Here is a 144,179-nt window from a genome sequence, read left to right as displayed (position 1 = left end):
GCTATTGGGTGCATCAGGTCCTTGACCCCCTGTCTTTGGGAGATGACTGCCCCAATAGCGACTTCTGAGGCATCTACCTCAAGGAGGTAGGGTAAGGTGGGATCTGGATGGCTCAGGATAGGAGCAGATGTAAAGAGCTTCTTTAAAATCATGAAAGCGGACTGGCCCTCAGGAGTCCAAGAATAACGGACATCTTTCTTGGTGAGCTGGGTGATAGGGGAGATGATGTTGGAGAATCCCCTTATGAACCTCCTATAAAAATTGGCAAAGCCGACAAAGCGCTGCACTCCTTTCTTATCAGATGGCGGAGGCCAATCCAGAATAGCAGAAACTTTCTGTGGGTCCATTTTTATTCCTTCCGTGGAAATTATTAGCCCCAAAAATGAAATGCTGCTTTGCTCGAAGTCGCATTTTTCAGCCTTGGCATATAGACCATGCTGGCGGAGGCGGCTGAGAACATTTCGGACATGCTCGCGGTGTTGTTCCAGGGATGCGGAAAATATCAAAATGTCATCCAGGTATACAATGACAAAGATGTCCAACCAATCCCTGAAGATGTCGTTCACGAAATGTTGGAACGTAGCTGGAGCATTACAGAGGCCGAACGGCATCACTAGATACTCAAAATGTCCGAACCGGGTGCGGAAAGCCGTCTTCCACTCATCCCCCTCTCGGATGCGGACTAGGTTATAGGCCCCACGAAGGTCCAATTTTGTGAACAGGGCAGCGGACCTGAGTCTCTGAAAAAGCTCGGGAACCAGAGGAAGGGGGTAGCGGTTCTTAATAGTGATCTTGTTTAGATCCCTGTAGTCAATACAAGGTCGGAGAGAGTGATCTTTTTTTTCCACGAAGAAAATACCTACTCCCGCCGGAGAAGTGGATGGGCGGATGAACCCTTTCTTTAGGTTTTCGTCCACATAATCCTTCAGCACGTCCAGTTCCCGTTCAGATAAGGGATAGATCCGGCCGAACGGAATCGCAGCCCCAGGCAGCAATTCGATGGGACAGTCATACGGACGATGCGGGGGCAAGGTCTCGGCGCCCCGTTTACTGAACACATCCAGAAAGTCGTGGTAGGCCTGGGGCACGACGGAGCATAGGTCAGGCTCAGACTCGAGACAGAGTAGGGCTTTGGAAGCTTGGAGTGGCATGGGTAGGCAGGAGTTTCTGCAATATGATGACGGGAATTGGATGGCTCCTGTGGTCCAATCGATCTGCGGGTTGTGGGCCTGCAACCACGGCAACCCCAGGATAACGGGAAATAAGGGAGATGCAATAATGTCCAGACTTATCATCTCCTTGTGGCCAGACGAGGAGACCATGGGAAGAGGAGGGGTTTCCTGGGTCACAGGTCCGGATTTAATGTGGGATCCGTCAGCCAGAAAGATGGTGAGGCCTTGGGTCTTCGGCTGGAGAGGTATGCCATGTTGAGCAGCGAAGGTGCGATCAATAAAGCAGCTGCAGGCTCCTGAATCAATGATCGCTGTAACTGGGACGGGACCTTCCGAGAGCTGCAATGACACAGGGAAAGCTAGGTGAGAGGTATTGGTAACAGATGCCACACAACTGGGTGGAGGAACAGAACGAAACTTGCAGAGTTTTGCAGGGCAGGAACGCACATAATGGCCGGCTTCTCCACAATAGAGACAGAGGTTACCCATTTGCCGACGACACCTCTCTTCTGGAGACAGGGCTGGTCGCATGATCCCGAGTTGCATGGGTTCAGACATATCTGGAGTGGCACCGGTAGGAGCAGGACAGACAGGGACTGGTCCAGTCGGGGAAAAACGTGCGGGAGTAGTCACCCGTGGCAGCATCCAGGTTGGCCGAAACTGTTGTGGAGGCCGCTCTGCCCGGCGCTCCCGGAGCCGGCGGTCGATCCGAATGACCTGGGAAATCAGATCTTCCAGGGTGTCAGGTATACCCACTCGGGCTATTTCATCCTTCAGTCCTTCAGATAAGCCCAGGCGGAACTGGTAGCGCAGTGCCGCCTCGTTCCAGGAGGTATCGGAACTCAGGCAGCGGAAGTCGGTGACGTAGTCCTCGACGGGCCTGCGACCCTGCTGGAGAACGTGAAGTGCAGCTTCTGCGGTGGAGGACCGCTGCGGACAGACTTGTATAAAGTACTTGAAAGTTCTACTTGAGTAAAAGTACAAGTGCTCGATCAAAAAGTGACTTGAGTAGAAGTGGAAGTGCTCGCAGAAAAAGTTACTTAAGTAGAAGTACTAAAGTATTCAACATTTTTTTTACTTAAGTATTGCAAGTAGTTTTTTAAAAAAATTTGCTACTTAAGTACTAAAAGTAAAAAGTACCAGTAGTTTTGAAAAAAAAATTCTACTCAAGTACTGAAAGTAGAAGTACAAGTACTGTGTTATGTAGTTATTAAAGAAAGAAGTCAAACGTTTGAACATCATATTGTTTTTTATTAATTCAAATGATTAACTTGTGTTTGTTAGTAGTTTCTTGATGCACTTTAAGCGCTGTAGCACCATTTATTTGTTTGTTTCATATTTTCTTTTTATTGGAAAGATTTGGTATAGCAGCTTTTATTATACACAGCCTTTATTTCCGTATGCGCTGATTTACAAATGACATTATACACATTTTTTTGAGCTTTATGCAACCTGCCATCTACTGTTCTGGCAGTGGTAATTTTTTTTAAAGTAACGAGTAACTATGCAGCACAAAAAAAAAATACTTGAGTAGAAGTATCGAAATCATCGAAAAAATGTAGTGAAGTAAAAGTAGAAGTAGGAGAAAAAAATTCTACTCTAGGAAAGTACAGATACCGCATTTCGGTACTTAAGTACAGTACTTAAGTAGTTCTACTTCGTTACTATACATCTCTGGCTGCGGATCATCATAAAGTTGAGCCATGGCCGTAAAAAATGATGATAATGAGTCCAGATGGGGACTGCTCTCCTCTAGAAGCCGATGGGCCCAGGATTGAGGCTCGCCTAGGAGCAAAGAAACGACAAACCCCACCTTGGTGACCTCCAGGGAAAACGTCCGGGGCTGCAAGGAGAAGTACAATTGGCAAGCATTACGGAAGGCTCGGAATTTACCCCGGTCTCCGGAGAATTTTTCGGGGTTCGGAACACGGGGTTCCGGTGGCAACATCACTACCGTGGGACTAGGAGCAGATCCTGTGGACACTGCAGAGGTGGGCGGAGCTGATAACACTGGAGGGTTCCCCCGGGAGAGTGGCGGATTGTAATCGTCCCTCTAGCTGTGTGTAACCATCCTGGAGGGTCTTCACGGCTTGTGACAGGGCTGCGAGGTGCTGGCAAATTTCCTCCAACGGTGAGGCCTCTCTTGCAGGCTCCGACATGGCTGTGTTGTACTGTTATGAGGCAGGTGGAAGCCTGTCGTGCAAAGAAGGCTTACCGTTGCCGGTGGGCGGAGCTTGGTTGGAAACCCGAGGTGAGTAGCACAGGCTAACCTGAGGTGCGGGGTCTAAGCATCCACCGGTCTTCACCAGGGCCTCTGAAGGTGAGGATGGGTTTGGCTGCAGGTGGATACCAGGTCGCAGTCCCCAGGGTCGCCCCACCAGGGGGTAACCGGTCAAGGTCCGAAGGTGGATGAGCCGACAAGGAGAATCCAGAAGAGTAGTCAAAACGAGCCGGGATCAGGACAGGCAGCAAAAAAGCGAAGTCAGGGACGAGCCAAAGGTCAACAGGTATCAGACAGGAAATCAACAGGAAGCAGGTTCAGAACACAGGAAGCTGAAGACAACACAGCAATGTGCAGTGCTGTTGAGCTGTTTAAATAAGGCAGCCTGTTTGCCAATTATTGCAATTAGTCTGCTCTGGATTAACCCTTTAGGTTGCAGACAGCACATCATGACACACATCAGTGTGCTCAGGAAGCGTTCCTAACATAACCAATTTATCACCACCAATCCAAATTCATCCCTTGCCAGAGAATTCAGCTAGAAACCTATAACGGTTTCTGAATTTAAGACCTTTCTGGGCTTATCCTTCAACATGGGCATCACAAAAAAGTGTGAGTTGCGGTCTTATTGGTCCACTGACCCAATTCACCAAATGCGCGTGTTCTCTGCTGCTTTGTCCTGGGTTCCACGAAAAATATTTTGGATCATGCATTTCATGCACCCCAAAATACATTTTGCTGCTTCTCCTGAATATGGGGATACCCCATGTGTGAGATTGAAAACTAATCACCGCCTTTAGGCTTTCTAAGGGCGTAAATTGTTGATTTCACTCCTAGCTACCTATATGTGAGATTGAAAACTAATCACCGCCTTTAGGCTTTCTAAGGGCGTAAATTGTTGATTTCACTCCTAGCTACCTATCACAGTTTTGAAGGCCATGAAATGCCAAGATAGCACAATCCCCACCCCCCATATCACCCCTTTTCGAAAAGTAGACACCCAAGGGTATTTGCCAAGATGCATGGTGAGTGTTTTGCAGCTCTCATTTATTTTGAAAAATGAAGAAAAAAAAGGAAAATGCATTTTTTTTTCCTCTTTTTTCAATTTTCAAAACTTTTTGACAAAAAGTGAGATCTGCAAAAGACTCAACATGCCTCTCAGCAAATAGTTTAGGGTGTCTACTTTCAAAAAAGTGGTCATTGGGGGTGGGGGTTTGTTGTGCTGTATTGGCATTTCATGGCCTCCAAAACTGTGATAGGTTGTGAGGAGTGAAATCAACAATTTATGCCCTTGGAAAGCCTGAAGGCGGTGATTGGATTTCGGGGTCCTGTACACGGCTAGACTTCCAATAAATCTCACACATGGGCAGGGCCGGACTGGGGATAAAAACCAGCCCTGGAAATAATTTCATACCAGCCCCGGAAATAATTTCATACCAGCCCCATAACATTATTATACCAGCCCAACAGCATAACGTCACCTCACCCTGTTTTCAGGTGATCATAGATTGCATTACATCTCCATCTATAAAAGAGATATGGAGCGCATACCGCTCCTCACGAAGATTCCCAATATACCCTCTGTATCCCCTTCCAGTAAACGTTCATACTAGTGATCGACCGATATCGGTTTTTCGTTGCCGATACCGATCTTTTAGCCAATGCATATCGGTATCAGACGATATTTTTGTACAATTAAAGTGTTTTTTTTTTTTTTAAAGTACTTTTGTGGAGGGATCTGGGAGAGGAGGAACCCCTCCTCTGCACTTAAAAGCATTCAAAACGCCAAGTTTGGCTGTTTTGAATGCTGTCATTTTTTTTTTAATCTGGCACCAGACAGTACCCAGAAGTGATATTACTCATGACATCACTTCCGGGTTTTTGCATGGAGATCCAATCAGAGCCAAATGCAGCTTTGATCGGGTATTCGGCGGCCATGCAGGCTGGTTGCCCAGGTCTCCCGGTGGGACGGGAGACCCGGACGAGCCGCGGAAGGCTCCCCTCCAGCTCCTTGTAACGACAGCCGAGTGGCTTCTCAGCATCGGTTGTCATAATAAACAGCTGACCGTCGGCTATGGACGCCGGTACCGGGGTGACGCCTCTAGCTGCAGCCATCACTCCGGTACAAGCACTTTCCCGAAATATCGGCAATATTGGCCACCTTGGTGGCCAATTCTGATATATCGGGGAAAGTGCATATCCCTCTAAAATGGTTGTCCCTGTATCCTGTGTCTGGGCTGCAGCATAGGCACAGTGGCCCTCTCACTTTAAATGCTCCCACAACACCAATAGGAGCCACTACTGGACCCACAATGGGGCCACAGTGGTGATGCCAGACCGTCGTATGCATGCTGCTGCTGCGCATAGGTGCACGGTGGTTGCAATGGAAAAGATCTGGCATCACAAACCCGCCCCATCCACCCATTAGGGAGGAGAGACCGGGCTGACGCCGCACAGTCATCCAATCAGGGGCCACCTCCCGCAAGGGGAGGGGGAGATGGAAAGAGCCCCAGCCTGAAGAACACATCCCCGTCAACCAGATGGGCAGAGTGTGGCATGCCCACAAGACCAGCATCCACATTCCCTCTATAGCTATCAACACAAAAGCGTACAACAGGTCAACTCTATATAGGGCATATACATTACACCCAAATATGGGCCATATAAAAAAATACCACAAAGGTGTCTAACGTAGCACTGAGTCTCTAAAGCAGGGGTAGGCAACCTATAAAAGATGGAGATCTACCTGAACAACATTGAAGAGATCACCGGGGTGCAGAGCTACCTTTTTTAGCATCCCCTTTTATCATTTTTTTTTTTTTTTTCAATTTAACTAGCAAATCCATAATAAAAATTAAAGATGGCATAAAGAAAACCCTGAAAAAAACTACTAAAACTAATGTCACTGTAAAAATATAAACTTAGCCTACCTTAAAAGTTAGCTTCAGTGAGAATCTCGTCATTCACTTTCATTCACATTTTTTTTGTCTTGTCTGGGGGGGCAATTACAAGTCAGATGCCGGAGTCCATCATGAAGGCAGAAAATCTGGTACTGCAAGCTGATTTTCTTGATTAGTTTCAAGCCTGGCTATCTGCTCTGATTTCTGGCCTGTGTCAGTAGTATGTAGGGCAGTGTACAGGGGTCAGTAGTATGTAGGGTAGTGTACAGAGGTCAGTAGTATGTAGGGCAGTGTACAGAGGTCAGTAGTATGTAGAGCAGTGTACAGAGGTCAGTAGTATGTAGGGCAGTGTACAGAGGTCAGTAGTATGTAGGGCAATGTACAGAGGTCAGTAGTATGTAGAGCAATGTACAGAGGTCAGTAGTATGTAGAGCAGTGTACAGAGGTCAGTAGTATGTAGAGCAGTGTACAGAGGTCAGTAGTATGTAGAGCAATATACAGAGGTTAGTAGTATGTAGGGCAGTGTACAGAGGTCAGTAGTATGTAGAGCAGTGTACAGAGGTCAGTAGTATGTAGGGCAGTGTACAGGGGTCAGTAGTATGTAGGGCAATGTACAGGGGTCAGTAGTATGTAGGGCAGTGTACAGGGGTCAGTAGTATGTAGGGCAGTGTACAGGGGTCAGTAGTATTTAGGGCAGTGTACAGGGGTCAGTAGTATGTAGAGCAGTGTACAGGGGTCAGTAGTATGTAGGGCAGTGTACAGAGGTCAGTAGTATGTAGGGCAGTGTACAGGGGTCAGTAGTATGTAGGGCAGTGTACAGAGGCCAGTAATATGTAGGGCAGTGTACAGAGGTCAGTAGTATGTAGAGCAGTGTACAGAGGTCAGTAGTATGTAGGGCAGTGTACAGAGGTCAGTAGTATGTAGGGCAGTGTACAGGGGTCAGTAGTATGTAGGGCAGTGTACAGAGGTCAGTAGTATGTAGGGCAGTGTACAGAGGTCAGTAGTATGTAGAGCAGTGTACAGAGGTCAGTAGTATGTAGGGCAGTGTACAGAGGTCAGTAGTATGTAGGGCAGTGTACAGAGGTCAGTAGTATGTAGGGCAGTGTACAGGGGTCAGTAGTATGTAGGGCAGTGTACAGGGGTCAGTAGTATGTAGGGCAGTGTACAGGGGTCAGTAGTATGTAGGGCAGTGTACAGAGGCCAGTAATATGTAGGGCAGTGTACAGAGGTCAGTAGTATGTAGAGCAGTGTACAGAGGTCAGTAGTATGTAGGGCAGTGTACAGAGGTCAGTAGTATGTAGGGCAGTGTACAGGGGTCAGTAGTATGTAGGGCAGTGTACAGAGGTCAGTAGTATGTAGGGCAGTGTACAGAGGTCAGTAGTATGTAGAGCAGTGTACAGAGGTCAGTAGTATGTAGGGCAGTGTACAGAGGTCAGTAGTATGTAGGGCAGTGTACAGAGGTCAGTAGTATGTAGGGCAGTGTACAGAGGTCAGTAGTATGTAGGGCAGTGTACAGGGGTCAGTAGTATGTAGGGCAGTGTACAGGGGTCAGTAGTATGTAGGGCAGTGTACAGGGGTCAGTAGTATGTAGGGCAGTGTACAGGGGTCAGTAGTATGTAGAGCAGTGTACAGAGGTCAGTAGTATGTAGGGCAGTGTACAGAGGTCAGTAGTATGTAGGGCAGTGTACAGGGGTCAGTAGTATGTAGGGCAGTGTACAGGGGTCAGTAGTATGTAGGGCAGTGTACAGAGGTCAGTAGTATGTAGGGCAGTGTACAGAGGTCAGTAGTATGTAGGGCTGGGGTCAGGAGGACAAAGTATAGGGGGTAAGGGGGCACACTACTAGGGGATCAGAAGGGCACGGTGCAGGGGGGGGGGTCAGGAGGGCAGGGTATTGGGGGGGGTCAGGGTGGCTGGAGTGTCAAGAGGGCATGGCACCGGGGGGACAGGAGGAATATGGTATTGGGGGGATCAGGAGGGCTGGGGTGTCAGGAAAACTGGGGTGTCAAAAGGGCATGGTGCTATGGTGTCAGAAGGCCATGGGGCTGGGGGTCAGGAGAGCATGGCACTGGGGTTCAGGAGGGCATTGTGCTGGGTGTTCAGGAGGGCATGGCGTTGGGTGGGTAAGGAGGGCATGGCACTGAGAGTTCAGAAGGGCATGGCGCTGGGGGTAAGGAGAGCATGGCACTTGGGCTCAGGAGAGCATTGCGCTGGGGTTCAGGAGGGCATAGCGCTGGGGGTTCAAGAGGGCATGGTGCTGAGGGTCAGGAGGGCATGGCGCTGGGAGTTCAGGAGGGCATGGCGTTGGGGTTCAGCAGGGCATGGCGCTGGGGTTCAGCAGGGCATGGCGCTGGGGTTCAGGAGAGCATGAGGCTGGGGTTCAGGAGAGCATGAGGCTGGGGGTCAGGAAGGCATGGTGCTGGGGGTCAGGAGGGCATGGCGCTGGGAGTTCAGAAGAGCATGGCCCTGGGGGTCAGGAGGGCAGGTCGCTGGGGGTCAGGAGGGCAGGTCACTGGGGGTCAGGAGGGCATGGTGCTGGGGGTCTGGAGGGCATGGTGCTGGGGGTCAGGAGGGCAGGTTGCTGGGGGTCAGGAGGGCAGGTTGCTGGGGGTCAGGAGAGCAGGTCGCTGGGGGTCAGGAGGGCAGGTCGCTGGGGGTTCAGGTGGGGCATGGTGCCGGGGGTCTGGAGGGGATGGTCGCTGGGGGTCAGGAGGGCATGGTTGCTGGGGGTCAGGAGGGCAGGTCGCTGGGGGTCAGGAGGGCATGTCGCTGGGGGTCAGGAGAGCAAGACGCTGGGGGTTCAGGTGGGGCATGGAGCTGGTGGTTCAGGTGGGGCATGGCGCCGGGGGTCTGGAGGGGATGGCACTGGGTATTCAGGAGGGCTGGGGTGGGCTAAAGAAGGTGCCCACATGTCTTTGCTCTGATTCCTGGCAACAATCCTGTGTTGCCTTCCCACCTGGCAACGCTGGCATCACCCAAAGACCCCTTGGATCGGGGAGGAGGGACTGTGGGGTTGAGTGCGGAGGGAGGAATCATCATCGGCGTCAGCGCCCGTGATAGTCACCAGTCGCAGCCTCGCTTGCTTGCTCAGCCAACCTCTCTCCACTCAGCCATCCAGTCGGTTTCTCAATTTCAGGAGAGCATGGCACTGGGGTTCAAGAGTAGGGATGATCGAACTTTTGAAAAGTTCGGTTCGGCCAGAACATCCGAAATTCCCGAAAGTTCGGCCCGGATTTCAGAACCCCATTGAAATCAATGGGACCCGAACTTCGGTAATCAAAAAAAAAAACATTTTTAAGCCCTAAAACCCAATAAATGCCCCTAAAAAGTGCCTAGGGCTCTGGGTCATGCCCCATTAACTATTAATCACACAAAAAAAGTTCTTAAAAATTGTCATTTTTGATAAAAAAGCCAATTATTGAAAAAAAAAGAGAGATTTTTTTATTTTGACTTTGGATTTCGTATCTGGGGGGTCTAAAAAGTGTACATGTGAAGTTTCAGCTCTGTAGCATGTCCAGAACCATAAAAAAAAGATTGTTTGTATTAGAAAACTTTCAGCACAGGAGGTTGGCTTCGCTGCTGTAACACCTTGCCGGTTTAATAGCAGGCATTTTTTTGGGTTCTTTGCAGTCAGGAAAAACATCTGAACTTGTGTATAGTGGTACTGTGCACAAGTTCTGATGTTTTGCCTGCCTCCAAAAACCCCCAAAAAATGCCAGCAAAAACACACCTGGGCATTTTTTTTTGACGCTAGCGTTTTTTTTGGCATTTTTTGGGGTTCTTTTGAGGCAGGCAAAACATCTGAACTTGTGTATAGTGGTGTATATACACACATACATATATTTATATACACACCTAGACATATATAGGTGTGATAGTAGCAGAAATATATGCTTGCGCTAATGAAATCATTTACAGTAATATATTTCTGCTACTATCACACCTATATATGGCTAGGTGTCTATATACATATAATTATGTGTGTATATATACCACTATACACAAGTTCAGATGTTTTGCCTGCCTCAAAAGAACCCCAAAAAATGCCAAAAAAAACGCTAGCGTCAAAAAAAAAAAAAATGCCCAGGTGTGTTTTTGCTGGCATTTTTTGGGAGTTTTTGGAGGCAGGCAAAACATCAGAACTTGTGCACAGTACCACTATACACAAGTTCAGATGTTTTTCCTGACTGCAAAGAACCCAAAAAAATGCCTGCTTTGAAACCGGCAAGGTGTGAAAACCGAGGAGAGAAGCTAACCCCCTGAGCTGAAAGTTTTCTAATACAAACAATCTTTTTTTTATGGTTCTGGACATGCTACAGCGCTGGAACTTCACATGTACACTTTTTAGACCCCCCAGATCTGAAATCCAAAGTAAAAAATCAAAAAATCTCTTTTTTTTTTTTTTTAATTTTTCAATAATTGGCTTTTTTATCAAAAATGACAATTTTTAAGAACTTTTTTTGTGTGATTTTGTGTCTGGGGGGTCTAAAAGGTGTACCTGTGAAGTTTCAGCCCTGTTGCATGTCCAGAACCATAAAACAAAAGGATTGTTTGTATTAGAAAACTTTCAGCTCAGGGGGTTAGCTTCTCTCCTCGGTTTTCACACCTTGCCGGTTTCAAAGCAGGCATTTTTTTGGGTTCTTTGCAGTCAGGAAAAACATCTGAACTTGTGTATAGTGGTACTGTGCACAAGTTCAGATGTTTTGCCTGCCTCCAAAAACTCCCAAAAATGCCAGCAAAAACACACCTGGGCATTTTTTTTTTGACGCTAGCGTTTTTTTTGGCATTTTTTTGGGTTCTTTTGAGGCAGGCAAAACATCTGAACTTGTGTATAGTGGTATATATACACACATAATTATATGTATATAGACACCTAGCCATATATAGGTGTGATAGTAGCAGAAATATATTACTGTAAATGATTTCATTAGCGCAAGCATATATTTCTGCTCCTATCACACCTATATATGTCTAGGGGTATATATACAGACATATATGTGTATATATACCCCCTATACACATGTTCAGATGTCATGTCTGACATCAAACATGTCCTCAAAAAAGCACTGGCAGTGGCAGCCCCTGCAGCATGAAAAATGCTTGGCTGGTGAGAAGCCATATTCCTGTCCCGAATTGGCATGAGCGTACAAAGTGTCCAGCCTCTCCGCAGTACAGGCAGAGATTGTTTTGTTGTTGCCATAAGCGTTCTTCTGCCGTTAAAGAGGGTCGCATAAGCTCAATTTGCATTGGTTCGGAAGTATCCGGTACTGGGGTAACCGGAGTTGTGCTGCTTGGACGGGGACCAGAGGAGAAGACTTGAACAGGGTTAGGAACCCGCAGCATCATCCAGACTGGACGGGTCTGCTGAGTGGACCTCTCTGCTCTGCATTCACAGAGCTGGCGGTCTATCTGAATGGCCAGAGGGATTAATGCCTCCAGAGTTTTGCCAACTCGGCTAGTTCATCTTTTAGGCCTTCTGAAAGGCCAAGGCAGAACTGATGTCGCAGAACTGCATCGTTCCAGTGAGTGTCCGTACTCCAACGTCTAAAATCGGTGACATAATCTTCCACGGCCCTCTGGCCTTGCTGAAGTGTAGTGAGTGCGGTTTCTGCGGTGGCAGTGTGTTGCGGGTCCTCGTATAACTGTGCCATTGCGTCAAGGAATGCTGACATGGTGTCCAACTGATTGCTGCATTCCTCAAGCAGGCTGTGAGCCCAGGACTGAGGTTCACCTTGAAGCAGGGCTATGATGAACCCTACTTTAGTGGCTTCCAAGTAGAAGGTTTGGGGTTGTAGCGAGAAGTATAACTCGCAAGCATTGCGGAAGGCTCTAAACTTGCTTCGATCCCCTGAAAACCTTTCCGGCATAGGGACCCTTGGCTCAGGAGGCAGCATCACTACCGTAGGTCTGGAGGTGTTCCCGGTGGAAGCCATGGGAGCAGAGGAAGCTGTAGGGTCCATGGCGGAGGTTAGGGATTGCACACAACCTTCCAACTGGGTGTAGCCCTCTTGCAGAGACTTGACAGCTTGAGTGAGGGCCGCAAGATGCTGGCAGATCTCATCCATAGGAGAAGTTCCTCTTGCAGGCTCAGTCATGGCTGTGTGATACTGTCAGGGGTGTCGTGTCAGAGCCTGACGTAAGAGGAATGTCTCACCGGATGTCTGGCGTGACACAGGTTCACCAGAGGCACGAAGTGTTAGCCTGTTTTCACCAGGACCCCAGATGGTGGGGATGGACTTGGCTTCGTGCTAACACCAGGTCGCGGTCCTCCAGATTCCCTGGATGAGCCAGGAGCAGGTCCAGGACCAATAGCCGGTAACAGGTAAGCAGATCAGGATGAGGCAGGAGAATAGTCAAGACAAGCCGAGGTCAGGGCGGGCAGCCGGTAATCAGAGTCCAAAGGCAAGCTGGGTCAGATAAACAGGAACAGCAGACAATATCAGATACAGGAAACAGGAGAGGTGAAGATCACACAGCAAAGATTCAGTGTGATTACAGGCTTTAAATAGGACGCTTGGCGCCAAAGAGGATTGAGTGCGCATGCGCGTTCGCGCGAACATGGAATAGCCACAAACTATTCAGTGGTAGCCTCAGCGAAGCATAGGCGTTTGCCAGTTGGCAGCGCCAGTGCGCCTGCGCATGTTAGTGAATCCCTGACATATACCCATGGCATGTGTGAGAAACATATAATTTAGTGACAACTTTGTGTTACAAAAATAAAAAAAAAATTTAATATTCTCAAAACCTGTGGCAAAATATAAAATATTTAATGGACTCAACATGTCTCTCAGCAAATAGCTTGGGGTCTCTACTTTCCAAAATGGGGTCATTTGGGAGGGTTTTATGCTATATTGAAATTTCAGGGCCTCTGAAACTGTGACAGGAAGTAAAATGCACAATTTACGCCATTAGAAAACCTGAAGGTGGTGATTGGTTTTCGGGGTCCCGTACACAGCTAGGCTCCCAAAAAGTCTCACATATGTGGTATCCCTTTACTCAGGAGAAGCAGCAGAATGTATTTTGGGATGTCATTCCACATATACCCATGTCATGTGTGAGCTATTTATCTTTTAGTGACAACTTTGTGTTTAAAAAAAAAAAAAATTAAAAAAATTTAATTTTCCCAAAACTTGTGGCAAAATATAAAATATTCCATGGACTCACCATGCCTCTAAGCAAATAGCTTGGGGTGTATACTTTCCAAAATGGGGTCATTTGAGGGGGGGGGGTGGTGCTATCTTGACATTTCAGGGCCTCCGAAATCATGATAGGCGGTGAGAAAGTGCAATGAGAAATTTACGCCCTTTAAAATTCTGAAGGTGTGGATTGGTTTTCGGGGTCCCGTACACAGCTAGGCTCCCAAAAAGTCTCACACATGTGGTATCTCTGTACTCAGGAGAAGCAGCAGAATATATTTTGGGGTGTAATTATACATATGCCCATGGCATGCGTGAGGAATATATAATTTCAATGACAACTTTTTGTAAAAAAAAAAAAAAATTTCAAACACCTGTGACAAAAAAATTAAATATTCAATGAGCTCAGCATGCCTCTTAGGACATTCCTTTGGATGTCTACTTTCAAAAAAGTAGTAATATGGGGGGGTTTTATACTGCCCTGCCATTTTAGCACTTCAAGAATTGAGATAGGCAGTCAGAAATTAAAGCTGCGTAAATTCCAGCATTTGCACCATAGTTTGTAGACGCTATAAATTTTGCGCAAATGAATAAAAATACGCTCATTGAGAATTTTTTTGTCAAAGACATGTAGCTAAATATATGACAAAAATTTTATATATTGGATAGTTTTTCAAAGTAGAAAATGTAAATTTTTCGTAAAATTTTTGCTCTTTTTTATTAATATCGCAAAAAATAAAAAGCGCAGAGGTGATGAAAAAAGGACGTACATTTTGTTTGGGTACAGCATTGCATGACCGTGCAATTGTCAGTTAAAGTCACGCAGTGCCAAGTTGAAAAAAGTGGCCTGGTCATTAAGCAGGATAATCCTCTGGTCTTAAAGTAGTTAAATAGGTAAGGGGCGGGTGATGTCACCTGATAGCAATGCCTCTTGTGATATCATTGGCCAATGCATGCTGGGTCTGTGATGTCATAAATTGTCAAAATGTGCCTCCTGTCTTTATTTTTGACACTTATTTGGGGTGAATGGGTAGGGATAAAATGTACCCCATACTCAATCACATGGGGGGGGGGCTGGTATCTGGGGGCCCCCTTGTTAAAGGGGGCTTCCAGATTCTGATAAGCTCCCGGCCTGCAGACCCCCACAACCATCTCCTAGGGTTGTCAGGAAGAGGTTCTTGTCCCCATTAACAAGGGGACAAGGTGCTTTGGGTTGGGGGGGGCAGGGCATGTGGCCTGGTATAGTTCAGGAGGGAGGGTGCTCGCTCGCCCCCCCCCCTTCTTTCCTGCCCTGCCAGGCTGCATGCTCTGATAAGGGTCTGGTATGGTACACCTTTTTTTTTTTTTACATTTTTGGCATGGGGTTCTCCTTTAAATCCATACCAGACATGAAGGTCTGGTATGGATTGGGGGATTGGGGGACCCTCACGCCATTTTTTTTCCACTATTTTCTATTGCTGACAATGCTTTTTTTTTCATTCAGCTGTCAATGTGGAAGCTTGTTGAGAGCTGATGACTCATCTGTGGTTAAGGACGCATCGGCCGACTTCTCGGCCCGCTCCTTACCCAGCTATTTACTGTGCCCTGATTGGACAAAGCTTAGAATGCACTGTGCAACACACAGTGCATTGTGGAGAGCTTGTTAGGCAAACATTCTGCTGAGCACCTCGCAAATTTGGGTGTTCGCCAAACGGGCGAACAGGCGACGTTCAGACCAAACTTCTGTTCGGCTCAAACTGTTAGCCCAACTCAACTGCTGGAGAAGAAATAGCCAATGATCATGGGTTGATCATCCCAAGTGGAGGAAGGCTGGCTAACCAGAGTTCACACATGGCTGGAAAGATCTCCTGGGTATCTGTTCAAACGCAGGGCCTACTGACATTGATGGAAGGAGTCTAAAGAAAAAAAAGGGTGCAAATGGTTATCCAGCTTCCTTCTCGTAAACAACATTATAAACTGGACCATCCAGGAATGGTTGTTTGCTCTAACTATATGACCTTGATTCGAACTTGGCTTTCAGTTTATGGCATGCAGTCCCTTCTTATTAGCCAGGAGCAAAGTGTCACCTCTCTCAAGGGCTGTGACTTGTTCTTTTAGATCAGGGATCTCCAAACGATGGCCCTCCAGCTGTTATGGAACTACACGTCCCATGAGGCACTGTAAAACTCTGACATTTGCAGACATGACTAGGCATGATGGGAATTGTAGTTCCTGAACAACTGGAGGGCCATAGTTTGGAGACTTTACTGTAGATCATCAAGGTGTTGAAGAAAGTTAGATTTGCAAGTCCTTTATCTGGAATTGCAGATGAAAGACCTTTCTATGAGACTTTGCAGCTTTCCTAAAGACTCAGTAAGTTAGTGCAACGCAACCTGCAGTGATTAATCAGTGAATCACATTGAATATATTAGGATCCTATGATAAAAAAAAACTCTTATTATAATAAAGTCCACAACATATACTCTTATGATAAAGACAAAAATAGTTAATCACCTCAGTGATCAAAATATAAAGGGCAATCTTGCTTGGAAATAAAAATGCCACTTGTGTCCCCATCACCAGTGAACAATGGCTGCTCACCTTAGAGATTGGACCCCTGCATTACCAGTAAGGTCATACAGCGCTTTCCCCCTTAAAGGGTTAAATCACCTGGTGTTTAGGGATGATCAAATGGTTCGGGTCGACCATCGGTTCGACCCGAACATTGGCTGTTTGAGGTTCGACCGAATTTAGAACTTTTTGCCCAAAAAGTTCGGAATTCGGCAACCAGAACCGACCAAAATGCAATGGGACAGGAAATGGGCTTTAAAAGCCCATGATTGGACCAGAACCATTAGCAAAAGCCAATTGAGGGGGCAGGAGAATGCTAGGAATGTGATTGGAGTGACTAGGGGGTCCATAGGCCAATCATTAGTGAATAGGCCCCCCAGTATATAAGATAGCCCCCACCAAATTCCTAGCATTGTTATACAGGGACAGGGAAGAGAGTGGAAGCAGTTCTGTGACTTCTGCTACAAAGTGTCATTTAGCATTTATTAGTGTGAGGAAAGGGATATCTAGTGTAGTTAGGGTGCTCTTTTATACTTTAGTTAGATGCAAAAATTTAGTTTCTGTAGGGAAAGTGTTAAGTGCCAGGGTGACCGTAGTGTAGTGTAGGGTGAACTGACAGTGACTGCTATGGCAGGGTGACCAAGCCCTTCCATAACAGGGTGACCGCTATAGAGAAAAGCTAGTTTCTCTGAAGTCACTTTCGCTGCAGTAATATGGCTTCGCCCCTGTCAGCTTGCTTTTTGGCTGCAGGCATCTATAGGGATTTTTTGAGCACGTTTGGAGTCAGGCATGACATCTGAACATGTGTATAGGGGGTATATATACACACCCATGTATGTATATATACACCTGCACATATACAGGTGTGAAAGGAGCAGAAAACACTACTTGCGCTAATGAAATAATTAACACCAATATAGTTACGCTCCTATCACACCTATATATGTGTATGTGTAAAATACATACAAGTATGTGTGTATATATACCACTATATACAAGTTCAGATGTTTTGCCTGCCTCCAAAGAACCCAAAGAAATGCCCAAAAAAACGCTAGCGGAAAAAAAAAAACGCCCAGGTGTGTTGTTGCAGGCATTTTCTTGGGGTTTTTGGAGGCAGGCAAAACATCTGAACTTGTGTATAGTGGTATATATACACACATACTTATATGTATTTTACACATAGACATATACAGGTGTTATAGGAGCGGAGCCATATTAGTGTAAATGATTTCATTAGCGCAAGCATATATTTCTGCTACTATCACACCTATATATGTCTAGGTGTATATATACATATAAGTATGTGTGTATATATACCCGTATACACAAGTTCAGATGTTTTGCCTGCCTCCAAAGAACCCAAAAAAATGCCCAAAAAAACGCTAGCGCCAAAAAAAAAACTACCAGGTGTGTTGTTGCAGGCATTTTTTGGGGGTTTTTGGAGGCAGGCAAAACATCTGAACTTGTGTATACGGGTATATATACACACATACTTATATGTATATCTACACCTAGACATATATAGGTGTGATGGTAGCAGAAATATATGCTTGCGCTAATGAAATCATTTACACTAATATGGCTCCGCTCCTATAACACCTGTATATGTCTATGTGTAAAATACATATAAGTATGTGTGTATATATACCACTATACACAAGTTCAGATGTTTTGCCTGCCTCCAAAAACCCCCAAAATATGCCTGCAACAACACACCTCGGCGTTTTTTTTGGCATTTTTTTGGGCATTTTTTTGGGTGTGTGTGTGTGTGTGGCAACTGAATATAATTTTAGTAATCCTCTGGTTAGTAAACATAAATTCACATACTTTTTCCATCAATAAACTTGACTGTAAGGGCCTTTCTCAAATGCTTTTGCTTGCATCAGTCTGCTTCTCTCTCGATAGGAATAGAAAATCAGTTTGAAGCAGGTCAAATGCAGATCAGAAGCAGGTCAAATGCAGATCAGAGCAGATCAACTGGAGGTCAGATGGACCATTCAATGCCTTCTGAATAATCTCAGAAGCATCTTGAACTGAAAGCATGCTGCATTTATCCATTGACACAAGCCTAAAGCCCACTGGCCGCCAAAATAATTTTTATGAATGATATTGCTATTCTGCACGCAAACAGAAATAATTTCATGGCACAATCTTCTGTACATCCCTAAACCACTTTGCGATCACTAATATGAAAATGCGTTCTTTGTCTCGCAGTACAACAGGAACTCCCAGTAGTGATGAAAATAAATTTAAAAAATTAGATGCTGTCACTAGGCTAAATTTGCCTGTGTCCTCGATTAATCTGATAGTTTATGATCACAGCAAAGTTGCTGTTTCTGTCACCTCAAATCCTTTGGCTTAAAATACGTCAAGCACCATCTGTTATGTCAACTAAAACTGCAGGACATCCATATGCAGAAACAGTCAGCTATTTGCATTTTCATTATGACAAGCCTCCAGTGCACACTACAGTTCTGCAGAAATTCTGGCTCTCTGAATAGATGCTAGATGTATGCATAAATTGTTTGTTCGGTGTTCCACTAGTGTATCAGGAATATATAAGTTACATAAAAACAAACTGCATTACCTTTTGAACACGACATTTGATAGAATGCTTTAGGCAAACAATGCACAAGTGGATGAGCTGGAAAACCTAAACAATTGAAGGAGAAAAATGTTTTTCACACAAATTGATATAGAAAATATCTTATTGCTCAAACTGTAAAATAATGGGGCACATACTAAAAGAAATATGCTCTGTGCTTGTATATATTTTTACCTTATTTATTGTATTTAGGAGTAAAAATTGAACACATTTAGTATGTAGTTCGTAAATATGAAATATTGTATATGAATATTTAGTATTCTTGAATACAGCTAGCTGATGGAGCACTAGTCCCCTATTTACATATTTAGCTGTTCTTCCTTATCAGCTTAGATAAAATAATCCCTTTTTTTTACTGAGTTAATTTGCTCAAGCTGCAATGTACACACAAAAGGGGGTTTTAGTTACAATGGCTCATCCCTTAGTGGATTTGTGGCATCAGTCAACAGTCAGAAGAAGTCAGCCATAAGGCAAGATGCTACTACTAAGCTGTCTCCAAAGCTAACCCATAGTGCTCTGGGAATCTTAGGTCTTTCTTGAAATGTATTTTTGTAAAACAAAAATTGGATAGATAGATAGATAGATAGATAGATAGATAGATAGATAGATAGATAGATAGATAGATAGATAGATAGATAGATTTGTTTCTATAATTTTGGGTCACCATTATTTAGTTTATAAAGTTATACGTACATTGTTGATACACCGGTCTTGTCATTTATATATACCTGTTAAACATTATAGTTATTCAAACAAGAAAGGAGAACCACCCCTTTGGTAAGGACATGTTGCTCATTTACCTCTCTTCTGCAACCGCAAGCTCCCAATGCAATGCAGGTTGTCAGAGCTTCCTTCCCTTTCTTAGCCCAAGTTTACAAGAAGCTACAACCTCAATTCTAAAAAAGTTAGTACTTTGTGTAAAATCTACAGAAAAACAGAATGCAATGATTTCCAAATCTCATAAATCCATATTTTATTGACAATAGAAATGAGAAAACATATCAAATGTTTAACCACTGCATTACCGCGCTATAGCCAGAAGACGCTCTCCTATTTCCGGAGGGGGTCCACGGACGTCCTCCAAGAACTTTACCTGCTGCGTGCCCACTCCTTTGGACACAGCTGATCACAGATCGTGGTGGCAAAGGGCCAATCACAGTGGTCCTTTACCATATAATCAGCTGTACACATCACATGTAAACAAAATTGCTGGTTATCGGCATTCCTTTCCTCACGTGCTGTCACAGCGTGAGGGGAGGAGAGATGATAATTGGCAAATGTGACAGGGGACATTTACACAGATGATCAGGGCACTGATCATCGAGGTCCTGATTATTAGTACAGCCCCATAAGTGTCCATCAGTGCTGCCTATCAGTGCCGCATATCAGTGCAGCCTCATCAGCGCTTCCTCATCAGTGCTCAACAATGCCGTCTCATCAGTGCCACATATCAGTGCCGATCAATGCAGCCTCATCAGCATACATCAGTGAAGGAAAAAAAAATACTTAATGGCAACATTTTATACAAAGAAAAATTTTTTTCCCAAAATTTTCAGTATTTTTTCATTTGTTTAGCAAAAAAAAAAAAACATTGGGTATTAAATACCACCAAAAGAAAGCTCTATTGGACTCCAAACAATTATAAAATTTTATATGGGTATGGTGTTGCATGAAAAACAGACAGATGGGGATCCGTCCAGCAGAACCATTTCCATCCGACAGCCCCATAGAGACCAGCAGGCTGTCTAATCCTGAGCTGGAGACACAGACCAAAGCAGAGTAAACGCATTGCCTGTGACAGGCAGCCTGGAAACAGCCAAGTAAGAATATACTGTAAATAAAGGAAGGCGCGATGCAAAGTATAATCGCTTAATAAAGGTGCACTATATTTGTATATCAGATAAGAAGAATATATTAACTCATTGTTTCATCTGATGATATGGCTACTCTTAGAAGGGTTACCCTTTTTATTTTTATTTCTGAAATAGGGATGAGCAGAGATTCACAAATCTGTGAAAAGCTGTATCTAATAATTGTTGAACAATTTCAGGATAATGTTCCTCGACATAAAATTCTCTTTTAGGTGCGCGGTCTGTTTTCACCCCCACCGCCCTTCCCACTCGTGTGAAAGAGTCCATAAAGATTTTTTTTTCTACAGTGTCTCTAGCAGTCTGGCCCTGTATAAAGATTCATTTTGACAGAGCCACGGAAAAGAAATTTTACTGTATATTCTACTAACCCCTAAATATACAGTATATAGAGGTTTTACCCCCTTCATAACCAGGGCATTTTTTTGCTATTCAGTGCTGTGCTACTTTAAATTAGCAATTGTTTGGTCATGCAAAACTGTATGCAAATTAAATTTTTCCATTTTTTTTTAATACAAATAGAGCTTTTGTTTGGTGGTATTTGATCACTACTGGGTTTTTAATTTTTTTATGATATAAACAAAAAAACCCTAAAAAAAATTGAAAAAAAAAAGTTATTTTCTACTTTCTTTTATAAACATATCCGATAAAATCTATTTTCTTCTTACATTTAGACCAAAATGTATTTTGCTACATGTCACATGTGCTGGCAAGGATTGGGGGCTGAGCCTGCAATCCTGTGTTTTTGGGGACACTATACTATTGAGAACACTAGTGTACTTATGATCCTGATCAAGATACTGATCCATACAGACACTATTCAAGTAATGGCCGTGATCAGTGACATATAGTGATCTGCTGACATTTGCGAGCTATGTCCAATCACAGCACAGGTCTGCAGGGGGCATGCGCATGCGCGCCTCTCAACCAGGAAGTACAGGTACATTGCAGTGACTGATTGTGCTGCGGCGGCAGGTGGTTAAGGTAAAATTAGAAATTTTCATCTGATCTAAATATTGCCAAAGTATACCTAAAGCCTAAACTTTTTTGGTAGGAGAGACTTAATGTTACATTTCAAGAAGATTTGAATGAAACAAATGAATGCAGATCTATAATTAATAATGCCTCAATAAATGCAAATATTACTAATAAATTAACTCCTGCGCAATAACTACTACAATACCAAACCACACCATCAGTTGTTAATAAGAAATCTCACTTGCAGCGCAGCCCATCTCAAACCCAGATTAACATTTCGTCACCTCTCCTTATTCTTAAGGAGTATATACACGTATTGTACCAATATACTAAAGAAAAGACAAATAAAGAAAAAAATTAAACAAACAACAGAATATAAGCAAAAAACAACCTGTGTGCTGGAAAATCTTTACAGTATACATAACTTTCCTATTCAATACCACACTGTGCAAATTTGTGTGCTTAGATGACTCATTGAAATTACAATAAAGTTCAAATTCAAAGTCCTCTTGCGTTTGTGCTTTATGCTTCACAATCTCTGTACTTTTCATATGCCAGACTCCCATGTGCTCCTCCACCGGTCACACTATGCTCTCACCTTGACCTTTGACCCATAAGTACAATAAATAAACATGCGCCTTCCCCTTTAAGGGGCAACATTTTATTCTAGGTCTCCTGTTAAGGATATGTGTTTCCACTCCTCCCTCCCTCTATTCTCGATCTCTGTTATCTCTATTGTTTTTCCAGGGATAAATCACATTTTTCATATAGGACTCATTTTGCCACAATAGATGCTCAAAAAAAATATAAAAAAGAAATCCTAGTGTTTTCTGCCTAAACTGTTATTTTTATTAAAACAAGATAAAACGCCTCTTACAATTTTAAGTGCAGAAAGTTGGTGCACTACAGTAAAAATGGTGCTCTGAACAAAACCCTTACTGGTTCACACCATGTCAGTCACACCATGCTCTCAACTTGACCATTGACAAATATGACAAATATGTACAAAGTATGTAAATAGGAGAACGCTCTGATTGGTGGAGCGAAACGCGTCAAGCCATTGCTCATACATACTACGTCATTTCCGGTTCCGGTGCACAGGGAAAGACCGGCTTCCACCACCAGGAAGAGAAGCGATACTGCACTGTGTTATTGTAAGTGTAACCTTTATTTTAAATGCAATAAATTTATTAAACATACTGCACGATGAAGATTCTCTCTTTTTAATGGCTATACCCATGGGGAGAGCTGGATCAGGTTAACCAAGTATCCCAGGAAGCTGCAATATCGCCACGCTACTGCGATTAAGTGTTGGTGTATAGTCACATTGCCCGCTTGCTACCCACCAAGTGAGTAGGGATTTGATATTACAGGCTTTCTACCCCTTTCTGTTTGGTGAGTAGGGGACTGAGAGGGCAGATCAATCTAATGGACCAAACTCTGGTTTTCGGGTTCCTTTTAGAACGATGGAATTCCCTCTATAAGATTGCTCCTCACAGCTCACACATAGGTCATAGGCAACAAACAAAAAAAACAGCCTCCAATAGTGCCCACTTCCAGTGCTGTATTTTGGCCTAGGCCGACAAGGCCCAGGCCTAGGGCGGCACTTTGCAGGGGGGCAGCAAAAAAGCCTCCCTCTCTTTCTCTCTCTCACCCCCTCTCTTTCTCTCTCTCTCATCCCCCCTCTCTCTCATCCCCCCTCTCACCCACCCACCCCCCTCTCTCTCTTATCCTCTGACCCCCCTTCTCTCTCTCTCACCCCCCCTCTCTCCCCCTCCCTCCCTTCCTCACCCACCCCCTCTCTCTCTCTCAATTCCCCCCCTCTCTCTCTCTCTCTCCCTCACCCATCCCCCCCTCTCTCTCTCCCACCCCCTCTCACCCCCCCTCTTGTGGGATCTCAGGAATTAATGCTTGCACTCTGAGTCTTTCAATTTTGGAGGGAGTCACATCCGTTAAAAAGGAAGGAGTGGGGCAAATTTACATAGGAGGGGGAAAGGGGGCACCCAATTTGCCTAGGGCAGCACAAAACCAAAATACACCACTGCCCACTTCATAAATTGCACCCACATTTATTAGGTAAAAAACAAGCATATAATAAAATCCAGCTTCTCACGTAATCCTGTGAAAACTCCCGCCGCCAGGCACAACCTCTACGCATTACGCCACCAACGCACATGGCTTCTTCTGGAGGGAACAGATCTTGATCTCCCTCCAGATGAAGCCAAGTGCATTGGTGGCATAACACGTAGAAGTTGAGCCTGGCAGTGGGGGTTTTCACAGGATTTCGTGAGAAGCTGGATTTTTTTATGCTTGCTTTTTACCTAATAAATGTGAGTGCATTTTATGAAGTGGGTTCTGTGCGGTGTATTGAGCTTAATAACCCAGGTACTGCATTATTGGAGGCTGTTTTTTTATGCTTGTTGCCTATGGCATATGTGTGAGCTGTGTGGAGCCATCTTGGAGAGGAATTCCATCTTTCTTAAAAGAAACCTGAACACCAAAGTTTGGTCCATGAGATTGATTTATGCTTTGTTGACCCTTAAAGGCCTATAATGGAGGTGAGCTTGCACTTCACCTGGTGAAAGGAGCACAAGTGGAAAATTGTGATGTCATCCCTTTGAAGCACCTTCTCAAATAGAGACTTTTTTGATTGCACAATCTATAAGTTGCTTTATTATTTATTGCATTGGCCTTTTTGCATTATATGTTTGTTTATGGATTTAATTTGCACTGGTAGTTTATATATATATGAAACACTTACCTATTTAGTCTATTTGTGTAACTTTCTAGTTATTATTTTTACCTTGATTTAGAGGCAGCGCAATCACACATTTTAGTATTGATTCCTTTCGACAGCAGTGTTGTCAATCTAGGGAGAAGGTAGTGTAATGCTGGCCATACACTATACGAACACTTGGCCATAAAAGCAAACAATTGTGCCATCTTGTAATGACCAATAAATCTTTCAATGGACATAAATGAATCAGTTTTTTGTTCATTTTTTCACATATACCTAGTGCAAACCGTTTAGACGAGAAACAAAACCTTTCAATTTATTGTTCGTTTAACAGAAAATTTCCAAACTTGTCCTTCGTTTTTTCGGCTTAAAAAACATCACAACCGATAACCGATTTGTGCCTGCCCGAAAAACAAAAGAACTGTCCAATGACAGAATTTCGGCCGATTTTTCGTATAGTGTATGACCAGCATTAGATTTAGTAGATGTTAGATTTGATGAACAAATTGAAGCTGAACTCCAGCTATGACTTTATAAGCATTTACAACTACAGTGGTTTTCCTTTTGGGATATAGATTTTACATAGATGAATAAAAGCTGACCATTATAAACATCCATGTCATGGTTAAATAGTTTGTCTGACTGCTTCTGCCTGAACAGAACTGGCCAGATCACCAAGTAAAAATAAAGGAAAAAAGCCTAAATAAAGAAAACTCATGCAGCCACCACATCTAAGATTTGGCAAGCTGCAATAAATGTAATTCTTGTTTTGGGTTTAATAATACTTTAGGGCTAATACTGGTGTGTTTTTTGGTTGTTTTTGGTTTATTCATCCTTTTGGGTATAGACAGCTTGTAGTTTGATTTTTTTTTTTTATAAATACATAAATATCTGTTTATTTTCGTTTTTTTTTTTTCTCTTTACTATACATTTTCTGCAACGTTAAATACCTACCCCTCTTAACAAAAGATAGCTTCCAATTCGTTAAGAAGCATCTATTAAAGTGTGACTGAAGACAAAACTTTTTTTTTTCATTTTGGATAAAATACGGGAAGGTTATAACCACCATTCGTTTTTTTTTTGCCAGCTGTGCCCCATTAGGGAGATTTCCTTTTACTTCCTGTCCCATACCAAAGAGGGAATCCCGTGTGTCACCAGAACAACTTTTTTTTTTCTCCCTCCTTTTCTGACACTTTTTAAACACTTAAGCCCCGTACACACGTACTGATTGTCGGCCGAACGATCGGCCGTCTTTTGTCCAGGGCTGTCGTGTCTGTTGAAAACTGCAAAAGACTGCACACGAATTTTGTCGGCCAACAACAGCCGACTGCAGAAGTGATGTCATGTGATGGTTAAATTTCCTGGTCTTTTTTCTTTTCTGAGCATGCCCAGTCTTGCAAATCTGCTGTCTGTCAGCCGAAATCTGTACTGACTGGCGAACAATCGGCCGTTCTGGTGTTGGCCAACAAAAATTTTAATGCTTGCACGACAGATTCTGTTCGGCCGAAAATGCGCTGTCGGCTGTCGGAAGCATCATACTAACAAGCCTACAATCGGCCGATCGGTCGGCGGCCGAATATTTATGGCCGACAATCAGTACGTGTGTACTGGGCTTTAAAGATATACTGCGGCAGGCTTGCTCTCCTGCGCAAACCGACGTAGGGGTACTCGTGTCTCGGGTCTCGTGAGCTGCCGGCAGCGCGTTTGTTTGCCCACTCTCCAGCCCTGCAGCTAAGCAACGGGTCCTGGCAGCCAGGATGGCCGCCGGGAATCTGGCGATCGCTGCAGGTTCTGACAAAAGGCGGCACACCGCTCATCTGTCACTGATTGAAACAGGGCTCCTGTGTTCCGGTTATTTCTGAACACAGGAGCACTGTTTAAATCCACCAATTCTGCCCCCCCACACAGTTAGAATCACCCCCTAGGTACATATTTAACCCTTTGATCGCCCCTAGTGTTAACCCCTTCCCTGCCAGTGTCATTATTACAGTAACAGATCGCCGCCATTGCTAGTAAAAAAATAAAAATAAAAATGACATAAATCTTTCCCCTAGTTTGTAGACGCGATAACTGTTGCACAAACCAATCAAAATACACTTATTGGGATTTTTTTTACCAAAAATCTGTGGCAAAATACAAATTGGCCAAAAATGATGAAAACATTTTTTTTTATTGGGAATGTTTGTGAGAAAAAAAGGATGTCAATTTTATTTGGGTACAGTATCACACGGCCGCGCAGTTGTCAGTTAAAGTAACGCAGTGCCGAATCACAAAAAAAATGGCCTGTTCATTAAGGGGGCAAATACTTCTGGTCCAGAAGTGGTTAAACAGCACTTTTTTTCCTTCAGCCCGCTAATTAGGCAGAGTGGTGTATTGTTCACAGGTGTATATAAGTTTCTGTACAGCTCATATTTGATGTTGACTTGCATATGGAATTTTGGAGTGGAGAGTTAAAAAATAAGAGTTGAAAATATAAGTTTTGGATAGAGTAGAGATGGATTTGAACACCTGTCAGTTTTTATTGCTGTCTGGGCACCAGTTAAAGAGGAAGTAAACCCTCCTCTGCAACTTTTACCTATAGGTAAGCCTATGATAAGGCTTACCTATAGGTACTGTAAATATCTCCTAAACATGTACCGTTTAGGAGATATTTACCTTACATTCAGCCAGTGACATCACTGGAGCATGCGCTCTGAAGGAATGGCTGCTGGTGCCGTTCCTTCATGCGCGGGAGTGACGTAATCGCGGGTCCGGCCAATCAGATAGCCGGATGCCGCGATCCCGGAAGACGGGCGGCTGAACATACAGGTAAGGATTTCATACTAGCTCATTATGTGTTTCTCTTTCAGGTTGGGAAAAATAAATAAAAATTTTTAATGAGTTTACAACCTCTTTAAGGAGATGCCTGCTCTCTATTTGTCCTGTTTACCATTATCATTCGAAGTGAAAGTAAACGAAAATTCCAAATTTTGGGTTGTCCTCAGAAAAGTAATAGAGGGGAAATCTTCCAATAGGGACACTAGTTCTGGTATCCCGGGGGGGGGGGGGGGGGGGTCAAGGGGTTTCTTTAACTTGCAGGCATTTCCTCTCACTTCCTGCTTGGCTATGGAACAGGAAGTGAAGGGAAATCTCTGCAATGGGACACAGATACTGACAAAAAATCTGACAGGGCTATGACACTTCCTTGCTCTCTCCAAAATGAAAACAAGTTTTGCTTATAGTTCTACTTTAAGTAAATTTGTTGTAAATGGGATAGTAAGTGCTAGTAAGGTTGAAGGTTTTTCTCAAAGCACAGTGTGCCACATGTATGCCAAAATGGTGTAACAGCTCCAGGATACATACTGTGACAGATGTAAGCAGGTTGCTATTCTGGAAACTCACACTAGAGATCTGGAGGAGCAAATTGCAACACTGAAAAGAAAGGAAAACCTTAAAAGGAGCCTTCTGGTCACTGAGCAGATGGTAATGGAGGGGCTCACAGAAAAGGATGGAAAGTCCTGTGTTTGAGCACCAAATCTATTTTGCCAAGATTTGGAGGTGGCAAACTTAGAGGTGGCAGCCCTGGATGTCACTGATATCCCTAACAGCCAAGGCAACAGCCCATCTAAAAGGGTTGGCGAGGGCAGTACAGGTAGGCCTAGAGAGTTAGTGGGAATATGGGATTCTATAATAAAAAGGACTGAAAGAATAATTTAATGATAGGATTGCCTCAATCAAATGGTTTGCTGTCTCCCTGGTACCAGGGTTTGGAATGTGGTGGACCAGGTTTATAAATTACTGGGAGGGCATGACCCAGCTGTCTTGGTCCATGTTGGAACCAATGACAGAATACATGAAAGGTGGAGGCTCCTTAAGAATCAATTTAAAGAAGGTTGAAGGGAAGGACCTCCAATGTTATATTTTCTGAAATATGCCCTGTGCCATGCACAACACAGGAAGGGCAGAGGGAGATTGAAGAACCAAATGCATTGTTAAAGACCTTGTGTAAGAGGGAAGGATCTGGGTTTCTAGTGCACTGGGCTGACTTTTCATTGGGATACAACCTATATACTAAAGATGGTTTGCACCTAAATGGAAGGGGGTCTACTGTGTATGGAAGGGGGTCTACTGTGTATAGGGAGAGGTTTATGGGAAGGCTGGGGGAGTATTTAAACTAGGATTGAGGGCGAGGGTGAACTTTAATTCAATGGGGCAGACAAGTCAATCAAGAGTGAGACATTAACCACTTCTGAACCGGAAGGTTTTACCCCCCATAATGACCAGGCCATTTTTTGATATGCGGCACTGTGTTATTTTAACTGACAATTGCGTGGTTATGCGACGCTGTACCCAGTTAAAATTTAAGTTCTTTTTTCCCACAAATAGAGCTTTCTTTTGGTGGTATTTGATCAATGTGTAATTTTTATTTTTTGCGCTATAAACAAAAAAAGAGTGACAATTCTGAAAAAAAAAAAAATGTTTATATATTTTTTACTTTCTGCTATAAATAATTCCCAATAAAAAAATATAAAAATCAATTTTTTTCATCATTTTAGGCCAATTTATATTCTGCTACATATTTTTGGTAAAAAAGATCCCAATAGCTGTATATTGAATGGTTTGCGCAAATGTTATCGCATCTGCAAACTAGGGGAAAGATTTATGTCATTTTTATTTATTTATTTTTTCACTAGTAATGGTGGCGATCTGCGATTTTTAGCAGGACTGCCACATTGTGGCAGACAGATCGGACAACTAACTGACATTTTTGACAATTTTGGGGGGACCAGTGGCATTACTACAGTAATCAGTGCTAAAAATACGCACTGTTACTGTACTAATGACACTGGCAGGGAAGGGGTTAACACCAGGGGCGATCAAAGGGTTAAGTGTGCTCCTGGGGAGTGCTTTCTAACTGTGTGGGGGTTGTACTCACTGGATGAACACAGAGACCTGTGTTCCTAAACAGGATCCCTCTGTTCATCTATGACAGAGGAGCAGTCTGCCTTTTGGGGGGACCAGTGGCATTACTACAGTAATCAGTGCTAAAAATATGCACTGTTACTGTACTAATGACACTGGCAGGGAAGGGGTTAACACCAGGGGCGATTAAAGGGTTAAGTGTGCTCCTGGGGAGTGCTTTCTAACTGTGTGGGGGTTGTACTTGTACTGGATGAACACAGAGACCTGTGTTCCTAAACAGGATCCCTCTGTTCATCTCTGACAGAGGAGCAGTCTGCCTTGTTTACACAGGCAGACCTCCGTTCCGACTCCATGGAGAGCGATCATGGGTGGCCGGCGGACATTGCGTCCACCAGGGGCAATCAAAGGGTTAAATGTGTCCCTAGAGGGTGCTTTCTAACTGTTTGGGGGATATACTTGCTGGATGAACACAGAGACCTGTGTTCCTATATAGGAGGAACACAGGATCCCTGTGTTCATCACTGACAGAACAGCATTCTGTCTCCATGGGTGGCCTGAGGACATCCCGTCCGCCGGACCCACTGATTGGCTCCTCCTGTGGTCAATTGGCGCATGCACGCGTCTTTGCCACTAGCTGTCCTGCGAAACGATGGACAGGTACATAGTTTAGCGGGACAGAGCCGACCTGCAGCAGTACAAGTACGGCGGCTGGTGGGCAAGTGGTTAATGGAGGGTGGATTAGAAATAGATGGGGGGAGGATTATGGCAAGTAATAAGAAGGTTCCTATGTTACAAACAACAATTGGAAACTATAGTACTATTTGTGCTAATAAAAAAGATATGCAAAACACAAGAGCAAAATGTGACAATGAAATAAAGTGTTTGTTTACTAATGCCAGAATGGCAAGCAAATTACGAAAGTTGGAAGCTTTGGTGCACAAAGAAAATTATGATTTAATTAGTATTGCTAAATCTTGGCTTTAGTCTTTATATGATTGAGCTATTAATATTTCTTGCTATGCTCTCTTTTGGAGTGACAGGATAAAACGAAAAGGTGACAGTGCCTGTCTCTCTGTGAGAAGCAATCTCAAAGGGAGTGTAAAAGAGGACCTAGTTGGAGAGTGTGATGAGTCTGAAGCATTATGGGGGGGGGGGGGGGGGAGCTGCATATAGGTGTCCGTAGTTTAAAGTTGATAACTGGAGTTTGTTACAGGCCTCCCAGTGTTAAATGGGGAGGTGGAAAACATTTAATTTTAAAAGAGCAACTTTTCCAAAGCTTAGGGCCTAGACTGGGAGAGAAAGTTGTCATTGAATAACACAAAACACAAATGGGAGTGTTTCAGATTGCCTGAATGCAAACACTGAAAAATATATTACCATGGGCTATACGTTTAAATGGCTACAGCTATAACCTATGTGGCTCTTATCCAAAGTTAGAATAGTTATAAATAATAAGATATTCTATATTATCACCAGCGCTGGGATATTATGTGCAGATGAAGAAGCTATATACCAACACCCTACTGGGTATTACCAAATCACTCAATATTATACAGTGCTGATCTGCTTGCTTTTTTCTTTACCAATATAATCAATTAAGTTACTGAACATTGTGCATAATATAAATATAAAAAAGAAAAATATAAATATAAAACACCACTATGTAAAGCATGGGTGTCCAACCTTTTGGCTTCTCTGGGCCACATTGAGTGTAGAGAAATTTTCTCGGGCCGCATATTAAATATACTATAGTTAAGGTATATAAGTAATAAAACGCTGCTGCGCCCTTCCCGCCCTTCCCGCCCCCCAGCACTAATTTAACACAACTAGTGGATGATCCCCTCCGAGGCAGCCTCTGCCTACAGTTAGTTGGAAACCTCTGTGGCCATGCCCCTGACTCGACTTCCTTCCTCCCCAGCAAAAAAAAATAATTGTCAGGGGGCAGTGGGCCACATTTCCTGTGGTTCTGGGCCACATGTAAATACTTACCTTAGAACGAGCCACCGCCGTGCCGTCCGCTTACCTGTATGACGGGCGACATGTATAGTCGCCCGTCTTCCGGGATCGCGGCATCCGGCCATCTGATTGGCCGGAGCCGCGGTGACGTCACTCCCGCGCACGGGCGCGGGAGCCGACGGTCACGGCACGGGGCTCTGAAGGAACGGCACGATCTGCCGTTCCTTCAGAGCGCATGCGCCAGTGACGTCACTGGCTGCATTAAAGGTAAATATCTCCTAAACGGTACATGTTTAGGAGATATTTACAGTACCTATAGGTAAGCCTTAATATAGGCTTACCTATAGGTACAACTTCCTGAGGAGGGTTTACTTCCTCTTTAATAGGGATAATACTGACATAGCCCCAAGTGATCCACAATGGCACAAAATTGACATGGTTCGGTGACATTTAGACAAAATAAAGGTGAAGAAAGCATCTGCATCAGATGGCTTATACCCAAAGGTCCTCAAAGAGATGAGCTCTGTTAAATCTAAGCCATTGTTTCTAATTTTCATAGACTCCCTAAAGACTGGCATGGTACCACTGGATTGGCGTAAGTCCAATTTGGTGCCTATATTTAAAAAGAGATCAAAGTCTTTACCAAGTAACCTTTAGACCTGTTAGTTTAACTTCTTTAGTTGGGAAGATACTTGAGAGTTTAATAAAAGATCACATATAAGAGTTTTTGCTAGAAAATAATATTTTAAACAATAGTCGGCATGGATTCATGTAAAACCAAAGTTGTCAAACAAATCTGATTTCTTTTTATGAGGATGTAAGCAAAAACTTAGACAAAGGAGTACCTGTGGATGTAGTATACTTGGATTTTGTCAAAGCAAAAAAAAAAAAAAAAAAAAAAAAAAGTTTGTAAATGGGTAGAAAACTAGCTAAAAGACTTTATTCAGAAAGTAGAAAATAATGATTCTTACTCTGAATGGTCTAGGGTTGTTAGTGGTGTACCCCAAGGTTCAGTGTTGGGACCCTAACTTTTTAATACATTTTTAAATGATATAGGGTCTGGGATTAAAAGTATCATTTCAGTGTTTGTAGATAATGCAAAGCTATTCAGTAGAATAACGTCCTTACAGGATGTCTCCAATTTACAAGTCGACCTCCATGCACTGTTTAATTGGGCAACTATGTGGCAACTGAGGTTTAATATTGTTTATTGAAAAGTTATGCACTTGGGGGCTAAAATATGCATGCATCAATTATACTAGGGGGAGAATAGCTGGGGGAATCAATGGCCGAGAAGGATTTGGGTTTTCTGGTATATCATAGACGTTATAATAGCATGCAATGCCAAGCTGCAGTTTCAAAAGCTAGCAAAATCATTTATTTTAATAAAAAAGGTAGGCCAATCACACAAGCAAGAAATTATGTTTCTGGGGTGTGGTCAGTATACAATCTGTGTACAGAACAGCTCCAGGTAGCCATATTGCCATTGCATTTTCAGAAAATTACATCAGCTGCAGATTGAAAAGGAAAGGTAATTTTTAGTAACATTCAATTACAATATGATTTGTATCGCAATTGCGCTATATTATTTTTTCTTTATTTGCTGTTTTTTCCCCACGAAAGGGGAGTTACCCTTTAAGCTTGAAGAAATAAAGAAAATGAAAGATATAAACTGATTGGGTGCCATGTAGATTTTGTCTGCTCTAGTTTTGATAGATTTCCCTCTTTATGTCTAAGGCATCCTTATTGTAGAAGAGTAGTGTATTTGTGGGTTAGAATATCCTAAAGCAACCAAGAATATTTATTTTATTGAACTATTGTGAAATCCATAACTACTATTCTGCTTGCAGCTTCCAGCTCTAGCCACTAGAGGGCACTGTCTACAAGGACATTTTTCTTTCTTTTAGCTATCATGAAAAAAATGTATCTGTGATGCTTTCACATCTCAGGAAGTACAATAGCTGAGCTGAAAAGCTTCTATAATGAACAAAAGAATTAATGTAACATCCCTTTCCTTGTAATGCAAACAGGTTTTATGAAACTGAATACAGTGTGACTTTATCTACAGAGCTGAATGCTTTGTATAGCAGTTGGTGTCTCCTTAGTACAGAAGATGGAGCTCTGAGCCCAGTGAAGCTCACACCCATAGGACAGAACATGGTCAGCCTAGGCAGAGTAAAATATAATACTAAGTAGGATTACCTTGGTGTAACAATAAAGTCCTTCAAGATGTAAATATAGTATACGTTCTGTTGCAAATATCCATACAGGATGATTCTAGCTTCTTTATGCAAAGGCGTATCTTAAGAATCTGCACAGTCTACTACCAGGTTATCCTATGTAGGCACAATGGACAGTCTGGGGACTAGAACTAGCACAATTTATTTCACCCCAGATGAAAAGCTCTTATCAGAATAGACTGTGTGTGATCTAAACAAAAGCCCACAAGGATAAATGTCCAAGCAGTTTATTTAGTATCAAGTTAAATGAAAGTGGTGTTTCAGCTGGGGGAAAAAAATGAAAAAGTCAGCAGCTACAAATACTGTAGCTGCTGACTTTTAATATATATAGACACTTACCTATCCAGGGAGCCCTGCGATGTCGGCACTCCAGCCACATTTCGGATTAGCTGGCCGGTGCTGCCGCCGCCATTCGTTGTAAGGGAAACAGGCAGTGAAGCCTTTCGGCTTCACAGCCGGTCACCTACTGCGCATGTGCGAAGCACGCTATGCTTTTTTATTGGCCCGGAGGTAGGGGAATGATGAGGGGGGTAGAACCTCCGAGGGACAGCGCAGCGGCACTGTCACCCAGTAGTGGGGAAAGGTACCTGTCAAAAATGTGGCACGGGGGGGGGGGGGGGGACAGATCAGCAGAAGTTCCACTTTTGGGTGGAACTTAGCTTTAAGCCAATAGTCAATAATTAATATTTGGATTATGTTATACCCTGTTTTGTAGAGAGCAGGGTTAACCACTTTGATACCAGGCACTTTCACCCCCTTCCTGCCCAGGCCAGTTTTCCACACAAATAGAGCTTTCTTTTGGTGGTATTTAATCACCACTGGGTTTTTTAATTTTTTTGCTAGAAAAAAGCAAAAAGACCAAAAATTTTGAAAAAAAAAAAAAAGTTTTTCTTAGTTTCTGTCAGAAAATGTTGTAAATAGGTCATTTTTCTCCTACACTGATGTGCGCTGATGAGGCTACACTGATGGGCACTGATGAGACGGTACTGATGGGCACTGAGGTGGCACTGATGGTGTGGCGCTGATGAGGTGGCACTGAAGGGCACTGATGGGGTGGAACTGTTTGCCAAGATCGGAGTCACGCCATGTCCCAGGAACATGGTGTGCTTGCAATCACCGCACTGCACGCCCCCTTGGGTGCACAATTGCGGCTTGACTGGGCGCCATCATATGTCGTTGAACAGAGGGGATTCCCTTCCTGGGAAATTAACCAGCAATTTAATCAAAGTAGTTGGGAGCAGAGGAACTACTGCACCCAGCATAAACCAATAACTGTGAGTATATAGAATCGCAACAGTATGGAAGTAATGCCAACTTTACATGATAAAAGCTTAGTATTCGCACGCACATTCACTGTACAAACATATAACATCAGCAAATTTACCCATTAGGAGTCCTGGAGCTGGAGTTGTGCACATACACCGGGATATATACAGTTATTGGGAAAATAAACCTATAGAGGGGTAGTAGCGGTTAGTACCTCCTCCATGTTCCCCTCCTCATTGAGCAAGTTTGGGTCACATGAGAGGCCTACCCCGGGGTGGGTTCTTCTGAGCTATGCTAGGCACCTTAAACAGGGTCACTGCTCTACACATGGGGTACCTTTACCTAAACAGATGACTGAACTCTAGTAAACCCTCTTCATATTAGCATACATTACCATGGTCACTGTTGAGCCAATGACCTCTCCACACCTGTCCAGCATATCACCGCTACCTCACTCATAGTAACGGAATGGGGTCCCGCCGTGTATCTAGCAGGAATTCCATGCATTCACTCACTTAACTCTTCCTCTTTTGTACGAGTGCAAAGGCTGAGGACCTCTGCCCATTGCTATGGGAGACAGCTCACCAAGAGAGTGCCAACAACGACGTCTCCTGCAAGAGGCTATCCCATCTGCCACAGACATACACTTATGACAGGCTGCTTGAGAGACCTCCATTACGCTTGGTAACCATTTGTGTCTTCATATCCCAATGTGCTTAACTGACCTGAGCTCTAGACTAAGTGTGCTGGTTACTTGCATTGCACCCCTTTAGTAGCTTCAGACCAGGTAAAGGCAAAGTTTCAAAAACTTTACTTGGCATAACAGTCAAACTAATGCAACTGTCTATCCCAAAACGAATCCCTACTTTAGGCTTGTGGCTGCCCCAGCTTACCTGCACAGGAAAGAGTCCATAACTGGTTGAGTCCATGATTGTAGTTTTCAGGATTGGCACATTGCGGGTCTCAGCATTCCCGAATGCTGTCGAAGGTTCCTGAAGCAAGATGTACATTAGCAGGCACTAGTGGCGGACGGTGTAATGAGGGCGCAGGGGCGCCGCCCCCCCCATCCATGCGTCCGGTCCCCTAATCTGCATGCAGGGGCGCCGGATGCATGGAGCTTAATGGGTTTTTTTTTAATCACCTGATTAGAGCCAGAGGCTCTAATAGGGTGATGCAAAGGGTGGAGCCGGGGCGCAGAGCAAGGAATTCGCTATTGTCACACCAATCCTCCTCCGTCCTATACGCGCTTCCTGATTGGCCGCAAGGCAAGCCCCATGCCATTGGCCGAGGAGGAGGCGGGAGCGGGAGGACTCAGAGATGGGCCGCCGGGACTGTGGAGAAGCCGACGCCGGGACACTGATGAGAAGCCGCCCGCCGCTACTGCTGCCCCAGGTAAGTCAGGGGGCATGCACGCTGATCTCTGCATTGGGGGAATGTATGCTGGTCACTGCATTGAAAGGGGCACGCAAGCTAATCTCTGCATTGGGGGCATGTATGATGGTCACTGCATTGAAGGGGGCATGTACGCTGGTCACTGCATTGAAAGGGGGCATGCATGCTGGTCACTGCATTGAAGGGGGCATGTATGCTGGTCACTGCATTGAAAGGGGGCGTGCATGCTGGTCACTGCATTGAAGGGGGCATGTATGCTGGTCACTGCATTGAAAGGGGGCATGTATGCTGGTCACTGCATTGAAGGGGGCATGTACGCTGGTCACTGCATTGAAAGGGGCATGCACGCTGGTCACTGCATTGAAAGGGGCATGTACGCTGGTCACTGCATTGAAAGGGGGCATGTATGCTGGTCCCTGCATTGAAAGGGGGCATGTATGCTGGTCACTGCATTGAAGGCGGCATGTATGCTGGTCACTGCATTGAAAGGGGCATGTATGCTGGTCACTGCATTGAAAGGGGGCATGTATGCTGGTCACTGCATTGAAAGGGGGCATGTACGCTGGTCACTGCATTGAAAGGAGGCATGTACGCTGGTCACTGCATTGAAAGGGGGCATGTATGCTGGTCACTGCATTGAAGGCGGCATGTACGCTGGTCACTGCATTGAAGGGGGCATGTATGCTGGTCACTGCATTGAAAGGGGCATGTATGCTGGTCACTGCATTGAAAGGGGGCATGTATGCTGGTCACTGCATTGAAAGGGGGCATGTACGCTGGTCACTGCATTGAAAGGGGGCATGTACGCTGGTCACTGCATTGAAAGGGGGCATGTATGCTGGTCACTGCATTGAAGGCGGCATGTACGCTGGTCACTGCATTGAAAGGGGGCATGCTGGTCACTGCATTGAAAGGGGGCATGTACACTGGTCACTGCATTGAAAGGGGGCATGTACGCTGGTCACTGCATTGAAAGGGGGCATGTATGCTGGTCACTGCATAGAAGGGGGCATGAATGCTGGTCACTGCATTGAAAGGGGCATGTATGCTGGTCACTGCATTGAAAGGGAGCATGTACGCTGGTCACTGCATTGAAAGGGGGCATGTATGCTGGTCACTACATTGAAGGCGGCATGTACGCTGGTCACTGCATTGAAGGGGGCATGTATGCTGGTCACTGCATTGAAAGGGGCATGTATGCTGGTCACTGTATTGAAAGGGGGCATGTATGCTGATCACTGCATTGAAAGGGGGCATGTACGCTGGTCACTGCATTGAAAGGGGGCATGTACGCTGGTCACTGCATTGAAAGGGGGCATGTATGCTGGTCACTGCATTGAAAGGGGGCATGTACGCTGGTCACTGCATTGAAAGGGGGCATGCTGGTCACTGCATTGAAAGGGGGCATGTACGCTGGTCACTGCATTGAAAGGGGGCATGTACGCTGATCACTGCATTGAAAGGGGGCATGTATGCTGGTCACTGCATTGAAGGCGGCATGTACGCTGGTCACTGCATTGAAGGGGGCATGTATGCTGGTCACTGCATTGAAAGGGGGCATGTATGCTGGTAACTGCATTGAAAGGGGGCATGTACGCTGGTCACTGCATTGAAAGGGGGCATGCTGGTCACTGCATTGAAGGGGGTATGTACGCTGGTCACTGCATTGAAAGGGGGCATGTATGCTGGTCACTGAATAGAAGCGGGCATGTACGCTGGTCACTGCATTGAAAGGGGGCATGTATGCTGGTCACTGCATTGAAAGGGGGCATGTACGCTGGTCACTGCATTGAAAGGGGGCATGTACGCTGGTCATTGCATTGAAAGGGGGCATGTATGCTGGTCACTGCATTGAAAGGGGGCATGTATGCTGGTCACTGCATTGAAAGGGGCATGTACGCTGGTCACTGCATTGAAAGGGGGCATGTACGCTGGTCACTGCATTGAAAGGGGGCATGTATGCTGGTCACTGCATTGAAAGGGGGAATGTACGCTGGTCACTGCATTGAAAGGGGGCATGCTGGTCACTGTGCATTGAAAGGGGGCACACTGGTCACTGTGAATTGAAAGGGGGAACGCTGGTCACTGTGCATTGAAAGGGGGCACGCTGGTCACTGTGCATTGAAAGGGGGCACGCTGGTCACTGTGTATTGAAAGGGGGCATGCTGGTCTCTCTGCATTGAAAGGGGGCAACCTGGTCTCTCTGCATTGAAAGGGGGCACGCTGGTCTCTCTGCATTGAAAGGGGGCATTTTGGTCACTCTGCATTGAAAGGGGGCTTATGTACCTTATTTACTGAAGGCCCCTTTCACACTTTTGCGACCTCAAAGTCACGCAATTTTTTACAGCGTTTTTTGCCACAAAGCAATGCTTATTACATTTTTCTGTTTGCGCCCCCCCCCCCCCCCCAACAATTTTGAGCACCAGCCGCCACTGGCAGGCACTTCGGATTTGGCAGCCTAGCAAGATGGACTCTGGCAGCAGTGACCACAAAATGGTAAGCAGCAGTGACGTCCCTAGGGTCCAGGCCCCTGTCCCTTTTATAAAACACAAAACTAGTGGGTCAGACTCAAAAACCTGCCAAGAAAGACCCCAGGAGACATAATTAACCCTGACCCTTCCAGCTGGGGCAGCTTAACTAGGCTGAAATAGGCAACCTTCCTATTCCTGATGTCTCTGAATAGATGAATGCTTAATCAGTGATGAGGTGGAGGTCCTGCAACTGACACATGACCAACCTAAAATGTAGCTTTCAACAAAGCTGTAGATGTAGCTTTCATACCACAACAAAGTCTGTGGTACGACAACAAAAACTGTTTCAGAGTATCAATCTCACTTTCTTAAGGCCCGTACACACGTAGCGATTGTCGGCCGTAAATATTCGGCCACTGACCGATCGGCCGATTGTCGGCTTGTTAGTATGATGCTTCCGACAGCGAATTTTCGGCCGAACAGAATCTGGCGTGCAGACTTTAAAATTTTTGTTGGCCGTCACCAGAACGGCCGATTGTTCGCCAGTCAGTACAGAATTTGGCCGACAAACAGCAGATTAGCAAGACTGGGCATGCTCAGAGAAGAAAAAACACACGGAAAGTTAACCATCACATGGCATCACTTCTGCAGTCGGCTGTTGTTGACCGACAAAATTCGTGTGCAGTCTTTAGCACTTTTCAACCGACAGGACAGCACCGGACAAAAGACGGCTGATCGTTCGGCCGACATTCGGTACGTGTGTACGGGGCTTTAGTCCCTTACAGTCTATAATCTGACATGCAATCTGACCTCTACCATCCTATGGGCTGTTGGATGCCTCACCTGGCTCCATGCTGTGCTGGTTATTAAGCCCTGAGCTAGAGCTAGCTAGAGAATCTCAGACCAAAAGGGTCAACAATTAACTAAGGTAACAGGAACTGCAAATAAACTCAATTTTAATAATGAGTTTCCTACAATAATATACTGCATGGCGACCTTTACACTCATAAAGTCACATGTAAATTGTACATTTAAAATAATAACAATAGAACAGAGATACTTCTGTCATCAATATCCAATATCCAGATATATACACGAGAAGCTATGGGCAGCAATGATTAAACTATTGAAAAACTTGCCTATTTTTTTTTTCAATATCTTGGAGTTCAGCTTTAAAGAGGTAGTAAACCGCTGAAAAAAAAAACGCTGCAAGACAAAAGCATAATGTGCTAGTATGCAGCACATACTATCACATTATGAAATACTTATCTTAGAACGAAGAACCCACAGCGGCAGGTCACTGCTGAGGACCTAGCATGTTCCCTCTGCGTTTCTTCCGTGCTCTCGGGCTTCAGCACTGTGAGTTGCCAGAGTCGCGATGACGTCGCTCCCGCGTGTGTGCGCGGGAGCCCTCTGTTCCGATAAGGAGCTCTGATGTTCCGGCACGATACGCCAGATCTTCAGAGCACATGCGCCACTGATGTAAGTGGCTGCATGCAGGTTTAGGAGATATTCATTTTACCTAGAGGTAAGCCTTATTATAGGCTTACCTGTAGGTAAAAATCACCAAGCGGGGTTTACAACCACTTTAAGTGTTAGATGAAAAATATATTAAGCCCCGGTTCACACTTGTGCGTGTGCCGGGTTCGCATGTAATGTCGGAGCGCACTGCTCTGACATTACATGCGATCGGCTGTGCGGTGCGAGTTTAGCCATACAAACTGTATGGCTAAATTCGCATCGCACCCGCAGCAAACACACACAGGAGGCATTTTTGCAGCCGCATCAGGATCGGATCGCACAGCGGTTCACACTTGTGCGATCCGATCCTGTGCGAACTGCACGATCGCACTGCGATATGCTAACAAACTGGGGGTGTCGTTAAGATTACATTGACACCCCCAGCGGATCGCATATGGCAGTGTGAACTGCCGGGGGTGCGTGTGCGATGCGGCAACAGGCTGCGAGTTCGCCTTCCCGCATCGCATCAGTGTGAACCGGACCTGAAGCTTTGTTTTTTTTTTGTTTTTTAATAACAAACATGTTACACTTACCTGCTCTGTGCAGTGGATTTGCACAGAGCAGCTCCAACCCTTTTCTCTTTGGGTTCCCCGCTTCCTCCCCCTGGAGCAGTGCCCCTAGAGAAAGCCTCTTGTCCTGGAGGCACCACTGTGTGCTCGCTCCCGAGCTGCTGCTCTGTGCGTCCATAAGACACATAGAGCCATGACTCGGCCCCGCCCCCCTACTCTCTCCTTTTTGACTGTGATTAACAGCAGTGGGAGCCAATGGGGAGGGAGAGTCCCGGGACAGCCAAGGCTATCATGAACATTGCTGGATGGGTGGGAGCTCAGGTAAGGATGGGGGGCTGGAGGGGGCACTGCACGCAGAAGGTTTTTTTACCTTCGTGCATACAATGCATGAAGGTGAAAAACCTTCAGCCTGTAGAACCACTTTAATCACTTGATGACTGACATGCTAATCCCATTATTCAGTTTTCAGCCCTGTCATACTTTGAATACCAATTACTGAGTCTAGCAACACTGTAGCAAAACTAATTTTTAAGACAGATAGGGCTTTTTTGGTTGTGTCACAGTTTTTTTATTTTTTACTTTATACAGGAAATGACCAAAAGCTTAAAAAAAAAACACGTTATTCTTAGTTTCTAATATAAAGCTTTGCAAATAATCTTTCTTCGTGAATTTAGGCCAAAAAATGACCCAAATGAAAATGGTTGATGGCTACATTGGTATGGTATAGAGGTTATAAAGCCCCGTACACACGTACCGATCGTCGGCATACTAACGTTCGTCTTTTCTCCCCGGGATGTCGGTGTCTGTTGAAAAGTGCAAAGACTGCCCAAGAATTTTGTCCGCCGACTACAGCCGACTGCAGAAGTGATGTCATGTAATGGTTAACTTTCCCTGTGTTTTTTCTTTTCTGAGCATGCCCAGTCTTGCAAATCTGCGGTCCGTCTGCAGAATTCTGTACTGACTGGCGAACAATCGTCCGTTCTGGTGTCGGCATACAAAAATTTAAATGCTTGCAAGAAAGACTCTTGTCCGCAGAATGTGCGCAGACAGCTGTCGGAGGCACCATACTAACAAGCGTACAATCGGCAGATCTTTCGTCCGCCGACGTTTGTATGCCGACGATCGGTACGTGTGTACGGGCCTTTAGGAACACTGTTTTTGGCTACACTGATCTGGTAACATTGTGATTGTTGTGAGGGTGATTAGCGACACTGTGACTGGCTGCATTGGTATGGTGACATATGGTATACTGGTGTGGCGGTGATCAGGGACACACTGACTGACCGGTGTGGTGACATTGTAATGTGGTGACTAGTGATGGGAGACACTGATTGACTGCACTGGCATACAGTGGCAATAATGCGGTAACCAGTGCCTCTGATGACTAGCCACAGCAACACAATGCAACCATAAGAGAAAAGGAGAAAAAAGGCGGCATACACTACACAAATATGCTGCAATACTTGTAACCACAAACTACTCTTTGATTACTGTACCACAATTGAGAGCTTCACAGACACATAAACCTAAAGGATCACAAAAAAAATAAAATAAAACAGCAAATGGACCAAGAACTAACACTTTGTTTGAAACTACCCTAAAGAAGACCTCCTATAAAATAGTCAGAAACTAGCTAGCAACCAGCAACAGTTGAGATGATAAAAGCTTTGGTCAGTAGTATGTAATGCACAGTGGTATGAAACCTATTCTATTGCTTTTGACACAGCTTAATCACCTGAGGACTGGAAGGCTTAACCCCCTTAATGACCAGGCCATTTTTTGCGATACAGCACTATGCTACTATAACAATTGCAAAGTCGTGCAACAAAATAATTAATGTCCCTTTCTTTTTGTGGTGTTTGATCACCTCTGTGGTTTTTATTTTTTGCGCTATAAACAAAAAAGAGTGACAATTCTCAAAAAAAAAAATCTATCTATCTATCTATCTATCTATATATCTATATATATATATATATCTATATATATATATATCTATATATATATCTATATATCTATATCTATCTATCTATCTATCTATCTATCTATCTATCTATCTATATATATATATATATATATATATATATATATATATATATATATATATATATATATATATATATGTTTTACTTTCTGCTATAAAACATTCCCAATAAAAAAATCTAATTTTTTTATCAATTTACGCCAATAGGTATTCTTCTACATATTTTTGGTAAAAAAAAAAAACTCAACCAGTGTATTTCGATAGGTTTGGCAAAAGTTATCATGTCTACAAACTAGGGGATAGATTTATGGCATTTTTATTTATTTATTTATTTATTTTTTTACTAGTAATGGCGGCGATCAGTGATTTTTAGCAGAACTGCGACATTGCGGCTGACAGATTGAACACCTTAATGACATTTTTGACACTTTTGAGGGGACCAGTGACACTAATAAAGTAATCAGTGCTAAAAATATGCACTGTTACTGTACTAATGACACTGGCAGGGAAGGGGTTAACACCAGAGGTGATCAAAGTGTTAAGTGTGCTCCTGGGTAGTGCTTTCTAACTGTGTGTGGGTTGTACTCCCTGGATGAACACAGAGACCTGTGTTCCTAAACAGGATCCCTGTGTGCATCTCTGACAGAGCAGCAGTCTGCCTTGTTTACACAGGCAGACCGCCATTCCGACTCCATGGGGAGCGATCATGGGGGGCCGGCAGACATCGCGTCGGCCAGACCCGCTGATTGGCTCTCCCTCTGGCCAATCAGCACTTGTGCGCACCTCCAGCAGCCTGCGTGCCCCCCCCCCCCCACTATCTGTTATACGAAGCGACGTACAGGTATGTCATTTTGCGTAATAGAGCCAACCTGCCGCAGTAAATTTACAGCCGCTGGTCGGCAAGTGGTTAAAGTAGACATGAAAGCCTATCCCTGTGTCCCAGAGCATGGGGGGCAGGCTTGTCCTCAGGGCCGCTGATAAGGCAGTACAACCAGCCCGGGCTCTATCAGTCCAGCAGGGGGTCCAAGCAGCTTTATAGTTATTTTTGCCTAAATAAATAAAAAGGTTTTTCTAAACCATACCTTCTTCAACTTGTTTATCAGAGGGTAAATTCTTGGGCCCCATCGGGTTAACATTAGGGGCCCAGGAGATGTCCGCACTGAGCAGAGGAGGGACTTTTTTTCCTTTTTCGGGGCGCAGGCAGACAAGCCCATGCGCTGCTCATATCATAGTTCCGGTCACGGCCATCCACTGCCTATGTTTTCACTGGCGGAGTGATTTTTTTCTACACTGCTCCTGTACACTGCTCCCTCAGTAAGTTCTGTGGACAGACGGAGAGACTGATGTGAGGCGGGCTGGAGGCTGAGAGGGCACAGCAGGCTTAATCCGATGGTGGGTGGCGGTGCACAGCCTCACACAATGACACTGACTACTAAGGAAGGAGGTTACACTTCCCACCTCCCTTCTGTGTGCCTACCATCATTATGACGATCGGATCACAGCAGCTCCTCTGTCACAGTGTCACATTGCTGTCGGGTGCTGATTTTGGGAACTTTACCAATTTGACCAATTTGATGCAGTGTGCAGCCAATGGCCCGAGCACTGACAAGCTGACCCCCCACCCCTTCAACCATTGCAGCAATGCCGGCAGCACTCTAACATGTCTATTTCTTAAAGACAACCTCTGGATATGATGCTAAACATGTGCACTCAGCTTCTTTGGTCGACCATGAAGAGGCCTGTTCTGAGTGGAACCTGTCCTGTTAGGTATGGTCTTGGCCATCGTGCTGCAGCTTAGTTTCAGGGTCTTGGCAATCTTGGAATCGTTTCATGCCATGTTGAACTACCAGTGACCAGTGTGAGAGAGTGAGAGCGATAACACCAAATTTAACAAACCTGCTCACCATTCACACCTAAAACCTTGTAACACTAACGAGTCACATAACACCGGGGAGGGAAAATGACCAATTGGGCCAAAATTGGACATTTTCACGTAGGGGTGTACTCACTTTTGTTGCCAGCGGTTTAGACAATAATGGCTGTGTGTTGAGTTATTTTGAGGGGAAAGCAAATGTACACTGTTATACAAGCTGTACACTCACTACTTTACATTGTAGCAAAGTGTCATTTCTTCAGTGTTGTCACATGAAAATATATAATAAAATATTAATAAAAATGTGAGGGGTGTACTCACTTTTTTGAGATTTAGGTGGTCAGTAGGAGGAAAAATACCTTATCTTGGTGGTTAATGGTAGGAACAAATACCCAGAGTCAGTGGTCAAGTTTCTGTTCTTTAGTACAAACTAATAAATTAATTTGGACTCTTTTATCTTTTGTTTTGGCACTTTTTTCTGGTTACCTACTGGGGTACCCACTGAAGGGGTAGCCTTGTCTGTTGTGAGCAGCCTAACCTGAGCCAGTGAGCTCTTCAAATATTTCTTGTCCTCTCACTACCTTGTATGAACCTGCTTCAAAGTCCCTGCACCTCTTGGATGCTTTGCTTTTCATTAAAGTACACCTATGTCCCCTTCTAAAGCCCCGTACACACGCGTCGATAATTGGCCGTGAATTTTCGGCCAACGTCCGATCGGCCGATTTTCGGCTTGTTAGTATGATGCTTCCGACAACCGACTCCGACTTTTCGTCCGAAAAAAAATCTGGTGTGCAGGCTATAAAATTTTTGTTGGCTGTCAACACAACCGATTTTCCGTCAGTCAGTACAGATTTCGGCAGACAAAAATCTGATGAGCAAGACTGGGCATGCTCAGAGAAGAAAAAACACATGGAAAGTAAACCAGCACATGACATCACTTCTGAAGTAGATTTTTGTTGGCCGAGAAAATTTGTGTGCAGTCTAGGCACATTCCAACCAACAAAACACCACTCTGGACAAAAGTCGGACGATCGGTCGGCCGGTAATCGTTGCGTGTGTACGAGGCATAACAGTGTTTATTGAAAGCTCAGCATGAACTCAGAAGATGCAATAGTCCTGCCCATGGACTGGCCTATACTGTTGGATTTCACCCCCTCACTCGTCTTTAGAAACACTGTGGCACTACAATCTATACACTTTAACACTTTTATTTAGAAAGACTAGCAGCCTTACGAATTTAGAGCACTTCCACAGCTACAGGCTAGTTATAAAATTATTTTTTTACAGTGAGACCTTGGTCAATGTGTCTGTCCTGAACTACTGTCATGTAATGTGTTTATGGTGTTTGGTAATAATTTACCTGTTTTTAAACCAATCTGTGCTAGGTGCTGATTTGTAGAAACATATTATCAGAGATAACCTAAGGCCTCTGACAGAAAGCCACAATCTCAGAGCTCTACGTTATCAGGTCATTAGAGAAAGCAGTGCCAGCAGCTATGTCCTCCTGTGGATAATCACCTTCACACTTATTTCTTGTCCTCAGGTTTAGTCCAAAATCTTCTCTGACACTTGCAGCCAGACAAGAACATTGCCACAGCAAAAAAGCATAGCATAATCGAATGCTGCAAACTGCTTAGTATACTTCATTGATTTTTGAGGCTGTGATGGAAAAGATGCATTCTATAGTCTTTCTAAATGAAAGTGTTAAAACATAGATGGTAGTACCACATTGATTCTAATAAAGTGCAAAAGAATGCCACGTGGGGTTTTATATGCTTAGGCCTCATTCAGGGGTCACGTACAATCACAGTAATAAGTCTTTATTTTTCTAGCATACATTTTCCAGCACATGGGGAGTCACACATGCCCCATGCACCTTGCCTTTCAAGTGAATGGGTGTATGAAGCTGTACACTTGTACACAGCAATACTTCTTTGCATCAGCATTTTTCTGTGCTTGCTTGTCCAATGTATTTCCCAAGTGCAGGCATTTAGCTTTCAGGAAATATTTTGGACATGCATGCACAGGTGAATGCAAAAAGAATCGGCATGTACAAGTGTAATACTAAGTACATGAGAAATGTCTATTACTGTCCGTTTTCAGGAGTTCTCACTCTGGCCCTCCTGCGTTTAGCTTTTCTAAATGCAGGAGAAGTCACCTGGGAAGAATACGTTATATACCGCTGCAAGAAAAAGTATGTAAACCCTTTGGAATGATATGGATTTCTGTACAAATTGGTCATAAAATCTGATCTGATCATCATCTACGTCACAACAATAGACAATCAAGGTCTGCTTAAACTAATAACACACAAAGAATGAAATGTTGCCATGTTTTTATTGAACACACCATGTAAACATTCACAGTGCAGGTGGAAAAAGTATGTGAACCCCTAGATCAGTGATGGCGAACCATGGCACCCCAGATGTTTTGGAACTACATTTCCCATGATGCTCAACTATACTTCAGAGTGCATGAGCATCATGGGAAATGTAGTTCCAAAACATCTGGGGTGCCAAGGTTCGCCATCACTGCCCTAGACTAATGACATCTCCAAGAGCTAATTGGAGTGAGATGTCAGTCCAATCAATGAGATGAGATTGGAGGTGTTGGTTACAGATGCCCTGCCCTATAAAAAACACACACCAGTTCTGGGTTTGCTTTTCACAAGAAGCATTGCCTGATGTGAATGATGCCTCACACAAAAGAGCTCTCAGAAGACCTACAATTGAGAATTGTTGACTTGCATAAAGCTGGAAAGGGTTATAAAAGTATCTCCAAAAGCCTTGCTGTTCATCAGTCCACAGCAAGACAAATTGTCTATAAATGGAGAAAGTTCAGCACTGCTGCTACTCTCCCTAGGAGTGGCCGTCCTGTAAAGATGACTGCAAGAGCACAGAGCAGACTGCTCAATGAGGTGAAGAAGAATCCCCGAGTGTCAGCTAAAGACTTATAAAAGTCACTGGCAAATGCTAACATCCCTGTTAGCGAATCTACAATACGTAAAACACTAAACAAGAATGGATTTCATGGGAGGATACCACAGAGGAAGCCACTGCTGTCCAAACAAAACACTGCTGCACGTTTACAGTTTGCACAAGAGCACCTGGATGTTCTACAGCAGTACTGGCAAAATATTCTGTGGACAGATGAAACCAAAGTTGAGTTGTTTGGAAGAAACACACAACACTATGTGTGGCGAAAAAGAGGCACAGCACACCAACATCAAAACATCATCCCAACTGTGAAGTATGGTTGTGGGGGCATCATGGTTTGGGGCTGCTTTGCTGCGTCAGGGCCTGGATGGATTGCTATCATCGAAGGAAAAATGAATTCCCAAGTTTATCAAGACATTTTGCAGGAGAAGTGAAGGCCATCTGTCTACCAGCTGAAGCTCAACAGAAGATGGGTGTTGCAACAGGACAATGACCCAAAGCATAGAAGTAAATCAACAACAGAATGGCTTAAACAGAATAAAATACACCTTCTGAAGTGGCCCAGTCAGAGTCCTGACCTCAACCTGATTGAGATGCTGTGGCATGACCTCAAGAAAGCGTTCCACACCAGAAAGCCCAATAATATTGCTGAATTGAAACAGTTCTGTAAAAAGGAATGGTCAAGAATTACTCCTGACTGTTGTGCACGTCTGATTTGCAACTACAGGAAACGTTTGGTTGAAGTTATTGCTGCCAAAGGAGGTTCAACCAGTTATTAAATCCAAAGGTTCACATACTTTTTCCCACTGCACTGTGAATGTTTACATGGTGTGTTCAATAAAAACATGGCAACATTTCATTCTTTGTGTGTTATTAGTTTAAGCAGACTGTGATTGTCTATTGTTGTGACTTAGATGATGATCAGATCACATTTTATAACCAGTTTGTGCAGAAATCCATATCATTCCAAAGGGTTCACATACTTTTTCTTGCAGCTGTAACTCCCAGATCACTTTTTCCTGCTTTAAAGCAGGTTAACCACATTTACAGTAGGTGCATTTAGATGTGTTTAGATGTGTTTAGCCACATTAAGGCTGGGTTCATATATATATACAGTGGGTACGGAAAGTATTCAGACCCCCTTAAATTTTTCACTCTTTGTTATATTGCAGCCATTTGCTAAAATCATTTAAGTTCATTCTGTCATGGTCTTACCTTCTTGCTGTTCTCCTTCGTTTGACATGTGCTGGCGGCCATCTTGGTTTCTGGGTTTCTTGTAGCCTCCCACCCTGCGGCTCCTCCTTCCCACTGGGAGGAGCTGGATGCCTAGCTCATATATATAGGAGGTCTGTGGCTTCAGTTCCCTGCTTGGTCCTCCTGTGTTCACATGCTTCTAAGACTGCTGCTGCTTCTGGTTCCTGTTCCTGGCTTCGTCTGACTACCCTGCTGGTTCCTGATCCTGGCTTCGTCTGACTACCCTGCTGGTTCCTGATCCTGGCTTCGTCTGACTACCCTGCTGGTTCCTGATCCTGGCTTCGTCTGACTACCCTGCTGGTTCCTGACCCCTGGCTTCGCAATAGACTCTGCATCAGTTTCGCCATCCGTTTGGACTTTTGCTTTACAGCTTGTTTTTCAATAAAGCTTTCTTATTTTCACTTATCTGTTGTTGTACGTCTGGTTCATGGTTCCGTGACATTAGGACCAAGCCATGAATTCTGACGGTACAGGGCCATCCTCGCTACCCACGCTGGTTGCCAGACTTGATCAGCAGGATCACCTGTTGGGTCGGTTCGCCGTGGCGTTGCAAACCCTGCTTGAACGCACGGTACCACAGGCCATGAATTCTGACGGTACAGGGCCATCCTCACTACCCTCGCTGGTTGCCAGACTTGATCAGCAGGATCACCTGTTGGGTCAGTTCGCCGTGGCGTTGCAAACCCTGCTTGAACGCACGGCTCATTTCGCTCCCGTTGCCGATGGGTCGGTTGTCGCTCCTGGGCCCGCTTCTACTGCCGCTCCGGTTGTTGCGCCAGAGTCTACCCCGACACCTGTTGTTGCGCCTGCGGTGTTTCGGGGTATGTCCGGTTCTGCCCCCCTTCCACAGCGCTTTGGGGGAGAGCCAACTCAGTGCCGAGGTTTCCTTAACCAGGTGGGCATTTATTTCGAGTTGCTGCCACATGCCTTTCCTACTGAGAGATCAAAGGTGGGCTTCTTAATCTCGCTGCTCTCGGACAAGGCCTTGGCCTGGGCCAGCCCTTTATGGGAGAACAACAATCCGGTGGTTGCCGAGTTTTCCGGTTTTGTTGCTTCTCTTCGGAAGGTATTCGATGTGCCGGCTCGTGCTGCCTCTGCTGCGAAGCTCCTTATGTCCATCAGACAGGGTTCACGATCCGTAGCTGAATACGCCATTGAGTTTCGTACCCTGGCAGCAGAGGTGGGCTGGAATAATGAGGCTCTGGTCGCTGCTTTCTCTCATGGTCTCTCGGATGCCTTGAAGGATGAGGTTGCAGCTAAGGACCTACCAGTGGAGCTCGAGTCTCTTATTTCTTTCCTGATTTTGATTGACACCAGACTCAGGAAGAGACCTTCCTTTAAGGAGAGTCTGCGGAGGCCTCCTAACAGATTGGCGCCTACCTTTGTTGTCCCACCCGTGCCTCCCTCTCCTCCCACGCCTCCTGGGAATGACTTGTCTGGGGGTGAACCCATGCAGCTGGGGTTTGCTCGCCTGTCCGAGGGGGAGAGGGTACTCCGGAGACGCGAGGGCCGATGCATGTACTGTGGTCTCGGTGGGCATTTTCGGTTGGCATGTCCGAACCGTCCGGGAAACGCTCGCACCTGAGATCCTGTCGGGGGCAGATCTTGGGTGGAGTCTCCTCGTCCCCGATTTCCCGTGTTGACAAACCACTGATCACTGTTGTCCTCTCCTGGGTCGGGGGCTCGGTGACGACCCAGGCGTTGGTGGACTCTGGTGCTGGTGGTTTGTTCATTGATAGTGTGTTCGCTGCCGCCAATTCCATTCCTCTGCAGGCTCGAGGTTCTCCTCTGGCTCTTGAGGCGATAGACGGCAGACCCCTTCTGCCGCCACACGTGACTCATGAGACCCTTCCAGTGGGGTTAGCCATTGGTGCCGTCCACAGAGAGTCGGTCTGCTTCCAGGTTATTTCGTCTCCACACTACTCGGTGGTCTTGGGGTACCCCTGGCTCCAGAAGCATAATCCGGTTTTCGATTGGAGATCGGCCGAGATCCTCTCGTGGTCACCACAGTGTGGGGCTAGTTGCATCCATGGGCCTGTCAAGTTGCTGTGTACTTCCTCGGACTCTCTGTTGCCCCCTGAATACGAGGAGTACCGGGATGTATTCGATAAGGTGCGCGCGGTTGCCCTACCTCCGCACCGCCCATACGATTGTGCCATCGAGTTACAATCTGGTGCCGTTCCTCCTCGTGGCAAAGTCTATCCACTGTCGGTAGCGGAGAATGAGGCCATGGAGGAGTACGTGAGGGAGGCGCTTTCACGCGGACACATTCGCAAATCCTCGTCCCCGGCAGGGGCTGGATTTTTCTTTGTGAAAAAGAAGGGCGGTGAGTTGAGGCCTTGCATCGATTACAGGGGTCTCAATCGCATCACGATCAAGAACGCTTACCCGATACCTTTGATTTCCGAGCTGTTCGATCGCCTTAAAGGGGCCACGGTCTTTACCAAACTCGACCTGAGGGCGGCATATAACCTCGTAAGGATCAAGGCGGGCTGTCAGGAACGCTCCCTGTGCACACTAAAGTGCTGTCATGAATCTGCCCCCTAAGGGTTAACCTAGCTCAGACTAATTTCATTAATTGGCAATAGGCTGCCTTATTTAAGCACCTCAGAAGCACAGTGTCTTTGCTGTCTGACCTGAAGCTTCTCCTGTGTTCCTGAACCTGAAACCTTTTGTATCCAGTTTGATTCCTGTTTGACCTCCTGGCTTGTCCCTCACCTCGCTTGTCTGCTGCCCGCCCTGACCTCGGCTTGTTTGTGACCACTCTTTTGTCTTATCCTTGTCTGTTTATCTGCCACCAGATCCGGACCTGTTCACCTCCTGGCAGGGCAACCCCGAGGACCGCGACCTGGTGCTATACACGCAGCAAAATCCAACCTCACCATCTGAGGCTCTGGTGAAGACCGGTTGGCACTTAGATTCCGCACCTCGGGTTAGCCTGCGTCTACTGCCTGGGTGACTCATCTGTGCTCCATCCCTCGGTGAGCTAGAGGCTACCCTCTGCACGTCAGCCTCGCCTCCAGAGTCCTGACAGTATCAGACAGCCATGTCGCAGCCTGCAAGAGGGGCCTCACCATTGGATGAGATCTGCCAGCATCTCACAACTTTATCTCAAACCGTAAAGACACTTCAGGAGGGCTACATGCATCTGGAGGAACGGATGCGTTCTGCACCTGGGAACCCCCCTGTGATGACAGATTCTTCTTCCTCGGTACCAGCAGAACCTACTCAAGGGTCCCACAGTAGTGATGTTGCCACCTGAACCCCGGGTCCCTACACCCGAAAAGTTCTCAGGGGACAGAGGCAAGTTCAGGGCGTTTCGCAACGCATGTGAATTATATTTTTCTCTGCAACCTCAGACTTTTTCCTTGGAGGCTACCAAAGTGGGCTTTGTCATCTCCCTGCTCCTGGATGAACCAGTCTTGGGCTCATCGGCTTATTGAAGAGCGCAGTCCTCATCTAAAGTACTTATTGTCTTTCTTCAGTGCCATGGCTCAGCTGTATGACGACCCTCAGCGAACCTCCACCGCTGAAGCTGCCCTGCATGCGCTTCAGCAGGGTCAAAGAGATGTGGAAGACTATGTAACAGACTTTAGGCGTTGGAGTTCCGACACCCAGTGGAATGACGCTGCATTACGGTATCAGTTTCGTTTAGGTCTCTCTGAAGGGCTGAAGGATGAGCTAGCCCGGGTTGGGGTTCCTGACACCCTAGAGACTCTAATAAATCTGGCTATCCAGATAGACCGCCGGCTCAGGGAACGCCGTGCAGAACGTTCCACCCAGCAGCCTCGTCCAGCCTGGATAATGCCGCGGTTCGCGGCCCCGGTAAACGTCCCTTCCTTTAATCCGATTCCTACCAGCTCTGCTTCTGCAAACCTTGCTACGGATGTCCCGGAACCCATGCAGCTTGGGGTTAAGAGACCTGCCCTGTCTACTGAAGAAAGGCATCGCAGGCGACAGAACAATCTCTGCCTGTACTGTGGAGAAGCCGGTCACTACGTGCGCTCCTGCCCTGCGAAGCTACGTAAGTGCCTTTCCATCTCCCCATCCAGTGGTCCAGCATCCGCTTCCAGTGCTTCTCACCTAGACTTTCCTGTCTCGTTTCAGCTTCCAGGAGGTAGCATATCAGTAACCGCGATTATTGACTCCTAAGCATGTAGTTGCTTTATCGACCTGTCATTCGCTGTTCAACGGGGTATTCCACTTCAACCCAAGACCCAAGGACTTACCATCTTCCTGGCTGATGGTTCCCACATCAGTTCCGGACCTGTAACCCAGGAGACTCCTCCTCTCCTCATGATCTCCTCTTGTGACCATAAGGAACTAATAAGCCTAGACGCTATTGCGTCCCCCTTGTTTCCAGTCATCTTGGGGCTACCTTGGTTGAAGGCACACAACCCCCAAATCGACTGGACCTCTGGAGTCCTCAAGTTCCCGTCTACCTACTGCTTGAATTCCTGCCTGCTTGACTCTCTCAGCTCCTCCAGAACCTTGCTGTGCCTAGAATCTGATCCAGATTTATGCTCTGTTGTGCCTGAGGCTTATCATAATTTTCTGGACGTTTTCAGCAAACGTGGGGCTGAGACCCTTCCCCCTCATCGTCCTTATGACTGCCCTATAGAGCTGCTTCCAGGGGCCGAGATTCCGTTTGGTCGTATCTACCCACTATCCGAACGGGAGTTGGAGGTTCTTAAGGAATACGTGGACGAAAGCTTAAAGAAGGGTTTCATCCGTCCATCTACTTCACCAGCAGGAGCAGGAATCTTTTTTGTAGAAAAAAAGGATCACTCTCTCCGTCCTTGTGTGGATTACCGAGAGTTGAATAAAGTCACGGTTAAAAACCGATATCCTCTCCCCTTGGTTCCAGAACTCTTTCAGAGATTAAGGGCTGCTGTCTTGTTTACCAAATTAGACTTACGTGGGGCCTACAATTTGGTTCGTATCCGCGAAGGGGACGAGTGGAAAACGGCGTTCCGTACCAGGTTTGGGCATTTCGAGTACCTGGTGATGCCCTTCGGTCTCTGCAACGCCCCGGCTACATTCCAGCATTTTGTAAACGACATCTTCAGAGACTGGCTTGACACCTTCGTAATTGTCTATTTAGACGATATTTTAATCTTTTCTGCATCTCTGGACCAGCATCGGGAGCACGTCAGGAACGTTCTCGGCCGCCTCCGCCAACATGGACTCTATGCTAAGGCCGAGAAATGTGAATTTGAACAGCAAAGCATCCAGTTTTTGGGCCTGATCATATCCACCGAAGGAGTTAGGATGGATCCTCAAAAAGTTTCAGCTATCCTGGATTGGCCGGCTCCATCTGACAAAAAGGGGGTGCAGCGCTTTGTTGGATTTGCAAATTTTTACAGGAGATTCATTAAGGGGTTCTCTACCATCATCTTCCCTATCACACAGCTTACCAAGCAGAACATTCGCTTCCATTGGTCCCCTGAAGCCCAGACCGCCTTCTCAGTCCTGAAAAAGCTGTTTACTACTGCTCCCATCCTGAGACACCCTGATCCCACCTTACCTTACCTCCTTGAGGTAGATGCCTCAGAAGTGGCTGTAGGGGCTGTTATCTCCCAAAGACAGGGAGTTAAAGACTTGGTACACCCTGTAGCCTTCTTTTCCCGCAAACTCTCCCCAGCGGAGAGAAACTATGATGTGGGCGATCGTGAACTTTTGGCCATCAAGGTGGCACTCGAGGAGTGGCGATATTTACTCGAAGGGGCAGCACATCCCATCCTTATCTTCACCGACCACAAGAACCTTGAATACTTGAGATCTGCTAAACGGCTGAGACCACGCCAGGCACGGTGGGCTCTGTTCTTTTCAAGGTTCGCGTTTCATATTACTTACCGACCTGGTTCCAAGAACGTCAAACCGGACGCACTCTCCCGCATGTTCGATGACCTGAAGGAAATTCCTGTACCTGACACCATCCTGTCTGAAGGTAACTTTCTTCTTCCATTAACTAATCTGATGGCTCATATTAAACAGGCTTCTGTGAGTATTCCTTGTCTTCCTGAAATTTCTCTGGTGCCTAAGGATGGTTTGCTATGGTTTGGGGACAAGATCTTCGTTCCAGAAGATGTCCGAATGTCGGTTCTGGGTTCTTGTCATGACCATCCCTTGGCAGGTCACTTTGGAGTCCGTAAGACCCTTGACTTGCTGCAGCGTACATTCTGGTGGCCTGACCTGGAAAAAAGTTGTAGGGACTACGTGTCTTCCTGTGCTGTGTGTTCCCGAAGCAAGCCCGCGAGAAGTAAGTCATGGGGTCTCCTTAGACCACTTCCAGTTCCTGATAGACCGTGGAGGATGATCGCCATGGATTTTATTGTGGAACTTCCTCCCTCTAAGGGATGCTCTGCCATTTTTGTTGTTGTGGATCGATTGTCTAAAATGGCCCATTTTTTGCCCCTCAGGGGTACTCCCTCTGCCAAGGAAACCGCAGAAGTCTTCATAAAAGAGATTGTTAGGCTTCACGGGGTACCTGCAAATATTGTCTCTGACAGAGGGGTGCAGTTCACCTCACGCTTCTGGAAAGCATTATGCAGTCTGTTGAAAATTGAATTATCCTTATCTTCTGCTTACCACCCACAGACTAATGGGCAGACCGAGAGGACCAACCAGACCTTGGAACAGTACATTCGGTGTTTTACCACCTTTGTTCAAGACGATTGGGTGGCCTTGCTGCCATTTTCAGAGTTTGCCTATAATAATGCTAAACATTCTGTTACTGGACAATCTCCATTCTTCTCAAACTACGGCTTCCACCCATCCTTCTTGCCCGATATTCCGTCTGACTCTGGAGTCCCTGCAGTACAGGACACTATTAATTTCTTTGCTCGCAACAGCAAATTACTGCAAGAAGCCATACTTAAGGCACAAACGGCATCTAAGAAGATCTTTGATAGAAGAAGAAGGGGAGAATTAATTCTTCAACCAGGTGACCAGGTTTGGTTGTCCACAACTAACCTCCGTTTAGCCTGTCCATCTAAAAAATTGGCTCCCAGATTTATTGGACCCTTTCCGGTCAAGAGGAAACTTAATGAAGTTTCCTATGAGTTATCTTTACCCAATTCACTCCGCATTCACCCAGTATTTCACGTCTCCTTGTTAAAGCCTGCAGTTCCCAATACCTTCCCTGGTAGGAGTTCAGAGCCACCCGAACCTGTAATCGTTGATGGAGATGTGGAGTATGAAGTAGAAGCTATTGTGGACTGCCGGAAGAGAGGAAACCTGTTACAGTACCTTGTCAAGTGGAAGGGTTATGGTCCAGAAGAAAACTCTTGGGAGCCTGAACGAAACATCCACGCTATGGAACTTATCCAGGCTTTCTTTCGCAGTCACCCACAAAAGAGAAACCTATTGGGCACCCGGAGGTTGCCCTTAAGGGGGGGCAATGTCAGGAACGCTCCCTGTGCACACTAAAGTGCTGTCATGAATCTGCCCCCTAAGGGTTAACCTAGCTCAGACTAATTTCATTAATTGGCAATAGGCTGCCTTATTTAAGCACCTCAGAAGCACAGTGTCTTTGCTGTCTGACCTGAAGCTTCTCCTGTGTTCCTGAACCTGAAACCTTTTGTATCCAGTTTGATTCCTGTTTGACCTCCTGGCTTGTCCCTCACCTCGCTTGTCTGCTGCCCGCCCTGACCTCGGCTTGTTTGTGACCACTCTTTTGTCTTATCCTTGTCTGTTTATCTGCCACCAGATCCGGACCTGTTCACCTCCTGGCAGGGCAACCCCGAGGACCGCGACCTGGTGCTATACACGCAGCAAAATCCAACCTCACCATCTGAGGCTCTGGTGAAGACAGGTTGGCACTTAGATTCCGCACCTCGGGTTAGCCTGCGTCTACTGCCTGGGTGACTCATCTGTGCTCCATCCCTCGGTGAGCTAGAGGCTACCCTCTGCACGTCAGGCTCGCCTCCAGAGTCCTGACACGGGCGATGAGTGGAAGACCGCGTTTAACACCAGGACCGGTCATTATGAATCCTTGGTTATGCCCTTTGGGCTGTGCAATGTGCCCGCAGTCTTTCAGGAATTCATCAACGATGTTTTCCGTGACCTGTTGCAGCAGTGTGTGGTGGTCTATTTGGATGACATCTTGGTATATTCTGAGTCCATGGAGACCCACATTCTGGATGTCAAACGTGTGTTGCAACGGTTACGAGAGAACAAGCTGTTCGGTAAGCTTGAGAAATGCGAATTTCACCGATCCTAGGTAACCTTCTTAGGTTACATCATTTCCGCTGAGGGGTTCTCCATGGATCCTGAGAAGGTTTCGGCTGTCTTACAGTGGCCCCAGCCCAGTGGTCTTCGCTCCCTGCAGCGCTTTTTGGGCTTCGCCAATTATTATCGGAAGTTCATCAGGGACTTTTCCATGCTCGCCAAGCCTCTCACGGATCTGACCAGGAAGGGCAGTAATTCCCAGGTCTGGCCGCCCGAGGCCATCCGAGCTTTTGAGGCTCTAAAGTCCGCCTTTGTGTCAGCTCCGATTCTGTCGCATCCCAACCCTGGGTTGCCCTTTGTCCTCGAGGTGGACGCGTCTGAGACGGGAGTAGGCGCCCTTCTGTCTCAGCGTAGAACACCTGAGGGTCCTCTGCTTCCTTGTGGGTTTTACTCCCGGAAACTGTCTTCCGCGGAGTGCAACTACCAGATTGGTGACAGGGAGTTATTGGCCATCGTGCAGGCTCTTAAAGAATGGAGGCACTTGCTCGAGGGTTCGGTGGTTCCGGTCCTCATCCTGACGGACCACAAGAATCTGACCTACCTCTCTGAGGCCAAGAGATTGACACCACGTCAGGCCAGATGGGCTCTGTTCTTGTCACGTTTTAATTACGTGGTCTCCTACCTACCCGGTTCCAAGAACATCAGGGCAGATGCCTTATCACGGCAGTACTCCGACCTGTCCAGGGAGGAGTCGATTCCGACTTCGGTCATACCTCCGAATCAGATCCTGGCCGCCATTCGCACCAGCCTGACCTCTCCCCTGGGTGAGCAGATTTTGGCGGCTCAATCTGGTGCTCCCTCTGGGAGACCCAACGGCAGATGTTTTGTGCCTGAGGAGTTGCGCACTCGGTTGTTGCGAACCTACCATAACTCCAAGACCGCGGGGCATCCTGGAAAGAATCAGCTGTCCTGGGCTGTTTCACGTCTGTTCTGGTGGCCTTCCCTACGTTCCGACATCGCCGCATATGTAGCGGCATGCTCCGTTTGTGCCCAGAGTAAGTCTCCTCGGCACCTTCCGTTGGGCCTTCTGCAACCCTTAGCCACCGGGGAGCGCCCATGGTCACACCTGGGGATGGATTTCATTGTGGACCTCCCTGCATCCCGAGGCCATACGGTCATTCTCATGATTGTGGATCGGTTTTCCAAAATGTGCCACTGTGTTCCTCTCAAGAAGTTACCCTCTGCACAGGAGTTGGCCACGATTTTTGCCAGGGAGGTCTTCCGGTTGCACGGTTTGCCCAAGGAGATTGTGTCGGATCGGGGGAGTCAGTTTGTGTCCAGGTTCTGGCGCGCCTTTTGCTCCCAGTTGGGGATTCATCTCTCCTTCTCCTCGGCCTACCACCCTCAGTCCAATGGGGCCGCAGAACGATCCAATCAGGCCTTGGAGCAATTCCTTCGTTGCTATGTCTCCGATCACCAAGACAATTGGGTTGACCTCCTGCCTTGGGCTGAGTTTGCCAGGAACACGGCGGTGAACTCTTCCTCTGGGACGTCTCCCTTCATGGCCAACTATGGGTTCCAACCTGCCGTGTTACCGGAGGTATTCTCTCCCCAGGATATTCCGGCTGTGGAGGATCACCTTTCCGTCCTACGTGCTTCTTGGGTACAGATCCAGAGGTCCCTTGAGGTCTCTGCGCAGCGCCAGAGACTCCAGGCTGATCGCAGACGAGCGCCTGCTCCTTCCTACCAGGCCGGAGACCGTGTATGGTTGTCCACCCGCAACCTCAACCTTCGAGTGCCCACTCCCAAGCTGGCGCCTCGCTTTGTTGGTCCCTTCCGAGTGCTTTGCAGGGTAAACCCGGTAGCCTATGCCCTTGCGCTTCCTCCTGGCATGCGGATCTCCAACGTGTTTCATGTCTCCCTGTTGAAGCCACTGGTGTGTAATCGTTTCACTTCCTCGGTTCCTCGGCCTCGTCCGGTCCGAGTGGGCAATCGTGAGGAGTATGAGGTGAGCAATATCCTGGACTCACGCCTGGTCCGCGGTCGGGTGCAGTTTTTGGTTCATTGGCGTGGTTATGGTCCAGAGGAGCGTTCCTGGGTTCCCTCCGCAGATGTCCATGCTCCTGCCTTGCTCCGAGCCTTCCACGCACGCTTCCCTCAGAAACCGTTCTTTACTCCGCGGAGGAGGGGCCCTTGAGGGGGAGGTACTGTCATGGTCTTACCTTCTTGCTGTTCTCCTTCGTTTGACATGTGCTGGCGGCCATCTTGGTTTCTGGGTTTCTTGTAGCCTCCCACCCTGCGGCTCCTCCTTCCCACTGGGAGGAGCTGGATGCCTAGCTCATATATATAGGAGGTCTGTGGCTTCAGTTCCCTGCTTGGTCCTCCTGTGTTCACATGCTTCTAAGACTGCTGCTGCTTCTGGTTCCTGTTCCTGGCTTCGTCTGACTACCCTGCTGGTTCCTGATCCTGGCTTCGTCTGACTACCCTGCTGGTTCCTGATCCTGGCTTCGTCTGACTACCCTGCTGGTTCCTGATCCTGGCTTCGTCTGACTACCCTGCTGGTTCCTGACCCCTGGCTTCGCAATAGACTCTGCATCAGTTTCGCCATCCGTTTGGACTTTTGCTTTACAGCTTGTTTTTCAATAAAGCTTTCTTATTTTCACTTATCTGTTGTTGTACGTCTGGTTCATGGTTCCGTGACACATTCTTCTTCCTCATGAATGTACACATAGCACCCCATACTGACAGAAAAACACAGAATTGTTGAAATTGTTGCAGATTTATTAAAAAAGAAAAACTGAAATATCACATGGTCCTAAGTATTCAGACCCTTTGCTCAGTATTTAGTAGAAGCCCCCTTTTGATCTAATACAGCCAGGAGTCTTTTTGGGAAAGATGCAACAAGTCTTTCACACCTGGATTTGGGGATCCTCTGCCATTCCTCCTTGCAGATCCTCTCCAGTTCTGTCAGGTTGGATGGTAAACGTTGGTGGACAGCCATTTTTAGGTCTCTCCAGAGATGCTCAATTGGGTTTAAGTCAGGGCTCTGGCTGGGCCATTAAAGAACAGTCACGGAGTTGTTGTGAAGCCACTCCTTCGTTATTTTAGCTGTGTGCTTAGGGTCATTGTCTTGTTGGAAGGTAAACCTTCGGCCCAGTCTGAGGTCCAGAGCACTCTGGAGAAGGTTTTTGTCCAGGATATCCCTGTACTTGGCCGCATTCATCTTTCCCTCGATTGCAACCAGTCGTCCTGTCCCTGCAGCTGAAAAACACCCCCACAGCATGATGCTGCCACCGCCATGCTTTACTGTTGGGACTGTATTGGACAGGTGATGAGCAGTGCCTGGTTTTCTCCACACATACCGCTTAGAATTAAGGCCAAAAAGTTCTATTTTGGTCTCATCAGACCAGAGAATCTTATTTCTCACCATCTTGGAGTCCTTCAGGTGTTTTTTAGCAAACTCCATGCGGGCTTTCATGTGTCTTACACTGAGGAGAGGCTTCCGTCGGGCCACTCTGCCATAAAGCCCCGACTGGTGGAGGGCTGCAGTGATGGTTGACTTTCTACAACTTTCTCCCATCTCCTGACTGCATCTCTGGAGCTCAGCCACAGTGATCTTTGGGTTCTTCTTTACCTCTCTCACCAAGGCTCTTCTCCCCCGATAGCTCAGTTTGGCCGGATGGCCAGCTCTAGGAAGGGTTCTGGTCGTCCCAAACGTCTTCCATTTGAGGATTATGGAGGCCACTGTGCTCTTAGGAACCTTAAGTGCAGCAGAAATCTTTTTGTAACCTTGGCCAGATCTGTGCCTTGCCACAATTCTGTCTCTGAGCTCTTCAGGCAGTTCCTTTGACCTCATGATTCTCATTTGCTCTGACATGCACTGTGATCTGGAAGGTCTTATATAGACAGGTGTGTGGCTTTCCTAATCAAGTCCAATCAGTATAATCAAACACAGCTGGACTCAAATGAAGGTGTAGAACCATCTCAAGGATGATCAGAAGAAATGGAAAGCACCTGAGTTAAATATATGAGTGTCACAGCAAAGGGTCTGAATACTTAGGACCATGTGATATTTCAGTTTTTCTTTTTTAATAAATCTGCAACAATGTCAACAACTCTGTGTTTTTCTGTCAGTATGGGGTGCTATGTGTACATTCATGAGGAAGAAGAATGAACTTAAATGATTTTAGCACATGGCTGCAATATAACAAAGAGTGAAAAATTTAAGGGGGTCTGAATACTTTCCGTACCCACTGTATATATATATATATATATATATATATATATGCGACAGATGCATTTTACACCGCATCCAATTTGGATACCATATGAGTGTGACCAGCTTTCAATGGAGCCGGATTACACATGTCTGGGCAGCTGCGGTGTGAATTTGAAAAGGGTCCTGTGCATTTTTGGATCTGGTTCAGGTGCTAATTCAGGGAAAAAATTGCACCAGAACCAGTGAAGGCAAACCACAGCCGGACCTGTGTGATTCCAGCGTTAAGATTTTGTTGTTTGATTTCTGTTAGATTTACCTTCAACTATGTATTGCAAGGGCTTGCCTGATTGCATACAAATTTAAAGTGTTTAGCTTTGACCTCATATTATATGGTTTTGATAAATCCAAAGGAAAAAATGTAAAGCCAATTGTATAGTATGTATGCAGCTTTAGAGTTCTAATCGGATCCTGGACACACAGAGTTAGATTTTCTCTAAATGCAGCTAAACTGACTAGACCTAAACATAGGAAAATGCTCTGTGTGGATTGCATCACTGAAAAATCATTACTGTGCTGTACTTGAGAAAACACAGTGGACCACCAGCAGATGACATGGCTACCCAAATCATCACAGAATGTGTAAAATTTTGCATTTCATTTGGAAATCAAGGTCCCAGAGTCTGGAGGAAGAGTAGCGAGGCATAAAATTCAAGTTGCATGAGGTCCATTGTGAAGTTTTCACAGTCAGTGATGATTTGGCGAGCCATGTCATCTGCTGGTGTTTGTCCACTGTGTTTTATCAAGTCCAAAGTCAGCACAGCCCTCTACCAGGAGATTCTCGAGCACTTCATGCTTCCCTCTGCTGACAAAAATTATGGAGATTCGGATTGAATTTTCCAGCAGGACTTGGCACCTGCCCACACTGCCAAAAGTACCAATACATGGTTGAATGATCATGGTATCACTGTGCTTGATTGGCCAGCAAACTCGCCTGATCCAAACCCCATAGAGAATCTGTGGGATATTGTCAAAAAGGAGATCAGAAACACCACACTCAACAATGCAGATGAGCTGAAGGCCGCTATCAAAGCAACTTGGGCTTCCATAACACCTCAGCAGTGCCCCAGGCTGATCCCCTCCATGCCACGCCACATTGATGCAGTAATTCATGCAAATGGAGCCCCGATCAAATATTGGTATAGTGTATACTATACTGTACATGAACATACTTCTCAGTAAGCCAACATTTCTGTATTAAAAATCCTTTTTTTTATTGGTCTTATGTAATATTCTAATTTTTTTGAGATACTGAATTTTGGGTTTTCACTAGCTGTAAGCCATAACCATCAAAATTAAAAGAAAGAAACGCTTGAATTATATCACTCTATGTGTGACGCATCTATGAGTTTCACTTTTTGAATTGAATTACTGAAATAAATTAATTTTGATAATATTCTAATTTTATGAGATGCACTTGTATAATTTCAGTATAATGCTAGGGAGTAGATAGAAACTTTGTTAGAAACTGGAATTTTTTTTTTTTTTTTAATTCTTTATTTTCGGTTTTACAATTTCAGATAAGAATTCACGAACAAGCCATGCAAATACAAAGAGAAAAAACAATCAGCAGTTTTCCGCTCTCCGACAGACTGAACATTCTAGCACAAAAGAAGAAATAGGACAACTACACGGTGCTAGTTACAGTATACAGCATGTCTGTCCCTTTCTCAAGAGATAAAAGTCAGTAAGACTCAGTAAAACTGGTGTATAAAACCGGCTCATGTAGCACAGCATGAATATTTCCTCGTAGGTAACCCCATTGATATATATGAGAGGAGAAACCTAAATATAGACCTATGTATTGAGACTGTAAACACAGCTATTTAATCAAAATATGGTGCAATATGGCTTTTCTATACAAGATCATGCTGTGTTTTCCTTGAGTGTTTTCAAAGAGATATGCATTTATAAAAACACAGGTTGCATTAAATCTAGTCTAGAGTACTTTCTGTCAGTTGTAGTTACATTCAATAGAGTTTAAAGTAAAGTCTTAAAATACAATCCAACTATAACAATACAGCAACATTGTTAAGACCCTTGGTACCCAACAAGTGTCCTGCTAGCAAAAAAGTGTTAGGCCTCTGTGTTTTAGACCTCTAATCAGTTCTGGACCACAGCTGACTGCATGCTGAGCGATAGTGGCTCCAGTTGTCTTTAGCATTGGAACTCTTGGCTGTCACTGACAGCCGCATTCCAGCACTAAGCCTAGAAGCTAAATCAATTAGCTTCTGGCCTTCTGCTTTAGCCACTAAATGCTCCATAGGAGCGTTGGCAGTAGCAGTGTAAACACAAAAAGAACAATGCTATTGTATTGTGTTTTCATCCCAAGTGAAATGATGTTGCAGCACTTTCTGTAGAATGTAGTCTCAGGCAGAGCTTAAGCAGCCCTGTCCATCCTCTCCCTACATCAGTAGATCACTAGAATTCTATTGCTGGCTGATTTCAGGCAGCAGTAGATCACTATTAGAAATGATCTGTTGCTGCAGAGCTGCAGGGGGGGGGGGGGGGTACTAGATCAGGTCTCCTATGACCTGATTCAGTACTCCTATTAAGAAAATAAAAATATATACAGTGGGTACGGAAAGTATTCAGACCCCCTTAAATTTTTCACTCTTTGTTATATTGCAGCCATTTGCTAAAATCATTTAAGTTCATTCTTCTTCCTCATGAATGTACACATAGCACCCCATACTGACAGAAAAACACAGAATTGCTGACATTGTTGCAGATTTATTAAGAAAGAAAAACTGAAATATCACATGGTCCTAAGTATTCAGACCCTTTGCTCAGTATTTAGTAGAAGCCCCCTTTTGATCTAATACAGCCAGGAGTCTTTTTGGGAAAGATGCAACTGTAACGCTCCTGCGTTTTATGTATAATGTGGATTTACAGCTGCAGAAATATTCCACTTCAGTAGTCATGTAAAGAAACGCTGAATCACCAATCCCAACTCCCAAGACTCATCATGTGTGGATAGTCTCAATTCAGCAAGTAGATACACACACTCAATAAGATGTTCCTAGAGTGACTTATATGTATAGTAATATAGTGATGATAGGCTGAAGAGACAGGTTGGGTAGAGATGGTAGATGACAGACACTTGAAAGGAATGTTCTTGAAAGTAAGATAGTAGCAGATGGGATGCAGATAGGTTTAGCAATCATGTATGGTAGCAGATGATAGAGTAGCAGGTGAACATACAGGATAGACCAACCCAGTGCAAGAGCAGATGGTATTAGGCTCAAGAGCTAGCAATCTTAGTTAATGCAGATATAGTAATAGTCCTTAGAATGCAGAGCTAGATAGTGTAAGCTTTAGTTTGAAGGTTATAGAGGTTTCCCCTGTGGGGTACTTATCACTAGTAGCAATGTAGTAGAGGAGAGGTTCGGCAAGAGCGGATGATCCGGTAGCGGGATACAGGGATCAGCAGCGTGGTTCCGATAGCGAGGTATGCTTGCAAGCATGAGAGCTTCAAGGCAGATTATGCGGCGTTGAACGAACATGTGAGTGAGACCGCCGGAGGTTGAAATAGCCGCTCCAGCGGCGCTCAGTGATGACAGCATCGGTCTTAAAGGTGTATGCTCACCTTACCAAAAGAGAATGGTGGGGCGCATACACTTAGGAAAAGTGGAATTAGGGTACCAAAGGTACCAGAACATTACAGTACCCCCCCCCCTTAAGGCCGGCTCCTGAAGGCCTCTGGAGCTGGTTTGTCTGGGTACTTCGCATGAAAGTTGCGGATTAATCTAGGGGCATGTATGTCAGAGGTGTTTAGCCAGGTGTCGTCTTGGGGCCCATAGTTCTTCCATCGAACTAAGTATTGAAGTTTTCTTCTGTGGATAAGAGAATCCAGAATCTCTTTTATCTCATATTCTTCTCCACCTTCAACTTGTACAGGAGGAGGAAGTGGGATAATAGGCCTTATTCCTTGGTCAGGAACATGGGGCTTCAGTAGCGACACATGGAAAATGGGATGTATTTTGAGGTCTATTGGCAATGTAAGCTGTACTGCAGCTTTTCCAATAAGTTTCTTGATTGGGAAAGGTCCCAAGAAGAGAGGTCCAAGCTTTTTGCTAGGGATTTTCAGTCTTAAATTTTTTGTTGAGAGCCAAACGAGGTCCCCAATAGCATACTGAGGAGAAGGTCTTCTGCGAAGATCATAGTACTTCTTTTGTTGACTATGAGCGTGTGCAATGGTAGTATTAAGCAAACCCAGAGAGTCCTTTATTTGGGTAAGATAGTCTGAGGCTACTGGGTTATTTGAAGGAAGGATGCGTGGTGGAAGAATAGAGGGATGAAACCCATAGTTCAAGTAGAACGGACTCTGCTTGGTCGTACTGTGGGTGGCGTTGTTGTAGGCAAATTCTGCCAGAGGGAGAAGATCCACCCAATCATCCTGTTGGTAAGAAGTGTAACAACGTAAATATTGCTCGATGCATTGGTTGACTCTTTCAGTCTGTCCGTTGGTCTGCGGATGGTAAGGAGAAGTGAGCTTCCGCTCAATTCGTAATATGTGACATAGTTCTTGCCAGAACTTGGAAATAAATTGTGATCCACGGTCAGACAGAAGAGTTTTTGGGATACCATGTAACTTAAAGACATGTTTCATCAGGAGTTCTGCCGTTTGTTTGGACGAAGGTAGTCTGCGAATAGCAATGAAATGTGCCATCTTTGTCAGATGGTCCACTGACACCAAGATGGTATTAAATCCTTTGGAAGGAGGTAGTTCTACTATAAAGTCCAAGGACACAACTTCCCATGGAGTTTGGGGTATTGGTAGACTGCATAGTAGACCGGATGGTCTCGTAGTGTCAATTTTGGACCTGGCACAGACATTGCATGAAGAATTTTTGTATAGATGTTTTCATGTCAGGCCACCAGAATTGTCTGGTAATCAGATTAAGAGTCTTTGTCATACCCATATGTCCTGCCATAGGCACATCATGCGATAATTCCAAGATCTTGGTGCGCATGGTAGGTGGTATGTAAAGTTTGTCGTTGTAGTAGAGGAAGCCTTCTGCATCGGTATTTAGTTGTGGTGGGGGTGAATCCAAACTTATACCATGCAAAACCTCTTCCTTCAAGGAACGGACAACTCCAATAATACGCTTGTGAGGTATTATAGGAACGGAAGGGATTTCGAAGTAGTTTTCTTCAGTTAGTCGTGATAGTGCATCCGCCTTTTTGTTCTTATCTGCAGGTGTGTAGGTCACTAGGAAGTTAAACCTTAGAAAGAATAGTGACCATCGTACCGGTCGGTGAGAGAGAGTTTTGTTAGTCTGAAGATATTGAAGATTTTTATGGTCCGTGTATATAAGTATTGGTAATCGGGTGCCTTCGAGTAGATGTCGCCAATTCTCCAGAGCCAATTTTATAGCAAGCAGTTCCTTTTCACCCACGGGGTAATTTACCTCTAGACTGCTTAAGGATTTAGAAAAGAAGGCGACTGGATGGAGTGGTGAAGTGTTAGTTGGTCGTTGGGAGAGTATTGCTCCTACTGCCATGTTTGACGCATCTACTTCCAGAATGTATTGGAGGGATGGGTCTGGATGGCGTAGTATGGGAGCAGAAGTAAACCTTGTCTTTAACAGGTGAAAAGCTTTATTTGCTTCATCTGACCATTTGAATGGTCTCTTAATGCTAGTGAGCTGTGTGAGGGGTCTCACAATGGCAGAGAAGTTCCTGATGAATTTCCTGTAGAAATTAGAAAATCCAAGGAATCGCTGTAGCGCCTTGCGGGTGGTTGGTGTAGGCCAATCCTGAATGCAGGATATCTTACTCATGTCCATCTTGATTCCTGTTTTGGATATGATGTAGCCTAGAAACAGTACCTCTTCTTTATGAAACAAGCATTTTTTCAGTTTCACGTATAGGTTGTGTGCAAGAAATCTCGATAATACTAGTCTTACATGTCTTATGTGTTCAGACAAGGATCGTGAATATATAAGTATATCGTCCAGATATACCACAACACAGACATCTAGTAAGTCTCTGAAAATATCGTTTATAAATCGTTGAAAGGCTGCAGGGGCGTTGCATAGCCCGAATGGCATTACAAGATATTCGAACAATCCGTATCTGGTTCTGAATGCAGTCTTCCACTCGTGTCCATCACGGATTCGAATGAGATTGTATGCCCCTTTCAGGTCCAATTTTGAAAAATAGGTAGCTCCACGCACCTGCTCAATGAGTTCAGGGATAAGCGGTAGAGGATAGCGATCTTTTATTGTAATAGCATTCAATTGCCTATAGTCGATGATAGGCCTGAGACTTGAGTCCTTATTGCGGACAAAAAAGAGTCCTGCTGCTGTGGAAGAAGTGGAAGGTCTAATAAAACCTTTTTTCAAATTTTCATCCAAATATTCTTTGAGATGGGAAAGTTCATCCTGTGAAAGAGGATAAACATGACCGAACGGCAATTTGCTATTTGGGAGTAGATCAATACTACAATCATAGTCTCGATGGGGAGGTAGTGCTTGAGCATTTTTCTCAAGAAAAACCTCAGAGAGATCCTGATAACATAGTGGTGCAATCTCATCTGTCACCACAGACAGGATCTTCCCGGAAAACGGGAGGTTACACGTACCCTTGCAATAGCAAGAGAGGAAGGCCAGGGTCCGTTCCTTCCAATCTATGGTTGGTTGATGTGTGTGTAACCAGGGAAGTCCCAAAACAATGGGAAAGTGGGGTGAAGGTATTAGATCGAAGGTAGTGGTCTCCATATGAGACCCGTTAGTAGTGACTAGGAGTGCCTGTGTCTGATCAGTGATCGGACCAGAGGATAAAGGAACACCGTTAATAAGACTCACTGAGACAGGTTTAGGTTTAGAAATAATAGGGACTTTATTTAAAGCAGCAAAACGTATGTCAATATAATTTCCACAAGATCCTGTGTCAATCATGGCCTTAGTAGTAATCCTGTTCTGGTCCCACTGTAATGTTAAGCAAACAAAAAGGTAAGGGTTAGTAATTGAAGTTGTCAATCCCCCTAGGAGGACATGTGAACACTCACCCTTCTTTTTGTAAACTAGGGGACAGACGTTTATCTTGTGATCCGGGGATGCACAGTACAAGCAGAGATTACCAGATCGTCTTCTGGCTCTTTCCATAGTTGAAAGAGGTGCGCGTATGGTTCCTACCTCCATAGGAGTGGGGTCATCGGCCGAAATCCGAGAAGAACTGGAAAATGGCATTCCCATTTTTTCAGCCTTTCTTTCTCGTAGTCTTCTATCTATGGTGATACTGAGTTGTATCAATGCATCCAGGGTTTTTGGCAGATCCGCTCGGGTGAGCTCGTCTTTAACGGCCTCTGATAGGCCAAGCCTAAATTGAGTTTTCAGAGATGCATCATTCCATTCTGAATCAAGGGTCCATCTCTTGAATTCTGCGACAAAGTCTTCCACAGGTCGCCTACCTTGTTTCAAGGACCTTAATTGAAGATCGGCAGTACTCTGCCTATTGGGATCATCATATAGGCTAGTAAGTTCTGCTAGAAATAAGGTATAGGATTTGAGAAGCTGATCGTTTTTCTCAAAAAGAGAGTCTGCCCAGGCCCGAGGATCGCCTGTTAGGTAAGAAATAATAGTACAAACCTTAATGTGATCAGTAAGGTAGGTACGGGGTTTTAGCAAGAAAAGTAACTCACATGCGTTTTTAAATTCGCGAAATGTTTTGCTATCGCCTGTAAATACCAAAGGAGGATTTATTTTGGGTTCAGGGGACTGAGCAGTGGTAAGTTGTGTCAGTCTGGTTACCTGCTGCATCAGAGCCTGATTTTCTTCTCTTAATTCAGCAAGTGCGTGTATTAACGCAGTTACTTGCTGTTTTAATTGTGTCACCTGAGTGGTTATTTCTGCTGAATCCATTTGAGGTTCGTTCAATCTGTAACGCTCCTGCGTTTTATGTATAATGTGGATTTACAGCTGCAGAAATATTCCACTTCAGTAGTCATGTAGAGAAACGCTGAGACACCAATCCCAACTCCCAAGACTCATCATGTGTGGATAGTCTCAATTCAGCAAGTAGATACACACACTCAATAAGATGTTCCTAGAGTGACTTATATGTATAGTAATATAGTGATGATAGGCTGAAGAGACAGGTTGGGTAGAGATGGTAGATGACAGACACTTGAAAGGAATGTTCTTGAAAGTAAGATAGTAGCAGATGGGATGCAGATAGGTTTAGCAATCATGTATGGTAGCAGATGATAGAGTAGCAGGTGAACATACAGGATAGACCAAACCAGTGCAAGAGCAGATGGTATTAGGCTCAAGAGCTAGCAATCTTAGTTAATGCAGATATAGTAATAGTCCTTAGAATGCAGAGCTAGATAGTGTAAGCTTTAGTATGAAGGTTATAGAGGTTTCCCCTGTGGGGTACTTATCACTAGTAGCAATGTAGTAGAGGAGAGGTTCGGCAAGAGCGGATGATCCGGTAGCGGGATACAGGGATCAGCAGCGTGGTTCCGATAGCGAGGTATGCTTGCAAGCATGAGAGCTTCAAGGCAGATTATGCGGCGTTGAACGAACATGTGAGTGAGACCGCCGGAGGTTGAAATAGCCGCTCCAGCGGCGCTCAGTGATGACAGCATCGGTCTTAAAGGTGTATGCTCACCTTACCAAAAGAGAATGGTGGGGCGCATACACTTAGGAAAAGTGGAATTAGGGTACCAAAGGTACCAGAACATTACAGCAACAAGTCTTTCACACCTGGATTTGGGGATCCTCTGCCATTCCTCCTTGCAGATCCTCTCCAGTTCTGTCAGGTTGGATGGTAAACGTTGGTGGACAGCCATTTTTAGGTCTCTCCAGAGATGCTCAATTGGGTTTAAGTCAGGGCTCTGGCTGGGCCATTCAAGAACAGTCACGGAGTTGTTGTGAAGCCACTCCTTCGTTATTTTAGCTGTGTGCTTAGGGTCATTGTCTTGTTGGAAGGTAAACCTTCGGCCCAGTCTGAGGTCCAGAGCACTCTGGAGAAGGTTTTTGTCCAGGATATCCCTGTACTTGGCCGCATTCATCTTTCCCTCGATTGCAACCAGTCGTCCTGTCCCTGCAGCTGAAAAACACCCCCACAGCATGATGCTGCCACCACCATGCTTCACTGTTGGGACTGTATTGGACAGGTGATGAGCAGTGCCTGGTTTTCTCCACACATACCCCTTAGAATTAAGGCCAAAAAGTTCTATTTTGGTCTCATAAGACCAGAGAATCTTATTTCTCACCATCTTGGAGTCCTTCAGGTGTTTTTTAGCAAACTCCATGCGGGCTTTCATGTGTCCTACACTGAGGAGAGGCTTCCGTCGGGCCACTCTGCCATAAAGCCCCGACTGGTGGAGGGCTGCAGTGATGGTTGACTTTTTACAACTTTCTCCCATCTCCTGACTGCATCTCTGGAGCTCAGCCACAGTGATCTTTGGGTTCTTCTTTACCTCTCTCACCAAGGCTCTTCTCCCCCGATAGCTCAGTTTGGCCGGACGGCCAGCTCTAGGAAGGGTTCTGGTCGTCCCAAACGTCTTCCATTTGAGGATTATGGAGGCCACTGTGCTCTTAGGAACCTTAAGTGCAGCAGAAATATTTTTGTAACCTTGGCCAGATCTGTGCCTTGCCACAATTCTGTCTCTGAGCTCTTCAGGCAGTTCCTTTGACCTCATGATTCTCATTTGCTCTGACATGCATTGTGATCTGGAAGGTCTTATATAGACAGGTGTGTGGCTTTCCTAATCAAGTCCAATCAGTATAATCAAACACAGCTGGACTCAAATGAAGGTGTAGAACCATCTCAAGGATGATCAGAAGAAATGGAAAGCACCTGAGTTAAATATATGAGTGTCACAACAAAGGGTCTGAATACTTAGGACCATGTGATATTTCAGTTTTTCTTTTTAATAAATCTGCAACAATGTCAACAATTCTGTGTTTTTCTGTCAGTATGGGGTGCTATGTGTACATTCATGAGGAAGAAGAATGAACTTAAATGATTTTAGCAAATGGCTGCAATATAACAAAGAGTGAAAAATTTAAGGGGGTCTGAATACTTTCCGTACCCACTGTATTATTTAATATATTGATTTAAAAAAAACCTCTCCACTATTTATTCTAAGGTCACTCTAAATACTTTGAATGTTTTGGGTGACATTTATGTTTACTGCACAAGCAAATGCATTGTTATTTTTTTTTTTTTTTAATGCAGCACATAAACACGTGCATTGTAGTGCACGACAGTACAGTGTGTTGCCCACTACTGAAACAGTGTATTAGGGTTTCATTCAAAATCAATGGCACTGCAACGCACACACAATGGTGCACAGATCATCATCTGTTAACATATAGCAAAACATACTGTATGTTTTATCGTACATAAATGCAGCACAAATGTATGAAAAGTAAACTGTTGGAAATATTGGGGGCCACATTTGGGGCTTCCTATATTCACTAAGGCTGGCCATACACTATACAATTTTCTTGTTCAACTTTCCTTTAGATTTACCAAAACCATGTAATATAGGGTCAAACCTAAACACTTTCAATTTGTATGCAATCAGGCAGGCCCTTGCACTACATAGTTAAAGGTAAATCTAAAGGAAATTGAATAAGAAAATTGTATAGTGTATGGCCAGCCTAAGTTAACCATGTCTCCTAAAAATCCTAGATTCCATGGCAGTGTCCCAGGATTTTGCAGATCTAGGCTGTGTCCTTCTACCAGCTGGGTGCTAAAATGCTCATTCTTGCACCAGTTTTTGGCTCTTTTGCTTCTCTGTCAGGCAGAAAGAGATCTCTTTTAGAGGTGGGCAACACCACAGGACTAATGCCCCGTACACACGTTTCCGATAATCGTACGACAAAACTCGCTTTCGACCTGATCACAAGATAATCTGATCGTTAGTACACAGCTTTCGACAGCCGATCACGACAGTTCATCCAACAAAATCCGATGGGACAAACAGGAAAACTTCTGTTGTACGACAGCCTCGTGAACGACAATCGTTTCATCAGTAAACTATGCGTCCACTAAAAATCGATCAACAAAGACCGCGTATGCTCAGAAACACTAAAATAGCACGGAAAAAGCCTGGCTGCCATTGTTTTTGTTTTGCACCATCTGATACGTAGCTAAGCAACCAGAAAGCTTTTCCAGAATCGTACAACAAAAATCATACGGTTTGTACGCGTTGTTGAATTACTAGTATCATGCAACAAAATGCGAACGATAAGTCGTCCGATTATCTGAACGTGTGTACGGGGCATTAGAGCATGGGTAGGTAAGTAATCACCTGAACACTCAATAGGGTTAATTTACTGAAACTGGAGCACACAGAATCTGGTGCAACTGTGCATGGTAGCCAATCAGCTCAATCAGCTTCTAACTTGTTAAATTAAGCTTTGACAAAATAACCTGGAAACTGATTGTTTTTTTTTTTTTTTTTTTTGCAGAGCTGCATCAGATTTTGCACTCTCCAGTTTTAGTAAATCACCCCCCCCCCCATTATATTAACACATGAGCTTTGATTTGAACCCAACCTTTTTTATTTTAGACATATGTCCATAAACATCATACATGACTTTTCTAAGAAACCATCTCATTAATGTAGAATTGTATTTTTAGAACATTAATAAACATATGATTTATGACACAGGCAGGACATGGATACTTTTAAAAGATGTAGTATTGGAAACACACATCTCCTTCTCCTCCCCCATATCTGTGTTGTTGTATTAAATAACAACAGCCTTGCAAATGTCACCTAGATTTAGGAGTGGGAAATGTGCCGTTAGCCAAGCTTGGTCTGTTTGGTTCGAGATTAACACTGTGATCGTGAAGGTCAGAAAATGTAGTTTATTAAATTGATAAACTCTCTCATGTGGGTAAAAAAGAACTTCAATCTTATCTAATGTAGATAATGGCAATTTTTGCTTTAGTTAGCAAGAATGAAAAAGCATCTGAAGATTGATACAAAATAGAGCTGTAGATATTCCACTTATGTAGAAAGATTAGGCTCTCACTTCTGTGATTAGGAAGAGTGGAACACTTCATGGTAAGTTTGCTTTGTCTGCTTTCAAGTGAATTATGATGCTTCAAAAGTATGTTTAGCAACAAGATTTGCCATCAAAAGGGCAGAAATGAAACAACTTGATTGCTTTCTAATATAGGAGGAGAACAATTATACCATACATTTGGGATTTAAATTATCGAAATCCTTGCTCACAAAGCCTGTCAAGGAAGACTTACCGATACATATTTTATAGCTTTCTTTCCAGAATCCTCATATGCCTGGTAAAACCATTCATGTAAGCATTTACTTTGTTCTTGACTTCCAGTTTATATGGGGAGGATAGAAAGTTTCACCATTGAAGAAGACCTCCAAAAAGTACAAATTTCATCTATCAAGCAAAATTCCATTGCAGTTCAAAAAACAAACCTCTTTCAGCAAACGCAAATCCTGTTACTGGGGTCCAAATAGTCAATGAGACAGAGAAGAAATCGAAAAATTACAGAATTATTGTGTAGCTCCACTGTACAGTCTTGTACAATTGATATGTTTGAGTTATTCAAATATAACCCTGCATCCATTGGCACTAGTGAGGAGAAAATTTTCTTGGGTTGAATCCGAAGCTCATTGTAAATTTCAGAAATTGCGAACTTTAATCTGAACACAACTAAAGATTCTAAAAAAACAATTCTATCCATAGGCAAGGAATTGTCAAAGAAAGGGCATGGGGAGATAGGCATTGCCCTAGGGAGGGGGTTCAATGGGAAGAGGGTCCTCCTTTTTATGTTACCTAAAGGGCAACATTGAGAAAACACCAATGCTTTCAACTACATGCTTGAGAGATGTCTTTAGGCTGTATGTCAATTGTATATAAATGGTGCGCTTATTCAAGATTGTGTGTAAACCTATTGATACCAAGCCATATAATAAAGAAAAAAATGTTGAATAAGAATATATAGTCCACACAAAAACATAAATAGTCCACATCCAGTATGTGATTTCAAAATTAAACAATCAAAAAATTGTCCAAAGAAAAAGGATTTTGTAACGATCCAGCAATTTGTATAGATACTCCATCCACAGGAACCTCTCTTCTGCTATGTCATCCTTTATTGCTGAACATATAGCTGCCACCAGCCACTGAGTGGCCACCCACCAACTGGTCAAATAATGCCCTTTTGTACACATATATATATATATATATATATATATATATATATATATAGGTCTTCAAGTTCCCTCCATCTAATTTTCTCCGTCACATTGGATTTCGCTAAGGCGTTTGATACAGTTCCCCACAAGCGCTTAATTTATAAAATAAGGTCTGCAGGTATCGACAGCAGAGTTTGCTCTTGGATGCGGAATTGGCTTAAAGGGCGTGTCCAAAGGGTGGTAATAAACAGCGCATACTCAGACTGGTCTGAGGTTGTAAGCGGGGTGCCCCAGGGCTCAGTCCTGGGACCAACCTTGTTCAATTTATTCATAAACAGCATTGAGGACGGGATCAGTAGTGCGTTATCAGTTTTTGCAGATGACACAAAATTGGCCAGGGCAATAACTGCACAGCATGAAGCAGATATCCTACAGAATGACCTGGACAAAATTACAGAGTGGGCAACGACATGGCAAATGAGGTTTAACGTGGAGAAGTGTAAGGTTTTGCACTTGGGGACTAAAAACATAAAAACACAATACACGTTAGGAGGGGAACCCTTGGGGGAATCAAAAATGGAGAAGGCTCTGGGAGTCTTGGTTGATGATAGATTAGGCAACAGCATGCAATGTCAAGCGGCAGCTGCCAAAGCCAGCAGAATATTAGCATGCATAAAGAAAGGGATGTATTCCAGAGATAAGACTATAATCCTTCCACTTTATAAAACTCTGGTCCGACCGCATCTGGAGTATTCTGTCCAGTTCTGGTCGCCAGTAATCAGGAGGGATGTGTTGGAGCTGGAGAGGGTCCAGAGAAGGGCAACTAAACTAATTAGGGGATTGGAGGACCTTGACTATGAAGAGCGTCTACAATCGCTCGATTTATTCTCCCTGGAGAAGAGACGTCTGAGGGGGGACATGATAGCAATTTATAAATATCTTAATGGGGATCCCAGCTTAGAAAAAAAGCTGTTCATTCGAAGGGATTGCATGAGGACTCGAGGGCATACAATGCGATTAGAGGAGAAGCGTTTTAACCACAGGCAACGTGGGGGGTTCTTTACTGTTAGGGCTACAAGATTGTGGAATTCTCTACCACAAGAGGTGGTTTCTGCGGGTAGTATGGTGGCTTTCAAAAGACTCTTAGACTTACATCTCAAGGATCAGAACATTCAGGGGTATGTGAGATGAGTACAGCCACACACACCTACACAGGTTGAACTGGATGGACTATTGTCTTTATTCAACCTCACCTACTATGTAACTATGTAACATCAGGGATCCCCCTACTGGGACTAATTGGATCCGCTCCCTGCGCCTCCAGTTAGACTCTTTTTCTCTGTGTCAACAACTTCTGTAACTGCTTAGCTTCTTCCTTTTTTGGTGCTTTTTCATGCCTTTTTCAGGCATCTCTTTATTTTTATTTTAAAGTTAAAATGCATATGCGCCAACGATATTATACAACCAGTATCGGGGGTCAGGAGGGCTGATCCAAAGTTTTGACGTCATCACGTACATCGATACAACGGAGCAGCCCTCGATGCCTAACAGACATGATTGCAACCAAAAAGGCAGGAACAAGGTAAAGTCTTCTCACAAAATGTCTCCTATTGGTTTAAAGGGGTATCTGAAGAACAGAAATCACCAGATTGAGTTCCCGATTTGACTCAGGGCTAGATGCTGGTCAAGACCAAAGTGAGGAAAGGCTAAAATATGAGTTTAGAGTATTTTCCAGGATTAAGCCTTTTGTTCAGGCAAAACGCAAAGTAAGCCTTCCATGTGCAATGGTAAATAGGGCTTTTTTGCAGCTGGAACTTGGTGGAAGTCAGTTTCACCACCTCTGGCTCAGGCCCTCGGCTTCCTGCTCACCACTGTTGCTTGTAAACTACTTGTGTCTAGCTAATGTGTTTACAGGTGAGTGCTTATCTCCCACTGAGTGCAGGATGGGGACAAGGGAGATACAGGTGCCCGGGGGGCAGTGCAGATGCCGATACCCCCACTGGATGATCTCCCTGCAAGTGAGAGAGCTGGAGCCACCTAGAGTGTGCTGGAAGGTACTAGAGCCAGCTGGGTTCTTCAGCTTAATACAACAACAAAAGTAAGGTGAAAGATGGTGGAGCTTTTGAGGAAGGGAAGGAGAATATGGGGGCAGTGGAGGGGGGTTGCATGCAGAGGTCAGAGCCGAAGAGGGGTAAGAGTGAGATATAGATGGGGGATGCAGGGGTAAGCAGCTGTGGAAGAAGGCTGAACTTTGCCCTGTGTGTAGCGCACCCCTGAGCTCTGCGCTCTGTACACTTGAGGAGAGTTTCTGGGAAGTCTTCTGGGATAATTGAGTACTGTCCATGATAGTTTTTTTATTTGCACTAACATACAATTTTTCAGGACAAGCTTTTCGGGGTATGTCCCCTTCATCAAGATCCAAGCAGTACTGATTCACAAAATAAAAAATGTATCACGGGCAGTACTCAATTATCTCTGTCGCAAGTGCACTAATACGGCTACAATCACTTCAAGCATGGGAAGTCTTCTCATAGACAAGTGGTCTAGCAAGCATGGACAGGAATGATACATTTACAGCACATTGGGCAAATAAGATGATGGCTGGAAGACATGCAGGGTGTGGTAAAAGGTTGTAGTTGGTGGTGCTGCCTGTGTCCTACATCTTGATGTTGGTGACAGGGTGGTCATCTTACCCCTCTTCTCTTCAATTGTCTTAGGCAGTCACTTCTCAGAACTATCAGTCCTCTTCATGTACCCCAGGGCCTATGCATCTTTCCATGCAGAAAAGAAAAAAAACAGAATAATTCCCTTTTTGGCAGCAAGTGATTTGCAGAGTTCTTCTTAACCACTTCCCTACCGGCCTATTGTGGAATGACATCCGCAAGGTGGCTCAGTTATCCTGACTGGGCATCATATGACGTCCAGCAGGATAAGCCATTAGTGTGCGCCCACGGGGGCGCGCCGAGAGGTGAGCGGTGGTGTGGTGTATCACTCTGACACACCGCATCTCCGATCTTGGTAAAGAGCTGATGACTTAGGCTCTTTACCATGTGATCAGCTATGACCAATGACAGCTGATCACAGTGGTAACCAGGAAGTGCCGGTAATCGGCTTTCCTCAGTTCATGTGAGCAGAAGAGAGCGATCAGCGGCTCTCCCAACAGGGGGGTCTGCTCTGATAATCAGCGCATTGATTATCAGCGCAGCCCCCATCAGAGGGGCCAATCACAGCAATCGATCAGTGCCCATCAGATTCCCATCAGATGTCAATCAGTGCCCATCAGTGATGTCTGTAAGTGGCCATCACAGATGCCACTCAGTGCCTATCGGTAATGCATGTCAGTGCCATCTATTAGTGCCCATCAGTGCCACCCACCAGTGCCCATTAGTGCCACCTATCAGTGCCCATCATTTCCGTCTATCAGTGGCCATGAGCGCCACCTATTAGTGCCCATGAGTGCCGCATATCAGTGCCCATCATTGCTGCCTATCAGTACCCATAAGTGCCTCCTATTAGTGCCCATGAGTGCCGCATATCAGTGCCCATCAGTGCCTCCTATCAGTGCTGCCTATCAGTGCTTCATATTAGTGCCTCCTCATCAGTGCCACCTTATCAGTGCCACCGCATCAGTGCCCATCATTGTTGCCTCATCAGTGCCCATCAGTGCCATTCAGTGTAGCCTCCTCAGTGCCCGTAGGTGAAGGAGAAAACAAAATTGTATAATAGAAACAAAAAAAACATTTTTAAATTGTTTAGCAAAAAATAAAAAAACCCAGTGGTGATTAAATACCACCAAAAGAAAGCTCTATTTGTGGGGAAAAAATTATAAAAATGTAATTTGGGTACATCGTTGCATGACTGCGCAATTGTCATTCGAAGTGTAACAGCGCTGAAAGCTGAAAATTGATCTGGGCAGGAAGGGGGTGAAAGTGCCCTGTATTGAAGTAGTTAATATGTGGTGAATAGATGAAAAAGGTTCACTTTAACCACTTGCCGACTGGTCACGTTGACCGTACTGCGGCAAAGTGGCTCGTTATTGTCCAGCGACGTAGACCTACATCGCTGGACTCCTCCCCTTGTGACTGAATACAAGTCATAATTAGGGTTGAGCGGACACCTAGATGTCCGTGTTCGACGGGTTCGGCCGAACTTTAAAAAAAAATCCGGGTCCGTGTCCCGGACTTTTACCGAACTTTTCCCGGACACCGAACCCCATTGAAGTCAATGGGGACCCGAACTTTAAGGCACTAAAATGGCTCTAAAACACCAATGGAAAGGGCTAGAGTGCTGCAAATGGCAGCAAAACGTAGTTAAGAGCATGGCAAGTGCTCTGCAAACAAATGTGGATAGGGAAATAACTTAAAACAACAACAAAAAAAAACAGAAAAATAAAACAATGTTCTTCATCTCTGAAGGACGAGGCCCATATGGAGTAGGAGGGAGGTTGTGGTGGATGTGGCGGTGTCATAGGCGTGCGCACAGGGTGTGCCGGGTGTACCTGGGCACACCCTAATCACCTAGGGCACATAGCATTATCGCTCTGTTTGCCAGTGAGGAGATGGGAAAGATCTCCCTCGGACCTGCTCTGCTCTATTTCTCTTTGCCAGCAGGGAGAGTAATGTATCGGGGGCCATGTACATGTAGGCAAACACATGCATGTGTATTTCAACTTTGGGGTGCACACCCTAATGCAATAGGCTGCGCACACCTATGGGCGGTGTAGGTGGAAGCGGCGGTGGAGGAGGACCAGGGCCGGATTAAGAGCATCATGGTCTTGGTGCTGAGGATTTTGAAGGGCCTTAAGGGCCGTGCCTTGGCATGCACCCAGAGGAGGAAGGGTGCAGCCATGCATGCCTAATTCAACATGGGATGCTGTCTCTGAAACCCATAAACACATCCATGCATCGGCAACTGTCCCTCCTTGTCAGGCCTTCGCGCTGTGTGGGGAGGTTCTGAGGGTGCTGCCTGGGGAAGCGAGCATAGAAGCCAGACTTCTGTGTTTACAAGTGACAGAAGAGCGGTCACAGTGAATATGGCCAACCCGGGGCCTATATAAAAAGGTAGGGGCCTGGAGCTGCAGCTCCAATAGCCCCTACGTTAATCTGGCCCTGAGGAGGAGGACGAGGTAGCCAACACTGCTTCTTTTCACAAATTTTAAATGAGGGTACACCCCAAAAGAATGAGAAAGAGCAAAAATGGAACAATGGGTGGGTAAGGTCGGTATCCATTGCTATTCTGCACAAGGTACGGAAAAGTCCCGTGGTATCCATGCCTGGTTCATTTTAATGAACGTGAGCTTGTCCACATTGTCTCTGGACAGGCGGCTGCGCTTGTCTGTTATAACGCCCCCAGCCGTGCGAAATACCCGTTCAGATAATACACTGGCTGCAGGGCACGCCAGCACCTCCAAGGCGTAAAGGGCAAGCTCAGGCCATGTGCCCAATTTGGAGACCCAGAAGTTGAAGGGGGCAGACCCCTCATTCACTACATGTAGGCGTGTGCACACATACTGCTCCACCATGTTGGTAAAATGCTGCCTCCTGCTAAGACGTTCCATCTGAGCTGCTGGTGCTGCTGTTTGTTGTGGCGTGCTGACAAAGCTTTTCCACATTTCGGCCATGCTAACCCTGCCTTCTGAGGTGCTGGCGGTGCCCTGGTTGCGTTGGCGACCTCCTCCTCCTCCTCCTCCTCCTCTGCCTTGTGCTTCCACTGTGGCCCCGCTGTCAGATGGGAATGCCAGCAGCATCGCATCTACCAGCGTGCGCTTGTACTCGCGCATCTTGCGATCGCGCTCCAGTGAGTGAATTAAGGACGGTACGTTGTCCTTGTAACAGGGATCCAGCAGCGTGGCCACCCAGTAATCAGCACAAGTTAGAATGTGGGCAACTCGGCGGTCGTTGTGGAGACACTGCAGCATGTAATCGCTCATGTGTGCCAGGCTGCCCAGAGGCGACGAAAGGCTGTCCTCTGTGGGAGGTGTATCGTCCGTGTCCTCTGTATCCCCCCAGCCACGCACCAGTGATGGCCATGAGCTGGCCTGGGTGCCACCCTGCTGTGAACATGGTTCCATCTCCTCCTCCAGCTCCTCCTCCTCCTCATCCTCCAGAACTGTGCCCCTGCTGGACAATTGTGTCCCTGGCATTTGTGTGTGCAGGAACCCACCCTCGGAGCCCCTTGCGAATGACTGCCCTGAAAGCCTTTGAAATGTTACCTCTTCATCCTCCTCCTCCTCCTCCTCATCCTGTGCCACATCATCTTCCATCATCGCCCGAATTGTTTTTTCAAGGAGGCATAGAAGTGGGATAGATAAGCTGAGAACGGCGTCATTGCCACTGGCCATGTTGGTGGAGTACTCAAAACAGCGCAACAAGGCACACAGGTCTCGCATGGAGGCCCAGTTATTGGTGGTGAAGTGGTGCTGTTCCGCAGAGCGACTCACGCGTGCGTGCTGCAGCTGAAACTCCACTATGGCCTGCTGCTGCTCACACAGTCTTTGCAGCATGTGCAAGGTGGAGTTCCACCTTGTGGGCACGTCACATATGAGGCGGTGAGCGGGAAGGCCGAAGTTACGCTGCAGCGCTGCCAGGCGAGCAGCAGCAGGGTGAGAACGCCGAAAGTGCGCACAGACGGCCCGCACTTTCTGCAGCAGCTCTGACATATCGGGGTAGTTTTTAAGGAACCTCTGCACCACCAAATTCAGCACATGCGCCAGGCAAGGGATGTGCGTCAAACCGGCTAGGCCCAGAGCTGCTATGAGATTTCGCCCGTTATCGCCCACCACCAGGCCGGGCTTGAGGCTCGCTGGCAGCAACCACTCATTTGTCTGCTGTTCCATGCTCCTCCACAACTCCTGCGCGGTGTGTGGTTTGTTCCCCAAACAGGCAAGTTGTAAAACTGCCTGCTGTCGTTTAGCCCTGGCCGTGCTGAAGTTGGTGGTGAAGGTATTACGCTGTCCGGATGAGGAGGCGGTAGAGGATGAGGTAGCGGAGTAGGATGAGTTAGGAACAGGAGGCAAACTGAAGCGCCCTGCAATCCTCGGTGGTGGAAGGACATGCGCCAAATTGCTATCCGCCTCAGGCCCATCCGCCACTGCATTTACCCAGTGTGCCGTTAGGGAGATATAACGCCCCTGACCGTGCTTACTGGTCCACGTATCGGTAGTTACTCACACTTGAGGAAGGTGTTTCACTTGTGTGTGTAGCTGGCACAGATCGACCACGTCCTCTCCTTGCAACAGGAGCTCTAGCAGCAGCACCACGACCCAGGCCACGGCCCCTATTTGACGCTCTCCTCATATTTCTGAAATTTAAGATCTTGCCCTAGAAAGGTCTTTATTGAATAGCAGAACAAAAGAACAACAGTATCGCACGGGTGTATCTCACAGTCAAATATGCAAACTATGCCGCAATTTAATGTTTTTTACACCAAAAGGGTGTGTATTGAATAGCGGAATAGGATAAAAAACTGTGTATCTCACACGTACAAACACAGACTAGGCCCGATTAAATTTTTTCCTACCCTAAAGGGAGGATGAGGAAGAGGAGTATGGAACAGGCAGCACCCTCAAATCTTCAGAAGTATGAGATGAACCTCAAAAACTTGGAAAGGTGGATCTCACACGTACCGACACAGACTATTCCGCAATTTAATTGATCCCCAAAGGTTTTTATTGAATATGCGGAATAGGAAATATGATCAAAAAAAGTGTATGTATCTCACACGTACAGAAGCACACTAGGCCCCAATTACTATTGTTTGTACACCTAAAAGGATGGATGAGGAGGAGGAGGAGTATGGAACAGGCAGCACCCTCAAAGCTTCAGAAGTATGAGATGAACCCCAAAAACTTGGAAAGGTGGATCTCACACGTACCGACACAGACTATCCCGCAATTTAATTGATCCCCAAAGGTTTTTATTGAATAGCGGAATAGGAAATATGATCAAAAAAAGTGTATGTATCTCACACGTACAGAAGCACACTAGGCCCCAATTACTATTGTTTGTACACCTAAAAGGATGGATGAGGAGGAGTATGGAACAGGCAGCACCCTCAAAGCTTCAGAAGTATGAGATGAACCCCAAAAACTTGGAAAGGTGGATCTCACACGTACCGACACAGACTATCCCGCAATTTAATTGATCCCCAAAGGTTTTTATTGAATAGCGGAATAGGAAATATGATCAAAAAAAGTGTATGTATCTCACACGTACAGAAGCACACTAGGCCCCAATTACTATTGTTTGTACACCTAAAAGGATGGATGAGGAGGAGGAGGAGTATGGAACAGGCAGCACCCTCAAAGCTTCAGAAGTATGAGATGAACCCCAAAAACTTGGAAAGGTGGATCTCACACGTACCGACACAGACTATCCCGCAATTTAATTGATCCCCAAAGGTTTTTATTGAATAGCGGAATAGGAAATATGATCAAAAAAAGTGTATGTATCTCACACGTACAGAAGCACACTAGGCCCCAATTACTATTGTTTGTACACCTAAAAGGATGGATGAGGAGGAGGAGGAGTATGGAACAGGCAGCACCCTCAAAGCTTCAGAAGTATGAGATGAACCCCAAAAACTTGGAAAGGTGGATCTCACACGTACCGACACAGACTATTCCGCAATTTAATTGATCCCCAAAGGTTTTTATTGAATAGCGGAATAGGAAATATGATCAAAAAAAAGTGTATGTTTTTCACAAGTACAGAAGCACACTAGGCCCCAATTACTATTGTTTGTACCCCTAAAAGGATGGATGAGGAGGAGGAGGATGAAACAGGCAGCACCCTCAAATCTTCAGAAGTATGAGATTGTGTTCACTGTACCCCACAAAGATTGTGTTCACTGCACCCCAAAAGGATTGTCTTCACTGCACCCCACAAAGATTGTGTTCACTGTACCCCACAAAGATTGTGTTCACTGCACCCCAAAAGGATTGTCTTCACTGCACCCCACAAAGATTGTGTTCACTGTACCCCACAAAGATTGTGTTCACTGTACCCCCCAAAGATTTTGTTCACTGCACCCCACAAGGATTGTCTTCACTGCACCCCACAAGGATTGTCTTCACTGCACCCCACAAAGATTGTGTTCACTGTACCCCACAAAGATTGTGTTCACTGCACCCCAAAAGGATTGTCTTCACTGCACCCCACAAAGATTGTGTTCACTGTACCCCACAAAGATTGTGTTCGCTGTACCCCCCAAAGATTTTGTTCACTGCACCCCACAAAGATTGTGTTCACTGTACCCCACAAAGATTGTGTTCACTGCACCCCAAAAGGATTGTCTTCACTGCACCCCACAAAGATTGTGTTCACTGTAATCCACAAAGATTGTGTTCACTGTACCCCCCAAAGATTTTGTTCACTGTACCCCACAAAGATTTTGTTCACTGCACCCCACAAGGATTGTCTTCACTGCACCCCACAAAGATTGTGTTCACTGTACCCCACAAAGATTGTGTTCACTGTACCCCACAAAGATTTTGTTCACTGCACCCCACAAAGATTGTGTTCACTGCACCCCAAAAGGATTGTCTTCATTGCACCCCACAAAGATTGTGTTCACTGTACCCCACAAAGATTGTGTTCACTGCACCCCAAAAGGATTGTCTTCACTGCACCCCACAAAGATTGTGTTCACTGTACCCCACAAAGATTGTGTTCACTGCAACCCACAAAGATTGTGTTCACTGTACCCCACAAAGATTGTGTTCACTGTACCCCACAAAGATTTTGTTCACTGCACCCCACAAAGATTGTGTTCACTGCACCCCAAAAGGATTGTCTTCACTGCACCCCACAAAGATTGTGTTCACTGCACCCCACAAAGATTGTGTTCACTGTACCCCACAAAGATTGTGTTCACTGTACCCCACAAATATTTTGTTCACTGTACCCCACAAAGATTGTGTTCACTGCACCCCAAAAGGATTGTCTTCACTGCACCCCACAAGGATTGTCTTCACTGCACCCCACAAAGATTGTGTTCACTGTACCCCACAAAGATTGTCTTCACTGCACCCCAAAAGGATTGTCTTCACTGCACCCCACAAAGATTGTGTTCACTGCACCCCACAAAGATTTTGTTCACTGCACCCCACAAAGATTGTGTTCACTGTACCCCACAAAGATTGTGTTCCCTGCACCCCAAAAGGATTGTCTTCACTGCACCCCACAAAGATTGTGTTCACTGTACCCCACAAAGATTGTGTTCACTGTACCCCACAAAGATTTTGTTCACTGCACCCCACAAAGATTGTGTTCACTGTACCCCACAAAGATTGTGTTCACTGCACCCCAAAAGGATTGTCTTCACTGCACCCCACAAAGATTGTGTTCACTGTACCCCACAAAGATTGTGTTCACTGTACCCCCCAAAGATTTTGTTCACTGCAACCCACAAAGATTGTGTTCACTGTACCCCACAAAGATTGTGTTCACTGTACCCCACAAAGATTGTGTTCACTGCACCCCAAAATAATTGTCTTCACTGCACCCCACAAAGATTGTGTTCACTGTACCCCACAAAGATTGTGTTCACTGTACCCCCCAAAGATTTTGTTCACTGCACCCCACAAAGATTGTGTTCACTGTACCCCACAAAGATTTTGTTCACTGCACCCCAAAAGGATTGTGTTCACTGCACCCCAAAAAGATTGTGTTCACTGCAGCCCACACACAGAAAAATGGATGTGGATCACTGACACCTGCCTATCTCCTATCCCACACCACACAGCAATATCGATTGTAGTTTGTAGAACACACTTTCTCTAAAATTCAGCAGCAGCCTCTCCCTAACAGGATTGAGAAGAGATCGTAGATCGGGACTAAGTGCAGACCCCACCCCACACAGCAATATCGATTGTAGTTTGTAGAACACACTGACCCTATAATTCAGCAGCAGCCTCTCCCTAACAGGATTGAGAAGAGATCGTAGATCAGGATTAAGTGCAGACCCCACCCCACACAGCAATATCGATTGTAGTTTGTAGAACACACTGACCCTATAATTCAGCAGACTCTATCCCTAAAATGCCTACAACTCGCCCTGCCTAAACACTCCGACCTGACCCTAAATTCTATCCGGACACCAATTTGTTTTCCCTGTCTGTCTTTCCCTAATCAGCAGCCAGCACGTATGTGTGCTCTGTCCCTGAGCTAAGCAGCAGAATGACGCCGCTGCGGCTGCCTCGAACTTATAAAGACTTGGTCACATGCTTCAGACGGCCAATCACAGCTACTCATACATTTGCAGGCATGGCTGGGATAGCTTAAGGCACACCAGTTAAACGATTGTTGATTGGCTGTTGAAAGCCCGCCATGAAAAGAGCGCCAAAACATGCAAAACCCGGAAATAAAACGACCGAACATGGATTTTTTACCCGAACATACAGTAAAGTGTCCGTGTCCGTGTTCGGGTAACAAAAATCCAATTATTCGGTACGAACACGAATAATACAGTCCGTGTTCGCTCAACACTAGTCATAATCATAATAGTCATAATAATACAAATATAAGTCGGGCCAGGGGAAGAGAAGTGGTGATCACGCCTCTCTTCCCCGATCGTCGGGGATCGAGTGTGGAAATCCACCCGCTTGTGTAAACAAAGCGGGCGGATCTCCTAAGTGACAGGCAGGGACAGATTACAGGATTCAGCATAGCTGAACCTGCGATCTGTGCCTGTGTCACTCAGTCCCCTCCCCCCACACACGTTAGTAAGCACCTGGCATACATTAACCCCTTGATCACCAATAAAAGTTAACTCCTTCCCTGCCAGTGTCATTTTTACAGTAACAGTGCATATTTATAGCACTTATTACAGTAGTAATGTCACTGGTACCCCCAAAAGTGTCAAAAATGTCAGTCAAGGGTCTGATCTGTCCGCCGCAATGTCGCAGTCCCGCAAAAAAAAATCGCAGATCGGCGCCAGATCGCCGCCATTACTAGTTTAAAAAAAAAAAAACAATAAAAATGACATAAATTTCCCGTAGTTAGTAGCTGCGATAACTTTTGCGCAAACCAATCAAAATAAGCTTATTGCCATTTTTTTTACCAAAAATATGTAGCAGAAAACAAATTGGCCTAGGATTTTAAAAAATTTAGATTTTTACATTTTTTTGGGGGGGAATTTCATATAAAAAATTTGAAAAATATTGTTATTTTTTCAAAATTGTCGCTGTTTTTTTGTTTATAGCGCAAAAAGTAAAAATCGCACAGGTGATCAAATACCACCAAAAGAAAGCTCTATTTGTGGGGAAAAAAAGGACATACATTTAATTTGGGTACAGCATCGTACAACCGCGCAATTGTCCATTAAATTAACACAGTGCCGAATCGCAAAATATGGCCTGGTCAGGAAGGGGGTAAAATCTTCCGGTCTTAAAGCGGTTAAAAATACGCTCATTGAGAATTTTTTTGTCAAAGACATGTAGCTAAATACATTTTGGCCTAAATATATGACAAAAATTGAATATATTGGATATTTTTTAACTGTCAAAGTAGAAAAGTATTGTTATTTTTTTAACATTTTCGCATTTTTTTATTAATATTGCAAAAAATAAAAAGCACAGTGGTGATCAAATACCACCAAAAGAAAGCTCTGTTTGTGAGAAAAAAAGAACGTAAATTTAGTTTGGGTACAGCGTTGCATGACCGCGCAATTGTCAGTTAAAGTCGCACAGTGCCGAATCGCAAAAAGTGGCCTGAACGTAAGACAGCAAAATCCTCTGGTGGTAAAGTGGTTAAGATATGTAATTGATAACAAGCATCACTTTAAAAGGAGGGGGAAAGGTTGTAAAACATATATGACAATAAACATTTGCATCAAGAGTAGTGTTAAGTGGGTATTGAACCCTCTCACTAGGTACTTGTGTATAGCAGGGTAAAGTGATGAGTCCAGCTGGGGGGCTCCTTTGTTCTTTGAAGATGCGGCTGTGATGATGATGATGACTTCCTCGATCCTGCAGCTAACATGTCTCCACCAGTTTGCCTCTCACAAGATACCCAGCTCCTCAGTGTCAGTTGCGGCTTTGTAGCCTAGCCAAGTTTGGTCCAAGCTCACCTGGATGCACTCGCACCCACCTCCTATCACCAGCCCAGTCTCTATCTAACTTCCCCCATGTTCCCAGGCTTTTACTTTTGTTTGCTCCCACCCCCTAACAATTTTCTATGGACTTTGTAGTTTAGTTCCACATTCACTGGAAGGAAAAAGTCTGCTTTCAGCATACAAATCCCAGCAGTCTATGTACTCCTGTTTTAAGACTATGATGAGCAGAGCTAAAAAAACACTGCCATCTTGTGGTCAAATATAAATCTGCATTACAGAAACAGTGCACAGGGTTACATTTGTGAAACTAATGACAGCTCAGCGAGCTGTTATTTGGCTTGTGTTACCAAAGGGGATTGGTTGTGAGCACCGGGAAATTGCTTTTATACAAGGACTGATAATAATGGCTAGTAAAATTTCTAAAGAGGGTCTCAACGGCATGTAATATCTACCAAATAACATGGGCTTTGCGTTCAGCCGTGTGTTTTGAAATAAGTGCAAGGTAAATCAGAAAGAAATTTCAAAAAGAGAATCACTTTCTCTGATGTTAGATTGTAAGGCAAGAATGCAAAAGCAAGGTAAGAACAAGGAAAAAGTAAAGCTGTCTTCATTAGGAGTGCTATACAAAAAGAGAAACAGAAAACTTAAAGCATTTGTTGTCCCAAAACTTTATATTTCTTTTTTTTCAATACTTTATTTTAGTAATACAGAAAGCAATGATACCCATGTCAAAAAAAAAAAAAAAAAATCACATCACTGAGAAACAAGTGAGGTGATAAACAATACACGGGTCAGGAAAATTACTTCCCGGAAGTCCTGGCACTAAAGAGTCTCTGTACCCTGCGAGGATTTTCTTTTTTTTTGTAATCCAGAAGAAAAGAAAAAGAAAGAATTGGCGTGGAAAAAAGAGAAAAAAAATGGGAGGGGGTCCAATAAAACCATCTGTTAGGAACGCTCCCTGTGCACACTGAAGTGCTGTCATGAATCTGCCACTTAAGGGTTAACCTAGTGCAGACTAATTGCAGTAATTGGCAACAGGCTGCCTTATTTAAGCACCTCAGCAGCACTGTGTCTTTGCTGTCTTGTCTGCAGCTTTACCTGTACTTCCTGATCCTGAACCTGCTGTTTCCTGTTGACTTCCTGATCGACCTCCCGGCTTGTCCACTACTTCATCTGCTTGCTGCCCACCCTGACCTTGGCTCGTTCCTGTGACCACTCTCCTGCCTTATCCTTGTCAGCTTATCTGCTTCCGATTCTGGACTTGTTCACCTCCTGGTGGGGCAACCCTGAGGACCGCGACCTGGTGTTCAGCATGCAGCAAAATCCATCCTCACCATCAGAGGCTCTGGTGAAGACCTGCTGTCACTTAGACTCCGCACCTGGGGCTAGCCTGTGTCTACCACCAGTGTGACCCGTCCGTGTTCCTGTTTTACCGGATCCCACGATGCTACCTCTGCACGTCAGGCTCAGCCACCAGCACCATTACAGTACAAGACAGCCATGTCAGAGCCTGCAAGAGGAGCCTCTTCTCTGGACGAGTTCTGCCAGCACTTGGCGGCATTGTCGCAAACAGTCAAGTCGCTCCAGGAGGGCTATGTGCACTTGGAGGAACGGTTGCGCTCTGTGACTAACCCTGGGAACCCTCCTGTTTCTTCGGTACCCCCAACTTCCACGACACCAACAGGTTCTGCCTCAGGGCCCAAAGTGGTGATGCTACCACCTGAACCCAGGGTTCCTACACCAGAGCGATTTTCAGGAGATCGGGGCAAATTTAGGGCATTCCGTAACGCATGCAAACTTTATTTCTCACTGTAGCCCTGGACTTTCTCCTTGGAAGCCACCAAGGTTGGATTTGTCATCTCCCTACTCTTGGATGAACCCCAGTCCTGGGCACACTGACTTCTTGAAGAGCGCAGCCCACACCTAGACTCCTTGTCTTCTTTTTTTGGTGCCATGGCTCAATTATACGATGATCCACAGCATACTTCCACAGCGGAAGCTGCTCTTCATGCACTCCAGCAAGGCCGTCAGGAGTACGTCATGGATTTTAGACGGTGGAGCACTGATATCCAGTGGAATGACCCAGCGCTATGTCACCAGTTCTGCTCAGGCCTATCTGAGGGTCTGAAGGACGAGCTAGCCAGAGTTGCCATTCCAGACTCCCTAGAGGCATTGATTTCCCTGGCTATCCAGATAGATCACTGGCTTTGTGAGCGCCATGCGGAACGGTCTGCCCAGCACCCCTGCCCGGTCTGGATGATTTTGCGGTTCGCAACTCTGGCTCATGTCACCTCCACCAGGCCCATTCCGGCCAACTCGGATCCTGCTAACTTCACACCAGATGCCCCAGAACCCATGCAGCTTGGAGTTATGCGGTCTACCCTAACCGCTGAAGAACGGCACCGCCGGCAAAAGAATAACCTTTGCCTATACTGTGGTGAAGCTGGCCATTACGTACGTTCTTGCCCAGCAAAGTTACGTAAGTTTCTCTCCATCTCTCTTTCAAGTTATCCAGCATCCGCTGCCAGCACTACTCACTTAGCTCTCCCTGTTTCATTTCAGCTCCCGGGAGGTACAATACTAGTCACTGCAATTATTGATTCTGGAACGTGCAGCTGTTTTATTGATCTCACGTTCACCATCCAACAACACATCCCTCTTCAAACCTAGTCATCCATCGTCCATTTACAATGAAGTGCCTTGTCTGCCAGAAACCCGCAGACCCAGATCTTGAAATTCAGGGACCCCCTGGCCAGGGCTGAAAGCAGGATTCCCCACTATAGGGGTGAGCGGCGAGGGATCAGGGGCAACGGGCAAAGAATGATAAACTCTGGTACAGACCCGCCAGGTTTCTCTCACCATGGGGTGGCTAGAAATGGAGGCAGGCAAGTCCCTCGGGCACCAATGTTATGAATCAAGCGGCACCCCCGAAAGGCTCCATTTGTACCCACTGTTTAGGTGCACAATGGCAGCACCAGTCAAGGACCCTGGTGAGGTGACACGCTGCGTGATAGAGATTAGTGTCTGGTAGAGCCATATCTCCCATCAGCTTCTGAAGTCTCAAATCGTCTGACCAAGACGCAGGTGTTTTTAGGCCCAAAGAAAATGGACAAGGGTTCGATTGACCGCCCGAAGGAAGGAACTTGAGACACCTACCGGTAGAGCCGCCTGAAGTGGAGAAAGTAAATGTGGCATGATATTCATCGTGACGATGCTACATCGTCTGAACCAGGAAAACAAGCCACAATTGGTCTTTTTTTGATCGAGAGGAGGAAAATTAAGGACAAATATATCCTCCCACCTTGCTATGTAAAAGGATGCCCAAGTATTTTAAATGGGAGAAAGCCCATTTAAAGGGGAAGACTGCTTTGAGAAGGGTAGCCTGGGAAGTCGATAAAGATACATTTAATGCCTCTGACTTTTGGTAACTAATCCGAAAAAGGATAGGCTCTCGTAGGTTTTCAATTCAGAAAGGAGGTTTGGAAGGGCCCTGAGTGGATTAGACAAAAAAAAAACAAGTCGTCGGCATACACTGCCACTTTTGGGGCCAGGTCTGAATCCAGCCGCAACCCAGTGATGTCCGGATTATTTCTGATTGTTCGCAAAAAAGGGTTAGAGGGATAGAATAAATATCAGGGGACAAATAGGACACCCCTGTCGGGTCCTATTTGGGATCCTCAAGTAGGAAGAGAGGTGACCATTCACCTTCACCTGGGCAAAAGGTCAAGAATAAATAGCATGAATCCAGTTCATCATTCGTTGGCCCAGCCCAATATGTTTGAGAGTCTCCTTCAGAAAGACCCAGTTCGCCCTATCGAATGCCTTTTGACATCTGTCAACAGGAGTAACAAAGGGATCTTCCAAACATGGGCGGCGTGAATCAGATGGACAGCCTTAATCGTGTTGTCGCAAACTTCCCTAGTAGGAACGAAACCCACCTGATCCGAGTGAACCAAGAATTTTAGTGAACAACTTAACGTCAGTGTTCAAAAGTAAAATCAGACAATAATTTTGGCAATGTAATGGGTCTTTGTCCTCCTTTGCAATCACTGTGATATGGGCCTATAGTGTATCCTCTGGGAATGCCGCACCCGTGCCCACATCATTGTACGCTGAAAGGAAATGCGGAGCTAGGGTAGACGCAAACTCTCTGTAATAAAGCAAAGAATATCCATCTGTACACAAGGCCTTACCTATCTTCCTATATGAAATGGCCAAAGCCAGCTCTTCTGCAGAGATGGGTTCCTTCAAGGAGGCCAAATCCTCCTCCGAAAGAGTCGGAAGGCCGAGCTCCACAGGTATGCCTGTATAGCATTCAGCTTTTCCAGATTGCCTTCAGAAGGCTCAGAATAGGGAAGATTATAAAGCAAAGTATAAAATCTTTGGAAAATTTCAGGTATTTTCTCTGTTGCTTGGACCTAGAGTGAGTTTCATCAAGAAGCTCTGGAATAAAGGTACAAGCTTGTTGTGCTCTGAGTGCGCGAGCCAGTAGTTTGCCGCATTTATTACTGTGTTCATAAAATGAGCATCTGGGTATAGATAGCATAGCTTTGGCTCTATCCATTGCCAATGCGCGAAGCTGGCTTCTCAGAACCGTTAGTTCTGCAAGAGTAGTTTTAGGTAGTGACTTCTTGTGAATTGCATCCCCAAAGCTCTGTAACCTGTTTTTCCTTGTCTCTCTTAAGGCGGGCCTCCCTGATGTATCCCTTATATGCCTCCCAGGCCATCATAGGTGCACTCTCTGAGTTCACATCAGCAGAGAAGAAAAGTCTCAGCTCCCGGGGGATTTCCGTAGCCACCTCTGAAGTTTGGATCAAAGAATCATTAATCTTCCGCAACCATGGCTGCGGACAATAAGTCTACAGCCACGAAAACCGGGGAATGGTCCAAAAAAGTGAATGGGCCAATGGACGCGGGGGTGATCTTCGACAAGGGTGATTGAGGCAGTGAGAAGAGATCAATTCTAGTGTACGAGTCATGCGGGTGAGAGTAAAAAGTGTAGTCTCGGCCGTTTGGATGTAGAATCCGCCAAACATCCATCAGATGAAAAGCAGGAAAGTTCTTCTTCACTCGTTTCAGCGCAGGGTAAGAAATATGGGAAGTGTTCCTTTAAGCATCCAGATCCAAAGTGAGGTTCATGCCACCCCCCCCCCCCCCCCAACTATCACCACTCTCTCTGCAAATTCACCAAATTTGGAGAGAGCTGATTCCCGAAAAGTGACCTGGTTTGAGTTGGGTAAATATAAGTTCATTGGGGTAACCAGGGATCGTAAAATGGACCCCTTACGAAGAGAGCGCAACCTTCTGCATCACACCACTGATCTCGGAAGACCCAAGGAATGGAGCTGCGGAACAGGATGCTAACTCCCTTGAATTTGAAATCAGGCAAGCAACTATGGTAGACCATCTGGAAAAAACAATCATGGAGTCTAGGGATTCTATCAGCACGAAATAGAATCTTCTGAAAAAAACTGAGAATTGCCTTCATTTTTTTTCAGATTAGAGAGTACCATGGAATGTTTTTCAGGGTTATTCAGCCCATTCACAATGAAAGAAACCAACTAGATGGACTCAGATTTACCTGTGGCCATGGCTGTGGGTGGGAGGTGAAGGGGATAGTAAGGAGAGGAAGTAAAAAAAAATGAAGGGGGGGAGGTTTGGGGTTAAAGAAACACAGAAAAGGGAAGAAACAAAGAATCAAAGAAAGTAAGCAGCAAAAATGAGGCTAGAAACTAGCAGCTACTAGCTTGTGAATACAAACATAGAACGCCAGGGTGTTAGAGAGATAAAAAAATCTCAAGGCACCCTGGGAGCCTTTCAAAATTAGGCAAAAAAAAAAAAGAAAACCACATCTAAAGGGTGCAACGCTATGTGGGGAGGAAGTTGGACACAGCAGGAAACAGAGACTCCCTATCCCAACCAAGGCCAGTGACATACAAATGGAAAATGTAATGTAGACAATCAGGCGAAATACAAACTACCAGCCGAGTCTGAGTACAAAGCAGGTAGTGTTATATGGCTCCATCATCCCGGGGGGGGGAGAGAAGAAAGGATGAAGGTAAATATACACCCCTCCATTCCTATCACTGGGGGAGGGCTGCATACATGACTGGGAGGAGCGGTAGGGACCCGCAGCCTTTAACTTAAGTATCCTGTGAACTTGAAGAGTTATGGAAAGATACCCAGAGAAGGCAACAAGAGGGAAGGGGGGGGGAAGGGGGAAGGAAGTGGAGGGGAGGGGGAGGGGAGGAGGGGGGAGGGAAGAGAGGGGGGAAGGAAGAGAGGGGGAAGGGGGAAGGAAGTGAAGGGGAGGGGGAGGGAAGGAGGGGAAGGAGGAGAAGGGGGTGGAAGGAAAAGGGGAATGAGAAGAAGATGTGGAACTACCTAGAACAAACAACTACCTAGAACAAACAAAGTTATCACATGGCATTTCAAAAATCACAGCAATGATGTAAAACAAGGTGTTGTGGGCTTAACCATATCTGCTGTCCCAGTGCATTAGCCGTAGGCTTGCACTAAGAAGAAAAAAAAAGATGAAACACCCTGCAGTAAGCCACTTCCCGCCTCCTTCCACCCCCCTCATCATTTTAACGTCACTCAAGGCCCGTCATCAGCCAAATTTAAAATCCAAATGGTGTCCTGGGAAGTCACACATCAGGTAGCAGCACCTCCCTGAAGAGGGAAAGCCATCTGTTGACAACTTGACACATAGGATTCCCTGGTTGCTGGCACTAGCAGGATGCCCATGTATTATTGTACACTGGTAGATTATGCAGAGGAGACTCTCCCCTTCTGTCTCTATCCCTCCAGCCTTCTTCCCCTCTTAGTTTCTAATAGGAGTTTCTGTCAAATTTCAGGTTCCAAATAAAAAATAGATTCTTTTCAGTAATTTTCCATGTTTTCTCTGTGTAAAAAAAAAAAAAAGTGGTAGGAGCTAAGTTGGAGCTGAACTACCTAGAGCTCCCAAAAAAAAAAATTTTTTTTCATTGGTGCACCACATTTCCTTTCCTTGCTATCGTGCACAATGCCCCATCTTTAAGCCTGGAAGTTCACAGTGGCTTTCACAAAAATAATCTGGGAACTACCATGCAGGATTTGCTGCAGTAGATATTTAAATGCCCCTTTCTATGCAGCTGAGCTGCAATATGTAGGTGGGGCTTTGTGTGGGTGTGGCTTAAATGTGGTCAGGGTCACTGGGGACAGCATGATCTCCTATTGCCCGAGGGCCCCATGGGTTTTCAGCCTGCCCCTGCTATTAACTATTTACACACATAAACATTAACCACCATCACATGTTTTAATGGAAATATGCACTGTTTGCAACATCTGCTTTAGCATTTATAAACTTTAAGAAACATCTGCTACATTCACTGCCACACCGGAAAGATGCCAAATATGGTAAATTTCTTGAAAAATGAAAACATGTTTTCATTTCTTATTTAGAGCACTCAAAGATTAAACTTAACCATGTTTAAAAACCATTTTCATGAATGAAAAGAAAAAACTGCAAGAAAATATTTACAGATAAAGAATATTAGAAAACAGAAGGCAGTAACAACAGTACAATAAATGGGGTAGAAATGAAAGGTATTTAGTTTGCCTGGTCTTTGATTCCTGTTTACAGTCCATTTAACTTCAGAGTACATGCACATGCACACTGCAGCTCAAAAAAAAAAAAAGAAGCTGCTTTGAGGTTTTAAAAATTTGAAGAAGCTTGTGCTTTTTTGTGCTCTTTTGCATGCTTTTATTGAGCTTCTTCAAGCTTCTTTGAGCTTTTTAAACATAAGCTCATTTTATCTTATTTTGTGCATTTTCAAGCTTCTTTGAGCTTTTTCATGCTTTTTCGCACATTTTTTGGCACTTATACATCTTTTCTGCTCAAAATCTCCTCTCAAAAACACAAGTTTGGTGAGTTTTGTTTTTCTTCCTGTAAGATACGTATACGTATGCCTTTAAACGCCTGAAAAAGCCATGGTGTGCATGGACACATTGGTTAACATGGAGGGGAGTCTCCAGGCAGAAAAAAATGAGAGCTCAAAAAAGCTCAATAACCTGTTGGAGCAGCTTCTTTCAGATACAGTGTGCATGAGCCCTAATTCTGATCTGACACCGAGAGTTACTGGCTCTCTAATAAATTACTCTTCCAGTATCTTTCTCTAGGTTTGGAATGTCCAGCCCCACAATCTAGCGGTTGTTGAGAAGGCACGTCCGGTGTTGCCTCTCCCTCTGGTGTGGGTCTCCCGCTGACGCTCCCCGGCACCCCCAGGCCCCCGCTTTGCATGCTGGGGCCTGTACTTTTGGTAAGCCCCTGTGCGCTCAAGGGGACTGACATGGGCTTGATGTCCCGCTTCCCCTCTTGTGATCTTTTGCGGGAATTGCCACCTTCCCCGCAGTGGCTCCCGCTTCCGTGTCGGCAGTTTTGTGATGTCGGATGCCGCTGCGATGCACGGCGGCGCTGGATGCTGCGGGACCGGGGGAATCGCTCTGGGAGGGATCCTTTTCCCTAGACACAAGCTTTTTGGCTTTTAATGGGAGCAGACAGCAGGATATGGCCAGATTTGAACATGGGGGGACACGGATGGGCTGGGCCACACAGATGCAGCCATTTTCCCTAAATAAGGTAAGCCCCCTTGCACACATATTCAGAGACAGTGTTTGTCTCTACCTTACAGCGCTGGCCACTGTCGACATGCTTACTTTTCCTGCTGTCTCTATACAGACTGAACATCTTTACTAGGTAAATTGTATGCAATCATTCCCCACATTGGTAAACATGGAGGGGAGTCTCCAGACAGAAAAAAAATAAGAGCTCAAAAAAGCTCAATAACCTGTTGGAGCAGCTTCTTTGAGATGCAGTGTGCATGAGCCCTAAATCTAATCCGACACTGAGAGTTACTGGCTTTCTAATAAATTACTCTTCCAGTATCTTTAGCAGTATGGAAGTCAAAATAGAGCTACTAAGCTGTGGATACTCTCTCAATGGCAATTTTTCTAACAATGTGAATAGATTTAAAGAACCATGTCTTACAGTCTGACAATTAACATATTCCACAATATGAAATCATGTTTTTATAGACATTAAGAGCTCATTTACACTAGCTGTATGCTAAAATGGTCTGTGTTAGGTGGTGGTAGGGAGGGAGCATTGCAATAGTACAAAGCAAAAAAAAAAAAAAAAATTGGCCCTACTGTGTATGTATGTGAATTAGGGACCTTAGATCAGTGGTTCTTAGCCTTGTTGGAGGTACTGAACCCCACCAGTTTCATATGCGCATTCACCAAACCCTTCTTAATTGGAAAAATAAAATATGATTTTTTCAAATTCAAAACATAGGTATATATTTAGGTATATATTTATACATAGGTGCACAAAATGAACAAAACCATTAAGAACAAAGAACAAAACCATTAAAACATGATTTTCACACAAAAACATAATAATGAATATTTACTGCAAATCAGTGTGACTTCTGCTGTTGTCTTTCAGAGACCAGTTCAGAAATTATTTAATTACCACCGCCGAACCTACGAGACTGACTCACCGAACCCCTGGGGTTCGATCGAACCCAGGTTAAGAACCACTGCCTTAGATTGTAAGCTCCTTGAGGGCAGGGACTGATGTGAATGTGCAATGTATATGTAAAGCGCTACGTAAATTGACAGCGCTATATAAGTACCTGAAATAATAATAATAATAACTTTATTGAAATGTCATAGCAGCATTCCCTTTATTCCTATGCACCACAGCTGTGATAAGCTGCTAAAAGTGATTGTGCAATCAGCATTTACATCATTGTATGTTTTATCAACGACAGTTATGGATTGCCCAGACCTGTTTCACAAATCAGACAGATTTACAGACAATTCTGACCTGCTTGTTTCACAATTCTCTTTGAACTTTAAAGGATATTTACAGCCAAAGCTCGTTTGGCTGTACATCTCCTATGGATCACAGAGGTGCAGTTCATTCTGCCCTGTCATTGCTCAAAGACTTGTGGGCAGGTTGAACTAGTTAGTTAGCTGCTGTCTGGGCCAGGAAAGCATGGGTTAACTCTTGTTCGACTTCCTTGGTCTTTTGGGCGCTGGGTCTGACCCATTTTCCTTGTATGTGAATTGGGGTAGCCGTCTGATGAGGATGGATTTCCCAGAGACACTTAGAGAGCCTGCCATCACAGCTTTGGGCTGTGAGGCCCGTAAGGGATGGAGACAGATGGTGAGACCCGTGGGAGCTAGTTGGAGAAGGTCGCTTACTACAGCCTTCATGTAGAGACTCTTGTCTTGGGGTTCACCCTGAAGACACAAGTGCTGAAGAAATGCTTCTGAAGGACTATGATTATTGGACTACACTGAGGCAGCACACAAGCCTATAGTAATAGTTAGAGAACTAGGAAAATATCATGTCTTGCCCGTCGAACTATGAAATGTCTATTTTTGCACTTTTGCCAAGTAAAGTATTGAAACGTTGGCCCTGCCTGGTCTGAAGTTACTAAAGAGGTGTATTGCATGTAACCAGCACACATATAGTTCACCTAGTGGGTCTTAACACATTGGGGTAATAAGATATCAGTATGGAGCAGAGTATGTGAAGACATGTAGCTTCCTGGAATAATGGAATTGTAACAAGCAGCCTTTCAATAGCGTATACCTGTTATGGGTGGCACAGCCTCTTGCAGCAAGGGAGATGTTGTCAGCACTTCTTCCACCAGTGTTCTGTGTCCAAGGGCAATGGGAGCAAATTGTGCTGCAGAGGTTCCCTATCCTATACAGAGGTACGGAAGTTAAAAATTTAAATTAAGTTGAGTGCATATGAGAAGCCCACGCAGGGTGCACAGCTGGGCCCACTCTGCTACTTGAGAGTAGTAGTGAAAGATGTTGGACAGGTGGATGTGGACATTAGCTCAGCGTGTCCCTCCAAAATGCAGGTATGGTGAAGGTGTGTATTGTCACAGGGAACCGAGAGTTAACTGGAGAACAGTTGTAGTGAAATGTACATGGTGTACATTCATCTCTGAGTATAGAGGTCCACCTTAAGGTTGAGTATTCCCCCATGGCAGCCTCAGCCTTGTCCCAGGGCATTGATAAAGACAGCAAAAAGTAAAGGTACCCTATGTGTGTGTAGTAAAGTGACTCTGCAACAAAGTGCCTAAGTAGCCCAGAAGAGTCCACCCCTGGGTAGGCCTCACATGTGACCCTTACTTGGCACCCATAGAGGAGGGAAACATGGAGGACATGGCTGATGACCACCACCTTACCCCCTGATGTACAGGCTGGCAGAGCGAATACTTAAAATGAAAAGTATAATGTATTCTATTAAGCATATATTTTGATATTTTTTTTTGCAGTTGTTCCCTTAAACAGTAACTTTAGTAACTTCATGACTTCCACGTGATTACATGCTTGATCTTCCATATTTTTGGTTTAGAGGTGGATATCTGCAGAAGAAATACTAGAGGCAGGCAGATTCACTACTGCTATTACTCTCCCTTACTAACATCTATTTAGATACAGTAAAGGCAAAAAACAGAGCACCTCTAAGTGTTATCAGTTTATTAAAAAGGGGTAAGGCAGGTACAGGAAAACTGCTCACATTTAAAACAGTATAAAATAGCTCATCTGTTAGGTGGTCTGCTGGAACACAGAGGTCCACGGCTGGATGTTGTGGCTCCAAGAGGTGGTGCAGGGGATGGTGAAGGAGGGAGACACCTGGAGGGCCAAGGGACCGTGTAGTAGGATGGCCAGCGGTTTCAGGAGGGTGTTCTGTTCCTCAGGGAGATGCCTGGTGAGCCAAGGGACAGTTTGGTAGGATGGCCAGCAGCTTCAGAAGGGCACCCTGCTCCTCAGTACATCTGGTGCCGACAGACAAGGGAGCCCAGCACGACAGGTCCAGCAGCCAATCACAACGCGTTTCTGAGCGTGCGCAGTAGCCTCATAGGGAGTGCGCGCTCCTTTCTAAATCGCAGTGGCACGACACAGAAGAGCTGAACAAGTTTATAGAAAGCCAGCACACAGGTTGGGCGGATACAAATGTCCCACTGCCGGCAACTCGTTCCCACACTATAGTAGTTTTCATCATCCCCAGTAGGTAAACAATATACCAAAAGGGCAGTTCTGTCGCCTCAGACAGAACTGCACCAGGGACGTAGATTACATAACACAGAGTGATGCCTTGAGAGTCAAGTTTAGGGATAAGGGTTGCCCTGACCAATTGGTCGATCAAGCTTTCACCACCTTCCTGCTTTGTAAACCCCCCCAAAAATACAGTTAAATATGATGAATCCACTCCGAGGTTTATCACCAGATTCCACTGCCGCTACAGGAAAATACTGGAACATTCTGCTACAGGACCCCCATCTTTTAACCAGTATAGGTCACAAACCTAGAGTTACCTATCCCTAAAAAAAAAAAAATTGCACCCAGCCGCCTCAAGACCCGTAACCCGTAAAAGCCCATAACCCATTGTGCCTTATTCCTTTGAAGGGCACGTACCGATGTAACAAGCCTCTATGCAAAACATGTGCCTTTGTACGACATGGTAAAAAATAGTTTACCCATAAAAATAAAACTTACCATCTGGAAGAATTCTACAACTGTTCTACTGATTGCGTGGTCTACTGCCTGACCTGTCCCTGTGGACTACTTTATGTTGGTCGCACCATCCCCCCACTACGGCAACGATTTGGTCACCATCGCAGGTTTGTGGAGGAGGGCTGTGATCAATATAACATACCAGGACATTTATTTGAGTTCCACAATAAGTCCACATCAGGATTGGAGGTTTGGGTAATAAAGTCTGTGACGGTACTAGCCGTCACTATGGGTGACGGATCACCCTGTCCCTGGATTGTAAACCCCTTTGTGTCATTTTCTTATGAGTTTGGGACATTGCATTTTATTTTCCCTTTATTCATCCTCTGAACAACTGACTCATGGCATTGAGTTAATGTAATGTAATGTTACAACCCCCCCCCCCCCTCCTGTTTCTGTGTCTAATTGTGTGGACAATGGTCTGAGCTGGAGACATCTCTCCGCAGGGGGTGTGTATTAAGAGACTGTTTCAATGTACAAATGTTCAGTTCCCATTGGCTTGTTCCTTGTCCCCTTCCCCCGCTGTGGCAAGGCTAAAGGGAGTTTCCCTAACTGTGTGTAAAACTGTGTCTTGGAATGTAATAAACAGTTTAAGCTCTGCATGGTTAACCCTCAACACCTGTGTGGATTGTCTCATGATTGAGGGGTTACGGGCTGGGTATGGCTTCTCCGCAGGCTGTGGGTGCGTTTGGAGGACAGGAGACACAGTTTCGGCGCATGTGCCCAGCTGGGGTACAAAGATCCGTCACATTGGTTGGCAGCGGTGGGATGTCTCCTGCAGTCCAGGACATCCAAACCACCACCAGGATTCAAGATCTGGGCAGCTGCCGAGGAGTGATACAGGGACCAGCCAGCATGAGAGCGGAGTTCGGGAGGAGGCTGCAAGGCATGCGGAAGCACCATCGGGGACCAGCGACAGAGCACACCAGGCTCGGCTGGGAGGATGTGATCCGCTGGCAACTCTGGCATGAGGCGCTAAGCCACGAGCGGCACCATCAGGGGAAGATCCTTCCCTCCTCCACAGAGATGTACCGGATGCAGTACCATACGCGAGAGGTGTTCCTGAGGGAACGACCGCAAGATGAGGGGAAGACGGAGCTCGGAAGATTGGTCCAGGAGGAAATGAGGCTGGACGCCAGCTACAGAGCCCTCCGGTGGTTCGTGGCTCAACTGTGGCCAGGTACAGCAGATGGCAGCCCGACAGAAGGCGTTGGCTATGGCGGCGTGGGGCTGCTCCATCAAAAAATGTACGGAGACCCAGACTTTGGGAGCGATGAGGAGTGGCGGCTGGAACACATTCTGGATTTCCGAGATGAGGTGCTGGACCTCCCCGACGAGGCGTGTGACCTGGAGGAATTGGAGTTCCTGGTTGAGCAGGAATGGGAGCTCGAGATTGCCTACAAGCGGCTGTTTGACGGTGATCAGCAGCCTGACATGGCTCCCGTTGCCTGGGACTGTCCGAGAGAAATAGCAGACAGTCACAAAGATGAGAAGCAAATGGGGCCAGGGGTGACCCTGCGTTTTCCCGTACTAACTGCAATGGAAGAAGCAGCGATGATACAGAGAGCACTGCGAGCGCTAGAATGCCGGAACTCACTGGAGCTCCCCCAGGCAGCGAGACAAGCTAATAGCATGAAGGTCTCAGAAGGGGGAGTTGAGACAGGCGCTGGAAGGCTGGGAAATGGTGATCAGCAGCAAGTCCAGAGTATCTCATCTGGTGCCCCAGCAGAAGCGCTGACTACAGGGCAGAGTGCCGCTGGCATCTTCCCAGCATCAGAAAAAGAGTTGGATCTGGAGAGTCTGAGAGAGGATCTGCGTAAACTGTTTTCCCAACAGCAGATATCCCCACCGGGAGTAGAGGAAGCAATTCTCCCTCCCCAACAATTGGACACTACCCCAATGTTCATCCCCCCAGCAGAAGCGCTGGCTACAGGGCAGAGTGCCGCTGGCCTCTGCCCACCCTCAGAGTTAGATCCAGGGAGTCCGAGGGATGACCTCAGTGAGCCGTTACCCCAGCACTTGGACACTACCCCAGTGGTTATCCCCCCAGCAGAAGCGCTGGCTACGGGGCAGAGTGCCGCTGGCCTCTGCCCACCCTCAGTGGTAGATCCAGGGAGTCCGAGGGGTGACCTCAGTGAGCCGTTTCCCCAGCACTTGGACACTACCCCAGTGTTTATCGCCCCAGCAGAAGCGCTGGCTACAGGGCAGAGTGCCTCTGGCATCTGCCCAGCATCAGAAAAAGAGTTGGATCCGGAGAGTTTGAGAGAGGATCTGCGTGAGCTGTTTTACCAACAGCAGATATCCCCACCGGGAGTAGAGGAAGCAATTCTCCCTCCCCAACAATTGGACACTACTCCAGTGTTTATCCCCCCGGCAGAAGCGCTGGCTACAGGAGAGAGCGCTGATGGTCTCTGCCCAGCATCAGAACCAGAGATGAAGAATCCGGGAGACAGTCCCTGCAAGATACCTTCTCAGCGGCTGGTAACTACACCAGGAGAAAAGCAAGTACCTTTTTCTCCTCAAATGCATAGCCCTACTAGTCTACATTCCCTACCAGCGGAAGCGCTGGCATCAGGGCAGAGGATTATTCAGCTCCCCCCAATATCTGCAACCCAGCCCCGGATCAGAGGAGTGCAGACAGTTGTTCCCACTCTGCAGCGGCGGTTTTTATTCATGGGAGACCCTATGTGCAATTTTGCTCCCCAGCGTCAGAGTCGTACTTTTACTTTTCCTGGTTGCCTTGGGTGAAAGTTTGTGACTAATGCAGGTCCAGACCAGTTGAGGGTCAGGAACCTCGTTAGTCTGTTTTTAAAAGGGGAGAAATGTGACAGAACCCACTGTCACTGTGTGTTTTGGAGGGGACTGTGCGCAAGCCTCCTACCGACAGACTATGGGCCAGAAGATACTGGAGTTTGGCGCTGCAGCCTTTTGACTTTACCATCCACTACTGCCCTGGTAAGCAAAACGGCAACGCCGACAAATTATCCAGGCAAACAGACATTGACTCTTTGGGACTTGTTACCGACTAACTCAGGCACAGACCAGTTGGAGGTCTAGTACCTGGATTAGTCTACCTTTGGGGGGAAGAGATGTGACGGTACTAGCCATCGCTATGGGTGACTGATCACCCTGTCCCTGGATTGTAAACCCCTTTGTGTCATTTTCTTATGAGTTTTTGACATTGCATTTTATTTTCCCTTTATTCATCCTCTGAACAACTGACTCATGGCATTGAGTTAATGTAATGTAATGTTACAACCCCCCCCCCCCTCCTGTTTCTGTGTCTAATTGTGTGGACAATGGTCTGAGCTGGAGACATCTCTCCGCAGGGGGTGTGTATTAAGAGACTGTTTCAATGTACAAATGTTCAGTTCCCATTGGCTTGTTCCTTGTCCCCTTCCCCCGCTGTGGCAAGGCTAAAGGGAGTTTCCCTAACTGTGTGTAAAACTGTGTCTTGGAATGTAATAAACAGTTTAAGCTCTGCATGGTTAACCCTCAACACCTGTGTGGATTGTCTCGTGATTGAGGGGTTACGGGCTGGGTATGGCTTCTCCGCTGGCTGTGGGTGCGTTTGGAGGACAGGAGACACAGTTTCGGCGCATGTGCCCAGCTGGGGTACAAAGATCCGTCACATTGGTTGGCAGCGGTGGGATGTCTCCTGCAGTCCAGGACATCCAAACCACCACCAGGATTCAAGATCTGGGCAGCTGCCGAGGAGTGATACAGGGACCAGCCAGCATGAGAGCGGAGTTCGGGAGGAGGCTGCAAGGCATGCGGAAGCAACATCGGGGACCAGCGACAGAGCACACCAGGCTCGGCTGGGAGGATGTGATCCGCTGGCAACTCTGGCATGAGGCGCTAAGCCACGAGCGGCACCATCAGGGGAAGATCCTTCCCTCCTCCACAGAGATGTACCGGATGCAGTACCATACGCGAGAGGTGTTCCTGAGGGAACGACCGCAAGATGAGGGGAAGACGGAGCTCGGAAGATTGGTCCAGGAGGAAATGAGGCTGGACGCCAGCTACAGAGCCCTCCGGTGGTTCGTGGCTCAACTGTGGCCAGGTACAGCAGATGGCAGCCCGACAGAAGGCGTTGGCTATGGCGGCGTGGGTCCATCCCCAAACTTTCATCTGAGGCCGAACGTTTTGCCAAATTATGCCAACGAGAGACTTTTTGGATCTATACCCTTGATACACTTTCACCCAATGGTTTAAACGAAGAGCTAGATGTTAACACCATATTATGAATAGAGTTGATGTGTGTCTTTCTACCTTGTTAATAACTATCTTCTATATGCACTTGTCCTCAGGCCCGTAGCACCATGCACTACTTTTTGATATAAGTTATATTGTTCATGATCTCATCTTATCTGTAAGTATGTTGTGTTCCGTTCCATTACTTCCTTCCCCCCTCCCCTTCTCCCTCCCTATATCCCCCCCTTTGTTTTTTTCCCCTCCTTTTCCTCTTACCTGTGCCCTCCCCTCTTTCTTATTCTGATTACTATTGCATATCCCCTCCCACTTCAGATGGTTACATGTAGTTTCCTCTTATCATTTATTCCTATCATATTAAAGTGCTTCTTTGCTTTATATGCCTATACCCATACATTTTTATAAGTTTATCTACTTTTATGTGATTTTATAATACTCTGTCTCTTATATATATATATATATATATATATATATACATGTACGCACCCCCGTGTTTGGCTGGCCCCCATATTGCCTTGTTGTTTTTTTAATATAAGAACATTCATTTATGCCTTTCTTTCTATTTCCAGCCTTAGTTTTTGTTTGGTTTTACATTTTCTTATTGCCACTCTAAGCATTGTGGTCCCACTCTTTAGCCCATTGATAATGGCCGCTTTAAGCCCATTTGTATCCGCCCAGCCTGTGTGCTGGCTTCCTATAAACTATTCTATTCTATAAGCTTCCTATAAGCTCTTCTGTGTCACGCCACTGCACTTGAGAAAGGAGCGTGCACACCCTTTGAGGCTTCTGCGTATGCTCAGAAACGCGTTGTGCGATTGGCTGCTTGACCTGTCAAACTGGGCTCCCTTTGGCTGTTGGCCCTGGATATACTGAGGAGCAGGGCACCCTTCTGAAGCCACTGGCCATCCTACCAAATGGTCCCTCGGCTCACCAGGCATCTCCCTGAGGAACAGAACACCCTCCTGAAGCCGCTGGCTATCCTACTACACGGTCCCTTGGCCCTCCAGGCGTCTCCCTCCTTCACCATCACCTGCACCACCTCTTGGAGCCACAACATCCAGCTGTGGACCTCTGTGTTCCAGCAGACCACTTAACAGATTAGCTATTTTATTCTGTTTTAAATGTGAGCGGTTTTCCTGTACTTGCCTTACCCCTTTTTTAATAAACTGATAACACTTAGAGGCGCTCTGTTTTTGCCTTTATTTCCATATTTCAGAGCGGACTTCTCTCTGCAGCTGAGCTGGCCCTGAGCGTCATACATTCCAGCCATCAAATACACCAGACTAATGATTATACATGAACTGCATACCCCTTGATGCTATATAGGTATGTATGATGGGCCAACTCCTATCCTGCTTATTTAGATACAGTAAGCTGCGAGTTTTACAGAAAGTGCTACATTTTAATGAGCTGACTAACTTATGTGGTTGATTTACTAAACACTTAGAGACTGTTCAATTTGCAAAAGCATTGTTCACTAAGCTTAGTTAATCAGATGAAGCTGTTTTCAGTTCAATCATCCAATCATCTGTAAAAAAAAAATCCTGTTTTTGTTGTTTTCCTTGCACATAATTGAGCTTTGAAAGTAAACGCAGCTTAAACATATTTTTTAGGCTCAATATAAATTCACTTTGTAAAATACTTATCCCTTTAGTTAATCAAACCCCCCAACTCTTCCTTTCTTCCCATTGTGAGAAGAAGCTGTAAGGCACAATCATTGTGCTGCACTGCACAGCAGGAATACCTGCGTTTGAAATTAGCAAATAATTTTTCCCGCTTTACATAAATTACAACCTGCATATACAGTACTAACAAGGCTCTTAAAATTAAATAACACATTAATAAGACTATTTACATCAAGCAGGGCTCTCTTAAAAACATACACTATATTACCAAAATTATTGGGACGCACATGAACTTTAATGGCATCCCAGTCTTAGTCTGTAGGGTTCAATATTGAGTTGGCCCACCCTTTGCCGCTATACCAGCTTCAACTTTTCTGGAAGGCTGTCCACAAGTTTTAGGAGTGTGTCTATGGGAATGTTTGACTATTCTTCCAGAAGCGCATTTTTGAGGTCAAGCACTGATGTGGACAAGAAGGCCTGGCTCAGAGTCTCTGTTCTAATTCATCCCAAAAGTGTTCTATCAGGTTGAGGTCAGTACTCTGTGCAGGCCAGTCAAAATGCTCCACCCCAAACTGGCTCATCCATGTCTTTTTGGACCTTGTTTGTGCACTGGTGCGCAGTCCTGTTGGAACAGGAAGGGGCCATCCCCAAACTGTTCCCACAAAGCTGGGAGCATGAAATTGTCCAAAATATCTTGGTATGCTGATGCCTTAACAGTTCCCTTCACTGGAACTAAGGGGCCAAGCCCAACCCCTGAAAAACAACCCTACACCATAATCCCCCCTCCACGAAATGATTTGGACCAGTGCACAAAGCAAGGTCCATAAAGACATGGATGAGCGAGTTTGGGGTAGAGTAACTTGACTGGCCTGCATAGAGTCCTGACCTCAACCAGATAGAACACCTTTGGGATGAATTAGAGCAGAGACTGTGAGCCAGTATTTCTCGTCCACGTACTGTAGGTACCTGACCTCACAAATGCGCTTCTGGAAGAATGGTCAAACATTCCCATAGACACACTCCTAAACCTTGTGGACAGCCTTTCTAGAAGAGTTGAAGCTTTTATAGCTGCAAAGGGTGGGCCAACTCAATATTGTACCCTACAAACTAAAACTGGGGTGCCATTAAAGTTCATGTACGTGTAAAGGCAAGTGTCACAATACTTTTGAAAATATAGTGGATAATGATATCTTCATTAAATGGCCAATCTATAGGAAAAATAAAAACATGACCCTCACAAAGAAGTGCAAAAAATGTTATATCTTATAAGAAAAAACTGACATGGGCATTATTTTGTTGGGTAATCATCTTTCTATCTCAGCTAATATTACATCTGTGGGTTCAGTATTTTTTTTACTTATAAATCAGTAATCCTTGTTTTTATCCTTCTAGAAATGAACAAAGCAAAAATGTTGATCGCCTTTCCATTTGTCATCACCTTCACCTTACTCCTGGTCAAACACAGTTCACCTCTAAAACATGAAGGGCAATGCCTTGTGTAAACATATACATATTTATATGGCCGCGTTCATGCACATGCAGTACTCTGCCTCTGTTAAAAATTCATCATTATGCGTTAGCAAAATTGCCAATTTTTCAGAGTCACTGACCAGAAAAAGGAGCAAATTATAAAATCTAGACAGGGATATTGTAAAATAGATCTATTTTCTGTTCCTTTTTTACTCTGCTAAAATCTTCAGTGGAACTGCTTGGAGTTAATGTAGTTTATGACCCCAGAAAGCCTTCAAAATAGCATAATTTAAATGCTAAAGCTTTTTAGTGAGCATTAAGCATATTCAATGCAACACTAAAAGGCTTTGCTATTATTGAAAACCAGCTCAGTCATATTTCCTTTTACTTAGAAAAGTGAGAAGTGCTTGCCTGTCTCACAGGGAATAAACTTTACTCAGAAGAACAATACCTTAACAGATTAAAGAGCCTCATAAATATGGATGTCTCCCCCTGCTTGTGTGTCTGAGCTTCCAACTTTATATAAATCAGTCTTTTTATTCTTGGACCAAGAAATTTGTGCTACTATCAGTCATTTTATCAGGTAACCCTTTGTTTACCTGGGGGAATGCAAATCATCTCATTGTCACCCCGACATGCGCAGTGTTTCGGTCACGTCTGCAAATATATATATATATATATATATATATATAACGGTGTGCACGCTTCTGAATGTGACACACATGACACAACTGAGAAATGACAAGTCTGTTGCAGCACAGTATATACGGTAAATTCTGCGTGCTTTTACCAGCATGACCTTTGTGTCAACGAGTGACCTTTAAAAAATGTAACTGGATTATCTCAATGCTGCTGCAAAGGTTTTCTATGGCATATATATGACCATACATGTAATCATGTCTGACAAACTGTCTAGATGTTGTATTTTATGTGGAAATGATTACATACTGAAAGAAATCTTGAATCTGTGAATTAGGCTGATCCAGAGCAGGTAGGGTTTACCCTTTTTAGCTCCTTTAATAAAATAGAAAAAAACACAGACTAATCAAGCATTTTAAATGTTTGCATCATTTTCCTTCTCTTAAAATATTATTGTAGCAGCCAGGGTAAGAGTAAAGGGGAATAATATAAAGTATCACTTGAGTGAAAGCTCTTAGTCTGCTGGGGCTGCTGACTAGGGATGAGGTGAATACACCTGTGTTCGGTTCAGATGGTTCAGCCAAACATATTAAAAGTTTGGATGGCGAATCCGAATCCTATTGAAGTCAATGAGCACCAAATCTGTCCAATCATTTTTCTCTATTTTTTTAGTGGTAATAGACAAGGGATTGGCAAAATGAAACTGCAAGGGAAGCTGGATACTAACCCTCGAGACATACACCAATGCAAAAAAAAAAGTTAAAAAAAAAAAGTTTTACAGAGAGCAGTGACCTTGATATTGGTTAAAGGGCGGCATTCAAACCATGCATGGTGGTCCCATAAACCTGTCTCGGAAGTGACACATCTGTAAGATTTAAATAAAAGCAGTGCAGAAAAAGTGTAATTTACAAAGCAAAAATATGCTATTAAAGAAGAATTCCAGGTATGAAATTCTTTATACATTGGTCACATTGGACAAAGTGGAGAGGCAGGTTGATGAGAACAAGCTCTCCATCTCATCCATTTAGAGAATGTTTTGCATTTAATGTGAAAATGAAAAGCATTCTCTGAATGGCTCCCATGCCCAGCAGCAGACCTCCTGTGTTCACAATGCAGCATAACAGCCATTCAACCCAGGACCCAGAAGTTAGCGGAAAGAGATCACAGGAATAGTGATACATACTTTAGTGATTCGGCAGGTATGCTATATGAATAGTTAAACTGGCCCAACCTGGACCAATGTAACTATGTAAAATATCCATACCTGAAATCAGGGTTGCCATTTGAAATCTCTGGGCTCTGTACAACCTAGCTAATGGGGCGTTTTCACTTTGCTGCCTCCCTCCTTCCCCCTGCCCCCACAACGTTGGCACCCAGATAGCAAGCAATTGTGCTGAAAATATGAAAATGACTTTCCAAGCTATTGCTAGACTTACCAGGCTTCATACATTTGCTTCATAAATTTTCAATTGCATAGCTCCAGATCAACTTTCTTTGCAAACATTCTGCAAGTCTCCTGCAAGTTCTGGTTCAGTTATGTTGTGCAATAGTCATCCCACCAAATGCGTCACTGTGGTTGAATTTTCATGCTGTAGACTTGCAGAGCTCTTGTTGTAGACTCACCACTGCAACTTTGCTCTTGGTAGAGACTTGCCACGCAAATTCCCTACAAATTGGAAAATTGTCAAATAGAACTTGTGCTTCAAGTGTTCTACAAGTGTACAAATTGCCAGTGAAAATATTCAGCAAGCTAACAGACTTACAATTCAACACTGCCACAAATTTGTAGCAAGTTATCTATGTTTTCTGGGCATCTGCTTTACAGAAACATATTACACGAGTTTGTGCAATGCAATGCAATTCATTCTGAATGGCACCCCAACACACCTTGAAAAAAATTTGTGTTGTGCTGCCAAAACATATTGCATGCAACATTCTTTGGGAGCACAACTCATGTTAGTGCAATGCAATGCACATTCATCGCAAGGTGTGTTGGGATGCCATTCAAAATCAATGACAATGCACCCAGGTATGTAATATGTGTTTCCGCAATGCCAAAGTGAAAATAGACCATAAGCCAGTGTAGACATCTGTTTGGAAGATGGGGTTGTTGGGTGACCCCAATATATGTTAAGCCCAGGTCATCCAATCAATAATTAACTAGGATAGAAAAGTTCATATGTGGCGCTTGAAGTAAGGTGTCTTCTGCAATAAAGTGCGATTCGGCAATAATATGCGATTCAATGGTAAAGTGCAATTAAGCAATAAGGTACGAATTAGCAGTAAGGTGTGATTCAAACTGCTTACCAAATCAAAGGTAGTATAAAGCCTGTCATCAGAGATGTGAAGGTATCTTGGATAGTCCAATCACCAGTGAATCGACTCCACATAAGTTGATGCATAAACAACAAAAAAGAATCTCATAGTGTAGTATTCAGGTTTAATAAAAAGACAATGAGAGCCAGAGAAACCACCACCAAGAAGCAATATAAAAGCACCCAGCACCTCAGTGTGTCTTGACAAGCCTCTTACCAGACACACTGATTCTCTGAGCATGTAATCCTAAACAGCCAAGACAGGTGAGATCTTCATTCCACTGACTGGTTTGGGCTTTCCTCCTAGACATCCACATAAGGTACATGCAGTCGGAGATGATATCAGGCAAGGTGGCAGAGACTCATCATTGGGTACATAATCAATCCAAAGATTTGAACAAATCACACACATGTTGTATCCCCATATTTGAGAGGTTTATCAGAATGTCTTTTTGGGGTGTAATTCTACGTATGACCATGCTGTGGTCATTTTATGGGTTTTTAAACTGTCCTGAAGTTTCAGGGCAGCCAAAAATGGGGTTAGTAGAGAGGAAATTAGGAGTCCAAATTATGCTCCTTGAAAACCTGAAGGTGTTTCTTGTATTTTAGGTCCCTCTGGGTGGCTAGGCACCAAAAATGTTCACATATGTGGTATTCCAGTAGTATAAACGGCTTTATTAAATTAACATATATTTATGAAGGTAAATATACTCACAAACCAATGCTTGAATCAATGCTTATCATACAAGACATCTGCTTAAGCCCATGTACAAGTGTTAGCATCTCATGAAATTGCTTGATCGGCTAACGTGTTTCGAGGTTACCCTCTTCCTCAGAGCCTACAGACTATGTCTATTCCAAATGCTTATATAGACATATGCACAAAAAACCTTAATGGTCATTTTGATGTTAAGCAGATGACTGTGATCCTAAAAGCATTCATGTACTTCTATAGCAGCAAACATAATGTTGAAATAAGGGTGAAACTAATATTAATTAAAGAGCAATTTTAAAGTATCCATAAGGTGCATAATCAAGCAACAACAGAAAATAAACAACAAATCTGCGCTCAGAACACAGCCAGCACATAATGGTAAGATTACACACCATAAGTCACATATAAAGAAAGAAGGGCAGCACCAATGCAAATATGGAAATAGCAATATTGATCATAGTTCTAATGAAAAGTCCATGATGAAAGTAAACCAGTAGAAGTAATCCACACACCAGTGAATCAGATGGAGAAAAAAATCGCCAAACACCACCTGAAAGTATGATGAACTGCTTACCAGATGGTGTTGACCCTCAAATTATAGGGAAGTCAACACCAGCAAGCATCATATAGATGTAAATTGGTTCCAAACTTGGCTAAAGAGTGTCCATCTCGCTCTATGGAAAGCAGTAGTGGTGGCACTAGGCCGTCTCACTCCCACTCAGGAAAAATGATGACTCAAAATACCTCAGGATGAGAAGAGACTACAATGGTGCAGTACGTCCAAAATCAACCAATGTTTATTGAATGAATAACACTTACAATGAGAAGAATAAATCAGCATGTCCACAATAAATTTCAAAGACCGTGGCTAGTCAGCGTGCTTATGTCCAGTAATCCCGTCCCCGCCTTACGGGTTTCATCATCCAATGATGTCTCCAGAGGCGGCATACCAACAAGACTCCTGTTATTCCCACATATTCTCATTTAAATCAAGTTTAAGCCCACAATTACAGTCCCAGTATTGGTAGGTAGTGGGGGCATTTGTAATCAGAGGTGCTTTATACACTCATCTCAAAGACACAATCCAATGGACTTACCCATTGTTTCCATTAGGAAGTGATTTTCTTGGAAGGAAGGGACCCGCTTCGGTTTTTGTATTTTTTAAATCCATACTGATCATGGACTAAATGATAGGTGGGGGCCTAATCTCCTGTCTCCGAGCCCTGGAACGCACACTTATACCGCTGGCAGTAGGTATGGTCACGTTCTGCGTTCGAAGGCAGGACTGCCCCTTCTCACTTGACTCACCCGCGATCATGTGACGTGATCATGTAATACACGCATCATAGTCACCTGATGCGTGTCACGCTGGGGAGCAATCTAACCCAATTCCTAGCGTGAGGAGGGTTCTACTCAGCTGGCTGTATCCACATGTGGCTGAGGCACCTCCCTCAGCAAATTGTGCTGACAAGTATTCGTTTTTGGATGACTAGTAGTAACACAATATAAAAAAAAAATAAAACGGGACTACAGTGCATTGCGAAAGTATTCGGCCCCCTTGAACTTTTCGACCTTTTGCCACATTTCAGGCTTCAAACATAAAGATATAAAACTGTAATTTTTTGTGAACAATCAACAAGTGGGACACAATCATGAAGTAGAACGAAATTTATTGGATATTTCAAACTTTGTTAACAAATATAAAACTGAAAAATTAGGCGTGCAAAATTATTCAGCCCCTTTACTTTCAGTGCAGCAAACTCTCTCCAGAAGTTCAGTGAGGATCTCTGAATGATCCAATGTTGACCTAAACGACTAATAATGATAAATAGAATTCACCTGTGTGTAATCAAGTCTCCGTATAAATGCACCTGCACTGTGATAGTCTCAGAGGTCCGTTTAAAGCGCAGAGAGCATCATGAAGAACAAGTAACACACCAGGCAGGTCCAATATACTGTTGTGGAGAAGTTTAAAGCCGGATTTGGATACAAAAAGATTTCCCAAGCTTTAAACATCCCAAGGAGCAAGAGATAATATTGAAATGGAAGGAGTATCAGACCACTGCAAATCTACGAAGACCTGGCCGTCCCTCTAAACTTTCAGCTCATACAAGGAGAAGACTGATCAGAGATGCCGCCAAGAGGCCCATGATCACTCTGGATGAACTGCAGAGATCTACAGCTGAGGTGGGAGACTCTGTCCATAGGACAACAATCAGTCGTATACTGCACAAATCTGGCCTTTATGGAAGAGTGGCAAAAAGAAAGCCATTTCTTAAAGATATCCATAAAAAGTGTTGTTTAAAGTTTGCCACAAGCCACCTGGGAGGCACACCAAACATGTGGAAGAAGTTGCTTTGGTCAGATGAAACCAAAATAGAACTTTTTGGCAACAATGCAAAACGTTATGTTTGCCGTAAAAGCAACACAACTCATCACCCTGAACACACTATCCCCACTTTCAAACATGGTGGTGGCAGCATCATGGTTTGGGCCTGCTTTTCTTCAGCAGGGACAGGGAAGATGGTTAAAATTGATGGGAAGATGGATGGAGCCAAATACAGGACCATTCTGGAAGAAAACCTGATGGAGTCTGCAAAAGACCTGAGACTGGGACGGAGATTTGTCTTCCAACAAGACAATGATCCAAAATATAAAGCAAAATCTACAATGGAATGGTTTACAAATAAACATATCCAGGTGTTAGAATTTCCAAGTCAAAGTCCAGAGCTGAATCCAATCGAGAATCTGTGGAAAGAACTGAAAACTGCTGTTCACAAACGCTCTCCATCCAACCTCACTGAGCTCGAGCTGTTTTGCAAGGAGGAATGGGCAACAATTTCAGTCTCTCGATGTGCAAAACTGATAGAGACATACCCCAAGCGACTTACAGCTGTAATCGCAGCAAAAGGTGGCGCTACAAAGTATTAACTTAAGGGGGCTGAATAATTATGCACGCCCAATTTTTCAGTTATTTATTTGTTAAAAAAGTTTGAAATATCCAATAAATTTCGTTCCACTTCATGATTGTGTCCCACTTGTTGTTGATTCTTCACAAAAAAATACAGTTTTATATCTTTATGTTTGAAGCCTGAAATGTGGCAAAAGGTCGAAAAGTTCAAGGGGGCCGAATACTTTCGCAATGCACTGTATGTGTGGGTCAGACTATATACCTTAGTATCCTTGTAAAATACTCGTTACTAAATAAAAATCTTAATCAAGAATTTAAATACATCCAACATGGTGCATGCGTAAATATACATATAGATACAAGTGAATATAAAAATGAATATAGAATAAAATAATATAAGATAAAATAATTCAGAGTCTTTGAAGATCTAAAAGGACTTTGAAAGCCATGTTCTAGGAATAAGTGTGAATAAAAATGTTATTGATTTAAATGGAATTCAATTAGAGGAACAATACTACATATGCCAGATGATGTTTTGATCATCTGGTATGGGTCAGAAATAGAACTGCACAATTTTTTGGAATATTGCAATACCAACCCTTTCAGTATAGCCTTTACTCATGTCATAGATGATAAGTCACTTGTGTTTCTGGATCTGGAACTGCAGATGTACTGCATTACTCTTTTAAATAAGCTTCTTCAGCAAGACACAATTGCTGAAGAACCTTATTTAGAAGTGTAACACGTACAGGTGATGGGAGCCTCTGTTCAGGATTTTCCATGTATTAGTGTTAGCTGGAAGAGCTGATGATGTGTCTTATTTCCACTGTCCTCCTCCATGCTGTCGACTCCTGATGGTGTCCAGTCCTCCTCCATGCTGCCGCCTGCTGATGGTGTCCAGTTCTCCCTCATGCTGCCGCCTGCTGATGGTGTCCAGTCCTCCTCCATGCTGCCGCCTACTGACGTGTCTGAGGCTTCTGAGGTTCCAGTGTTATGTAGCTTAAATGGGGTGTCTATGTGGGTTAAGATCCCTACTTTTGCTCGTCCTAAGTTCTTTTCGCAGCCAACCGTTCCTGGTTTTCCAAGGCAAGGAGGTCAAGATATCCACTCTGAACATGTTCCATATGAACTTTGTCCTGACCCAGGGGTCATCTCTGCAATAAACAAAATGGCCCCTGCCCCCACCTATAACTGGCCTTCAAAGCAAATAGCACATGGAAGGGCAACGCATGAGAGAAAAAAAAAATTCACCAACCAGTTTGCTTCAGTGGACACACTGGTTGCCTTTGCTGTCATTGTGCAATGAGCTGGGCGTCCACTGTGCCCCCAAGTGCCTTTAAGGAGGGTTGGGCTACCTGCAGGCTCACCTGCCCCCTATCTATCCATTAGAGTGCATGTGCTTCCACTGTGGGGACTATCATAAATATACAGGAGTTAGGACTGCAGGTAATACAGGGTGCCGTGAAGTGGCCCTGCAGCTTACACATGTGTTTGCAAATGTGTGCTAACTAAACCCCTGTTTTTAATGCACACTGTTAGATAGGTAATTTGGTTGGTAAGCAAACTGGTTGGTGAATTAAATTGGGAATTCTTTCTGTTTTTGTCTCGCATGCATTGCCCTTCCATGTGCTCGCTGCTATGAAGGCCAGTTATACAGTAGTTGGAGGCAGGGGCCATTTTGTTTATTGTTGATGTTTACTGGTGAGTGGACACACCGGATGCCATTGCTGCCATTGTGCAATAAGCTGGGCATCCACTGCGTTCCCAAGTACCTTTAAGGAGGGTTGAGCTACCTCCAGGCTCACCTGCCCCCTATCTATTCTTTAGAGTGCATGTGCTTCCACTGTGGATACTCTCATAAATTTACAGGAGTTAAAACTGCAGGTAATAAAGGGTGTCGTGAAGTGGCCCTGCAGCTAACACATGCGTTTGCAAATGTGTGCTAACTAAACTCTTGTTTTTAACGCATACTGTTAGATAGGTAATTTGGTTGGTAAGCAAACTGATTGGTGAATTGAGCTGGGAAATTTTTCTGTTTTTGTCATACCTGCGATCCCTGGCGCATTTGGCGACCCCGAGTGGAGTAACCTATGCCCTTGGTAGACCTGAGCAGCAGGTAAAATACAGAGCAGTCTCTAGCAACAGAGAGAGAAAAGGTCTAATTGTGAAGGGACACGCTGGCGCCAGGGTACCTGCACGGACCAGAGACTCTGGCATTAGGCGTTCAGTTATCTTTCAGTGTCTCAACATTGGGATACAGGCTGCTTTTAAGAATGGTAAGCCTCCAAAACCCAGCCAGTTTTGGGACCCCGGTGGCGAGGTTCTCAGCCAGCCTTTTGACTTTGTCGGTCGGGTACCCAGTCGGCTTGCAGACCCCACTGGTGGTGCCCTATGGAGAGTCCAAAGAATCTGTTAGGATTGAGTTCACCTGCTGGTGGCACTGTGCTGCTCTGGGCTGATTCCAGTGTCCATCAGCAGGTGTCTACCAGAAGAGAGCAAACTGTTATGATCACTTACACCTGTGTTCAGCTGCCAGGTGGTTATTTAAAGCTGCTCCTCCCTTTTCCAAGTGCATTACTATTCTGATTGCCTCCTTGTTGCCAGAGCCTTGTTCCTGAGATCCTGATCTATCCTGCATCCTACCCTGCTGCCTTGATCTTGTACCTAGTTTTGTTCCACTCTTCCTTGCTTCCCTGTTACCCTTGTCCCTTATATTGTAGATATTTGTAGATAGTAAGTTGTTAGGTTCATTAATTATTTTTGTCTTTGGAGTTGGTCCTTGTTTGCTGGAGTTACCTATGTTCACTGTGTGTGTGTGTGTGTGTATGTGTGTTTTTCACTGTAAATAAATTCCACTTTAAGGATATCAACATTGTTTGGTCTCCGTTTCCATGTGTGGCTACATGTGCCTGGTCTCCCTAGCTGCTGCTGACTCCAGCAAATTTATCTGCCCCATTTGCTGCAGCAACAAAAAAAAAATAGACACTGCCACCCACATGCCCAGCATCTAAATGCAAGCTTGTCAAAGCTGCTGGCTTTAGAACTTCTTCCTTTCCATCTGGTGGATTCTGCCCCCTTCCGTGAATTTGCAGAAAGTGCTGTACCACAATGGCAGGTTCCCAATTAGTATTTATTTTCATGTAAGGCAATTCCAGCTCTGTACCACCACGTGGAAGGCTATGTTGTGGCATCATTGGGCAAGGCAGCCAGCCACAAAGTCCACGTTACTGCTGACACGTGGTCCAGCAAGCATGGTCAGGGACGCTTTATTTCGTTCACAGTACACTAGGTAAATCTGATTGCAATTCAGAAGGATGCAGGGCAGGGCTCAGTGCTGCAGCTTGTTGTCCCTCCACGCCTCTGCAGGGGCAGTCCCAGAGGTGATTCCCGCCACACCAGCTAGAGCCAGGAATGGTGGTGTGGGATAATAGTACAAACCTCCTGTCCCCCCCCCCCCGGACAGGGAATGCGTGGAACATGCCCTCAATTTGGTGGTGCAGCATTTCCTAAATAGGTAAACAGGGTTGGAAGATCTGCTAAAGCAGTCCGGAAGAGTTTGTAGCCATTTCAGGCATACACAGCCAGTTGGCTGAAATTCAGTGAGAATTCCACCTGCCCATAAACCACCTGATATGTGACATGCCCAACAGGTGGAATTTGACTTTTGTAATGATGCAGTGGCTGCACAAGCAGCAGAGGGCTGTCAATGACTACCTCTGTGAGTATGGGACACCGACAGCCTCAGACTGACTCAGCTTTTTTGGTCAGCGTATCCTGTGACCTCCGGGTAGAGATTTTCTTCAGACTCTGTGGCTAAGAATCTCTTAATCGGCCCAGAGGAGGCATTTTTAGCAGGCTGGGACCTTCCTATTCTTTTGCCCATCATGGAAAGTGTTGGTAAGTTATGGTAAAAGGGTGCTAATGGAGCAGATTACAGTACCATCGCAGGAGCTCTCTCTGGATGCTTCCTCACAGCACCATGTGAAAACCACGCCCCCAGCAAGGCAATTCTTGCTTTCATCAAGAGTACCTCTATAGAGTTACAGTGTGAAGGCACCTTCGACACCCAAAGACCAATTTTTCTGCACCTGTTACTTCTATGCAAAGTCTGCGAAAGAGACACCAGCATTTATCCAAAAAATCTCTAATGTTGTTCCCAGTGCACTACATTGTGGCCTCATTATACAGACTGGCTCCCCAACTCGTTGTTTATAAAATAAAGAAAGCTAGCAGGGAAAAAAATGTTTTGGCTTTATAAATGCAATTATTTCTGCAGAAGCTTCTATACACAGTACAGATGTGCCACTTAACAGGTAGATTAAGGGAAACCCCCCAGGCACTATATTAAAATAAATTTTTTATTTTTATTGTTATTTCTCATTTTGATGCTTTCACTTTAAGCAACAGTAAATCACTGCTCATTTGAAAATCATGTTTTTACAAACATTTACATGTCCCCCAGGGCAGTACCTGGACCCCAATAACCATTTTATGCCCAATTAGTTTCATTTAAGCTTTCAAAATGGGCACTTTTGATTTTTCCAGTTCAGGTCCTATAGACTACAATGGGGTTCATTATTCGGTTCCGAACTTTCGCAATGTTCAAAAGTTCTGGTGCAAACCGAACAGGGGGTTGTTCGGCCCATCCCTACTCTTGACCTAACATATATCCAGATGCCAGGCACAGCATTTTGAGGTATTTGGAACCTTACGTAGTATTATGGTACATGATTTTTAATACTGCAGGGATAATATCTAAGTTGCTATGTAAAGAGCATGCTTGTGTAGTCAGGGTTTAATCTGATTGTTGTACCTAGGTATTTATAATAACTTAGATTTGCACCCTGAGAAAACTAATATTTTATTTGACAAGGCCTTAGTGTAAGGAGTGGTCATTTGATTGAGATGGGCTAGCCCATGCCCTTGTTTGGGAGTGCACCTATCCTTCAACATTTGTGACAATGTTTGAACTATTGTAATTAAAAAACATTTTTTAAATAAAAATGAATTGAAAGCAAAAGCATCACCAATGCATCTAAATAAATATGTTGGAGAGTCTACTTTGCAAAATATGATCATTTTGTGGGTGTTTCTCCTGTTATGGCACTTCAGGGCCTCCAAAAAATTCAATAGGTAATCAGGAAATTTGAAGAAAAATTGATGCCCCTTCAAAGCTTGAAGGTGTTATTTAAATTTTTGGCCCCTCTATGCCTTAGGACAGCAGAAAAGGCTCACACATATGGTATCCCCATATCCGAAGGAGTAGAAGAATGTTTTGGGGTGTTATCATAAGTATGCCTATGCCACATGTGTGAGAAATAACTTGAATAAATAACAACTTTGTGTAAAAAAAAATATTTACTTTCTTAATTTTTAAAAATGTTTAAAAAATTACAATTTAAAAAATAAATTTAAAAGAGCAAAACTAAACTGGGTGGCTAAACTCCAACATAAAAATGCATATTGATACTAAAGAAAAGGCCTTAAAAAAATACAAGGCTGAGGGGTCATTGGCAGCATTCAAGCATTACAAATAGTGTAATAAGAAATGTAAAGGCAAAATCAAGGCGGCTAAAACAGAACACGAGAGACATATAGCGGAAGAGAGTAAAAAGAACCCCAAGAAGTTCTTTAAGTATATAAACAGTAAGAAAGTGAGGCCAGAACACATTGGCCCCATAAAAGACGACAAAGGAAATCTTGCCACAGAGGACAGAGAGAAGGCGAAAGTGTTAAAAAATTTCTTATCTTCAGTCTTCAAGAATTGGGGGGCTACACTAACCCAACTTGTAATGCTAAACTAAATAATACACCTCAGGAAGTACCGCCATGGCTAACAGAGGATAGACTTAGAACTAAACTAGAGAAACTTAACATAAATAAATCACCGGGACCGGATGGCTTGCACCCGAGGGTTCTTAACGAGCTCAGCCAGGTGATTGCCAGACCATTATTCTTGATCTTTAAGGATAGTCTACAGACGGGTATGGTGCCAGCTGATTGGAAAAAAGCCAACGTGGTAACTATAGGCCGGTCAGCCTAACATCAGTAGTCTGCAAGATTTTGGAGGGGATGTTAAGGGACCACATACAAGACTTTAGTAATGAAAACGGTATTATTAGTAGTAATCAGCATGGATTCATGAAAAATTGTTCTTGCCAGACCAATCAATTAACCTTCTAAGATGAAGTGAGCTGCAACCTAGATAAAGGAAAGCCTGTGGATGTGGTGTACCTGGACTTTGCAAAGGCGTTTGACACCATTCCCCACAAACGCTTACTGTACAAACTAAGGAATGTAGTTATGGACCATAGGGTGAGTACCTGAATAGCAAACTGGCTTCAGGGAAGAGTCCAGAGGGTGGTGATTAATGGGGAGTACTCGGATTGGGCGGGTGTGGAAAGTGGGGTCCCCCAAGGTTCTGTCCTGGGACCAATCCTGTTTAATATATTCATAAATGGTCTAGAGGAGGGGATATCTAGCACAATCTCGGTATTTGCGGATGATACTAAACTAAGCATGCCAATATCTTCTATGCAGGATGTGGAAACCTTACAAGCGGACCTGAACAAAATAATGGGGTGGGCAACTGAGGCAGATGAGGTTTAATGTTGAAAAATGTAAAGTAATGCACTTGGGCATCAGAAACACGAAAGCAAGCTACTCACTAGGGGGGAAACCTCTGGGTGAATCTAAGATGGAAAAGGACCTGGGGGTACTAGTGGACAACAGGCTTGGCAGTGGTATGCAATGCCAAGCCACTGCAAGCAAAGCCAACAGAATACTGGCATGTATAAAAAAGGGGATTTACTCCAGAAATAAATAGATTATTCTCCCACTCTACAAGACTCTGGTCCGGCCACATCTGGAGTATGCTGTCCAGTTCTGGGCACCGGTCCTCAGGAAGGATGTGCTGGAACTGGAGAGAGTCCAGAGAAGGGCAACAAAAACTGGCGACCCTAGCATAAGGAACAAACTTTTCAGAGAAAGGGAATACAATAAGACACGTGGCCACTCACTAAAACTAGAGGAAAAATGGTTTAACCTTAAAATACGTAAGGGGTTCTTCACTGTCAGAGCAGTAAGGATGTGGAATTCGCTTCCACAAGCACTCGTATCAGCAGGGATCATCGATAGTTTCAAAAAACTATTAGATGGGCACCTTAAAGACCACAACATACAGGGGTATACAATGTACGGTTAACAGCAAACACACACACATCATAGGTTGAACTGGATGGACTGATGTCTTTTTTCAACCTCACAAACTATGTAACTATATGTAACCCACCATATTTCTTACTAAATACCTTGGAATGTCTACTTTCCAAGAAAAAGTAATTTTGGGGGGTGCGTTTAGTGTCCTGGCATTTTAGGGCCTTAAAAAATGAGATAGGATAAATTTCAAATGTATAGAATATACCATATCAGAATATATTTTGACCTAAACGTATGAGGGAAGATTTAAAGTTTTTCCTGCTACATTTTCAGTCATTTTCTTTTATATAATAAAGACAAAAAAATGGTGAACAGATATTACCAAAGAAACGTCTATCTCTGTGAAAAAAAAAATAATTAGTGTTTTAATACTGCGTATTATTTGGGGTAATTGAGTAAATGAATAATTCTTAGTCAAAGTATCACACTGCTGAAAAAGTGCAAAAATGGCCTGGACAGGAAGACAGTCTTCAAGTGGTTAAACACATAACATAACCTCTATCCAATCTAGAAAAACATGAAGTAATTCTGAGAAAAAAATACACTTTTTATAGGGTCCCATAGCTAACCCCAGACTTACGGTTTGTGGTTGGTAGTTAGGCAACAGGGTAAGGTAATTGTTAAGAATAGATAGAGTGATAAGGTTAAAACCCAACAAAAATATTTTTAAATCATTATTATTATTTTATTACTTTAGTTTTGAATGGTCAAAGAGTTACAAACTTTTTTTTTTTTTTTTTTGACCTTCTCCCTAATTTCTGTGATGGCCATAAAAATGTGAATGTGCAGTTTTAATCACGACAAGAAGGCACAGACTGCAATAATACTGATAATCTTACCCTACCGCACTTTACTAAAATGTGCTTTGTATTTGTTCCCACTGGTAATATTCCTTGTTCTGAAATACAAGAAAGTGAAGGCAAGTGTTCCCAATAAGGGTGCCAATATACAATAAAAGGTTTTAGACGCTTCTCCTTGCTTTCCAAAAATGGAAGAAAACATTTTAGCTGGAGTTTGACTTTAGGTATTAGGATATGGATCACTTCTGTGGATTCATTTTATGTTAAATTAGAGATTTATTTTAAATGATAGAAAAAAAAAATCAATCTTGACCCTACTTTGGTCCCCCCCATCACAGCAACGGACCAAAAGGGGGGCTCAGGGGTAGCTACCAGGCAAGGAATGGCCTAAATTTACAGGAAACTTCAAGATTTGCATATAACTTCAGCTGATCATGGCTATAGGTTTACTGATCAGTTTGACAGGCAGGTTTCAGTGAAGGTAAGTTCTGATTTTGTGGTTTTGTTATCTAATATCTTCTTAATTTAAATGTCTTAATTCCTGGCAGGTGTATATTAAAGTGTACCTAAACCCACATCATAAAAAGCTATCAATAAATGGTATATTACATGCAGTTCATACTCATTCACTTACTATGAGATCCTGCTGCTCTCTATCTTTACCTTCTGTCGAAGTCCCTGATTCACCAAGGGATTTTGTAGCGGTGGTGGGAACTCTGCACATGCTTAGTTTTCAATGAGTTTCTATCCTGAGCATGTCCTCCCTATCGCACCTGAGCAGCCAATTTCACACTTGTGGGCGTATACACAGTGGTTAATGACAGCCCATTATCTTCCTTCTCCTCCATGCCCACTACCCAGCTAAACACAATGGGGGAGGGGTATTACATATAGATTAATGATGGCTTCACCTCCCTCTTATTGTAAGATAGGCTGGAGGAATGTGACACAGCAGGTCACTGGCAGAAATCCACCCACACCATGATATTTCCACAAATTAATAAAGATTTAATTTCAAATATATATTTGTATGCCAATTTAAAACAGTTTATTGATAGTATTTATTTATTTTTACTCTATATTCCAAAGGCCGTTTTTGTTTCATTTTGAACATATGACCAGCAGCACAGGACTAGAAGCTCCTCCTGGTTATGTTTCCATACAGACAGGCTGGGAGAGATCTGTGTCATGTGACTGCTGTATATCAAACAGGAAAAACGGTACTTTGATGTATTTATTTTTTTAATAAAATAATTACAGTGCCATTATCCACATACAGAAAGAGAAGAGACAGCTTAAATTAAATAGTGTGTGTGTGTATGTGTGTGTGTGTGTGTGTGTGTGGGGGGGGGGGTACTAAACCTGTTGAGTGCAAAATCTGTTGCAGCTCTGCAGAGAAACTAATCAGCTTCCAGGTTTTATTGTCAAAGCTTATTTGAACAGGCTGATGTTAGAAGCTGATTGGCTACCATGCCCAGCTGCACCAGAATCTGAGTTTCCAGTTTTAGTAAATCTCCCCCAGTGTGTGTTAAGTATCACTTTAACAGCAACATGACTATTATATGTAAAGCTATTATTGAAGCAATAAATAACACTGCAGCATACTAATAGTTTTTGAAGGAATTACTTGTATCGCTCTTATGGTTCCATAAAACTAAAACGTGATCATTGTGATTGTGCTTATTGTTAGGGATTCAGAGAAGCCTATCCTGCCTCCACCTTTGCCTTGTACTTCACCCCTTTCCATCAGCTCATTACCTTTTGTACCTATTGCCCCTCTTTTTTAGATCGTAAGCTCCAATGAGCAGGGCCCTCCTAATTTACAATTATATCAAATTGTATTGTAACTGTTTTGAATCCCTTTATTTTGTAAAGTGCTGCAGAAACTGTTGAAGCTGTATAAATACTGAACATTAATAATAAACTAGATATCCCTGTTTCTAGATATCTTTAATTTGAAATACTAAGTCCAGGCTGAGGATGAAGATGGTCAGAGTGACATACACCTTCCCCAGTTGGTACACTATAGAAAATTGAATTTATGAACCTGCTGTGCTGGAGGTGTGCATGGAAAGTAGAGCCAAGTGGAGTTTTGCTTTAATAATGAGCAATGTGTTCTTTGTTGCTTATACAGAAGAGGGGCTTTGAAAATAGCAACTTGATTTGTATTTCTAGCAAGATGCCAGTCAGAAAAGGCATGCAGAGATTTTCTATATTGGTAGTAATATTAGCCTGCTGTGTTGACATATTATTTTCATAAACTAGTTAGAATACATCTTTTTATATACATTTCTTTATTGTATTTAAGTGTCCTCTAACCTGCTGTAGAAAATCTACTCCAAGTAAAGCATGATAACCAAAGGTCACTATTAAACATAATGTAAGGTTGTATTAAATTTAAAAGTATAATTCATAGACATGCATGCCAGAGGGATACTGCAAAATCGGCATTTTATTACATTCCCTACAGACAATCCAGCCCAAGAGTTTTACCTATTTATAGAGCTGCTCTGGGCAATTTCTTCTCTCATTTTCACCATGTCTTGATCAGATTAAAAGCATCTAGCAATATCTATTCTTTAGCCAGATACCTACAATTTATAAAGGCTTTCTGCACCCTTTTGCTGAAATGTATTTCCGGTAACACACAACGTAGTATAATTTTTTTTCATCCTAGCTAGCTGCATTATGGCAGATACAGTAAAGTGCAGCAAAATAAAAAGTCAATATTTCACCAATCTTTACAGACATCTATGTCACAAACTGCTTGCTGTTCAGCTTTTCTACAAGATGGGTGATCCTTTCATTTGTCTGCTCTAGTGCTATGAATCACTTGTTACAAACTTTAGATCTATTGCCATCATTGAAGATTTTTTTTATTAGTATATAATAATATTTTTCAACTTGCATCTGTGATAAGTGAACAGAATCCCTGGTATGACTGATCTTGCATCCATTTCCATTATCTGGTGTCTCTCAGCTATATTTGTGGCTGTTGACAGCCACAGTTGTATACTGCACAGCTAGAGCTTTTCCACTGCTAATATCCCTTATAGGTGCTTGGTGCCCTTATACAGGTAGCAGGAAACATGTGCCCACCTGCAAACCTTTGAAAAAAACAGAACAGGTTTTTAAGAAAAAGAAGAAATGTAACATCAGTATAAGACTGGGCTAGGAAAATATGAAACTCATTACATCTTTCTCAAAATAACAATTAAAAAAATACAAGAAAAGCTTGAAATTTAAAAATAATCATTATTGTAGTTAATTAAATGATTTCAAGAAAGCATAAGTGTTCACACCCATCACCTATCTCAATTACAATTTTTTAAGGCCATCACTTTTTGTGAATTTGTTGCTAACGCTAAGTTGTTGCTATTCAATTAGCAGCAGCGTTGTCAGCCTGCCATGTGCACTCCTTCAGTTGACTGTTGGGCTGCATTTTAGGTTGGAACAAAAATATATAAATTCCTTTTTGGTAGACCATGTCTTGTTGTCCAGTTAAGGGGAAAGTGGCAGTTTTACTTGTAAGAGCAACCCCCCAACATACTAATACCCACCTTCAATGCACTTTCCCCACCCCCCATAAGTCAGAACCAAGAGTCCCAACCTTATATAAGTTCAGTGTTGGATGGGATTGGAGCTTACAAAGTATTCCTCTTCATCACGCAACAGTGATCAGGCCTAGCAATTAGCCACTCAGGCCAAAGTACTGCATCCTAGAAGGGGGTGGGAACTTATTCCCTTTATCGCAGGGATAGAGAAGGTAAAAAAGGGGGAGGGGTATGTCTGTATATTAAGAACAGTATACAGGTAAATATGAGGGATGATATTAATAATGGAGCTAAGGACGAGGCAGAATCCCTATGGGTACAGCTTCAAAGGGAAGGAATGGTGGGGAAGGTAATATTGGGCGTATGCTATAGGCCCCCCAACCAGAGGGAGGAGGGTGAGGAGGACCTCATGTTACAGATAGGATTGGCAGCAAGGATGGGAAATGTCATTATAATGGGGGACTTTAATTATCCAGATATAGACTGGGCATAAGGAACCGCGCACTCAGCCAAGACTAGGCAGTTCCTAAATGTTTTGCAGGACATTTTCATGGGTCAGATGGTGAATGCACCGACAAGAAACAATGCGGTACTTGACCTACTGATTACCAACAACACAGACCTGCTCATGGATATAGAAATACGGGACAACTTAGGAGACAGTGACCATAGGTCAATTGGTTTCAGTATTAATTACAGTAATAGGAAACACAAGGGTAATATAAGGACACTGAATTTCAAAAGAGCCAATTTCCCTAAATTGCGCTCGCTGCTAGAAAATATCAAATGGGATAGAATCCTGGGAACAAAGAACACGGAGGAAAAATGGGAGTGCTTCAAGAGCATACTTAACAAGGGGATTGGCCAGTGCATTCCAAAGGGAAATAAATTTAAAAGAGCAAAACTAAACCCTGGGTGGCTAAACTCCAACATAAAAATGTATATTAGTACTAAAGAAAAGGCCTTCAAAAAATACAAGACTGAGGGTTCATTGGCAGCATTTAAGCATTACAAAGAGTGTAATAAGAAATGTAAAGATGAAATCAGGGCGGCTAAAATAGAACACGAGAGACATATAGCGGAGGAGAGTAAAAAGAACCCCAAGAAATTCTTTAAGTATATAAACAGTAAGAAAGTGAGGCCAGAACACATTGGCCCCATAAAAGATGATAAAGGAAAAATGGCCACTGAGGACAGAGAAAAGGCGGAAGTGTTAAATAATTTCTTCTCTTCAGTCTTCACAAAAGAATCGGGGGGCTACACGAACCTTTCTTGTAAGGCCGAACTAAATAATACACCTCAGGAAGTGCCGCCATGGCTAACAGAAGATAGACTTAGAGCTAAACTAGAGAAACTTAACATAAATAAATCCCCGGGACCGGATGGCTTACACCCGAGGGTTCTTAATGAGCTCAGCCAGGTGATTGCCAGACCATTATTCTTGAACTTTAAGGATAGTTTACAGATGGGTATGGTGCCAGCTGATTGGAAAAAAGCCAACGTGGTACCAATATTTAAAAAGGGGCCAAGATGTATCCCGGGTAACTATAGGCCGGTCAGCCTAACATCAGTAGTCTGCAAAATTTTGGAGGGGATGTTAGGGGCCACATACAAGACTTTAGTAATGAAAACGGTATTATAAGTAGTAATCAGCATGGATTCATGAAGAATCGTTCTTGCAGGACCAATCTATTAACCTTCTATGAAGAAGTGAGCTGCCACCTTAATAAAGGAAGGCCTGTAGATGTAGTGTATCTGGATTTTGCAAAGGCCTTTGACACCGTTCCCCACAAACGCTTACTGTACAAACTAAGGAAGGTAGGTATGGACCATAAGGTGAGTACCTGGATAGAGAACTGGCTCCAGGGGAGAGTCCAGAGGGTGGTGATTAATGGGGAGTACTCGGATTGGGCGGGTGTGGAAAGTGGGGTCCCCCAGGGTTCTGTCCTGGGACCAATCCTGTTTAATTTATTCATAAATGATCTAGAGGAGGGGATATCTAGTACAATCTCGGTATTTGCAGATTATACTAAACTAGGCTTGCCAATATCTTCTATGCAGGATGTGGAAACCTTGCAAGTGGACCTGAACAAAATAACGGGGTGGGCTACTACATGGCAGATGAGGTTTAATGTTGAAAAATGTAAAGTAATGCACCTGGGGGCCAGAAACCAGAAATCAAACTACTCACTAGGGGGGGAACCTCTGGGTGAGTCTAGGATGGAAAAGGACTTGGGGGTACTGGTAGACAACAGGCTTGGCAGTGGCATGCAATGCCAAGCCGCCGCAAGCAAAGCCAACAGAATACTGGGATGTATCAAAAAGGGGATTCACTCCAGAAATAAAGAGATTATTCTCCCACTCTACAAGACTCTGGTCCGGCCACATCTGGAGTATGCTGTCTAGTTCTGGGCACCGGTCCTCAGGAAGGATGTGCTGGAACTGGAGAAAGTCCAGAGAAGGGCAACAAAAATGATTAGGGGAATGGAGGACATCAGCTATGAGGAAAGGCTACAAGCACTGAACCTATTCTCTCTGGAGAAGAGACGATTGAGGGGGGATATGATATCAATGTACAAATACTGTACTGGCGACCCTAGCATAAGGAACAAACTATTCAGAGAAAGGAGATACAATAAGACACGTGGCCACTCACTAAAACTAGAGGAAAGGCGGTTTAACCTTAAAGTGTGTAAGGGGTTCTTCACTGTAAGAGCGGTAAGGATGTGGAATTCTCTTCCACAAGCAGTCGTATCAGCAGGGAGCATTGATAGTTTCAAAAAACTATTAGATGAGCACCTTAGAGACCACAACATACAGGGGTATACGATGTACGGTTAAAAGCAAACACACACACACATCATAGGTTGAACTGGATGGACTGATGTCTTTTTCAACCTCACTAACTATGTAACTATGTAACTATGTTAACAAGAGCTTTGATGAAGCAACAGAGGTAGTATAGACAGGTGTTAAAGGTGAGTATCCTTGAGTGGGGAGTTGTTAAAAAAAAAATAACCTTTCACTTTTCCCTGGACTGTGAAAGTGACATATACCCATAAAGTAAATAGCATGATTCTGATTCCATTGTCTTGTGATGTTCTAGTTTTCAGTAATTATCATCACCTAAGTGTTCTCAAATGATTGTTATTTCTAAATGTTTTCATGAGAAAGTTACTACTTCTAACCTGAGGGAATAGTACCTGTCAAAAAATTAACTTTCCAAATGCAGATCAAGTAATAGGAAAGCTGTTTATTTTATAGGTTGCATTTACTGACCAGCCATATCTGTTTGAAAAGGTGTCTGTGACAGATAGTACAGCCAAGCCAAAGTGCAAAGATTACAGCCAGCCATACCTTCTGCTCCCTTTGCTCCTTTATCACTGAATGCTGTGTAATAGTTTTAAAAGATATATTGCTTCTCTAATTACTATCTCTTTGTGAGTTGTTATAGTTTATCCCATGTACTAATTAGATTTAGACCCTCTGAGTAATCAATAGATTTTCATCTGGGTTCGACCAAGCTAGTCATGACCAGTAATTTACAGCTCTGGTTGCTCCAAAATCAATACAGATTTGTGCTTCATTGGGAGCACGGTAAAACAAGGGTGACAGCAGGCTCACTAAAGAGTTGACATGGAAGCAGAACCACAGCTGGTCTTGCCTCAGAGCCAGCACAATTAGATGGGAACTGTGGCACTATCAGGAAGGGAAATGATGCAGGACTCTGCACTTGAGTGAACAGTGGCTGGAAGAGCAGATAAGCCTGTGATTTTACACTTTAAGGATTCCTTGTATTGATTTGAAACATCTATATGGTTTACGTGTGCATGTGTTCAGAATATATATACATTAGAAGCAAAAAAAAATAGGACATTGTTAAACTGACCAACTGCCGCAATTAATCAGAAGGGCTCTGTGTAAGATGTATTGTATTTTTACTTCTACTCCAATAAACATTCTCAGAGCTTAGTAAAAATCAATGTTAGCATGCAAAGAACCCTTTCATCTTCCTGCAGAATCTATGTGCCACATATTTCAGTCACTAGCCATTATCTACTTGTAAACATAAGAGTCATTATTCAGAAAAAGCAATGTGTTTTCTATAATAGATATTGTAGTTCTTTATAAATTATGACATGCTTGACAAATACTAGGTTATCTTCATACCAGTATTGATAAAGTATTCATAAAATAAGTGTAAAAAGTCCCAGCATTGAGTCCAATAAAAAAAATAGACACCTCAAATGTTCTCAAGAAGATAGACGTGAATGTACAAAAATGCCATTATTATATTAATCATTGCGATGTAGTATATTTATTATCCACAAGATGGCAGAGGTCAAGTTAATTGCATATTTTTTTTACACAAGATGATGTGCAATCAAGAATTAGTTTTAGCATGTATTTAATTTTGGCTTTTCTTTATAGTTAGATTTTTTGTTTTATTAATTTTTGTATTATTACAGTCTTGTATAATATGGGGGCAGTAGAATGCCTTCTTGTTTCGATTCACTGTGGCTTCTGGTTATTGGGACTCAGGCAGTTACAGTGATTTCCAGTTTTGGATTGATATGTCAGTTTAGATTTTTGAAGTGCAGATGGTGTGGCAGGAAGACATCCTTCCGGCCTGCGAGTATTTATAGTATTGTGAGGCACATTGATCACACACCTGACGATGTCACCATATGACAAAACACATAGGGAAGGGCTATAGAACGTGTGACTTCATCATGCTAGGATTATGAGACCGTGGTAATTTTTTTAGTGACTTGCTTGGATTTGAGTGCAGGATATCTTATTCAAATGTGAGTGCATACAAGTTGCTTAAAACAAATGCTTGAGCTTTAAAATACTGCTCCATGGGGCTGTCATGTTTGCATTCAATGCGAGTGACATACTGTATGTGGAAGCTGGACACTTTTGGATCACTGATGGGGAGTGAATGGCAGGATCACAAGTAAGTAGTCCAGATGAGCTTATGGGGATTATTTTTGGTGGAATCTGCATAATCCTGGATGTATTCATAAGCTCTATTTGACCACTATGTGTGTGTTGAGGGTCTGCTTAGATAAGAGGTTTTGTGTGATGGTGTGGATGTCTTACATTCATGTCTGTCTTCTTGGGTCCATTCATGGGTACATTTAAGGTGTCTCTTATTATTTCTTTGGACTCAATGCTGGGAATTTTCAGACTTTAAGTATTCATTTATTTTTTTTATTATTTTTGAAGTGTTACACTTTATTTTATGTTGGTTATTGGAATTTGTTTGTCAACAAATTGTGCAAGCTGCTACTTCTGTACTAATATCCAGGGTGTGAACCCTCGGTTCCAGCACCAGGTTGCGCCAGTGATGTCACTGGTTGAATACAGGGGGAATATCAATGGTGGACGTTGAGGAGATATTCATTTACCTGCAAGTAAGCCTTATTATAGGCTTACCTGAAGGTAAAAATAACAAAGTGTGCTTTACTACCACTTTAAGTTTAGTGGCATTTTACTTGCAAGATGTAATTTAAATGAAAACAACAAACAAAGCACAAAATCCAGTAATGGGGAGGAAAAATAGCTACATACATGTCTCCACATTTGGCTTTTCAATTTATTTGTCTCAAAAGCATTTTTTGTTTTCTTAGTTTTTGTAATTTGCACCACCATAACTCATGCCATAACTCATGCCATTTGCATCCATATGCTTGGTATGACATCATGTTTAGCATTCCCTCTATGAGGCAGTTTTCCTGCTATGAGAGTAAGAGACTGTTCCTGCAGCGCTCCCACAATTATTTTTTGCCCCTGGTTCTCATGCAGTACATGAGCAGTGTTGCTAACCGTCCCTAAATGTATGTGCAGCCCGTAAATTTCTAATTTTATTGGAAATTATAATGAGAGTAACATGAAGTACAATAGCACGATATGTACATGGATGAAAACCTGAGGTTAAGCAGTGGTGGGCCACCAATATGGGTCAGGGTGGGCGGGAGCCTGATGCATGAAATATCAGGAAAAGCAGAGACGTGGGGTCCACTAGGATACAAATGACCAGGAGCACCCAATTCTCTGCTGCATAAAGCAGTAAGGCTAGACAAGGGGGAAAGTCCGAAGAAAGGGATCCGATTGAGATCCATGAGAAGAGAGGGAGAAAGAAGAGGCAGCCTGTAAATTTCAACCGATTTTCAGACTGCCCCTAAAATATGGTTGAGGGCTGACATTGGAAGTTCACATGCGCAGTTCCAAAGCCTGCCACGCTTGGGAAAGCTTGTAAATGCTTAGCCATTTTCGGCAGGGCGGCGCAAATAAGTGCCATAATGGCGCCATTTATGTATGGACGGCAGTCAGCACTCAGTCTAGGTGCTTCCGAAGTACATTAAGCCTCCTTACCCGGAGACCGGACCCTGGCCCACACCATGGCTTGAGCTTGTGGGGACTCCCGCCACCACCACCATGGCACTGTAGACATGGCCATATGGAGTCCGGACCCCTGCACCATTCATCTATGGCTTCTGGAGACTCCCACCACACCACTGTGAGCAGCACAGCCACACTGAGTTCTGGAGACTGGACCCCTGCAACATCCATCCATCTATCCATTCATGGCTGCTATTTATGTGATGTTCATGCTTGAGGACTGAGGTGGCACAGCATTTACCAGACAAGATCGGCAGTGGTAAGATTTTACAGAATCACATGTTCACAATCTTTGGCTATCTCCTGTATCCTGTCCACAACTTCTAACTATCTCTTGAATCAAGTTTGCAGCCTCTAACCACCTCTTGTATCATGTCTGCAGCATCTAACCCCCTCCTGTATCATGTCTTCAACCTCTAATTACCTCCTGTATCATGTCCGTAGCCTCTAACTACCTCCTGTATCATGTCTGCAGCCTCTAACCCCCTCCTTTATCATGTCTTCAGCCTCTAACCTCCTCTTGTATCATGTCCGCAGCCTCTAACCACCTCCTGTTTCATGTCTGCAGCCTCTAACCACCTCCTGTATCATGTCCACAGCCTTTAACCACCTCTTGTATCAAGTCTGCAGCCTCTAACCACCTTCTGTATCATGTCTGCAGGCTCCAACCACCACCTGTATCATGTCTGCAGTCTGTAACCACCTCCTGTATTATGTCCCCAGCCTCCAACCACCTTCTGTATCGTGTCCACAGCCTTGAATCATTTTTGTGCAAAAAGTGCATATACAGTATACATTTTTTACCATATAATAAAAAGAATTGAACAAGTGCACATTAGTGGATAAAAATATAGTCTATAGAGGAGCATAACTTACTAAACTAAACACCAATCCACAATATTGCAGGGTTGGCAGGGAAAGACCAAAGGTAAGGCAACTTTTTCAGAGTTTATCAGAGCCAGATTCTATACAGTCAGAAACATTAGTAAAACCTCCAGATCCCAAGGATTATACTCACCTTGTCACCCGAGTGAGACAAGCAGGAGCCTACTAGAGCAATGGGACCGCTAATATATAGTGGTCAGAAGCACTTAAGATTATTCCCAAGGGTTCACACATCCACACAGCTTTTTTCCAAATCCACTGTGAAGCGTAGCACCTCCGGACAGGCTGTTTCCCAAAATGTCACTTCCAAGAACGCACAGTCAAAGGATAAACACAAGCATCATACCACAATAAAAAGAAAGAAAACTAGTCATAGTGAAGATCCACATAAAACCAATAAATGTATAGATAGATAGCAATGCTTTCAATCATCCAAAGAGAATATTCATCTGCCAGTTTCCAAAATGGCATTGGCTAGTTCACACATGCGTGGTTTGGAGTGTGTCCTGGCTCCGCCCTACGTGTCTCATCACACTTGATGTCATCATGGGCTCCTTACGTATCGTCATCAGTGGAAGCTTAGGTACAGTATGTCCATTCCTCACAGAGACAGGCTTTAGGGCATATCATAAATGTTTTAGCAAGCAGTGGAATGCAAAAATCAACATTTCTTGGCTCAGCTAACATCTAAAAATAATTTATAACCTCCATTTAAACCGATTCAATTAGGTCAATACTGATTATTTTACTAAATGTAGAACAACACTACCATCGTTTTGAGACTAAATATCCTCATCTTACTAAGTGCAGCAAAGCAGTGAGTTACGGTGCGTCTTCCTAGAAAGGAAATTTTAAGGTAGGTCATGAGTAGGGTTGAGCGAACACGGACTGTATTATTCGTGTTCGTACCGAATAATTGGATTTTTGTTACCCGAACACGGACCCGAAAACTTTACTGTATATTCGGGTAAAAATCCGTGTTCGGTCGTTTTATTTCCGGGTTTTGCATGCTTTGGCGCGCTTTTCATGGCGGGCTTTCAACAGCCAATCAACAAGCGTTTAACTGGTGTGCCTAAGCCATCCCAGCCATGCCTACAAATGTATCAGTAGCTGTGATTGGCCGTCTGAAGCATGTGACCAAGTCTTTATAAGTTCGAGGCAGCGCCGCTGTGGCGTCATTCTGCTGTTTAGTTCAGGGAGAGAGCACACATCAACGTGCTGGCTGCTGATTAGGGACAGACAGGAAAAAAAAACATTTGTGTCCGGATAGAATTGAGGGACAGGTCGGAGTGTGTTAGGCAGGGCGAGTTGTAGGCATTTTAGGGAGAGAGTCTGCTGATTTTTAGGGTCAGTGTGTTCTACAAACTACAATCGATATTGCTGTGTGGGGTGGGGTTTGCAGTGACCGATCTACGATCTTAGCAATCCTTTTAGGGACACAGTCTGCTGATTTTTAGGGTCAGACAGTGCGTTCTACAAACTACAATCGATATTGCTGTGTGGGGTGGGGTTTGCAGTGACCGATCTACGATCTTAGCAATCCTTTTAGAGAGAGAGTCTGCTGATTTTTAGGGTCAGACAGTGCGTTCTACAAACTACAATCGATATTGCTGTGTGGGGTGGGGTTTGCAGTGACCGATCTACGATCTTAGCAATCCTTTTAGGGACAGAGTCTGCTGATTTTTAGGGTCAGACAGTGTGTTCTACAAACTACAATCGATATTGCTGTGTGGTGTGGGATAGGAGATAGGCAGGTGTCAGTGGTCCACATCCATTTTGCTGTGTGTAGGCTGCAGTGAACACAATATTTTTGGGGTGCAGTGAACACAATCTTTTTGGGGTACAGTGAACACAATCTTTTTGGGGTGCTGGCTGCTGATTAGGGACAGACAGGAAAAAAAAAACATTTGTGTCCGGATAGAATTGAGGGACAGGTCGGAGTGTGTTAGGCAGGGCGAGTTGTAGGCATTTTAGGGAGAGAGTCTGCTGATTTTTAGGGTCAGTGTGTTCTACAAACTACAATCGATATTGCTGTGTGGGGTGGGGTTTGCAGTGACCGATCTACGATCTTATCAATCCTTTTAGGGACAGAGTCTGCTGATTTTTAGGGTCAGACAAAAATCAGCAGATCTACAAACTACAATCGATATTGCTGTGTGTGGGGGGGGGGGGGTTGCAGTCACCCGATCTACGATCTTATCAATCCTTTTAGGGACAGAGTCTGCTGATTTTTAGGGTCAGACAGTGTGTTCTACAAACTACAATCGACATTGCTGTGTGGTGTGGGATAGGAGATAGGCAGGTGTCAGTGGTCCACATCCATTTTGCTGTGTGTGGGCTGCAGTGAACACAATCTTTTTGGGGTTTAGTGAACACAATCTTTTTGGGGTACAGTGAACACAATCGTTTTGGGGTGCAGTGAACACAATCTTTTTGGGGTGCAGTGAACACAATCTTTTTTGCCCACTGAGGAGGAGGGAGAAAAGTATTTTTCTATCAGGCACTGTGTGCAGCATTTTTCCTTCAGCTGTGCTGTGCTGAGTGACTGATCATACACTGCTGTGTTCAGTTCACATGTGCTAATATTGAGTGGTTTAAAAAATCATACACTTTTTTTCTATTCCACTATTCAATATACAGCCTTGGGTTAAAAAAAATTTAAATGTGGCCTGCAGCAGAGCTGAATGATATTTGGGGTTCATCTCATACTTCTGAAGATTTGAGGGTGCTGCTTGTTCCATACTCCTCCTACTCCTCATCCAGCCTTTTAGGGGTACAAACAATAGTAATTGGGGCCTAGTGTGCTTCTGTACGTGTGAGATACATACACTTTTTTTGATCATATTTCCTATTCCGCTATTCAATAAAAACCTTTGGGGATCAATTAAATTGCGGGATAGTCTGTGTTGGTACGTGTGAGATCCACCTTTCCAAGTTTTTGGGGTTCATCTCATACTTCTGAAGATTTGAGGGTGCTGCCTGTTCCATACTCCTCCTACTCCTCATTCAGCCTTTTAGGGGTACAAACAATAGTAATTGGGGTCTAGTGTGGTTTTGTACGTGTGAGATACATACACTTTTTTTGATCATATTTCCTATTCCGCTATTCAATAAAAACCTTTGGGGATCAATTAAATTGAGGGATAGTCTGTGTTGGTACGTGTGAGATCCACCTTTCCAAGTTTTTGGGGTTCATCTCATACTTTTGAAGATTTGAGGGTGCTGCCTGTTCCATACTCCTCCTACTCCTCATTCAGCCTTTTAGGGGTACAAACAATAGTAATTGGGGCCTAGTGTGGTTTTGTACGTGTGAGATACATACACTTTTTTTGATCATATTTCCTATTCCGCTATTCAATAAAAACCTTTGGGGATCAATTAAATTGCGGGATAGTTTGAGTTGGTACGTGTGAGATCCACCTTTCCAAGTTTTTGGGGTTCATCTCATACTTCTGAAGATTTGAGGGTGCTGCCTGTTCCATACTCCTCCTACTCCTCATCCTGCCTTTAGGGGTACAAACAATAGTAATTGGGGCCTAGTGTGCTTCTGTACGTGTGAGATACATACACTTTTTTGATCATATTTCCTATTCCGCTATTCAATAAAAACCTTTGGGGATCAATTAAATTGCGGGATAGTTTGTGTTGGTACGTGTGAGATCCACCTTTCCAAGTTTTTGGGGTTCATCTCATACTTCTGAAGATTTGAGGGTGCTGCCTGTTCCATACTCCTCCTACTCCTCATTCAGCCTTTTAGGGGTACAAACAATAGTAATTGGGGCCTAGTGTGGTTTTGTACGTGTGAGATACATACACTTTTTTTGATCATATTTCCTATTCCGCTATTCAATAAAAACCTTTGGGGATCAATTAAATTGCGGGATAGTTTGTGTTGGTACGTGTGAGATCCACCTTTCCAAGTTTTTGGGGTTCATCTCATACTTCTGAAGATTTGAGGGTGCTACCTGTTCCAAACTCCTCCTACTCCTCATCCAGCCTTTTAGGGGTACAAACAATAGTAATTGGGGCCTAGTGTGCTTCTGTACGTGTGAGATACATACACTTTTTTGATCATATTTCCTATTCCGCTATTCAATAAAAACCTTTGGGGATCAATTAAATTGCGGGATAGTTTGTGTTGGTACGTGTGAGATCCACCTTTCCAAGTTTTTGTGGTTCATCTCATACTTCTGAAGATTTGAGGGTGCTGCCTGTTCCATACTCCTCCTACTCCTCATTTAGCCTTTTAGGGGTACAAACAATAGTAATTGGGGCCTAGTGTGCTTCTGTACGTGTGAGATACATACACTTTTTTGATCATATTTCCCATTCCGCTATTCAATAAAAACCTTTGGGGATCAATTAAATTGCGGGATAGTTTGTGTTGGTACGTGTGAGATCCACCTTTCCAAGTTTTTGGGGTTCATCTCATACTTCTGAAGATTTGAGGGTGCTGCCTGTTCCAAACTCCTCCTACTCCTCATCCAGCCTTTTAGGGGTACAAACAATAGTAATTGGGGCCTAGTGTGGTTTTGTACGTGTGAGATACATACACTTTTTTTGATCATATTTTCTATTCCGCTATTTAATCAAAACCTTTGGTTATAAACAATTAAATTGCGGGATAGTCTGTGTCGGTACGTGTGAGATACACCTTTCCAATTTTTGGGGCGCATCTCATACTGCCGAGGATTTGAGGGTGCTTCAGTCTGCCTCCTGCCTGTTCCGAACTCCTCCTACTCCTCATCCTGCCTTTAGGGTACAAAAAATTGTAATCGGGGCCTAGATTGTGTTTGTACGTGTGAGATACACCGTTTTGTAAAATTTGTCCTATTCCGCTATTCAATATACACCCTGTTTGAGTGTAAAAAATTAAATTGCGGGATAGTCTGTACCGGTACATGTGAGATACACCTTTTTAAATTTGTTTGGCGCATCTCCTTCTACCGCCGAGGATTGCAGGGCGCTTCAGTTTGGCTCCTGTTCCCAACTCCTCCTACTCCTCTTCCTCATCTTGCCTTTAGGGTACAAAAAATTTTAATCGGGGCCTAGTTGGTGTTTGTATGTGTGAGATACACCATTTTGTAAAATTTGTCCTATTCCGCTATTCAATATACACCCTGTTTGAGTGTAAAAAATTAAATTGCGGGATAGTCTGTATTGATACATGTGAGATACACCTTTTTAAATTTGTTTGGCGCATCTCCTTCTACCGCAGAGGATTGCAGGGCGCTTCAGTTTGCCTCCTGTTCCCAACTCCTCCTACTCCTCTTCCTCATCCTGCCTTTAGGGTACAAAAAATTGTAATCGGGGCCTAGTCTGTGTTTGTACGTGTGAGATACACCGTATTATGGCATTTTTCCTATTCCGCTATTCAATATACACCCATTTGGAGTGTAAGAAAATTAAATTACGGCATAGTCTGTATCGGTACGTGTGAGATACACCTTTTAAATTTGTTTGGCGCATCTCCTTCCACCGCCAAGGATTGCAGGGCACTTCAGTTTGCCTCCTGTTCCCAACTCCTCCTATTCCTCTTCCTCATCCTCCCTTTAGGGTACAAAAAATTTTAATCGGGGCCTAGTCTGTGTTTGTACGTGTGAGATACCCCGTTTTTTTATCCTTTTTCCTATTCCGCTATTCAATATACACCCTTTTGGAGTAAAAAACATTAAATTGCGGCATAGTTTGCATATTTGACTGTCAGATAATCCCGTGGGATACTGTTGTTGTTTTGTTCCGCTATTCAATAAACACCTTTCTAGGGCAAGATCATAAATTACAGAAATATGAGGAGACCGTCAAATAGGGGCCGTGGCCTGGGTCGTGGTGCTGCTGGTAGAGCTCCTGTTGCAAGGAGAGGACGTGGTCGATCTGTGCCAGCTACACGCACAAGTGAAACACCTTCCACAAGTGTGAGTAGGCGACAGAACCTGCAGCAGTATTTGGTAGGGCATATGCGCCTCTAGACGTGATGAGGCCTGAAGAAGTACAGGCGATAGTAGATTGGGTTGCTGACAGTGCCTCCAGTTCCTTCACATTGTCTCCCACCCAGTCTTCTGCAGAAAGGTCAGAGTTGGCACCTGCAGCCAATGTCCAACCGTCTTTCACCTCACCCCCTTGGAAATCAGGCAAGCAGTCTGAGCCCCAATCCATACAGCAGTCTCTTGTTCTTTTTGAGGACTCTGTCAGCAGGGTTTCCCAGGGCCATCCACCTAGCCCTGCCCCAGAAGTTGAAGAGATTGAGTGCAGCGATGCCCAACCACTTATTTCTCAAGATGAGTACATGCAAGGACCATCGCAGCACGTCTCCGATGATGACGAAACGCAGGTGCCAACTGCTGCGGCGTTCAGCATTGTGGAGACCGACAAGGAGGGCAGGGGTGAAGACTGGGTGGAAGATGATGTGGAGGACGATGAGGTCCTCGACCCCACATGGAATGAAGGTCATGCAGGTGACCTGAGTAGTTTGGAGGAAGAGGCGGTGGTCGCACATAGCCACCAGCACAGCAGAAGAGGGAGCAGGGTGCAGAAGCGGAGAGGTCGTGCCCTAGACACTACGCCCGCTACTGCCCAACGCAGCAAGAGAACGAGCGCACCAAAGTCAGCTCAAAGGAGTTCTCTAGCGTGGAAGTTCTTTAGAAAATGTGCTGATGACAGGACAGGAGTGGTTTGCACCCTGTGCAATCAGAGCCTGAAGCGAGGCATAAACCTTCTCAACCTGAGCACAACCTGCATGATCAGGCATCTAAGTGCAAAGCACGAGCTGCAGTGGAGTAGACACCTTCAAAACCAAGAAACGTCTCTGGCTCATCCTGCTTCCTCTTCTGCTGCAGTCTCGGCCGCTCCAGCCACATCTGTAGTGATACCGGCACCTGCCACCCCGCAAACAGAGGATCTGTCAGCAACACCACCACCTGGGTCACCAACCATCTCCACAATGTCCCGTGGAAGCGTTCAGCTTTCCATCTCCCAAACACTTGAGAGGAAGAGGAAGTACCCCCCTACCCACCCATGATCCCTGGCCCTAAATGCCAGCATTTCAAAATTCTTGGCCTTTGAAATGCTGTCATTCCGTCTGGTGGAGACGCACAGTTTTAAAAACCTTATGTCGGTGGCTGTCCCACAGTACATCGTGCCCAGCTGCCACTACTTTTCCAGGCAAGCCATCCCTTCCCTGCACAACCAAGTGGGGGAAAAAATCAGGTGTGCACTGCGCAACGCCATCTCTGGCAAGGTCCACCTAACTACCGATACGTGGACCAGTAAGCACGGTCAGGGGCGTTATATCTCCCTAACGGCACACTGGGTAAATGCAGTGGCGGATGGGCCTGAGGCGGATAGCAATTTGGCGCATGTCCTTCCACCACTGAGGATTGCAGGGTGCTTCAGTTTGCCTCCTGTTCCTAACTCCTCCTACCCTGCTTCCTCATCCTCTACCGCCTCCTCATCCGGACAGCGTAACACCTTCACCACCAACTTCAGCACGGCCAGGGGTAAACGACAGCAGGCAGTTTTAAAACTTGCCTGTTTGGGGGACAAACCACACACCGCGCAGGAGTTGTGGAGGAGCATGGAACAGCAGACAAATGAGTGGTTGCTGCCAGCGAGCCTCAAGCCCGGCCTGGTGGTGTGCAATAACGGGCGAAATCTCATAGCAGCTCTGGGCCTAGCCGGTTTGACGCACATCCCTTGCCTGGCGCATGTGCTGAATTTGGTGGTGCAGAGGTTCCTTAAAAACTACCCCGATATGTCAGAGCTGCTGCAGAAAGTGCGGGCCGTCTGTGCTCACTTTCGGCGTTCTCACCCTGCTGCTGCTCGCCTGTCAGCGCTGCAGCGTAACTTCGGCCTTCCCGCTCACCGCCTCATATGTGACGTGCCCACAAGGTGGAACTCCACCTTGCACATGCTGCAAAGACTGTGCGAGCAGCAGCAGGCCATAGTGGAGTTTCAGCTGCAGCACGCACGCGTGAGTCGCTCTGCGGAACAGCACCACTTCACCACCAATAACTGGGCCTTCATGCGAGACCTGTGTGCCTTGTTGCGCTGTTTTGAGTACTCCACCAACATGGCCAGTGCCGATGACGCCGTTCTCAGCTTAACTATCCCACTTCTATGCCTCCTTGAAAAAAACATTTGGGCGATGATGGAAGAGGATGTGGCACAGGATGAGGAGGAGGAGGAGGAGGAGGATGAAGAGGTAACATTTCCAAGGCTTTCAGGGCAGTCATTCGCAAGGGGCTCCGAGGGTGGGTTCCTGCACACACAAACGCCAGGGACACAATTGTCCAGCAGGGGCACGGTTCTGGAGGATGAGGAGGAGTAGCTGGAGGAGGAGATGGAAGCATGTTCACAGCAGGGTGGCACCCAGGCCAGCTCATGGCCATCACTGGTGCGTGGCTGGGGGGATACAGAGGACACGGACGATACACCTCCCACAGAGGACAGCCTTTCGTTGCCTCTGGGCAGCCTGGCACACATGAGCGATTACATGCTGCAGTGTCTCCACAACGACCGCCGAGTTGCCCACATTCTAACTTGTGCTGATTACTGGGTGGCCACGCTGCTGGATCCCCGTTACAAGGACAACGTACCGTCCTTAATTCACTCACTGGAGGGCGATTGCAAGATGCGCGAGTACAAGCACACGCTGGTAGACGCCATGCTGCTGGCATTCCCACCTGACAGGGGGGCCACAGTGGAAGCACACGGCAGAGGAGGAGGAGGAAGAGGTCGCCAACGCAACCAGGGCACCACCAGCACCTCAGAAGGCAGGGTTAGCATGGCCGAAATATGGAAAAGCTTTGTCAGCACGCCACAACAAACAGCAGCACCAGCAGCTCATATGGAACGTCTTAGCAGGAGGCAGCATTTCACCAACATGGTGGAGCAGTATGTGTGCACACGCCTAGATGTACTGAATGAGGGGTCTGCCCCCTTCAACTTCTGGGTCTCCAAGTTGGGCACATGGCCTGAGCTTGCCCTTTACGCCTTGGAGGTGCTGGCGTGCCCTGCAGCCAGTGTATTATCTGAACGGGTATTTAGCATGGCTGGGGGGCGTTATCACAGACAAGCGCAGCCGCCTGTCCAGAGACAATGTGGACAAGCTCACGTTCATTAAAATGAACCAGGCATGGATCCCACAGGACTTTTCCATACCTTGTGCAGAATAGCAATGGATACCGACCTTACCCAGCCATTGTTCCATTTTTGCTCTTTCTCACTCTTTTGGGGTGTACCCCCATTTAAAATTTGTGAAAAGAAGCAGTGTTGGCTACCTCGTCCTCCTCAGGGCCAGATTAACGTAGGGGCTATTGGAGCTGCAGCTCCAGGCCCCTACCTTTATATAGGCCCTAGGTTGGCCATATTCACTGTTACCGCTCTTCTGTCACTTGTAAACACAGAAGTCTGGCTTCTATGCTCGCTTCCCCAGGCAGCTCCCTCAGAACCTCCCCACACAGCACGAAGGCCGGACAAGGAGGGACAGTTGCCGATGCATGGATGTGTTTATGGGCTTCAGAGACAGCATCCCATGTGGAATTAGGCATGCATGGCTGCACCCTTCCTCCTCTGGGTGCATGCCAAGGCACGGCCCTTAAGGCCTTTCAAAATCCTCAGCACCAAGCCCATGATGCTCTTAATCCGGCCCTGGTCCTCCTCCACCGCCGCTTCCACCTACACCGCCCATAGGTGTGCGCAGCCTATTGCATTAGGGTGTGCACCCCAAAGTTTATATACACATGCATGTGTTTGCCTACATGTACATGGCCCCGATACATTACTCTCCCTGCTGGCAAAGTTAAATAGAGCAGAGCAGGTCCGAGGGAGATCTTTCCCATCTCCTCACTGGCAAACAGAGCGATAATGCTATGTGCCCTAGGTGATTAGGGTGTGCCCAGGCACATCCGGCACACCCTGTGCGCACGCCTATGACACCGCCACATCCACCACCACCTCAACCTCCCTCCTACTCCATATGGGCCTCGTCCTTCAGAGATGAAGAACATTGTTTTATTTTTCTGTTTTTTTTTTTTGTTTTAAGTTATTTCCCTATCCACATTTGTTTGCAGAGCACTTGCCATGCTCTTAACTACGTTTTGCTGCAGTCTAGCCCTTTCCATTGGTGTTTTAGAGCCATTTTAGTGCCTGAAAGTTCGGGTCCCCATTGATTTCAATGGGGTTCAGTGTCCGGGAAAAGACACGGACCCGGACTTTTTTTTAAAGTTTGGCCGAACCCGCCGAACACGGACATCCAGGTGTCCACTCAACTCTAGTCATGAGTGGTCTTGTTCAAAAGGCAATTTTATGTTTTATGATAAAATATGGATTATTCGATCGTGGAATGTGGTATACCCAATATAGTAACATATTTCGAAAACTGTAACCAATACAGTGCTAAAAAGCCCACTGTGAGAACTAAAATAGTATAAAAGTGTTAAAAATCCAAATTTATAGGAAAACCAAAATAAACCTTCTGTCAAACATTACATATGTGTGTAATATCAATTAAAACAATCACATAAACGTGAATATATATAATGGGTGAAAAACAAACAAATAAAAAAAATTGCACCCAGCGTGGCAAACCTTTATATGGCGAAGTGGGAGGAGGAAGGTTTGCTACGTAAACCCAACCCAAAGCTAATATTATATAGACGCTTCATTGACGATCTCATTATTATAAGAAATTTGGGTATAGAGGAGTTGGAATCTATCCTATTAGATATGAACAGCAATGATCAAAATATTAATCTTACCTCGGAGATCAGTAAAAGTCACATTCATTGTTTAGACCTTGAAATCCGTAATCAGTGCCTATATACCAAAACCTATTTCAAAGGAACTGGCAGCAATTCATACATTCTGATTATTAGCTGTCATTATAAGCCCTGGGTATTTAATATACCCAGAGGGCAATGTATGAGATTAAGATGCAATTGCACACACATAGAAGATTTTGAGGTATAAGCCTCTGTGTTAATGGAAAGGTTTGCGGCTAAAGGACACCAGAAGAAATTCCTGGATGATGAAAGGGAAAAAATAAAGATTTGGAAAGGGATATCTTGATTGTGGACAAAATAGTAAAGGGTAAGGGGAACAAGAATATAGTGATGGTTCTTGAGGTTCTTGACTATAATATCCAGTTCAAAGCCGTAACCGTAGACCTGACGATTTGACCTAATTTTGTGTATAAAAGAGCCCCCAGTTTGAGGGATAAAACCAGTCTAAGTTTTTGGGACATTAAAGGATTCCACAGCTGTGGCCGTTGCCACCGCTGTGTTAGAGTCCCCAATAACATTAGAAAGAGAAAAACATTCACCAACCCTGCTACGCATAAATCTTACACCATCCGAGATTTCACATCATGGGATACAAAAGGGATAGTTTATGCCCTGAAATGCCCCTGCGATTTATTATACATTGGGAGAACTAAAAGGCCTCTAAAAGAGAGAATAGAGGAACATGTAAGGAATATCAATAAGGGATTTGATAAGCACTTTTTACCTGTTCATTTTTGAGATAAACATGGTAAAGACAGTAGAGGGTTAAAATTCTGGGGGCTTGACGCCCCTAGAAAACAATGAAGGGGTAACAATTATGTCCAGGAACTTAGTAAGTGGGAATCCTGGTGGGTCTATGAACTGCGCTTTTTGGTGCCGGGGGATTTGAATAGGGATTTTGATTTGGGATGTTTTATTAATAATGATTAAATGATACGGTTCATTATTTT

The sequence above is a fragment of the Pelophylax lessonae genome, assembly GCF_965119305.1.
Source record: "Pelophylax lessonae genome assembly, chromosome: 1".
Taxonomy (NCBI): Eukaryota; Metazoa; Chordata; class Amphibia; order Anura; family Ranidae; genus Pelophylax; species Pelophylax lessonae.
Note: the sequence above shows the minus strand (reverse complement) of the source record.